General features: G+C 36.5%; 21 protein-coding genes, 1 long non-coding RNA gene and 2 other non-coding genes across 43 annotated transcripts in view; 11 read left to right on the top strand and 13 right to left on the bottom strand.

Moving 5' to 3' along the window:
• Positions 1-1,583, top strand: part of LOC111794794 (E3 ubiquitin ligase BIG BROTHER-related-like) — a 6,258-nt gene extending 4,675 nt beyond the window's left edge. For both annotated transcript variants that reach the window (XM_023676942.1, XM_023676936.1), the window contains exons 4-7: positions 540-581; positions 655-776; positions 854-962; positions 1,154-1,583. In XM_023676942.1, coding sequence (XP_023532710.1) covers positions 540-581; positions 655-776; positions 854-962; positions 1,154-1,207 — 327 coding nt within the window. In that variant the 3' untranslated portion in view covers positions 1,208-1,583. The remainder of the gene's footprint in view (positions 1-539; positions 582-654; positions 777-853; positions 963-1,153) is intronic.
• Positions 1,584-2,084: 501 nt separating this feature from the next.
• On the bottom strand, positions 2,085-3,989 carry LOC111777811. 3 transcript variants are annotated; one of them, XR_002812422.1, is made up of 3 exons: positions 3,854-3,989; positions 3,552-3,753; positions 2,085-2,314 (listed from the first exon to the last, which is right to left on the bottom strand). It is a non-coding gene; the product is annotated as an uncharacterized LOC111777811 (long non-coding RNA). The 3 variants fall into 3 exon arrangements; XR_002812433.1 differs by having other exon boundaries at positions 3,552-3,773; positions 3,886-3,976; XR_002812429.1 differs by having other exon boundaries at positions 3,552-3,773; positions 3,854-3,946.
• On the top strand, positions 2,327-4,986 carry LOC111777734 (sugar transport protein 10-like). The gene is made up of 3 exons (XM_023657473.1): positions 2,327-3,340; positions 3,431-3,750; positions 3,871-4,986. Exons 1-3 carry the CDS (start codon positions 3,211-3,213, stop codon positions 4,966-4,968), a joined length of 1,548 nt encoding a protein of 515 aa, XP_023513241.1. The 5' UTR covers positions 2,327-3,210; the 3' UTR covers positions 4,969-4,986.
• Positions 4,987-8,578: 3,592 nt separating this feature from the next.
• LOC111805675 (potassium transporter 6-like) lies at positions 8,579-13,093 on the top strand. Its single transcript, XM_023690882.1, has 8 exons — positions 8,579-8,620; positions 8,733-9,225; positions 9,321-9,374; positions 10,141-10,401; positions 10,500-10,552; positions 11,376-11,499; positions 11,592-11,846; positions 11,923-13,093. The coding sequence occupies exons 1-8, from the start codon at positions 8,579-8,581 to the stop codon at positions 12,990-12,992; spliced, it is 2,352 nt and encodes a 783-aa protein (XP_023546650.1). The 3' UTR covers positions 12,993-13,093.
• A 3,578-nt stretch (positions 13,094-16,671) lies between these two features.
• Positions 16,672-21,951, top strand: LOC111796381 (probable alpha,alpha-trehalose-phosphate synthase [UDP-forming] 9). The gene is made up of 4 exons (XM_023679037.1): positions 16,672-16,927; positions 18,613-20,697; positions 20,786-21,059; positions 21,153-21,951. Exons 2-4 carry the CDS (start codon positions 18,713-18,715, stop codon positions 21,474-21,476), a joined length of 2,583 nt encoding a protein of 860 aa, XP_023534805.1. The 5' UTR covers positions 16,672-16,927; positions 18,613-18,712; the 3' UTR covers positions 21,477-21,951.
• Positions 21,952-22,800: 849 nt separating this feature from the next.
• LOC111797781 (AP-1 complex subunit gamma-2-like) lies at positions 22,801-35,689 on the top strand. The gene is made up of 19 exons (XM_023680873.1): positions 22,801-23,127; positions 24,180-24,482; positions 24,659-24,800; positions 25,567-25,740; positions 26,385-26,564; positions 27,100-27,254; positions 27,679-27,769; positions 28,292-28,455; positions 29,282-29,336; positions 29,857-29,979; positions 30,081-30,194; positions 30,523-30,650; positions 31,247-31,351; positions 31,487-31,743; positions 33,297-33,542; positions 33,629-33,804; positions 34,517-34,621; positions 34,988-35,112; positions 35,197-35,689. The coding sequence occupies exons 1-18, from the start codon at positions 23,096-23,098 to the stop codon at positions 35,081-35,083; spliced, it is 2,646 nt and encodes an 881-aa protein (XP_023536641.1). The 5' UTR covers positions 22,801-23,095; the 3' UTR covers positions 35,084-35,112; positions 35,197-35,689.
• A 495-nt stretch (positions 35,690-36,184) lies between these two features.
• LOC111777821 (RING-H2 finger protein ATL46-like) lies at positions 36,185-38,488 on the bottom strand. 2 transcript variants are annotated; one of them, XM_023657545.1, is made up of 2 exons: positions 38,023-38,488; positions 36,185-37,756 (listed from the first exon to the last, which is right to left on the bottom strand). In XM_023657545.1, the coding sequence occupies exon 2, from the start codon at positions 37,647-37,649 to the stop codon at positions 36,585-36,587; it is 1,065 nt and encodes a 354-aa protein (XP_023513313.1). In that variant the 5' UTR covers positions 37,650-37,756; positions 38,023-38,488; the 3' UTR covers positions 36,185-36,584. The 2 variants fall into 2 exon arrangements, with proteins under 2 accessions (XP_023513313.1, XP_023513320.1); XM_023657552.1 differs by having other exon boundaries at positions 38,019-38,488.
• Positions 38,489-43,409: 4,921 nt separating this feature from the next.
• Positions 43,410-45,701, bottom strand: LOC111791959 (protein RICE SALT SENSITIVE 3-like). Its single transcript, XM_023673431.1, has 7 exons — positions 45,456-45,701; positions 45,330-45,380; positions 45,069-45,254; positions 44,889-44,997; positions 44,758-44,799; positions 44,048-44,104; positions 43,410-43,968 (listed from the first exon to the last, which is right to left on the bottom strand). The coding sequence occupies exons 1-7, from the start codon at positions 45,590-45,592 to the stop codon at positions 43,501-43,503; spliced, it is 1,050 nt and encodes a 349-aa protein (XP_023529199.1). The 5' UTR covers positions 45,593-45,701; the 3' UTR covers positions 43,410-43,500.
• Positions 45,702-51,577: 5,876 nt separating this feature from the next.
• Positions 51,578-53,762, top strand: LOC111791900 (WAT1-related protein At1g70260-like). The gene is made up of 7 exons (XM_023673416.1): positions 51,578-51,818; positions 51,907-51,975; positions 52,369-52,485; positions 52,607-52,856; positions 52,941-53,099; positions 53,175-53,326; positions 53,436-53,762. Exons 1-7 carry the CDS (start codon positions 51,613-51,615, stop codon positions 53,578-53,580), a joined length of 1,098 nt encoding a protein of 365 aa, XP_023529184.1. The 5' UTR covers positions 51,578-51,612; the 3' UTR covers positions 53,581-53,762.
• A 931-nt stretch (positions 53,763-54,693) lies between these two features.
• On the bottom strand, positions 54,694-55,459 carry LOC111810655 (MLP-like protein 423). The gene is made up of 2 exons (XM_023697400.1): positions 55,203-55,459; positions 54,694-55,125 (listed from the first exon to the last, which is right to left on the bottom strand). The coding sequence occupies exons 1-2, from the start codon at positions 55,387-55,389 to the stop codon at positions 54,845-54,847; spliced, it is 468 nt and encodes a 155-aa protein (XP_023553168.1). The 5' UTR covers positions 55,390-55,459; the 3' UTR covers positions 54,694-54,844.
• Positions 55,460-55,474: 15 nt separating this feature from the next.
• On the bottom strand, positions 55,475-59,757 carry LOC111810630 (protein ALTERED XYLOGLUCAN 4). 6 transcript variants are annotated; one of them, XR_002817418.1, is made up of 4 exons: positions 59,443-59,757; positions 58,206-59,324; positions 57,085-57,215; positions 55,492-55,577 (listed from the first exon to the last, which is right to left on the bottom strand). XR_002817418.1 is itself a non-coding variant. In XM_023697389.1 (3 exons), the coding sequence occupies exons 1-2, from the start codon at positions 59,666-59,668 to the stop codon at positions 58,210-58,212; spliced, it is 1,341 nt and encodes a 446-aa protein (XP_023553157.1). In that variant the 5' UTR covers positions 59,669-59,757; the 3' UTR covers positions 55,475-55,577; positions 58,206-58,209. The 6 variants fall into 6 exon arrangements, 2 of the variants coding, with proteins under 2 accessions (XP_023553157.1, XP_023553150.1); XR_002817415.1 differs by having other exon boundaries at positions 57,085-57,473; XR_002817417.1 differs by lacking the exon at positions 55,492-55,577 and adding an exon at positions 56,376-56,501 and having other exon boundaries at positions 57,085-57,473.
• A 2,016-nt stretch (positions 59,758-61,773) lies between these two features.
• On the top strand, positions 61,774-65,232 carry LOC111810664. Its single transcript, XM_023697411.1, has 5 exons — positions 61,774-61,990; positions 62,091-62,250; positions 62,344-62,424; positions 64,578-64,701; positions 64,790-65,232. Exons 1-5 carry the CDS (start codon positions 61,858-61,860, stop codon positions 64,835-64,837), a joined length of 546 nt encoding a protein of 181 aa, XP_023553179.1. The 5' UTR covers positions 61,774-61,857; the 3' UTR covers positions 64,838-65,232.
• Positions 65,233-65,909: 677 nt separating this feature from the next.
• On the top strand, positions 65,910-74,877 carry LOC111810671 (nucleobase-ascorbate transporter 7-like). 4 transcript variants are annotated; one of them, XR_002817431.1, is made up of 16 exons: positions 65,910-66,540; positions 66,810-66,950; positions 67,040-67,137; positions 67,220-67,396; positions 67,487-67,587; positions 67,757-67,832; positions 67,918-67,977; positions 68,046-68,230; positions 68,333-68,429; positions 68,525-68,611; positions 68,714-68,772; positions 69,391-69,482; positions 69,567-69,644; positions 69,732-69,892; positions 69,998-70,283; positions 74,690-74,877. XR_002817431.1 is itself a non-coding variant. In XM_023697427.1 (15 exons), exons 2-15 carry the CDS (start codon positions 66,836-66,838, stop codon positions 70,214-70,216), a joined length of 1,605 nt encoding a protein of 534 aa, XP_023553195.1. In that variant the 5' UTR covers positions 65,910-66,540; positions 66,736-66,835; the 3' UTR covers positions 70,217-70,519. The 4 variants fall into 4 exon arrangements, 2 of the variants coding, with proteins under 2 accessions (XP_023553195.1, XP_023553187.1); XR_002817432.1 differs by lacking the exon at positions 74,690-74,877 and adding an exon at positions 71,131-71,147; XM_023697427.1 differs by lacking the exon at positions 74,690-74,877 and having other exon boundaries at positions 66,736-66,950; positions 69,998-70,519.
• A 96-nt stretch (positions 74,878-74,973) lies between these two features.
• Positions 74,974-77,153, top strand: LOC111810693. Its single transcript, XM_023697447.1, has 4 exons — positions 74,974-75,187; positions 75,741-76,444; positions 76,531-76,646; positions 76,800-77,153. Exons 2-4 carry the CDS (start codon positions 76,183-76,185, stop codon positions 76,908-76,910), a joined length of 489 nt encoding a protein of 162 aa, XP_023553215.1. The 5' UTR covers positions 74,974-75,187; positions 75,741-76,182; the 3' UTR covers positions 76,911-77,153.
• On the bottom strand, positions 77,052-78,505 carry LOC111810699. Its single transcript, XM_023697458.1, has 3 exons — positions 78,093-78,505; positions 77,940-78,005; positions 77,052-77,193 (listed from the first exon to the last, which is right to left on the bottom strand). Exons 1-3 carry the CDS (start codon positions 78,300-78,302, stop codon positions 77,053-77,055), a joined length of 417 nt encoding a protein of 138 aa, XP_023553226.1. The 5' UTR covers positions 78,303-78,505; the 3' UTR covers position 77,052.
• A 2,475-nt stretch (positions 78,506-80,980) lies between these two features.
• LOC111810710 (cyclin-D1-1-like) lies at positions 80,981-84,921 on the bottom strand. 2 transcript variants are annotated; one of them, XR_002817434.1, is made up of 8 exons: positions 84,520-84,916; positions 84,168-84,254; positions 83,400-83,498; positions 83,104-83,305; positions 82,879-83,009; positions 82,503-82,780; positions 81,830-82,461; positions 80,981-81,126 (listed from the first exon to the last, which is right to left on the bottom strand). XR_002817434.1 is itself a non-coding variant. In XM_023697473.1 (7 exons), the coding sequence occupies exons 1-6, from the start codon at positions 84,763-84,765 to the stop codon at positions 82,547-82,549; spliced, it is 999 nt and encodes a 332-aa protein (XP_023553241.1). In that variant the 5' UTR covers positions 84,766-84,921; the 3' UTR covers positions 81,665-82,461; positions 82,503-82,546. The 2 variants fall into 2 exon arrangements, 1 of the variants encoding a protein (XP_023553241.1); XM_023697473.1 differs by lacking the exon at positions 80,981-81,126 and having other exon boundaries at positions 81,665-82,461; positions 84,520-84,921.
• Positions 84,922-87,754: 2,833 nt separating this feature from the next.
• On the top strand, positions 87,755-87,828 carry TRNAN-GUU. Its single transcript has one exon. It is a non-coding gene; the product is annotated as a tRNA-Asn (tRNA).
• Positions 87,774-91,709, bottom strand: LOC111788101 (DNA polymerase lambda). Of its 7 annotated transcripts, none has more exons than XR_002814125.1 (14): positions 91,375-91,705; positions 91,150-91,287; positions 90,754-91,026; positions 90,496-90,589; positions 90,281-90,411; positions 89,900-89,962; positions 89,568-89,744; positions 89,422-89,475; positions 89,246-89,334; positions 88,883-88,973; positions 88,698-88,778; positions 88,426-88,493; positions 88,087-88,208; positions 87,774-87,994 (listed from the first exon to the last, which is right to left on the bottom strand). XR_002814125.1 is itself a non-coding variant. In XM_023668418.1 (14 exons), the coding sequence occupies exons 1-14, from the start codon at positions 91,483-91,485 to the stop codon at positions 87,896-87,898; spliced, it is 1,551 nt and encodes a 516-aa protein (XP_023524186.1). In that variant the 5' UTR covers positions 91,486-91,706; the 3' UTR covers positions 87,774-87,895. The 7 variants fall into 7 exon arrangements, 5 of the variants coding, with proteins under 5 accessions (XP_023524186.1, XP_023524101.1, XP_023524268.1 ...); XM_023668418.1 differs by having other exon boundaries at positions 88,087-88,171; positions 90,754-91,023; positions 91,375-91,706; XM_023668333.1 differs by having other exon boundaries at positions 88,087-88,171; positions 91,375-91,704.
• A 54-nt stretch (positions 91,710-91,763) lies between these two features.
• On the bottom strand, positions 91,764-91,836 carry TRNAR-ACG. The gene has a single exon. It is a non-coding gene; the product is annotated as a tRNA-Arg (tRNA).
• A 137-nt stretch (positions 91,837-91,973) lies between these two features.
• LOC111790634 (IAA-amino acid hydrolase ILR1-like 1) lies at positions 91,974-94,431 on the bottom strand. Its single transcript, XM_023671626.1, has 5 exons — positions 93,992-94,431; positions 93,688-93,813; positions 93,259-93,573; positions 93,036-93,164; positions 91,974-92,958 (listed from the first exon to the last, which is right to left on the bottom strand). Exons 1-5 carry the CDS (start codon positions 94,349-94,351, stop codon positions 92,575-92,577), a joined length of 1,314 nt encoding a protein of 437 aa, XP_023527394.1. The 5' UTR covers positions 94,352-94,431; the 3' UTR covers positions 91,974-92,574.
• A 1,773-nt stretch (positions 94,432-96,204) lies between these two features.
• Positions 96,205-96,844, bottom strand: LOC111780455 (zinc finger protein 5-like). Its single transcript, XM_023660877.1, has one exon. The coding sequence runs from the start codon at positions 96,824-96,826 to the stop codon at positions 96,278-96,280; it is 549 nt and encodes a 182-aa protein (XP_023516645.1). The 5' UTR covers positions 96,827-96,844; the 3' UTR covers positions 96,205-96,277.
• A 2,703-nt stretch (positions 96,845-99,547) lies between these two features.
• LOC111803194 lies at positions 99,548-104,209 on the bottom strand. The gene is made up of 7 exons (XM_023687492.1): positions 103,660-104,209; positions 103,116-103,256; positions 102,660-103,025; positions 102,291-102,533; positions 101,988-102,080; positions 100,156-100,356; positions 99,548-100,062 (listed from the first exon to the last, which is right to left on the bottom strand). Exons 1-7 carry the CDS (start codon positions 103,972-103,974, stop codon positions 99,850-99,852), a joined length of 1,572 nt encoding a protein of 523 aa, XP_023543260.1. The 5' UTR covers positions 103,975-104,209; the 3' UTR covers positions 99,548-99,849.
• Positions 104,210-105,349: 1,140 nt separating this feature from the next.
• LOC111788376 (zinc finger MYND domain-containing protein 15) lies at positions 105,350-109,644 on the bottom strand. Its single transcript, XM_023668698.1, has 11 exons — positions 109,520-109,644; positions 109,028-109,138; positions 108,789-108,907; positions 108,657-108,703; positions 108,489-108,589; positions 108,042-108,129; positions 106,683-106,791; positions 106,328-106,499; positions 106,127-106,198; positions 105,859-105,972; positions 105,350-105,771 (listed from the first exon to the last, which is right to left on the bottom strand). Exons 1-11 carry the CDS (start codon positions 109,619-109,621, stop codon positions 105,679-105,681), a joined length of 1,128 nt encoding a protein of 375 aa, XP_023524466.1. The 5' UTR covers positions 109,622-109,644; the 3' UTR covers positions 105,350-105,678.
• A 3,707-nt stretch (positions 109,645-113,351) lies between these two features.
• LOC111791050 (two-component response regulator ARR5-like) lies at positions 113,352-114,561 on the top strand. The gene is made up of 4 exons (XM_023672235.1): positions 113,352-113,681; positions 113,756-113,835; positions 113,928-114,005; positions 114,081-114,561. The coding sequence occupies exons 1-4, from the start codon at positions 113,519-113,521 to the stop codon at positions 114,477-114,479; spliced, it is 720 nt and encodes a 239-aa protein (XP_023528003.1). The 5' UTR covers positions 113,352-113,518; the 3' UTR covers positions 114,480-114,561.
• The last annotated feature ends 1,481 nt before the right edge of the window (positions 114,562-116,042 follow it).

Genomic DNA, 116,042 nt, shown 5'->3' on the forward strand with positions numbered 1-116,042 from the left:
GTCATGCTTCTCTGCCTTATCTTCCAACTACAACTCCACCTGCTGTGGAAGGTCCATCTGTTTCCTCATAGTTTGTCACAGCCCTCCCTGCGGTGTGGATGAGGCCACTTTTATAACCTTTTCCTTTGCTGTCCAACCATCAAATAGAAAGATCTTCTAATGCAGAAGAAAAAGTCCCAAGAAGGGTCAGTCCAGATGCAAAATTTTTCCAGAACAATCACAAACGCATCAATGATGATCAGGATGAGCGACTTGATGAGAGTTCGTAAGGACCTCACCAGCTTCCTATCTATTAAATGTGATTTGTGATTTGATCTGTTGATGGTTGGATAATCATAGTCATATATGGCTAACTGGGGGGATTGGTGCCTTTGAGAGAACTCATTTTGTTAGTCACACCAAAGGCATGTTCCAAGCTATTGTCTGTGTTGATCAAAATCCTCCTGTCCCTTTTGAATGAAACCTTTTAAACTCTTAATATCAGATGACATATCTGATTTATTGTTCTATCAAAATACTCATCAAGGCTTGGTTTGCAGGATACGTGGGAGGATGTTGACCCAGATGAACTGTCGTACGAGGTGAGTTTGGTCTGATGGAGTGATGCCCATGCGTTATAATAGTTTATTCTTGAGAGGATAATTAATATTTCAGGAGTTGCTCGCATTGGGTGAAGTGGTAGGAACTGAGAGCAGAGGGCTATCTGCTGATACAATTGCTTCCTTACCCTCCATAAACTTCAAGGCAGGGAGCGGTCAGACTGGAAGCAACGATTCGTGAGTGATTTGAAGCAGTTTTGGTTTTCTTTACCATCCATGTCTTGTTTACTTAGCTTTTGGCTCTCATTTCTCAGATGTGTCATTTGTCGGTTGGATTTCGAGGACGATGAAACCCTGACTGTTCTTTCCTGCAAACACTCCTACCATTCGGAGTGCATAAATAATTGGTTAAAAATAAACAAGGTATGCCATTTTTACATGTGCCTTCCTATTAGCAAGGATCATTGTTTTCTTTCTCCTGCAACTTCTGCTCTCCGCCCCCTAAACTGCGATAACGACGATACTTTTGTGCTTGGAATCGATGCGAACAATAACGTACATATGGCTACTACCGAAGCAGCGATATCTAAAGCTTTGCTGCTGCTTTTGTACAGGTCTGCCCTGTTTGCAGTGCTGAAGTGAGTTCTACAGCTGGTGGGAGCAGTTAAGTTAGTTGTAGCATGTGCTATGGAATGTACCAAAATCAACATCTCACGAAGTTAAACGACGAAGGATTTTAATTTTTGTTTTGTTTTTTTTTTGTTTTTTTATAATCATTTTGCATACCCATTTCAGTTCTGAGTATGTGTGGAAAATGTGTCTGGTGGGTCATACAATCTCCGGTTTGATTCTGTAAACCAAGCCAAGATGTCATAGTCATGTGAATCTCTAATTTTTTATTCTCTTGCCTTGGCTTGGCTTCGGTGTTTAAACATAAATTTGGCCGCCGCCGGGGATAGCCAGGTTTTGTTTTCGAGGCCATTAGAAAGAAACTCGCACTTCTTCCAAATTTGATGCTCTTGGGATGTGAATTCTTCTGTACTACTTTTGAGCAACTACTTCCACTCCTCCATGTATATGATATCATATACAACTCACTCCACTTAATACTATTGTTGAAAACTATTTCTAACCCATGTTTTTTTTTTTTTTAATCAAATTTTGGGCAATGAATGGTTACAGTCAAATTTAAATTCTTCGCAATAACTCTTGATTTCGATAGTTCAATATTTGATGATTTTATGAAAAACTATCATATTTGTTTTCGAGTTTCAGATAATGAATGAGAATAAGGCATCATCATTTTAGAGTTCATAATTCAACCTATTCATAATTCAACCAGATAATACATGAAAGCAACGGAGATCTGACAAATATTTACATTCACTATAAATCATGAAAGCAATGGGGATCTGACAAATATTTACATTCACTATATGGAGTAAAATATATTATAAAAGAAAGACGAAAATATAAGAGGATAGAACAAATGTATCTATTTTTTAGTTGATTCACTTGCATGCTCTTAAGACTCTATTGTATAACCAATATTTATAAATAAGAATATATTTAGAGCATGATTATGAGATTCATATACAATATATTTTATAACAATTATAGAGTGAATGGAATCTATAGGCATTTCCTAATAAACTCACATCATCAGGACTGATCCGCCAAGTTTTACCAGTTGAATCTGCATAATGTGATCATCGGGAAACATCCTCCAACTTGAAACATCTCCTCCCACCCTTCCTAGCAACTTGGGGATTTCCCTGTAAAAATATTCTTTTCAGGTTTAATTTTATTGAAGCTGAAAATGAAATGAAAAGAGTAACTCATGTATCTTATTGTCTCAAGAACACTATAAATATTTAACACAATTTAATCTAAAAACTGTCTCAAGTAATTTTACATCAACTTAGCTTAATTCTAAACTAAAACTAGTTATGTTTAGACCCATAAGTAATTTTAAAATTCTCTCAGGTCGTTGAAGGTCATGTAGTCATTTCCTATCATTTGAATCTAAAATGCATTACATATTATCATGAGGAAGTTAAAAAGAGGAGGACACAGAAAAAACTTCCATGGGGTTCCAGGATATCTTATTTAATTATCTGATTATCCCAATAACAGAAAATAAGCGAAAACTAGGGTTCATGATCCAAACGAATTGACACAAGAAGTAGTGGCTAATAGGGAGTTTTCTAAGGGAAAAAGTGGCGATCCCATAATTTTTGGATCATGGTTAACACAAAGAAGATTCAAAATCTAATTATGCTAAAAATAGAGTCCAATTTTGAAGGCCAGAAGCCATTAGAAACCTCTATATAAACACCCAGCTGAGGATTGGGAAAGACACAGCTCCGGGAAGAAGCTGCATAGGCCAGTTCTTTTCGGGGAATGACATAAGACAGGGGTTTACATTTTTTGTATTAGTTCTTTCTATTTTGTCTCAGTGGATTTGAGGATCTATCAGTTTCTCTTATATATATAAACTATTAAGGTATATATATATTTCTCTGAAAGATCCCCAAAAAATCCACTGGTGAAATCTTTTATCCTTTGAAAGAACTAATATAAAACTTATTTTATACAAAGATTATATCATTTATCTGTATTCTCAATCCCTTATATTTTATAGAAAAGAAAAAAATAAAAATAAAAATAAATGGCTGGAGGAGGAGTTGTTGTTCAGGGAGGAAGGAACTATGAGGGTGGAGTCACTCCTTTTGTCATGGTCACCTGTTTGGTGGCTGCCATGGGGGGTCTTCTCTTTGGTTATGATCTTGGAATTTCAGGTTTGTTTGCTTAATCTTTCTATTTCATTTATGGGTTTATGGAAGGATTTTGTTTCAACTTTTTGGTTTTGGGTTCTCGTTGGCTGGCAGGTGGGGTGACTTCAATGCCAAGTTTTTTGGCTCATTTTTTCCCATCAGTTGTGCTCAAGATGAAAAGTGCCCATGAAAGCGAGTATTGTAAATTTGACAGTGAACTCCTAACATTATTTACCTCTTCTCTTTACCTGGCTGCTCTGGTGGCATCCTTTGGTGCCTCGATCATCACCCGGAAATTTGGCCGAAAACCATCCATGTTTTTTGGAGGTCTTTCATTCTTGATTGGCTCCATCCTTAATGGTGTTGCCAATAGCATTGTGCTGCTCATCATTGGCCGTTTGCTGCTTGGTGTGGGTGTTGGATTTGCGAATCAGGTACTCATAAACAGACAAATGATCTATATGAAAATGAATCAATTTAATGCAGTATTTGCTCAGTTTGATTGATTGATTGATTGATTGAATGGCTATTTCTTACTGTTTTTTGGCGTGCAGTCTGTGCCAGTTTACCTTTCTGAAATGGCTCCAACCAAAATCAGAGGTGCTCTGAACATGGGCTTTCAAATGGCCATCACAATTGGCATTTTAGTGGCGAATCTTGTCAATGTCGGTACAGCCAAAATCGAAGGCGGATGGGGATGGAGAGTCTCACTGGCTCTCGCCGCAGTCCCCGCCGTGATGATGACCGTCGGAGCCATGTTCCTTCCCGATACTCCTAACTCCATTCTCGAAAGAGGATACAAAGAGGAGGCTAAGATTATGCTCCAGAAAGTTCGCGGTACTGAAAAAGTCGAAGAAGAGTTCAAAGACTTATTCCAGGCAAGTGAAGCGGCAAAGAAAGTAGATCATCCATGGAGCAACATAATGAAGCCACAATACAGACCTCAACTCGTGATGTGTGCTTTAATCCCCTTCTTCCAGCAACTCACCGGTATCAATGTTATCATGTTCTACGCTCCCGTTCTGTTCAAGACTCTCGGATTCGGCGACGACGCATCTCTAATCTCCGCCGTCATCAGTGGCGGCGTTAACGTCCTCGCAACCCTAGTTTCAATCTTCACAGTCGACAAATTCGGCCGAAGAATCCTCTTCCTCGAAGGCGGAGCACAGATGTTTGTCTGCCAAATCCTAGTCGGAAGTCTAATCGGCGTCAAATTCGGACTGAATGGAGAAGGAACCCTAACAAAACTGGACGCAAACCTGATTCTACTACTCGTGTGCGTATACGTCTCGGCATTCGCCTGGTCTTGGGGACCATTAGGTTGGTTGGTACCTAGCGAAATCTGCCCGCTCGAAATCCGATCAGCAGGACAATCAATCAACGTAGCAGTGAACATGTTCTTCACCTTCATCATCGCTCAGGTTTTCCTGTCGATGCTTTGCCACATGAAATTCGGACTGTTCTACTTCTTCGCAGGGTTTGTAGCGATAATGACGGTGTTCATCTACTTCTTCTTGCCGGAGACGAAGAATGTGCCGATTGAAGAGATGAACAGAGTGTGGAAGGCGCACTGGTTCTGGAGCAAGTACATCCCCGATGAGGTGGTGATCGGCGGCCATATCCAAGACGAAAAGCACTGCGGTGGTGTATGAAGAAATGGATAAAAAAAAACAAATGCGACAATGCGAACTGGAGAAACCCAAGCCTTGTAAAAATTTCTTTATAATCTTCAAGCCCTCACGTACTTTATTCATGTTTCTATTTCTTGAGGCGCTTGTTTTTCTCCATGTACATTTTCAACTTTATTACATAATAAATATTTATTTATTCCCTTTTTCTTTTCCATAATATGCACCTTTTTTTAATTACCTCGTTTAAAATCGTTTCTAAACAATTGTGAGCCTCAAAGGTGTAGTCGAGAGGTTCTTTGAGAGCTTCATAAGCCTGAGGGGAGGCTTAGAGTGTACTTTCTTCACGGGAGAGGATTGTTGAGGATCATTGGGAGAGAGTCCCACATTAGATTGTTTATTTAAAATATTATAAAACCTTCCCTTTATGAAAAATCTCAATTAATAAATAAATAAAAACAGAAAAAAAAAATAAGGGGTCATTATCAATATTGGTTGAAATAAAAAAGTTTATAATATCTTGATTGTGATTTTTTTATTTTCTATAAATTCGATTTTTTTTTATATAAAAAAATTATTTTAAAAATCAAATTGCGAGACATGTGGCCTAACTAATTATGATTTATTTTTTATTTAATTAATTATTCCAATAGTTTCCAAAATTTTACTAAATATTATTAAACTTTTAATTTAATCCATTTAATTTTTAAAATTAAAAAAATAAAACCGACTTTAAACTTTTATATTTATAAGTTATTAAATTAATAAAAATAGATATTTATATAATTTGTTAATTTGGGAGAAATGTGAATCTTTAACAAACTTCTATCCACTCTTATTCTCATGTCAAAAAGCAATATTTTTTTAATTAAAAATATCATATAATTATTTTCTTAATTTTTTTAAAATATCAAATTTACTTNTTTTTTTTTTTTTTTTTTTTTTTTTTTTTTTTTTTTTTTTTTTTTTTTTTTTTTTTTTTTTTTTTTTTTTTTGCATTAGAGAGGTAAAATGTAACCGTCACTTCTACTCCTAATAAATATGGTTCGTTTTAGTCTCATACATATCACTGTTAGATGTTAGAGAGAAGTTTTCACGTATTTATAATGATTTGTTTTCTTCTCAAACAGATATGAGATCTGAGCAACTGTGAAAATGAAACATTTCTCGGTGTGGAAACCTCTCCCTTACATGTGTATTTTGAGACTGATGTCGATATATAACGAGACAAAGTGGACAATATCCATTCACTGTTACATGAAATATCTAATAGAGAAAACATTATTCTAATATTACATATTATATTTTTTTAGGCCAAACCAAAATTAAATTGATACTAGACTTTGCTTTAAAACATATAATATTATATCATTTTGAAAGTATAATAAGTTATTTAAAATATCTCATTGGTGGTTGCTTTTTAGAGAAAAAAACCATGAATAACTAATTAAAGGTGTTTGGAGACTACANTTTTTTTTTTTTTTTTTTTTTTTTTTTTTTTTATATATATATAGATTAAATGTGATCCTTGACAGTTTAATATTGGTTAAGCTGCCAATTTGAACTGATTAAAATATAATATTATAATAAAAAATTTATAAATAAGTATGAAATTATTCACTAAACTATGGTCGAGTGGGTTGATGTGTTTTTTTTTATTTATTATAATGAATAATTTTTTAAAAATATTAATAACATTAATATGAATAGGCATGATATATGACACCTAATGCTAACTCAATTTAAGTGGTTTGTTTGGTAGGCCAAATTCTCAGAATTTGTTGAATGTGTGTCATATATTATGTGACCTAAATTGTAAAAAATGTGAAAATAATTTTTTTTTTTTTTATGTTTATTTTATTAAAATTGAAATGCAATAAATTTTAATAAATATAGTATTTGTTGTGAGATCACACGGGAGAAGAAAACAAAATATTTTTTTTTTGTAAGGACAGGAAAACCTCTCCCTAACAAACATACAGTTGACAACATGTAGGGATAGTGGAGTTCTGCTATTACAAATGGTATTAGAGTCCAATACTGAGTAGTATGCGAAGACAATGAGCCTTTAAGGGGTGGATTGTGAGATCATCGGTTGGACAAATGGTATTAGAGCCAGACAATGAGCGGTATACTAGTGAGGATGCCCTTGTGGGGTGAGTTGTGAGATTCCAGATGGGTTGGAGAAAGGAACGAAACAATTTTTGTAAGAATGTGGAAACCTAAACAATATGGTCTAATGCCAGAGTTTTAGATTATAAACTCAATTTATTTGCCAATTCAAATTTTTTATTTCAGATTTCCTGCCAAATTAGCAAATTTGTATGTTTTTTTTTTTTTTTGCTCTCAAATTAATTTTGATCATTAAAAAAAGAAAATCAAAGGGAATGGATTTCTTCCCCAAAAATGAGGTTTCATAGCAAAAATCCAAAACTGAATGGGTTTTTTGCTTGAAAGGGATTCCATAAAACATGGATGCATCCATATTTCGCTTTGTTCGTTCATATAAATTCAACCAAATTTCCCCAACTTGAGCAAAACTCAAGAACTGATCACATTTTCTTACAATTCTTCTCCATAACATATATTCAAGTCATGAATCTGCTCTGTTTGTAACCCTTCAGTCAAAATTTTAAATCTATTTTCATTGAAATCTGAACTGTTCTTCCCGTGGAGAGGATGAATATCCACGCAGTCTCAATCGGTGGTTGGGAATTTGGCTTGGTCGTGTGCAGCGTTTTCATGTCAGTTGCGTCATGATCACGATGAGTCAACTATCCCCAAATTCACTGAGTTTAATTTCTCTGGTCAACAAGCGGGACTTATTGCAAATTTTGAATGGCATCTGTTCTCCAAAATCAGACAAAAAGGAATGTACTCCTAATTCTTCATCTTCTTCTTCGCAAATTCTGCAGAGCAGCGTTGAAGAATAGAGGTTTCTTCTTCCATTTTCAGCCATTTTTGCCTCTTTGAACTCTTTAGCTCTGAAAATCTCAAGTGGGTGTTGATGCTTTACACTGCAAATTTCATTTTCTTACATAAAGTGAAGTTTAGGATTAACCCCAGAAGCTTCTTCTCTTGATTTCCTCATTTCTCAGTCCCTTTCTGAATGATTATGAAAAATATTCTCTCTGATTTTCAAAGGGTTTTTTTTTTATTTCTCCTTCTTGGTGTGGCTTTTGGTGTTCGTTCTTTCCATACATCCCTTTCCTTCTCTCATCACACACTAACAGGGAGACACGTATATTTAAAATATTTGTGTTTGTGTATTTCTCGTTTTGTTTGCAAAGACTTTTGGGTTGTTACTTGTTAGCATATTCACGTATTTGCTCCAAACTACCAAAGGGTGTTTTGCATTTTCGTTTTGATTGAGTTTTGTTGAATTTGTTTAATTAAAAAATGGGTTTCTTGAGTAACTGGCATTCTTAAGCAACTCATCGTGGATCTGCGAAGTCGTCGTATTTGAATAATAAAACTCCCTTTTCTCTTGATATGGGATTTTAATATACTTTTATTTCTCAATCCGTCTTCTTCGTTGCCTCTAAAAGCGGTCTGTGGGCGGTGTCTTGAAGAGATTTGAGTTTGGAGTAGAAAATGGTTCTGTTCATCTTTTGAAAACTTGACCCTTTTGATTATGGATCTGGAAAGTGGGGTTCGTAGTGAAAAGAATGCCAAGGTAAGTCCAATACATTCTGTAGCATGCATTTAACTTCGAGCCCTTAATTTCCATCTCTCTTTTGAGCGATTTCGCTTAAAACCCATGTCGATTTCACTGTTTTCGTTTCTAGAAAGAGTCATGGAAGGCGGTTTTGATGATGGCTTATCAGAGTCTTGGGGTTGTCTATGGCGAGTTGGGTACTTCGCCTCTGTATGTCTATAAGAACACTTTTGCAGAAGAAGATATCGGTCATTCGAAGAGCAACGATGAGATTTATGGCGTTTTGTCCTTTGTTTTTTGGACGCTCACCATTGTTCCTTTGCTCAAGTACATATTTATCGTTCTTAAAGCCGATGATAATGGCGAGGGAGGGACATTTGCTCTGTATTCGTTACTATGTCGACATGCCAGAGTTAACGCATTACCCAATACCCAGTTGGCTGATTCTGAACTCACTGATTTCAAGATGGATGTTCTTGGTCCGCAATCTCAAGAAAGTTTTGGATTCAAACTCAAATCTGCCTTAGAAAAGCGTCAGGTTCTGCAAAAATTCTTGCTCGTTCTTGCTTTAATTGGGGCTTGCATGGTGATAGGAGATGGCATCTTAACACCAGCTATTTCTGGTAATCCTTGCTAACTTTTATATCATTGTTTCAATTTCTGTTTTGATTTGGATGTTTGTTCATCATTCATTTCTTGATTTAACTTCCCCTGTCAGTTCTTTCTGCGGTTTCTGGGCTCGAGCATACCATGAAGATAGAGCATCACCAATGTAAGAATCTACACTTGTTCATTTTTCATTGGAATTTGGCTTGTTTGTGTTCTGAGGACTGGAAGTAGAAAATTTCCAGTGTTTTCCAGTGGAGGAGGAGGAGGGAGGTTAAAGTAAGAAGTGAATTGCCATGAACTTAAATCTACCCATTGTTGTCCAAACTTTTAGCTGTTGTTTAGAAATGTTCTTTTGAGCTTTCAACTTCACTTGTCTTCATATGAATGAGAGGTCACTGTCGATTGCTATCAATCATCATGAACAGTTGTCAACAATACTGATTGCTATGCTGTACTTGGAAGACCCTCATCAAGTCTCATCCCAAGTTGCTATCTATTGCATTGAATTGTAAATTGTTTAGATAGGACATAGCATGCCACTACTTATATGACTGTGGGAGGGTAGTGTTTGAGAAGGGGGAGACTGTGGAGGAGGAAGAAGTGAGGAAAATGACTTAAATGATGAATAATTTTGAACAGCTGTGTAGGAATAAGGTTGAAAATCAAGTGCGGGTGAGCGGGACGGTAGCTATTTGACCTCTCCCATTTTCTTGGAGGAGTTCTTGGCTTTTTTGATGTGGTTGTGGAAGACTTTCATGGTAGATTTGGTATAAAATAAGATAGGCTGTTGAACTTTGCTTGACTATATTTTGTTAGTTCTTGTTCAACCAGTACCCCGACCCATCGATTTGTTCTTCCAGTTTTGCATTCTGCTGTAAACTTTTGGAGTCTGTAGGAGTAGTCTCTCATGAAAAATGATGTTCCTGCAGATATAATAATCCCGATTTCATGCACCGTACTGATAGGCTTGTTTGCTCTTCAACACTACGGCACGCACAGGATTGGCTTCTTGTTTGCTCCAATAGTGACAGTGTGGCTATTCTGTATCAGTGCCATTGGCTTGTACAATATTATTCACTGGAATCCCAGTGTTTATAGAGCAATTTCTCCTACTTACATGTTTCGATTTCTTAAGAAAACACAAAAGGGAGGCTGGATGTCACTTGGTGGAATTATGCTGTGCATTACTGGTAAATGACATGCATTTGGTTTGGTTTGGTTTATCATCTCATGAAATTTCAAGCAAAGTCGGTCACTTATTAATCGGGATATATGTTAATACTTCCAGGTTCGGAGGCAATGTTCGCTGACCTTGGCCATTTTTCACAGTTGTCAATTAAGGTACAATCTAAATTTTAAAAGACAATTCTTTCGGATAGTATGTCTTTCGATTAGAGGGTCTATAGGAGGATGTCTTGCCACCATTCATGTTTAAGACTTCGATGGGATATTGTTGTAGCTCATGTTTATCTCTGCTATGCCTCCTTGTTTCACCGCTGCATATCCAAAGACTTGTAGGTCATCTTGGTTAGCATGTCTGTTTACAAGGCAAATATGATTAACTTTCTCCAAATTCCTTCGCAAATGTATTTGTTATGAATCCCATGAGATCCCACATCGGTTGGAGAGGCGAACGAAGCATTCGTTATAAGAGTGTAGAAACCTCTCCCTAGCAAACGTGTTTTAAAAACTTGAGGGGAAGCCCGAAAGGGAAAGTCCAAAGAGGACATTTGTTAGTGGTAGGCTTGGGCTGTTACAAATGGTATCAGAGCCAGACATCGAGCGGTGTGCCAGCAAGGGCGCTCGGCTCCCAAGGAAGGTGGATTGTGAGATCCCACGTCGGTTGGAGAGAGGAACGAAACATTCATTATAAGGATGTAGAAACCTCTCCCTAGCATACACGTTTTAAAAACCTTGAGGGGAAGCCTAAAAAGGACAATATCTCCAAGCAGTGAGCTTGGGCTGTGGTTTTGCGTGGTATATGTATCATCTACTAACAGCTTCTATAGTACCCTGCATATTTGAAAATTGATGTTTGACACGGATTTTGCGAGAATTTATGCTTACTGAAGTTAGGTATAATGTCGGTAATCATAATGTTTGTTTTCTGGTTTTCTGAAGTGTTCCTTGTTCATTGTTCTGTTTTGTCCAAAAACTTTTGCAGATTGCTTTCTCTTTTATGGTTTATCCGTCTCTCCTCCTAGCATACATGGGGCAAGCTGCCTATCTTTCTCAAAATTATACCTCTCCATCCGACCATCGAATCGGGTTTTATGTATCTGTACCTGGTAGGCCTTAAGATCGGTTTCCACATAAAGTTTGTCGGATGTACTCGAGATTTGAAAATGATTGGTGATTGAATGTCGTTTTCTATTTTCAGAGAAATTGAGGTGGCCTGTCCTTATAATTGCTGTGCTTGCTGCTGTAGTAGGAAGTCAGGCTATAATCACCGGAACTTTCTCGATTATAAAGCAGTGCTCTGCTTTGGGTTGCTTTCCTCGAGTCAAAATCGTCCATACGTCCTCTAAAGTTCACGGTCAAATCTATATCCCGGAGATTAATTGGATTTTGATGCTGTTGTGCTTGGCTGTTACCATAAGCTTCAGAGACACAAAGCGCTTGGGTCATGCCTCAGGTATGCTTCTGTTCATTGCACATAATTTTCGGTTTCTCTCTGAACTAAAACACTTATTTTTAAACGTCGTCGACAGGTTTGGCAGTGATCACTGTCATGCTCGTTACTACGTGCTTAATGTCTCTTGTTATTGTCCTGTGTTGGCATCGAAGTGTATTTCTTGCCATAGGCTTCATCTTCTTCTTTGGGACCATTGAATCTCTGTACTTCTCAGCTTCTCTGATCAAATTTCTTGAAGGAGCGTGGGTTCCCATTGCAATTTCTCTTGTATTAATGATTGTTATGTATGTCTGGCACTATGGTACTCTAAAGAAGTTTGAATCTGACATTCAAAACAAGGTTTCTATTAACTGGCTACTTGGTTTGGGCCCGAGCCTCGGCATTGTAAGAGTCCGTGGGATCGGTGTCATTCAGACAGAGCTTGTGTCGGGAATCCCGGGTATCTTCACCCACTTCGTCACCAACATTCCTGCCTTCCATCAAGTACTTGTTTTCCTTTGCATCAAATATGTCCCAGTGCCACATGTTAGAGCAGAGGAACGGTTCCTAATTGGTCGTATTGGTACGAGTGAATATAGACTGTATAGGTGCATTGTGCGATATGGGTATCGAGACGTTCATAAAGACGACGTAGAGTTTGAGAATGATCTTATATGCAGCATAGCAGAGTTCATAAGATCAGGGAGTGCAGAATGTAGTGATTCAAGACAGTGCTTTGATAACCATAGTGAAAAGATGACAGTCGTCGGGACATCGTCTACCTCCGAAGATAGAGTTCAGATGGCCAAGACAATCATGGATGAAAGCTCTGAAGATCTGTACAGAGCTTCAGACACAAGGGAAATAAGATCACCAGCTCCAGTTCAGTTGAGAAAACGAGTGCGCTTCATTGTACCAGAGAGCCCGAAAATCGACACGGATACAAGGGAAGAACTACAAGAACTAATGGAAGCAAGAGAAGTAGGAGTGGCTTACATATTAGGACGGTCACACATGAAAGCGAAACAAGGATCGAGCACAGTGAAAAGAGTAATGATCGATTTCATTTACGAGTTCTTGAGGAAGAACAGCAGAGAAGCTGACTACCCTGTAGGTTTATCACACTCTTCATCAGCCCTTGAAGTGGGTATGATGTATTTGGTTTAGTTTTTACCATACTACATGATTTCTATGTAGATAGATATGGGTATAGAAAGCTGTAATATCTGTAAAATAATGAAATAATCACAAAATAAATAAATAAAATTTGAAAAAAAAAAAAAAAAACACTAGAAATTTCTAGTGTGAATTTGAGAGAAAAAGTGTAACTTTTTGCGCGGTTGTCCCGTTCTTGTTTCGGTCTCTAGCACCTATTTCAATTTTCATCTTTGTAGTGAATTTACGAGATTGATTTTTTTTTTCTTTTTTTAAATGGAAATTAACCTCGATTTAAAAATTGTGAAACGTGTTCAAAGGATATGGATGAATCTCAAGTGGGTAGGTTCGGAAGAAACAAAACACGTGGTTTATTATTATTATTATTATTATTATTATTATTATTATTATTATTATTATTGGGATGGTTGATAGTAATGAAACAATTAATTTGACTTGATAAATTAATTTCCTCGTGGTTTTCACTAATAGATTCTTTATTTGACTTTGTTGCTTAGTCACCATTCGGAATGTCAATTAGACATCCTAACAGCTAAGTTAGGTGTGATTTTAGGACTTTATAATTTAAGGCAAATTTAGCACCAACAAATTATTCTCACTTTTATTTTTATTTTATTTTTTTAAAAAAATTTCTATATCATTACATAATTATAAAGAGATATTAATTAATAGGGCTACAAATCGGTGGTTCTAATGTCTCTGTATAAATAATCAATAGTGGATTTTTTTATAAAAATTTATGTTTTTTTTTTTTTTTTTTTTTTAAATATCAATTATTATCGAACTAAACGTACACTTAATTTTATTTAGTTTCATTTTAGTGAAAGCACCGCCAACATGGACTATCCTTACACGAAGGTAAATACTATTTAAATTATTAGTCAACGTGACAAATGTACATACTTTCACTTGATCACCTCCACATTCTAATCATATTCATATACAAAATTCATTATATATTAGTCAACATTATACAAAAAAAAATTAAAAATAATAGTCAAATTATAAGTTTAATCTATATATATATATATATATATATATATATATATAACCTTTCAATTTGGTATTGAAATGTCAAATAATCAAGAGGCTTACTTGACTGGACCTAGAAACAAAACAGGAACTACTGAAATAAAATAATATTATTAAAATTATTGCAAGAAAATAAACTAAATGTTCAAAACCCCCCAATGATTTTTTAAAGAGGTTTAAAAATGTAATTTTACAATTTAAAAAAATAGAAAATTATTATTTAGATTCTCGTAAAAATGAAATAAAATTGTTGCGTAAAGAAAAATAAAGATATATATATAATATCTATTTTGATATGAGATATTTGGAAAAAAATAATAATAATAATAAAATAAACAGGAGGAAGGGGAGAATCTGGATACCGAAGGCGTGAAAGATACGTTTGGAACATTCCACAGAGGCGTGGGGACCACAAGGAACCACAGTTTTATTTATTTATTTATTTTTATTTTATTATTTAAAATTAGAAATTAGAAATTAGAATAGTGAGTTGGTTTAAGTCCAACCCAACCGTCTCTCAGTATTCCCGTAAAACGCGGCAAATGGATAAACTCGACCACATTTTCAATTTTTTTTTTTTTTTAAAAGATAATAATAAAAGTGGGCCCCGCCACTACTTTCTCACGTGGACTACACGTGTCCACTTGTGGTCCATTTTACCCTAAACCCTTCGATATGGACCCCCCCTCCTCTCCCTCCGTCCCNAAAAAAAAAAAAAAAAAAAAAAAAAAAAAAAAAAAAAAAAAAAAAAAAAAAAAAAAAACACGTAATTAAACTCCCCAGACACACAATTTTTATTATTATTTTAAATGAAAAAGAAAAAAAAGCCTGTTAGGGCTTATCGAACGAAGGTGCCTATAATTTCCCTGCCCGGCTGATGTTATCCTTCTGTAGCTTCCTCAAACTTCGTAAGCATAAAAAGGCATTTACTTCCACTTATTTACCAAACTGCCACTCTCCATTTTTATCCTTATAATTTTATTAAACGCCCATCTTATTATAATGTCAACAATTTCCTTTATTTTAAATATAAATGTTATAAATTATTAAGTTAAAACTATTATAAAAAAAAAATAATTTATTTTGTTGCACAGAGCCTTGCGTTTTCCAGTTGTCTTTGTAAATACCACAACTCATAGATGCCACTTTTAAATTCTTACCCTTCTTATCCTCGTGTTATTTTACTCAATTACCCTCCTCTTTTCATTTCAATAATATCCCCCAAATCTTATTGCTATCCCAGCTATTATGACTAAGCTCGTGATAAGCTTGTATCGTAGCTGTCATAATCACGAGAAACATCATGAGTGTATAAGTGAAGAATATTATCTACGGATAAAAAATTGTGAGTCTTAAAAGTGTAGCCATAGTGATCTAAATGTTCGTAAAAAAGATAAATATAGTTTCTGATGAGCTTTTGTGTTTGAAGCTATGAAAAGTCGGTTATGGTTCAGCATGCGGATGTGGCTAATATGGAACAAATCTCTGTAATGATTTCTACATTTCACTCGATTTTTCTTTTAAGCAAAGATAATCTTTAAATTAATTATATTATTTTTAAAATTCACAAAAGTAGATAATTAGTTAATTATAATGTCAATACCTTTACAATATAAATATATATTTAACTTTTTGTTATTGGGACAATGCCACGTATTCATGATTCCTTACCATCTAATATTTTATATATTTAATTTTTTTTTATGGTATTACTTAAAAGCTTAAGTACATTATATTGTCTCATTTATTAGAATTTTCTTGATGTCCAATGGAATCGCTTCAAATAAAAGATTATTTATAACAATTATTATATTCATTTTATTTTTTCCAGTCAATTATCTTTTAAAATTATTGTATAATTAATTTTTTAAAAAAGTTATTTTTATTATGAAAAAGTTTAACGGTATTATTACATTTTTAAAAGTTAAATAATATTTTTAAGATAAAAGTGAGATTTAAAGGTGTTTGAAATATTGATATAATAGTTATTATTATTTTTTTATTGGGGGAAGTAAAGCAGCTAAGTGGTGGCCTAACACAAGCTTATCAAGTTTGACCTAAATATCACTTATTATTATATGGGTTTTTATTAAAATTAAAAATAATTAAAAAGGTTGTGGAAATATACTATTGGAAGATAATAATGTTTTTTTAAATAATAATTTAACACCTATACGGCTCCCATTGGCCCCTACCACCAAAAAAAAAATTAAAAATTAAAACTTAAAAAATTAAAAAAGAAAAAGAAATAGGAAGACCCGCCGCCCACTCACATTTCTCATTTTCCCATTTACTTTTTTTTTTTTTAGCGTATATAGTTAAATAAAAGAAATTAAAATTAATTTTTTTTAAAAATAATAATATTGTGAATATTTTCAGGAAATTAATTATAATTTTGAGAGAGAAATGGAAATAATTAGTATTCATTAATGAGGGCAATAAAAAATGAGAATGCGTTTCATACCTTTTAAAGTTTGAAATTCTTTTTTTTTTTTTAAATTAAAAAAAAGTGGATATTATCTTATGGAAAAGGAATAAGATAATAATGGAGAAAAAGGGTGGGGGAGGGGTAATAGGGTAATTTGGCAAGGAGAGTTGAAAATCTTCGCAATCCAATCCGATTGCTCCCACTCGGAAACCAAACCACGAGGAAAAGGAGAGATGGGCAAAAAAATAATAACAATTTCTCTTTCGGATAAACTGTATTTATACCATTTTCTTCATCCTAAATCCGGCCTTTTCTTTTCATTTTCTTCTTCTTCTTCTTCTTCTCTCTTTTGATCCATCAACCACCGGCACGCTCACTGTTTCTTCCTTCAATTTTTTCGCTCCGGGACGTCTTTATCGCCGTCGTCGCTGTTGTTGTCTACCTTCTTCTGCCGATCGCTTCGACTGTGAGTTTTCGTCTCTGTTTTAGTTTTCCGATCTGTGGATGGATTTTGGTTAAGTCGGTGTTTCCGACTCTGTTTTACACCTCTGGTTCTTCAGGAACGGAATTCGATTTATCTTTTTTGATGTTTTTATTTGTTTGTGTGTGGGAGTTTTTAATTGTTACTGCCAGATGGGGGCTTGTACTTTATTTGGCACGACGTTATTATTTTGGCGCAGTTCAGATGAGTTTTCTTTTATCTTTATTCATGGCTGCGACTTAAAAATAGGATACGTACAAATTTCATTACCTTTTACTTTTCGTTCTTTCCAAGTCATTCGTGGTTTCTCGGCAACAAACGGGAGTTGGAAGCGTTCAACACGGTCGTTGAACTCTGATTTTTATTTTTATTTTTTTAATTTTTAATTTTCTGTTTAGGAAAATGAAATTTGTGTTTATATGTATGTGTGCGAGTTATTCGTTTCTTCTCGTGTAATTTGTTCGATTGAGCTGGGAATGTGTTTGATCAAATTGTTGTTTAGTGGTTCGTGAATTTATCTCATCGTTTCATTTTCGGATTGTTCTTGATGTGATTGTGTTCTCTTACACTGAGATCTAGAAATGTGGTCGCTGAATGGTGGTTTTTTCAACAGTCTTGTTGTTCCTTTGTTCTTTGCATATATACGGACACGCGGTCACGCCCCACTCGCGAAGTTTAATCTTCACAGTTCATGTTTCGTAGTTTACAGATGTCGTTGCTGGCGCTTCGTTTTGGTTTCTCCTTAATGTTATACATTAACGATCGCCAACATTTTATCCATTTGGTCTTTTCGTCGAATTAAACTTTATTGGTGTATCGGACAGATTTACTGTTCGTATATAGCTGGAAAAAGTTGTTGGCCGAATTTAATTGGATCTGAAATTCCTGATTGGAAGCTTGTTTGTTCTCTCTTTTTTCCCTCTTTCAGAAGAGTAAAGTTAATGCATGCATTATTTTCTGCCAGCAAGAAAAATTTCCTTTGCCATATATATTTACACATTTGTTTTTTCAAAAATAAGACTGCCTTGGAAGTTGGGAGTGAGTGACAGAGTATAGTAAGCACGAAGTCGCTTGGAATGAATAATTGCAATCATCAATATCTATGTGCCACTGTTCGGATCATGAATGACTCCAACCTGTGGCCTGCCTGTACAAGGACTCATTCGTTGTTTCTGTCTGGGTGGCTTAAGCGCCCCAACGACCCTCCTCTATTTTACCAAAACGCGTTGCGTTGTTGCAGTATTATAAGCCGAGTGGCTAGATAGGATTGTGCTAGAATGAGCTTCCTACCCACGTGTAATGCTTTTTGTGAAACGTCAGTGCATTTTAGCAAATTCATTTTTGAATTGGTTGGTTGTTTTGATGGATTCCTTTGTGAATGCTTTGTTCTCTATTTATGAATCATCTTGGTTTTTTCTGATAATAATTAGCTCAGATAATTTCTTCCTTGGCCTCCTGCTGTTTATGGTTGATTTGGTTTTCTGCAACTCCACTAATTTTTTTTTTTTTTTTGTTAAATATCAGTTCTAGTTTTCTAGCACATATAGGTTGTGCCTACTCGAGTCTCTACTTGGATGTTCGGAATTTCTGATCTAGCATATTTTCGCTTAAGTGAATTTTATCTAGTAAAACTGTGGATTTAACATTTTGGATTGTTGTCCCTCGTATAGGTTTGAGGGTACCTGCACTTTACTTGCAGATCAAGTTCTTGTCTTTCTTCTTCCCTTTGTTTGATTGGTAACTAAGAGAAAAGAGAAGTAGTGGAAACTCATGGCATCAAGATCCCCCACAAATTTTTTGGACCTGGCTTCTGGAGATTTACTTGATCTTCCTCGTACACCTAGACCCCTACCACGGGTAATGACTGTTCCTGGAATTATTTCGGAAATGGATGACTATGGGAGCAATGACGGAGATTCGGAGTCTTCATCTGTATGCCGTGAGCGCAAAATCATAGTTGCAAATATGTTGCCCTTGCAAGCTAAAAAAGACGGGCAATCTGGCAAATGGTGCTTCAGTTTTGACGAGGATTCAATTTTATTGCAGTTAAAGAATGGGTTTTCACCTGAGATGGAGGTTATATACGTGGGTTCCCTCAAGGTTGAAATCGACGCCAACGAACAGGAAGAGGTTGCTCAGAAGCTTTTTGACAATTTTAATTGTGTACCTACATTTCTACCACATGATCTACAGAAGAAATTTTATCTTGGGTTCTGCAAACAACAGATATGGCCCTTATTCCATTACATGCTACCAATGTGCCCAGAGCACGGTGATCGCTTCGATCGGCTGCTTTGGCAAGCCTATGTTTCTGCAAATAAAATATTTGCTGACAAGGTGATGGAAATCATCAATCCTGAAGAAGATTCTGTTTGGGTTCATGATTACCATTTAATGGTTCTTCCAACATTTTTAAGGAAGCGCTACAATCGAGTTAAACTTGGATTTTTTCTGCATAGCCCGTTTCCGTCATCAGAAATCTATCGAACTTTACCAGTTCGGGATGAGATTCTCCGTGGCCTGCTAAACTGTGATTTAGTTGGTTTTCATACGTTTGATTATGCTCGTCACTTCCTCTCATGCTGCAGCAGAATGTTGGGCCTGGACTATGAATCTAAGCGGGGACATATTGGACTAGATTATTATGGCCGCACGGTATATATCAAAATTCTTCCTGTAGGCATTCACATGGGTCGGCTGGAATCGGTGATGAATCTTCCATCTACATCTGCTAAAGTCAGAGAAGTTCGAGATCAATTCATGGGGAAGAAATTAATTCTTGGTATTGATGACATGGACATTTTTAAGGGCATAAGCCTGAAGCTTCTCGCTGTTGAACAGCTTTTACGGCAACGTCCTGAGTTGCGAGGCAAAATAGTCCTGGTTCAAATAGTGAACCCTGCAAGGGGATCAGGTAAAGATGTACATGAAGCTCAGAAGGAAACCTACTTGGCTGCTGAAAGGATCAATGAAACTTATGGTTCAAATAACTACAAACCTGTAATTCTGATTGATCGCCCTGTTCCACGTTTTGAGAAGACTGCTTATTATGCATTAGCAGAATGCTGCATAGTGAGTGCTGTAAGGGATGGTATGAATTTGGTTCCATACAAGTATATTGTTTGTAGGCAAGGAACTCCTTTTATGGATAAGGCTATGGGCTTACAAGTTGGTTCTCCTCGGACGAGTATGCTTGTAGTGTCCGAGTTTATTGGTTGCTCGCCTTCTTTAAGTGGAGCTATCAGGGTTAACCCTTGGGACATTGATGCTGTCGCGGATGCCTTGGAATTGGCCATTACCATGCCGGAGTCAGAGAAGCAGTTGCGGCATGAGAAACATTATCGATATGTCAGTTCCCATGATATAGGATATTGGTCTCGAAGTTTTATGCTGGATTTAGAGAGAGCATGCCAAGATCACTATAGTAAACGGTGCTGGGGAATTGGCTTGGGTCTGCGTTTTAGAGTTGTTTCTCTTTCTCCTGGGTTTAGGAAGTTAACAATTGATCACATTGTCTCAGCTTATAAGAGAACACATAGAAGGGCGATATTTTTGGATTACGATGGCACTATTATTCCGCAAAGCTCCATAATTAAGACACCGAGCCCAGAAGTTATCTCCGTCTTGACTACGCTTTGCAATGACCCCTGTAACACTGTGTTCATTGTTAGTGGGAGGGGGAGAAGTTCTTTAGGTGAATGGTTTGCCTCTTGTGAGATGTTGGGGATTGCAGCAGAACATGGGTACTTTATAAGGTATTTGCTCAAAATGTTCGATTCATGTTCAGCTTTTTAATATTACAAGTTTCTTTGGTTCAATTTCTAAGCTTCTTATTTTTTGTAGGTGGGGCGGAACTTCAGAATGGGAAACCAGTCCAGTGTCTTCTGATCTGGATTGGATTAAAATTGTAGAGCCAGTGATGAGATCATATACAGAAGCAACTGATGGGTCGTGCATAGAACCAAAAGAGAGTGCTTTAGTCTGGCATCATCAAGATGCCGATTCTGACTTCGGATCCTGTCAAGCTAAGGAATTGCTGGACCATCTAGAAAACGTACTTGCCAACGAACCAGCCGTTGTTAAAAGGGGTCAACATATTGTTGAAGTGAAGCCACAGGTATTCTTTTTTATTGTCGGGTTCTTCCTTATCTATCACATCAAATTATCATACCTTCAGTGTAATATATTCTTGAGCTGTTGTTACTCGCAGGGAGTAAGCAAAGGGTTGGTCGCAGAAAAGGTTCTCTCGAGAATGGTAGATAGTGGAAGACCACCTGATTTTGTGATGTGCATCGGAGATGATAGATCAGATGAAGATATGTTCGAGAGCATATCAAGCATTGTCTCTAGTCCTTCACTGCCTTCCGCTCCAGAAATTTTTGCCTGCACCGTTGGGCGAAAGCCAAGCAAGGCGAAGTTCTACCTTGATGATACTTCCGACGTCGTGAAATTGCTGCAAGGCCTTGCCTCTACTTCACGTCCAAGACCTCGGCAACTACCCCAAATGCGTGTTTCCTTTGAAAGTGTGTTTTGAGAGTATTATCCACATCGCTCTAGACAGGATTTGGTGGAAGCCGAGCGAGTTGAAGGGTTCGTAGTGGATGATCATTCTCACAATCCACTATAAGGCTTGCTCCTTCCAAAGGATCCTTTATAAGAATTGGTGCACGGTAAGGCCCTTGCTGAATCAGCAGTTGAGGCGGTTTTATAACTTGAAGAGTGATATTTGGTATTTTGGTCAATATCCTCAGCAACTAGAGTTTCCTTTTGTATATAATAACAACAGCATCATTTATAGCTTCTGACGCCCACTAAAATTGTCCTCTCCTCGAGATGTCAATAGTGTTGGGGGGCAGCATTATTAACTTGTATAGGAAGAACAACTCTTTCTTGGCCGCATTGCATAAAGCCTCTGATTTGATGCTTCTTTCTATAATGATTCTTTTATTGTTGCAGTAAGAGCAAATTACAGCTTAATGTTGAAAGCCAAGCCTTACGAGTTATCTTTATTTGTGTCCATTACAACTTGCTTGCAAGATGGTAAGAGAGTGGGGCTGTGGTTTAAAATTGCAATTATTTCTGCCCTGCATTGTAAATATTGATCGCCTATTATTTTGCTCAATGCCTTGAAAAGTTTATCTTTCGTTTTATATCCTCATTTGTCTAAGTTGAAGAATACTTTCAACCATATCTGCCCGGTATCAATAGCTTACCAACACTCATTTCAGGTTTCACATTGGTAGATCATTAGTATATCCGTACAAACACCCAGTTTAATATATCATTAACGTGCAAGTTGAATTGTTTCATACTGTATCAATAATTTGTCAACACTCATACAAACTTTATCTAAAACATAACATTATTGTTTCGGTATATAGTATTATAAAATTTGTAAAGGGTAAATTTGGAATATTAGAAAAAAATGGAATTCCAAGTTTGTAAAATTTGTATGTTTATAGTTGTAGGAACAAGTCTTGTTTATCTAATCAACATACCATTTGGAACAATTTTTTTTTCTTAAACAGCAATAAAAAAAAAAATTAAAATAGTGATACTATTTTGTTTCCTAACTAAATCAAGTGCAAATGCTATCGAAACTACGTCGTTTAGTTCTGTAGAAGACTAGAAGACGGTCGTCGGAAGGAAGCGCATGATAGACAGAGAAGACTTGTGCCAGATTCATCCACTCAGGATCGGCTGTGATCCAGTTAACCCGCCATACCGGTAACGTTAATAAAAACTTCTCAGAAGAAAAAAAAAAAAAGAAAAAAAAAAGAGGAAAGAATTCTCCCGTGCTTGTGTTTTTCGGTTCATTTCATTCCCATTTATTTCTTATATATATATATATATTTATTTATTTATACTTTAATTTTGATGTTCTAAGTTTTTGATCACAGCGTCGAAGAGAACTTGGCGCATTCATCAGAAGCGGGAAGGAGGAGCCCGACACAAGCTAGAACACATCTTCAGATCCAAAGTCTCTCTACTCCCCATCTCAGATCTCTCCAAAACCCGTTGGGATCTCGGATTTCTTATTCACAGCATTCAAAATCGTTGCATAATCTCTACACCTTTGCTCAATTACGCCCTGCTCCATCTATTCATTCCGATCTTCTATCCCTTTCTTGGAGCTTCGACCTGGACTTAATCATGAATCCCTTTTCCTCTGGGACGCGTCTCAGGTAAGCTTGCAACCGCAGTGTACTCTTTCGCGGATCACTTTTCTACTATATTTCAATTCTCATTTGTTCCAGCTGTTGTTTTTGGACCGTCTTCCATTTTTCTTTTGGTGTTTTGGAATGGAATTCTTGCGAAACTAGGTAATTCATGACTGAGGAGTTTCAGTATAACACCGTTTTTTATGTATTGACTTGGAATTTTGCTGCTGAAGCTGCGTTTTTCTCTTTTTGGGAATGGTAACGAGTGCTTAGGTTGGGTTTTCCAGCAGCATTTTCATGCTTGTTGGGTTTAATTAGTGGCGTCCAGTCAATAAGTTCGAAGCGGGGTAGATTTAGAGGCGAATACCGAGTCAGTTATTGAAATACGAGGGAAGCTATGCATAAACCGTGAAGCGTGTTCTTTGAATTATCACTCCCAGCAATGTTTTGGATTGTTAGTTCTCGTCGTCCATTTATTAATGGTTATCCGTTGTCGTCATGAGAAGTGCGGCTCTTCTATAACCCCTTCGAAAGTCTTTCTTCTTGTTTGCAATAAAAATGTTTATTACATTTGACGCAAGTGTAAATCCATGCACAATTAGCAATGAGAAATCTTTCATATAAAATTGCAACAAGGTGTTCTTCTGATCCAATTCTTAAGTATTTTATCTGGCCTGATTCGCGAATTTCACGAGGAATTTTGTGGATTAGCAGTCTTTTAAGCTTCTGATGTAGTAATCAATTCTGAAACATCTTTCAAATAAAAGAAATTTTTATGCGTCTTCATGTTGCATCCTAAGGTTTTAACTGTGCAGTTACTATACACTATGCAGAAAGTGCTACCTTTATGTCTTAATATTAAATCTTCCCTTTTTTCCCCAGTTTCTTCATGTTTTTACGTTGAGCTTCACCTATGGGTCTGTAATTAGCAAATGAAGTAAAGTTCGGTTCCTTGAAAAAAAAAAAAAGCATAATTAGTAAATGGTTGACATATTTGTTGCATTGATATCTTTTATAAGCATCTTTAGCCAAAGACTATCTTTATCATACGGCTATAACTTGATGCTTTAATACAGGGACATGATTCGGGCCATTCGTGCTTGTAAAACTGCAGCAGAGGAACGTGCGGTAATTCGAAAAGAGTGTGCTGCTATTCGAGCTGCCATTGATGAGAATGATCATGACTATAGGCATCGAAACCTTGCCAAGCTCATGTTCATTCATATGCTTGGTTATCCCACACATTTTGGTCAAATGGAATGCTTGAAGTTGATTGCCTCTGCTGGTTTCCCAGAAAAGAGAATTGGGTATCTTGGCCTCATGTTACTTCTAGATGAAAGACAAGAAGTTCTGATGTTGGTCACAAACTCATTAAAACAGTATCCATTCTTTATCATTTTCACATTAGTGATCCTAAATCTTGATTATTTGTCTTGGAAGTTCATTTTTCAGAGAACTATTCGAGGTATATTATCTGCATGAACATTTAAGGAGGAAGAATTTAAGCTTTTGCATTTTCCTTANAAGCTTTTGTATTTACCTTAATTGCTCTCAGAGATCTCAACCACTCAAACCAGTATATCGTAGGACTTGCTCTTTGTGCTTTAGGAAATATTTGTTCAGCTGAAATGGCTCGTGATCTTGCACCAGAAGTTGAAAGACTTCTACAGTTTCGGGACCCAAACATTAGGAAGAAAGTAAGTTTTCTAAGTAGTAATCTGCAGTGTTTTAATTAGAATTTTTTCTGATTTAAAGGTCGGGTAATATGTTCAAGTTCCACTTTTCCTGTTTGAGGATAAAAGTTATTTAGTTTTAGTCATCACGTTTGATGAATTTTTGCTAATTTATTGGAATAATATCTTTTAGAAACACAGTTCTTCCATATAGATGAAATAGACTTGATTCGGTTGTAGGAACTTGTTATAGACTGAATCATGTCATGTGGAGTTGTGTTTTTGCTCAGACAGTGTGACAATTTTTTTGAGGTGTTCAACTTCAGCTTTGTTAGCAGCTGGAGTTGCTGGGAGGCGTTTGAGGAGTTTTTCCTTCATCCGTCCTTTTGTGGTAAAAGACGGTTTTTGTTGATGGCTGGGGTGTGTGCTATTTTGTGGGGGCTTTGGGGTGAGAGACAACAGAATCTTCAGAGGGCATGAGAGATCTTTGGTTCCTTTTTAGATTCTCTGTTTCTCTTGGGCCTCTATTTCTCGGCTTGACTAGAGTAACTTCTTGTAGTCAGGGTCCTTTTTTAGGACTTTTCCTGTTTTTTGTGCCTGTATATTCTATCATTTTTCCTTGATGAAAATCATTTTTTTTTTCATTATATATATATATCTTACACTACTGCTTCTGTTGTAATTCATATAGTTAACTAAGGATTTTTTTCCCATTTGTTCTTTATGAATTTTCTCAAATACTAAAAAGGTTCTATTCTCGTAATTTGAGAGCTTCCGATGGTGAGTGCAGGCAGCATTGTGTTCAATTAGGATTATAAGGAAAGTACCAGACCTTGCAGAAAATTTTGTTAACCCTGCTGCCTCCTTGCTGAAAGAAAAGCACCACGGGGTTATGATAACTGGAGTTCAACTGTGTACAGAGCTTTGCAAACACAGTTCAGAAGCCCTTGAATATTTTCGTAAGGTATTTTACGGCGCCTTTATTGGTTCACATATTCATGTCTGCATGATTTATCCATGTCCTCCTGATCTTGGTGATTGACTATGCTGAAACTGCTGGTCTTTTTTGTTCTTGCTGGATGTCATCTAGAAATATGAATCTTTTTCAACATGTAGCATTTTACTATTATGTGTATTTCTTTGCACTGTTGGATGTGATGTTGAATTATGTATTGTAGTTCATTTCACTCGGCCTCATTTATGATACACCAGCCTCAGCCAACCAATTCTAATCTCTCTTCCGAACTTTTTAGCTAATTTAATTGATTCTATCCGTAAAGAAAAACCCAACTCGTTGATCATGGATATATGGGTTGAATTTCAATACTCAATAAGTTCTAACACCGACACTAGTATACTGTTTCTTATGTTCTAATATTTTGAATGTAAGCATTGTTTCTTATCATTTTTAAAAAAAATATGTAAGCAATAGCTTATGTTCTCAGTGACTCTTGCAGTAGTTTAACTTATATAAAAGGTTTACAATGTTATATTTTTTTAAGATGAGTTTTTTTTGGGACACAACAATGTTTCATATTAGGTTGAAACGATGGAGCTATGGTATTGGTCTTTGTTTCTAAAAGAAAATTGTATTTTACCATGATACAGAAGTCCACAGAGGGTGCAGTCAAGACGCTGAAGGATTTGGTTAATAGTCCATATGCCCCTGAGTATGATATTGCTGGAATAACGGACCCATTTCTCCACATCCGGTTGCTTAAGTTTTTGCGTGTCTTGGGCCATGAAGATGCAGATGCTAGTGACTACATGAATGATATACTTGCGCAGGTAAGTTATAGCCAGTTACAAAGGTGACCCTTATTTTCCTGTCATATTATTTTCAAGCATTTGGCAGGTTATTTCACCGTAGAGAAAAGATATCTCAAATGTATTCTTATTTCAAGACGTAGATCCACTGTCTATTTTAATTTCTTATTCCAACCGCCCCTTGTATTGTGTGAGTAAGCATCAGCCAAAGTTTCTACATTTTATGACTAGTAGAGTTAGGCAACATCTTATCAAACTTAGGTCATTCTTATGTCGCTCTTATTGTATTTTATTTTCTTACTATGTGGGAGAAAAACTTTGCCTTTTTATTTGTAGATATACAATTTTATTTTGGCATAAATTGTGATGGTGGATCCAATCTTGTTTCTTTGCTAAACATTATTTCACCCAGTTTCTGTTTGTTTTGTCCATATTTTAGCTGCTCTAAGTTATTCTGGTTTGTACTGATATCTGTCCACCACTGATTTGTTTTGACATTTACTTGTAACCTTTCTCCTTCCTGTTTCCTTTCTAAATTTGACGTGTTTTTTCTTAGGTGGCAACAAAAACAGAATCAAACAAAAACGCAGGGAATGCTATTCTATATGAATGTGTTGAAACTATTATGAGTATTGAAGATAGCGGCGGCTTACGTGTGCTTGCTATCAATATCTTGGGCAGATTCTTGTCTAATCGTGATAACAATATCAGGTTCTTTTGATAAAACTTGAGAGCTATTTCATTGTATATTACTTCCATGAGAATGCTATTGCATATTGTATATGAAATCGTGTGAAATAATCATTTGGTTCCTTCTGCTTACTAATAGTTCTAGAACTTTTTATTTGTTTGGTGAAAACTTACAAAAGGATGAGTTCCTGTGGAGCTTAATCCAAATATATTTGTCAAAAAGAGGAGGTTTTGGTGCCTCGCTGTCGACATAACTTATTGAAATGGAGGTTATTGAATAAGGGTGTTTATAATGTTTGGCCACTTGCCTAACTATAGATTGAATGCATTTCTAGAATTCATTTTGTAATTGTTTACCAAGTAGTCTCCAATAATATAAAGCTTCTCATAATTTCTTAGTCACACAATCAACAAATCAACATCTTGCTCTTGGAATGTTTCTTAGATATGTAGCATTGAACATGCTTATGAAGGCTATCACTGTAGATGGTCAAGCAGTGCAGAGACATCGGGCAACTATCTTGGAATGTGTAAAGGTACTTCGTTATTCTTGTACATTTAGAGCTTTTTTCTTTGTTTTTTTTTTTTTTTTTAAACTTTTCCATGTTTGTATTATTCTTTCTTTGTTAAATCTTCTTTTCCTGGTATGAACTACAAATGAATGTTGCCTTCCAATTTTTCCCATCATTCTCTGACTGCACAGGCCATTGCTCATTCGTAAATTCTTAAACTAGCTATAAGTGAAGTGATGGGAGTTTGAGATATTGATCACAGATTCCCACCTTGGGTTTTTTTTTTCTTATCTTAAATTTATCTTTTTGAGTATTTGTAAATTTTTGGAGAACGACAATTTATAGCAAATCTTTGGATGAACTGTGCATGGTACTGGAAATAGGCTAATGTCGAAGTCTGGTACAGGTTATGGTTGGGGTAATTCACAGAAAATTTGGATCAACATGTAACTACTTATAGCCTTCTCGATCAATTTGTATGTGAATTTGTGGAGAAAACAGTCAATTAGGCATGTTTCAAAACATTTTGAATTTGTTTCATCTCAGGATTCAGATGCTTCAATTCGGAAGAGGGCCCTTGAACTTGTTTACCTTCTAGTGAATGAAAGCAATGTCAAGCCTCTGACCAAAGAGCTTATTGACTACCTGGAAGTTGCTGATCAAGAATTTAAGGGAGATCTTACTGCAAAAATTTGCTCAATTGTTGCAAAGTGAGCTATTTGGTTAATGTTCTTTTTGAATATCAGCTTTTTTCTAGTCATTTTTTTCGATTAAAAGGTGGAAACAAGTTTACATTCCCTCCTCTTGTGACGCCTCTCCTCTCTCCCACCTTCTTGCAAGTTGGCTTTAATAACTTTTCAACGTTGCTGGGCTAGTTTGTGGGGTTGTGGTTGGAAAGGAATAGGTGATGCCTTACAATTTGGATAATTGGATATTGAAATTTAGGATAGTTTTGTCATTCTTGATTCTTCTGGTGTTCTTGCATACGACAGTTTAATGATTTCTTTCCTCCTATATTTCATCTGATTCAAGAGCCTTGTTGTATCTCCTTTGAAGTTGGGTGGAGGCCTCACCTTCCTTTCTTATAATTCATCCTTTATAAAGTTGGAAGTCAGTAGTTTCTTATAATGTTTTAAACGAGCCAATATTTTCTGATTTCATGTGGAAACATCTAGAATTGCATTGGTTAGAGGTCAAAGGTGATAACTTCAAGTTAACCAAAAAGAAATGAACAGGTTCTAAGTGGATTACGATTCCAAGTTTATTTATATATTTATTATTATTATTTTTTATTTACTCGACTAATTTTCTCGAAATATGGTATTTTGTTAGTTTTCATTTTCTTATAGAACCATAATCTTTTTTCTNTATCAGTCTCAAGTTTTAGAAAAGGAATATCAAAATGGAATATAAAACGAGCACAATTTCCATAATATAGCATAAGAAACGAAATTAAAACAAAAAGAAAAGAAAAGAAAAGAAAAGATAGCTATCTAGGGACGATTATTCTAATTAGCACTTATCCTGGTGCTTCAGGTACTCCCCAGAGAAAATATGGTACATCGATCAGATGCTGAAGGTTCTCTCTGAGGTATAATTTGAATTTTCATATGTTTATCTTGATTATCTCTGATTTTTCTCTAAGCTTGATTATGGTCTCTTGGAGGCTGTAAATGGTATTAGTGAGATATCAATTCAAAGTCTTTTAATTTTCTATTTCGAGTTTGCTGAATGTGAACTGTGCCATAATTCTTTCTACTGGCACAGTTTCGGTTGAGAAGTTGGATGTGTTCATTTTTCTCAATAACAACGTAGTTTTCAATATGCACTGCACAGATTTCTTATTCATACCACCAATTTTAAATGTTCTCGATGATGTTATATTTGTTGAGTGCCTTGTTTCTTATCATTCGGTGCTGACTCCTGTTTTAGGTCTTCTCATTTATCTTTATCTTGTTTCATAAATTTTCTCCGTGAATCTGTTCAATTTTGTTGATCCAAAGAGCCGTGACATCCCAAGAACTTGCCATCAAGTTTTACAGCACATTAAGTTTCATAAAGTTTCATATTCCCTCTGATAAAAACTCTGATATTGCTGCATTGCTTAGTAGGCTGGAAATTTTGTAAAAGATGAAGTATGGCATGGCCTTATTGTCGTGATAAGCAATGCATCTGACCTTCATGGGTATACTGTAAGGGCCTTGTACAGAGCATTTCAGATATCTAGCGAGCAGGTATTGGTCATTCTCTTTTGATAAGTAAACACCAAATTGTTCCCCCCACACCAAGTATACAAGTGGGCAAGCCTTTATGCCTATGCTGATATGTTAAGCAGGAAAGTCTTGTTCGAGTGACAGTTTGGTGCATTGGAGAATATGGCGACATGTTGGTCAATAATATTGGAATGCTCGNGGGAGCCTTCAAAGGTTGTGCACTCACAGATGGGGTTGTTATGTAGCATTAGTCTGTCTTTTTTTTTAATTTTATTTTTAATGATGATCCTTTTAAAACAATTATCTTTGTGATTTGGGATTGGATAAGGTTCATATCTTCTTTTTTTATTTATTGTTTCTATTATATTGATATATGGTGTTCTTGAATTCACCAAATCTTTTTTCTCTGTATCTAAGCCAATCAAATAAATCACCTTATATATCATTTTCTAGTTACAAATACTATCGTTTTTGGCCTTTTTTTTTTCTTTTTTTTTAATTTTTGTTGATATTGTGTGATTTCTTTTCTGGAAGTTTTTAATCAATATCTAAATCTCTTCACAGGTAACAGAATCTGATGCTGTGGATGTTGCCGAAACTGCTATTAAACGCCATAACTCAGATCTAAACATCAAAGCAATGGCCATGATTGCTTTGCTGAAGCTTTCTTCTCGTTTCCCATCATGTTCAGAGTACGTGATTGCCAGTGGCATCCTCTTTTTTCTGATGTGTAATTCCTTCTTAATGTCTTGTAAATCAATTTATTTCTCCTGCCATTTGGTTAAGACATTTATAATACTCCTTCTCAATTCTCAAACTACTCCAAGGTAAATCATTAAATGGCCATAACGCTCCGCTCTTCTTTATATACCATTGAGGCTGAAGGAAAATTGATGTGGGCTTATGCTGAATAAAGTCATAAGAGCTAATCCTCCTCCCATTAACAGCTAACCATGCCAAAATTTGTGTCAAAATATTTGAAGTTTTGTCAGTATTATAAGACAAGGAGGACTACAATTAGAATACACTAGAGAACGCCATCTATTACTAAGGGTGGCAAGAGAAGTGCAATCATGAAAACTTAGGTTTTTACCCCGACATACGAGAAATTTCTCTTCTGACTCTACAAGTTAAGAATTACGTAATTTTATAACAAAATTGACATTAAGCTGGCAATCCATATTTGGTCATGAGGCTTGATGCATCATTTATTTATCTAGGTAGTTTTACAAATCTATCGTGATATCTTTTGTGATTTTAATTAAAATCTTGTGACTTCTATTTGCAGGAGGATTAACCACTTAATTGTTCAATATAAAGGAAGCCTCGTGCTTGAATTGCAGCAAAGATCCATTGAATTCAATTCCATCATTGCAAGTCATCAGAATATGAGGTATCTATTAGTCTGATGTTTAACTTTTTCCCTTGAAATGAAATGGCTAAATTTCATTAAACGGAAGAATTTAACTTTATGCACCAATATTAGAATTTCGTAACTATTACAAAGCTGATGGGCGCACATTTTCAGGTCTACATTGGTTGAAAGGATGCCAGTTTTGGATGAGGCAACATTCATTGGGAAAAGGGCTGGTTCTATTCCAGCATCTGTATCGTCTTCTAATAGGGCTGCAATTAATCTTCCAAATGGGGTTTCCAAATCTGCTGCTCCCCTCGTTGATTTACTTGATTTAAGTTCTGATGAGGTTCCTGTGCCTAGCTCTTCTGGTAGTGATTTTATTCAGGATCTTCTTGGGCTTGACTTGTCTGCAGCTCCAGAGCAATCTGGTTAGTTTTGAAAGCATTCACGTATAATCTATTTCCTGTCTGTTCAGGAAACTTCTTGACTTCTACTTTGCATCAAGCGGCTATTTTATTTTCCTTTATTTGACTTGTTTTTAGGACCTACAGACTACAATTTCGTTTTGTTATAAAAAGTAGGGGATGTAGGGGATGTAGGGGATGTAGGGGATATAATTGCCTCATCTGCCAAAAACTTGATATTAAATAATATTCAATGAGTATAGATGAAACATAAAAAAGATCCAATTGAACCAGAGAATTAAAAGGGGGACGCTTACAGAACTCCTTTGAGCGAGAGTTCCCGCGAGAAAGTAGGCATAACAATAACATCCCACAATTTCTAACATTCTTACCCTCCATTTTGGAACATTCTCTAATTCCTTAAGAACAGCTTCAACAGCATCAGCCAAAAAACTTTAGCTTTCTTTTGAAGAGAAACCATAAAGGCATGAAAGGGAATCTACTAAACATTAGGAGGCATAATAAAAGTCTTTGAACAAGTGATTGATATCGGCTGAAGAACCCTTGCAAAGAAAACATCAATTAGGGTGGAGTGAGCAGCTGGCAGTTCTTTTGGTGGATCCCATTGTTTTTTTTAAACAAGAAATGAGAGACTAATGCTGAAAACATACAAACTCCACAAGGGAGTGATAAAAAAAAAAGTGAAAACAAGAAGATCTCAAAGAAAAGATAAGAGTATTCCAATTAAAGAAAAGTCAACAAAGAACTCGGAAAGAGAGCACTAGGAGGAGGTCTTCTGATGAGCTGGGACAAAATGATCAGAAGAAGAAAAAATATTACTTCAAAAAATTCGATGATTCTGAATGTGAGATACAGTGTGAAGGAAGCTTGTGATTAATAGCCGCATAGCAATTCAAAAGACCGTTGATCATGAACCAAAAGGTATCCCGTTGTTGGTATTGTTACTTCCAACAGAGAGGGGCTAGAGAAACACTTGAGCTTTCTTAGATAGAGGCTTTGTAACCTAGGGAAAACTCCTCCTGATCCAATAAAAGCTGGAAGCTGGACTCAGTAGAAAGAGTCCAAATTCATCTCCCATACTACAGAAGATTCCAAATTGATTTCCCACCCAAATTCTCCTGTTCTTCCGACAGAGGACAAGGAGCTTTATACAAAATTCAACAGCTGCAGCTATGCTCTCCAACTCTAGGTCGTTCAGTCACACACCCAACCCTTAAATTCATCGGTGAAAAGCAAGCACAACTACCAGTTCTCAACTCTAGTAGTCTTTTCTTTGTATGATTTTGCATTGCTAACAATATCTCGTCTCCATATATGAAGCAGTGTCAAACTTGCCTGTGATGCCTTAATTTAAAATATTTTATGAATATTCCTATCATCCGAAAGATGTATTTCTAGTTATGAAATACTCCACGTGTTTATTACTAGTGTGTTTACTACTATTGTGTCAGGGAGAACTTTTATTTTGAATGTCCTAAAATTAGTCAATATTTTCTTCATGAACGGACTGATTGTTAACCCATTATTTGTTGTTTGGAAAATTTTAATATTTGCAGGAAGTAATCCAGCTCCAAAAAGTGGAACTGATGTTCTATTGGATCTTTTGTCCATTGGAACAACCCCACCTGCACAGAGTAGTGCATTTCCAACAGACATATTATCCAATCAAGAAAAATCGCCCACTTCTCAATTGGATGGACTTTCTTCTCTTTCTCTTCTTCCAGCAAGCAAAGCTTCCGGTCCTGTATCTTCTTCTACAATTGATTTGTTGGGTGGATTGGCCCCTAACGTGGCAAGTTCAGGTGGTAAACTCGTCAATGGTACTTCGAATCCCTTTGGTTGGTAAGAATTTTGTTGAGATTTTGATAGCTTTCCGTTTTTTGTCCAGATGAGAATGGTTCAGTTTATCCATCTATAGTTGCATACGAGAGTGGATCTCTGAGAATAACTTTCGACTTCTCTAAGGCAGCTGGGAGCCCACAAACGACATTGATCCATGCCACATTTAAAAATTTATCTCCAAATGTCTATTCAAATTTCATTTTCCAGGCAGCAGTTCCGAAGGTAAAAAGTGATATCGAGTGACTAATCTAACTCACCATGCAGTTACTTTAGTAGTTAATTATTAAGGTATTTCATTACTATTTTTGTTTTTCAGAAGATGAAGTGCTTCAAACAACCACATGTCATCTTTTCATTATTTTTCCAATAAAAATTGAAATGTTGGGTAAAAATTAAAATCTAAAGCAAAAGTTTGAAATCTATATGTTTGCTGAGCTTTTGAATTTTGGATTTCAAAATGTAGAAAACACCAAGAAAAGATGGTTAACTAACAGAAAATAAAGAACAAAATGGTGCCATGAAGTTGGCTCTACGTATTTTTTTACTCCCTTTTTTCAGTTTTTAATTTTTACTTTTTAAGAAATGAAATCCAAGTGCTTAGTCGTATTCCTTCTGCTTTATGGCTTGTAGTTCTTAGAAGATTATGATTGTGATGTCACCTTATATTGTAGAAATTCACCCCATATGCCTCTTGAATTATATGTTGTAGGGATGTGTAGCTATGATATTTTTCCCCTTTTTGTGACTGTCCTGTCCATATGTGCTTCTTGTTGTTGTCACATCCACATGCATGAATTAGAGTATCCAAATTAGTAGGGTTGTGCGAAGTTTATCATGGCTTAATCGGCTTACCTGATAGCTTCTTTTATTTTTTTTTTTTTTTTTTTTTTTTTTTTAACAAATAGTTCTGACATTTGTTTGTGATTTCAAACAGTTTCTTCAACTGCATTTAGATCCAGCGAGTGGTAGTACTCTGCCTGGAAGTGGTAATGGGTCTATCACACAAAAGTTGAAAGTGACTAATAGCCAATATGGAAAGGTATCGTTCTTTTGCAACCTCGAAAATTCAGTTGTGAATCTTTAAGAATTTGTAGTGCTGCATTGCTGTTGAATGATTTTCTCTGCATCTGTTTTATTTATTTTATTCCAAAAATCTTTAGTATAATTTTTTCGTTTGTTTATTTTTTGTGGGGAGGCTGATCAATATAAAAAATTCAACTTAGTACTTATTTATTTAGGATATAAAAAAACTGTGGCATAGATATGATTGCGTTTTATTCGAATAACCATAGGATTTTTGTAGGCATCTATCAATTTCTTACCAAAAAAAAATTGATGCTTGCTCTCGCTTCCCCTCTCAGAATAAATCTCTATACTGAATAATTTAGAATATTCTTATATTCAGAAACATCTTATGATGCGCCTAAGGATAGCGTACAAGGTGGATGACAAAGATATTTTGGAGGAGGCTCAAGTCAATAATTTCCCTCGTAACTTGTGATGTTGAACGGCTCAGAAAGTGTAAAAATGGTGATAAATTGGCCCTTATTCAGTCTTCATTTTGTTTTCATAACTTATTTTTCAATTCATCAACCAGAATGGTTTGATTTGCAGCGCATTGATGGTTGATTTTGCTCGCCTGGGATTTCTATAAAGCCAAAGACATCACTCTGGACCTCCATCTCCCTTGTTTCCGATTCTCTCTTCATACATAGTGGTTTTGTACATTATTTCAAGTTATTGTACGGGGATTTTGGTTATAAAATTTTTGTCTTCCATGAATAGGTGGGGGAGCTCCAGTGTTACATTTAAGGATTGGAGGTACTGTTCTTGCCACTTGTTTTGTTTTTTTATTTTTTTAGTTTTTTCTGTCTAGCATTATCTTTTCCAACCACAGTCACCAAGGTAAATGAACATGCCAAAACATTAAAAAGAAGGGAATTCAATTCGATTTGTTTAGCTCTCTTCTTTTCTTATTGAAAGATAAGCTCTCATAATATTTTTCATTTCCATGGTCGACTCTGTAAGAAGCTTCTAGGCACTATTGGTGAGGGATTGTAATGTAATGTAATTCTCGAGTTGAAAGAGCTCTCAAGTTTGTGACCCATTTTCTCTTCTTTTTTCCCCTTAGTTCTTCAATATCATTTATGCTCAAAAGTGTTGTCTTTGTTTCGAATTCATAGTTCATTAATTTAGAAATATCTCTGCACCAACTTTGTTTGTTTGGTAGAATAGCGCAATCACGGGATCATTTATGATCAAATTCTCCACGGAGCTACACCTCGATTCTCCCGTCCAGTGCATTTATATTTGAAGTAGCAGGTGAAATCTTGATCTTGAATCCACCAACAGCTGTGGGATTGAATATATTTGTACTTTTTTAAAGAAAAAGTTATTAATTAATTTGAAGGTTTGGTTGTCTGGCTTCTTTCTCTTCTCTATTATTTAAGTTTGTGCCTTTCAATAATAAATGAAAAGGTCTGTCTATATCTGTCTATCTAAATCCTTTTCTTGTTCGATTCCATCGTATTTCATGTTACACATGACACGATATGAATTCAGATCCAGAAATGGAACAATGCATGAATAAATTTGTACGAACTCGAGAAACCGATGCCCTCAATGGGTTAAGAATTAGTGGAACTTACTGAAAGAATAAGCATACAGATACATCAACGGTGAAGCAATTGCACCAAATATGGCAGTTTTCATATCACGGAGGCCTTGTTGACTCAAACTCATTTAGTTAAAGGGAAGTTCACGGGCCAGTGGCATTCAAAGCAACAAAGAGCAATCAATAGAAAGAAATTGCTATTAATTAGTATAACCATATGATAAAGGCGGCAGGCAGGCAGGCAGGCAGGCCTCGAAGATTCGTTTTTATTATCATTTTCCAAAGAACAAGGCCGTTGATATCTGATGCAGAAAGTACAGAACACAATGAGCACCTCAAAACTGAAGAGTACCTTGAGATTACCAGTCCCTGACACAACACCAGAACCTTAATTAGCTCGCAGCACATGGGTGTCTGCGCCACTTGGCTGTCGACCCTTCTTGGACCATAACCAGATCTTCGAAACAGAAAAGCTTTCATTTTTACTTCCAATCTTAATCTTCTTCCCTTCTGCATTATCATCATCAACTGAGCAATTCCCAGTTTGTGAATCTCTTAGATTGCTCGTACTTAAAGCCACTTGCAATTCTGAATCAGCTACAATATACTGATAAGATCCCATTGAATAGCATCTTCTTGCACCCAAGCTGCTGCTGCTACTGCTGGTTTCTCCTTCTCCTTTCTCCAAGCCTCTCACTCCTCCATTACTATTCAAGTTCCTAAACTTCCCAAGTCTGATTGAAAACACTCTCTTTTCACCATTAATGTCACTCTCTGGAGCTTTTTGAGCTGTAGGGATACTAATTCTTCTTCCATCCTCTGTAGATTCCTCTGTTTCTTCTGAATCTTCAAAACCATATACAGGGTTTTCAATGGCAAGTCCAGGTGAGTAAAGGGTCCCTCTACAAAGAGGGCACGTTGAGTTAGAAAGCAACCATGTGTCTATACAATCTATGTGAAAAGCATGACTGCAAGTAGGGAGCAATCTTAGCTTGTCTAGTTCTGAAAATTCACAAAGACATACAGCACAATCAAATGGCTCTTTTAATCCCACTATCTCTTTGTAAAGGAACACAGGGAGTGCATCTATGAAGGCTTGATCTAAACCCGAATCATGAAGATGGAAGAGCTGCTGTAGCTGTCTTTGGAAGGCAGATGAATCAGACATTTCCAGAAACCTATTACTATTGGATTCAGGAATTGATGATGGTGAAGATCTTTGCTTCACAAGTAATCTCACAAGCAAGTGAAGAAGACCAGAGATGAAAAAGAGAAGAGCTAGAATAACTATGACTAGAAGAACAGCAGGGCTTATCTTACTGCTAGAGGAACTGGGAGGAGCTGATTGTTTTTGGTAGTCGCTGTTATATGCCAATGAAGAAGAAGGTTGCAGAGGGGCAATGGAAGGACTAACCAGAATGTCCCTGGTTTGAGGATGAACAACAAATGACATTTTAAAATGCCAACATAATTAGCTCCCCACAACTATTTGAAAGCTTCCTAATATCAGTCGTCTTCCTCCTCGTTTTCCTCGAAACCAAAGCATCTCTTGCATTGAGGCTAACAAGGAATTGGCACACGTTACATATTGCACAGACAAGAAACCCAATTCATGTGTAAAAACTTGAAGGGAAAAAAGGGGGAAAGCAAGAACAATCAAAACCCTGAACTGAAATTGCAGTGAGAAAATGAAAATGCTAGTCTATAAACAGAAATTTCTCACTACCCAGAACGCCTAAGCTTCAATTCATTATCAAATCAAACCCAGAAACTTGAAATTCCAAAGATTAAGAGCTCTCACAAGGTTTTGATTGCAATTTACCTACCTGGGTCATCGGGAAATCGACTAGAAATGAATCTGGCACTGCATTTGCCATACGATTCTGAGAGTTTCGACACAGAAGAGGATGCTTCAGTTCAAGAGGACCACAACCTTCGAGGGTTTTAAATGCTGATGCTGATATACTTGAAATGGATGGTGTCGTAAGCGATTTTGTGGTGGCTCAAAGCCAAAACATTCGAACAACGACATGGGAACTGGAAAAGTGAAGAGGGAAGAAATGGGTCATTGAGGAAAGAGAAGCTGATTGCTGATTGAAGCCCTTGAATTGGTTTAACCTCGATGAAACGGCCCAATTTGGCTCTGAAATCAAGTGCTTTGCTCAGGCCCCCAGCCCCAGATGTGAAAAATGTTAGCAGCAGCTACGAGGAGGAGGAACGATGGGTCGGTGTTTAGTCGCCCGTTTGGGACATTGCATTGAGTATCCACCGACGTGGTTTAAGATTGGATTCTGCTCCCGTTTGGAATAGGAATTGGGCGAGACTGGGAATATAATTAAATCGGTCCAAACAAGGTCGGTTGTGAACGATTTTGAACTTTTTCCCCTTTTTTTGGGTCAAATTATTTGAATTTTATATTTGATAATACACCTAACATTTTAATTTGGATTTGTAAATTTTTTTCAAAAACTTAATAGGTTAGTTGAGGCAATTCTTCTCTGAGATATAAGTTACTGATCTAATCTAAGAGTAGTTCGACTCGAGAAAAGGAATTTCTAGAGGATAGATTAGCGAATGAGATGTAATACCATTAGAACTACGGTTCAACACTTGATAGCTTCAACATTTTCCTACATCCCGTGCATATGACCACGTAACCTAATAGTCTTAAATGTTTGGAAAAGTAAAGATTATCTCCACAAACTAACACATGTTTTTTTAGAATGTTTTATTTTCACTCACGTGCTTACTAGAATATTCCTAAAAGGTGACTCAATATAGAATTGTTTCAAACAAAACATATTTAATTTTGGAGTTATTATGATTGAAATGTATTCCTGGTAATTTAGTAGAGTAAAACACAAATTCGTAGGTGATCCTTTTAACATTTTTACACTAAATTAAAACCCGATTCGTTCACTTGCGTTATTGGATTGAATAATTTTATAGGAAAACCCAAAAGTTTAAAACAAACACGGAACTTACAAAATAAACTTCAAATTCAAGCTTTAACCGTGTCAATGAAAGAAAGAAACAAACAAACTTAGAGATGAAACTGGTCATAGATCCTCGAGAATTTATTTTTCGTTCTTACAAATTGACATGAATTTGAAGCTTACAAATTACTAAATTTTAAACAAATTTAAGCTAGAAGTCGATCCCACTTCGATTGATTATTTTTAACTTCGAAAAAATGAACAAAATTCTACACGATAATTCGGTAATTATTTCAACTATCTTCAATTAGCACAACTCAACTAGTTATTCACGAAAATTATGTTGGTACAAATATAAAATAAAATAGAAAATTTAACGAAAATTGAATTTATCTTAATTAGCTACTTGGGGGAGAAGGCATTGGTAGTAGATATATATATAGTGTCATGGGATATCTACACATACATACATACATACATACATCATCCCATATGTATGTATGTATGTCATGGCAAAAAAGCCAATTAAATATTTTTTTCTTTTTTTTCTGGATACAAGATTTTCAAGAAAATAAAAAAAAATAAAAAAAAAATCAATATTTAGAGAGTAGAGGGTCATAAATGTTGGTAAGTGCTTGCAAAACATCAACTTGAGACCTCAGTTGCATTATATAGTCCGCCGTTTGTAACAACAGATGGTCCGCCTTCAGCCCCCGCCCGCCGGGGATCAGGCGCTGCAGCCTCCTCATCCTCCTCTGCACAGCGCCGCCGTGCCGGATGCCGTGCCGGACGCCGCGCCTTCCCCTCCTCTGCCACTTCACCTCCCCAATTCCTTTGCTCTCCTTACACCAAACCCAATAATACTCCATTTTTTTGGAATATGAATCTGAATTTGATGTGTGTGTATATATCTCTCTTTATATATATATATATATATAGTGAATTAATAATAATATAATAATAATAATAAAAAGAGGTGAGTTATTTTGTCGTTATGTAAGAATGGGTGGGGCCAAGGACGGTTGGCTTTGACGACCCACACACGTGTCTGACAGCTAGGTTCGGGTGCCCACGCCAACGCCAGCCACTTCTTGCTCTGTTATCCTTCTGTCCTCGTAGTCCCCGAATCTCTGGATTCCCACACGTGTCCGGATACGATCACCTGAATCCAACGCTCCACATTCCACATCGTATTCATTTCTATATTAATTGCTTATTTATGGATCCAGGCGAAAATTCAACGTGGGCCCCATGTTCCTGTAGAAGAAGTTGTTGGGAGCACATGTCTGGGCCGGGCCGGACCCGAACCAAGTTCTATCTTCCAGCCAGGTTTCTTGGATCAAATCCTTGGGCCATGGCCCACTCCCACTATTTCCCAACTTCCTCTTTCTTTCTNTTTTTTTTTTTTTTTTTTATATATATTTATTTTTGTATTTTAAATATTTAGTTATCAAACAAGATTTTAGATTACGATCTCAATTTAATAATCCCATTTTCCAATCCTGAAATTTGTTAATAATTTATTATTACAAAATAAAATAAATGAGATTCGTCCCTTTTTGTACGTGTACTAGTAGGAGAACTTATCGTTGTCTTGATTGTAATACTAAAGTTCTCTAAAAAAGTTCGAAATTAATACGAGAGTATTCAATTTTGAGTGGGGCCCACAACTTTATACACGCTTGTGACATAAAAGTTACTAAGCCTCTCCATTCTAATAAAGATTCAAATCTTTAATTTATATAATGGCTTGATTCAAATCTCTCATTTATATAATGACTTGATTAGTTGAGTTGTGGTTATAAATCTCTACAGTTAAATGTATCGAAGATATTTATGAATTAAGTAAGCACACTGTCTGATAACTTAATTACTTCATTAAAAAATTATATCTCACGTTCGTATATTATTATAGAATTGTAACGCCCTTGCCTATAATTCAAATAAGGATTTGGAAGGATTTAGAATCTAGATTCGACACATAAACATAGACGAAATAAATGGTAGCATAGCTATACTTTTCTCAGTAGAATGTGATTCAAAGACGAATCAAAGTAGAAGCTGGTGGGTATATGACAGTCTGAGTAAAAGATGAGTATATTGATGAACAAAGACCACATACACATTAAGTGATCATAATATGATGACCAAGAAAAAAAAAATCAAAATAATTGAAAATTACTACTCATACTAACAATATGTATTTTCATTTTTTTTCGTGATCAAATCTTGAACGTGAAACATTACAGAAATAGTGTATTAATCTTAGAACAAAAGGTGGTTGTTTGCTCGATATGGCGTATAATATCATAAAATAATTGATATCGGTAGTAATGGAAAGAGGATGAAATAATAGAGGGAGACATAATCAGATGGTTCTTCTCATAAAATGCATAGATCATATAAAAAAATTATAATATATAGTTTTGATTTATATGTATGAAAAAGAGAAAATATTGCATCAACCCATGTTCCCATGTCCTGATTTGGCAATCAAACATTCTAATGATTTAATATAAATTATTTGAAATATAATAATTATAAGTCACATCCTCAACTTATCTAATTAATTAATTATTAATTATTTCAAATCAATTCATAGATTCTTTATCCTTCTCCAAACATTTTGGTCCTCTTAAATCATTCAACCCTTTATTTATATTAATTATTTAAAGAAAATTATTATAAAAAATTCAACCATTTTCTTGTTCTTCATTTTTTTTAAATTAACTCTCTTTTTTTTAATTTAAAAAATGTAGCTTAGAATTCAAATATATTTTTTTGGTCTTAAAGTTATATATCCATTGTCGGTTGATGGGAAAGCTAAGAAACTGTAAATTGATGACCAAAAATAATAATAGGTTACGTGAATGATATAAAGGGATAAATGAGGGGGAAAGATTGGAAGGACAAGGAAAAAACCAACGCATGTGAGCCGACGATAAACGCCATTCAAACACATCTACCATATAATAAAATAAAAAATCACACACACATATATATATATATATAAACAACACATGTCCGTGTACATACACATTAATGCTATTTATTATTCACATCCACTCGATCCCAGGATCGATTAGAATAGAAACAAACAATAATTTGAGTTGGTTTTGATCTAAGTCATCGAATTTTTTTGAATACTCATGTGTGTGGTTGGTTGGAGTTTGGTAGGTTTAGGGTGGTTAATGTGGTGGGAGCTGAATGCACATGGTTGCACATGAGCACACAAATTGGCATTCAAAGTATAATATACTCTCATGGCTTCAACCATGGGGCTCATGCCCTTACCTTCAGGTAAAGCAATGGTTTGTGCTTTGTGGGCTGTCCCCCATTCTTCACTCCAACCTCATACCCCCTTCTCTTACCGCTTGTCTCTGCTATTTTCACGCGTATTCAACATTTTACGAGAGGTATCTTATATTTTTAGGCGGGTACGTACAGACATGGAGAGAGGGTCTCAATCCTGCCCTAATATGAAACTAAATGATGCTATGAATTTCGTAGTATTAAGATGATGGGAGGGTCTTTGGATGCTACGTGTTTGCTATTACAGTCGAGGACTTCAAACCTACGCAAAGAAAGAAAAGAAAACTAATGGGTCGAGGCCTATTCATGAATTAGAACATCTATGCGTTAAACATTACAACAAATAATTGATATGTCAAATGAAAAGTTGAAATCTTTTCAAATTCAATTAAATTGGTGTATGCATTTACTTGAGATTGAGTTGGGCCAGGCAAGAGCCCATTTGCAAGCTGAGTTGGGCCATCAATTGGGCTCTTTGATGGCAAATGGAGGGCTTGCTATTGGAGCTGCCAAAGGCCCAAATCCTACCGTGAAAAACGGATAGATCCAAATATATAAGTAAAGAAAAATAAACTATTTTTATTTATTAATAAATAATTATTTAAATTTTATTTAATTTCATCAACCATACTCCTAATTAATTTTTAAATAGTTTTGCCTCAAAGAGTGTTATAAATATTCTAAATTAAATTTAAATATTATAATTAAATATTCTAAAATAATCTCTTATGATTTTCTAATACTGATTTTTGGGTCTTCATCTCTAACCGTCCAACCGTCCAACCGTCCAAGTCCATAACGGGATCTCACACATTACTTTTAACGACTATTTCTATTTTGAATTTGATGTCAATATATGTTATATGAATTAAAAACATTCCTAAAAACATGACATGTTTTAGAACATGTTTGGAAAATGAATTTTGAAGGATTAAATTCTTTTTTCCTTATCCAAACATAAAATGTCAAGAAATAACAACAAAGATTAGTTGCGAAATTAGTGGTGGTAATATCCAAATGATCATAATCCAATGTCACACAAAAAGACAAAAGAAACTAAAATCCATGATTATGGGAGCTGGTAGTTATATCACAATCATGATAGCGATGGAGGAGTTGGGTGTAGACCACCTGATCATCTTCATCATTAATCTCAACTTTTGCAACTCTTTCCATTGCCAAAAGCTCCAAAGTTTGATGCCCACGTCCTCCCTCTGCTTCCGGCGGCACCACTGACGGCAGCTTTGCCAGCAGCGCTTCCAGGCTGCTCATTGATGGTGTTATTCTCACCTGCTGCTGCTGGTTGTAATTGTTGTACACAAATTGGTGATCTGCTGGACCCATGATGCCACTCGCTTGGAACCGCCCCATCTCCGGGCTCTCGTAGGCCGCCATGGCGGTGCCCGCCTCGATGTATGGCGGAGGTGATGAGCTTAGAGGGTGAGGCAGTAGAACACCTGGGATGCTTTCTATGTAGCAGAATTTCTTCCTTAATTGTAGCACCAAGCTTAAGTCTTCTGTCACCTGCAATGTAACATGAATTTGTTGAGCTAATGAATTGAAGTTTAATGAATATAATGAGGTCATGGGGTTGGAGGGATACCTTCTGAATTGCTCCCAATTGGATTACGCCCTCTTTCACTGCAATCAAAGCTATGGTCTGAAAAAATAATTATATAAATAAGGTTACACGTCATACCTATAATTTCGTCTCAAGACCTCGAGTATCAATGAAATATCTAATAGCTTCTTATTGGGTCGATCTTCTTAGCCATAGGGAGAGATCGAACAATATGATAATAAACACAGGTAATATCGTAGAAGAGTGAAAGTTGATTCTTTGAGCATTTTTTGTTGGTGTGAAATCCCACCACGGTTGAAGAGGGTAATGAAGGATTCCTTATAAGGGTGTGGAAATCTCTCCCGAGTAGACGTGTTTTAGAAAATCATGAGGCTGATGACAATACATAACAAGTTAAAGCTGACAATATCTATTAGTGGTAGGCTTGAGCGGTTACAGTTGGATTGAAAAGAGTGTAGAGATATGGTCGAGTAAGAAGAAGGTAGGCATAGGTAATTGTAACAACACAAGCTCACAACGTGCAGATATTGTCCTATTTCGACTTTCTCATTTCAGGTTTTCCACTCAATGTTTTTAAAACACGGTAGAAAGAGATGTCTACACCTTCATCAAGAATGTTTCGTTCTCGTCACAACTGATGTGGGATCTCACAGTAGTCAACAACAATGATCGAACATTATGAACAGTAAAACCAATTACGATCAAGGACGAGAACAGATTCTATTCCATACCTTAATGCCTGATTGAAACTGAGCTTCCCAAGTTCTAGGATGCTGCAAAAAAGAGTGAAAACAAGCAACAAGCATAAGAAAATCTAAAGTGAGTTTGAATTTTGTGCATGGATTATGCAATAATTGCTTACAGAATCAGCAGAACTATGCCATGTGGGTAAAAATTTAACATCTTGATTATCAATGGGTTCTTTATAAATCCATTTATGGCTCCGATCAGCACCCACTTTCCCGATCAATCTGCTCACACTTTCAAACAAATCAATCACCAAAATTTCACCAAACTTCACATTTTCTTTCAACTTAATTACCCTTCTCCATAATTGTAGATCTCATGTGACATCTTGAAGAACAGCTCCGGCTGCAGACCCCGACAAGGTTGCAACCCATACACCACCGATGATCCCGGAAATTCACCGCCGCCGCCACCGCCGCCGTTCTCCTCGGAGGATGATGACGCTGCAAAATTGCAAAAACCATCTTCCCACACCAGAATCCTACATACACTCGTGATTTCAATTTTTAATTTTTTGCAATAATCAATCAAGAAAATAATTTGGACATGTTCATACCAATTCCTCCAATTTCCTCTTGACCGATCAAAAGCGCCATGATTTTCCCATCTGTGAATTAAAAAAAAAAAATGATGGGTAATATTAAAAAGAAAATGGGGATAAAAAAAACATAAAAAATTATACTTTGGAGGTGGGTAATTTCGAGGAAGGATCCGCCAAAAAACAGCATAAACCCAGTGGGAATTATGATGAATACACAAGCTTCTGAGAGTGTGCTGCAGAAGATGAGTAGTGGCTACCAAACTAAGGCGCTGTTCCATACAAAGAAGCTGAAAAAAGAGCAAATAATTTGAAGTTTGGGACAATGGGAGTGTGTTTAAATTGATTCAATCAAAGAGGGAGGAGAATATATATAAAGGGTTTCAGGAAATATGCTTAATAAAAGGGTCCTACATTGCCTCACTCATTCCCCACTATATGGCTTCTCTAAATTATCATATGGCTTTTTGTTCGAAACATTACTAATAATGTTATGCCGTCCTGTTGCTCAATCTAATATGGCATCGTTATGTTCATATAAATTAAGATATCTCAATCATATAATATGAATTAGGTTAATTAAAGCAAATAAGGTAAAAAAGGAAAGAGCTTTCCACGATTGCACTCATAGACTGACACCGAGGTCCAACAATGTCTTTAGCAGTCTCTGTTAGGCTCTCTCTTTGACCAACTTTTTGCACTTGACCCCTTCCCTCTTCCTTTCATTTACAACTATCTTCTTTCGACTCAAATAACCAATCTTGGTTTAGGGTTTCTCTTAAAAGCTTAAACTTTTTGAGTATTTCCATATTTATACGTTGAGAATTATTGGAAGTGAGTCCCACGTTGGTTAATTTAGTGGAAAATCATGAGTTTATAAGTGAGGAATACTATTTCTATTGGTAGGAGGCCTTATGAGAAAGCCCAAAGCAAAGCATTTATGCTCAAAGTGGATAATATCATACCATTGTGGAGAGTCATGCCCTAAACTTAGCCATGATAATAGAATCCTCAAATGTCGAACAAAGAATTGTGAGCCACTTAGCCATGACAATAGAATCCTCAAATGTCGAACAAAGAATTGTGAGCCTCGAAGGTGTAGTCAAGAGTGACTCAAGTGTCGAATAAATGGTGTACTTTGTTCGAGGGCTCTAGAGAAAGGAGTCGAGCCTTGATTAAGGGGAGGCTATTCGAGAGCTCCATAAGCCTCATGGGAGGCTTATAGGGTACTTTATTCGAGGGGGCATTTCTTTTCAATGACTCAACGTGCATTTCTTTTCATTGACTCAATTATAGTAATTCTAAAGTTAACGTGATTTATTGGAATATTTTAATTTTATTTGGATGTGGAGGGTAATAATATTAATGGATGGAGATTTGATTGGAGACAAAAATGTCAGTGATGAGGCAGAATCAGTACTGAATTTAATTTAATTTTATTTTATTTTGTAGTGGACACAAAGCATTGGTTTTTCTTGTTGTTTTGTAACATAAGGTACATAGTTGGAACAAAAACACAGACATAAACTGAGAGCCTGGAATGGTAACGGCGAAGTTTTAGGTATGGCGGAAGAGAAAAAACACGACAAAACAATTTAAAGGTCACTGGGTCAAAGATATACATATACATATACATATATACATATATCATCCCTTCATCCTTATCTCTTCCATTAAAGCAGTACTGAAGAAAACTGCTTGTGTTCCATACCTGTGTCCCCATGTCTTATTTGTTTTTGGGGTAGTTTTAGTGTAAAAAGATGTGTTTTTTTAGCTGCACTCTTTTCTACACTTGTTACGGTTCTTACACCTTTTAGGGTTGCTAAAATTTTGTTCTTGCAGGTTGCAGTGGAGAGGGAGTTTTGTTCTTCTTACTAAACTACAACCCAACTTCAATTTTTTATTGCTTTTTTCATCACTTTTCAACTACTACCCATCATTCTAAAATCATCGTTTGATTCAAAATCTCAAAAACTAGGTCGTTATAGAGATATTCAATGGTATGGACTACTTCTCCAGTGCAGACGTGTACTCCATGGTATGATGAAAGTAGTATTATCCTCTCTGAATTTTCCCTTATGGGTTTCCTCTCGATGTTTTTAAGACGCGTCTCTTAGGGAAATGTTTCTACACCCTTATAAGATATGTTTAGTTCTCCTCCCCAATCGATGTGAGATCTAGCATCAAAAATATAAAATCAAAATGGAAATGATTATAAAAGGAAATTATGAGCTATTTTTATGGAAGCATACACATGATTGTGGGAAAGAAGAAAAGGGAGTGAAAGAAATAATGGGTAAAAAAAAGTTGGGTGATATTTGAAGTGGTATATCTTCTTTTTTTCTACTTTAGTATGATATTGTTGCTTTAGTTTTAAAAGTATGTAATTTATTTGTCAAAGGGTGATGTAAATGCATGTGCAAAGTGGGAAGGGGCCAGTATTGAAGCAGCTGGACACCATGAACCAAACTTAGCTACCCCTCACTATTACCATGCAAAAATATCAGCCTTTCATATCAAATGCCTAAAATGCCACTGCCCATCACAATTTTAGGTGAAAAAGGCCTCTCGGTTGCTCCATTCGATCCATCGATATGAACGATAATCTATGTATCGACTTAAATTTTGAGTTTAATATGGAAGGGATTAGAGATTTTGATGAGGTTGAGGGGGGTTTAGTGAGCAGTGGATTGATAGTGACTCCATTATAAGCTAAGGCATACGGAGATGGAATTGGCATCTTCACCAGCTCTGTAGCTTCACGACAACTTGACTGTGTTTTGTGGGACACAATTAGAGATAGGTACGTTTTATCTGTCACCTCTCACTGTTCAATCAATTTGTGCTTATTCTCCTCCACTACTTCCACTTACTTTTTTAATTCAATCATGTTCATTGCTTATCTTCCTTTACATTTCCTTCTAAATCAATCCCAAATCACCTCTTCTGATCGTATGATATTGTCCACTTCGAGCATGGTTTTTCAAAAAAGCCATATATGTGACATTCCACATCGGTTGAAGAGGAGAACGAATCATTTCTTATAAGAGTGTGGAAACTTTTCCCTAGTAAACACGTTTTAAAAATCGTGAGACTAACGACGATACATAACAGGACAAATCAGACAATATCTACTAAAAGTGGGCTTAGGCTGTTACAAATGGTATCAGAGCTAGAAACCAAAACGCTGGGCCCTAAGAAGGGTGGATTGTGAGAACCCACATCAGGTGGAGAGAGGAACGAAACATTCCTTATAAAGGTGTGGAAACCTCTCTATAGTAGGCGTGTTTTGAAAACCCTAAGACGAGCAATTCAAGTCAAGCTAGACACGTTCTCTTAGATCTTCTCTGGACCGCTGTTTGGCTGACCCTCTTCCCATTCGGGTTGGGTTGACACAGAAGTGCTAACGGCAATACATTACAAGTATCTACTAGCGGTAAGCTTGGGCTTGTATACTTATAATTTTAGTATAGGGTTGAACTTGAAACCCTAGGTGAAGCTACTTAATGGTGTTCTCTTCAAGAAATTTGGGTTGAACCCAATAAATTTGAAGGCCCATTTGTTTTTTTGGTGTCTTCTCCACAGGAAGAACATTAGAAATTGGAATCCAGTGTTAGGGCACTATCACAGGGAGAGCCCACCACCATCAACACAGTAAACGTCAATGATTAAACAAAAACCACAAGTGTGTTGAAGGGCAGGGAGCCCCCCTCTCTTATTCTATCTTTGTTTGGTTGTGTGTCTCAAGACATCATTAAAAGTCACAAATTAATGGGTTTTCATAACATTGGAACACAACATTCTCTCAAATGTCAATCATTTGACGAACATATAATATTTCATATTTTTCATCAAAAACTTAGCAACATTGACATAATTATTATAAACTATAGTTTGAATTCGCATTATAATATTTTGGAAGCATAAGAGAAGAAGAAGTCTAGCTTAGCTAACCCTAAGAGAAAAAAGGGAAAGTCAGAAGCATGGGAAGCACGACGATGACTTGGGGCTTTGTGTATGAGAGGCAGTGGGCATTAAACTGAGTTTGTGGCCATTTCATGACGCCAAAGTGCACTCCGCCAGGCCATGGCGGGGCCGGCCGCCACTTAGGGTCAACTGCATACTTCCTTTCAACTCATCTAATCCAAATACAAAAACGTGACACCGATACAAACATTGAACATATTTTCATTACTTTTTTATTATTATTATTATTATTATTATTTTCTAATCTTTTTATATCCTCCAAATGTATTCAATAGCTCAAGCTCACCGTCAATAGATATTGTTCGCTCTGGCTCATTACGTATCATCGTTAGCTTCACGATTTTAAAACACATCTACTATAGAGAGGGTCTAGCTTAACATTGACCAGCGCATCTCACCGTTTGGTGATTGACTCTAATACTATTTGTAACCGCCAAAGTCCACTATCAGTAGATATTGTTTGTTTATGCCCGTTACGTATCATCGTTAGCCTCATAATTTTAAAACACGTCTACTATGGAGAGGGTCTAGCCCTAATCTGACCCGTGCATCCAAATGATGGGCTTTGATACCATTTGTAACAGTCCAACCCCACGATCAACAAATATTGTTTGTTTTTGGCTCGTTATGTATCATCATCAGCCTCGCGATCTTAAAATGCATCTACTATGGATAGCGTTTAGCCCATGAAGAAGCATGCCATTAAACTAAGGCCCCCGCTCGGTAGTTTAATTAAGTTATCGTAATTAAAGTCTAATCATTTAATTCCATTATTGGTCATAATTTTTGCTCATATTATCATTTTCATCACAATATAAAGTAAGGTTTAAGATAGATAGAATAGTTTATTAATAATATCAGTGGGTGCACATATCAACTAAGGACCCATGAACCCACCGACCTCTTACCACTTGAAGTCCATCCAAGACTTTATTTAATAAGCCCATCTATATTTAAACAGTGACATGTTTTATTTATTTATATTTTTTAATTCGAAGGGCCGAAGAAATTATTCTAGAAGGCGGCGAGTATAATATAGCCGATGGTTTTATACCATTAAATATAAAAACGAAAAACGAAACATTATAATTTGACCCAACATCTAAAAATGAACTTAGAGATACTCGTGCATCGTAATGATTATATTCAGTATGGTCGATGGTTTTATAATTAAATATATATATAAAAAAACAAAACATTATAATTTGATCAAACATTTAAGAATTTAAAGAGATACTCGTGCATTCTAATCGTCATAAACGCTCCAATTTTAACCCTAGAGTTAGTTTTTGTTTGAAAGATTGTTTTTAAAAAAATAGTATTTTCAAATGCAATTAATGAATTGAAAAACATACGTATGGTTCTAAACTTATATGATTTTAAATTAAAAAAAAAAAAAAACATTAGAAATAAGTTTTCTTTGAAATTTGTGATTTTTGACCAAAAATAATAATAATTTGATAATTAGTAAGGAGTGTTTGTACGTTAGTGTGGGTTAGGTGACGTTGTTTAGACCTAACTCTATTGTTGAAGTTATAAAATTTTCGAACCCAAAAATTCTGATTAAACCATAAATTCTTGGGTCAAGATGATCTGATGTTCCAAATTATTTATTTAAAATTTTATTTTTAATAAAACTAAAATATTAAGTAAAATACATTTATTTATTTTCAAATTAAAATTTGGGACTCAAAAAGAGTAAGTGAAGAATAATTAATAATAAATTTAGATTAATTCCTTATATTATACACGAGATGAGTTAGGTTGAGTTACGGTGTTTTTTTAAATACCCTTTAAAAATTATAATAATTATCTTAAAAATAATAATAATAATAATAATAAATGAATGGAGTAAAATTAAGTCGAGGAGCAAATCAAAATGTTGAAGGAGAATGAAAGTGTTAATATGAAGGATGACGTAATTGGCATGGACCAATGAGGAGATTTTATTAAGTGTAGGAGTGGGGCCACTCCGAATGTCGGCCACGCAAACATTAGGCTGTACCCCAATGACCGAAGCTGAATCGTCGGCTTCCTCTTTTTTATTTTCACAATCAAAAGAAAGGCTTTATGATGACCCCTTGACGTCTAGTCCTTATAATTTTATGGAGATATCTAGTCAGCTTTTTTCCCACGTCACCCCAAAATTCGAGTCGCTACTTCCCTGTCTCAAGTAGCTGCAGGGTGTCTTGAAAGGTTGCCTTTTCGTTTTCCATCGTTTATGAACTAATAAAAACTCCATTTTGGGAGCTTAAATAAGAGCCACCCACTTTGTGCGTTTCCCAATTTGAATGAGGGAGAGGGAGAGACAGCCATGGAGCTTAGGAGTGGAGCTTTGCTATGGGGAGTGGTTCCTTTTTTGGCGATGGTCACCTTGGAAGGCTGCACCATTGGACTAACTATTTTGGCTAAGACAGCCATTACTTATGGAACCAACACCTTTGTTTTTGTTGTCTACACAAACGCTGTTGCTTCCTTCCTTCTTCTTCCTTATTCCTTCCTTTTTCACTTCAACGACAGGTTCTAACTCCACTCCGACCAATTCCTCTTCCATCTTCTTCTTCTAATTTTCTTCATTAACCCTTTTTTTTTTGTTAATATTATGCAGAACGGATTATCAACAATCTTTGTTTTCCTTTCCTCTTCTCCTCCGAATCTTCCTCCTCGGCTTCACTGGGTTTGTCTTCTCGCTCCCTCTAATACATGAATAAACTAAGAACACGTCTAGATGAGAACGATTCTCGATAGATTCCTTCAGAAGGGTTAAAAAGAATTAAAAGTTACTATGCCTATAAGCAACAACGTGTACTTTTCGTTTCGGTGATTCAATTGTATCGTAAGAATTCTAAAGTTAAAAGCTTTTTTTTTTTTTTTCGAGTAATTCTACGTTGGGTGAAAAGTAACGTAAATTAACTGATCAAATCTAGATTTTGAATTTTGATCTGAATTCTAACGACGACCCATTTTAAGAAATCACTCGAGGTAGAATAATATAACTGATCAGGCCTTGTCATGTTACTGTGAGAATATAAAGTTTTGATTTTTATTTTTTATTATTATTGTGGTGTAGGATATGTGTCTCTCAGAACCTTGCGTTTTTGGGCCTAAGCTACAGCTCTCCAATTGTTGTATGCGTAATGGGTCTTATGCTTCCAGCCATTTCTTTCATTCTCTCAATCCTTCTCAGGTGCTCGTTTTATCTTTCTCGATCTCGATCTCGATTACGATCACGATCAGATAAACAAGAAGAAACATTTCCAGGAAAATGGGAGATTAGTAGTTCTTCTAACACTAGGTTTAAATTTCAGGAGAACAAAAATTAACTGGAAAAGTCCAAGTTTCATTACAAAAGTAGTTGGCACAGTTATATCAGTTATAGGAGCTACATCGGAGGAGCTTTACCTAGGCCCCGTTGTTCGTCAGCATCCATCTTCTTCTTTACATTTACAATTCAAACAAAAGCTCTTGGTCTTCACTTCAACCACAGATCGTTGGATCATGGGTGGCCTTTTATTAGCAGCTGCCACTCTATGTGTCTCAATATGGAACATCATTCAGGTTTATATCAATGTTTTATGACAAACCCATGATGTTTTTTTTGCATTTCTTGACACCCTTTTGTGTGTTTATGATTTTGGTCAGTTGGGTGTGGTGAAACAATACTCACAAGTCATGAAAGTTGCCTCCTTTTATAGTTTGGTGGGCAGTTTAATGTCCGCAGCCATGGCTTTCTTTATTGTCGATGACTTGAATGCATGGATAATCAAATCAAAATTCGACATCTTTCTAATCATTGCAACGGTAAGAAAAACGAATTTGAATCATCACCTCGTATTATACATTGTTTCAAAGCGTTGAATACGATGAAATTTGCAGGGTGTTTTTAGCGGTTTGATTAGGAATCGAGTGCAAATATGGTGCATGCAAATGAAAGGGCCATATTACGTGCCCATGTTCAAGCCGTTTGGTATTCTTTTTGCTACTTTCTTTGGCTCCACCTTTTTTGGAGATACTTTCCACTACGGAAGGTAAAATTATTGTTTGTCTTTTGAATTAATCTCTTTTGGGTTTGTTGGATTGTGTTCAAGGAGTCGTTTTTTGTGGTAAAGTTTGAATTTTTTTGTGGTATGATGGCAGTGTGATGGCGGCGTTCATAGCTGGAATGGGATATTTGACTGTAATGTGGGGGCAAATGAATGAAGATCAAGGAAGAGATGATGAAAGCAACGATGATTTGTCTTCTTCTAGAGTTCCACTTCTGGATGAAGAATCAAAAGTGTAAAATACAATATCTAATATGATCAGAAGAAGTTATTTTGGAATGAATTCTGATCATATGAAGCTTTTTGTTTTCATGGAATCTCAATCTTTGGCGTTGAGAGGAATTGTATATATATTGTTCTAGTGTTGAGTGGGATCCTTTGTGTTTTTGTATAAATGAAATGATGATTGTTTTTTTTCTTATCTCGTCCTCTCGTTCTTTTCATTAGTTGCTTTTGATAGTGTTTTGATAAAGATGGAGCGAACTTTGGTCCAAAAGTCGAGATGAATTTTAGGTTTCTAAGTCGGATAGCTCTTATGGATTAATATTTGGATGAAACTTAAACTTAACATCGAAACAGTTTTGAGTTTGTAACTTTCTGTAGCTCCAAACATGATAGAGCTCTAATAAATCAAAATTTCAAGATGAATTTAATTCACGATAGTTATCAACATAGATTATCGAATCAAATGTTGTAGGGTCAAATAAAAATTAAAAATAAAGTTAGAATGATATGACGAGTGGGGTTTTCAATTCACCCACCAATCCCATTGTGACACACTAGTGTAAAATAATAAGTATTATATTTGATTTAATAATCTCACAAACTTAGTATTATATTTTTGTGACAGAAAAATAGATCGAATTTGATTGATACAATTTTAGTAACAAATATCATACATTAAAAATATTTACAAGAAATTTATAGTAAGGATATTATATTGGTAGCATTAATAAATGGGTTAGGTGAGAAATTTCATATTAATTTTATAATACCTAACTTCTTTCTTTCCCTATTATAATTGTAGCATTCAAAACTTTATCATTTGTGATGAATGGGAGATGTTTGCATTAAAAAAAGGTTTAATGGAGGCAGAAAATCAGAGGGGATCGAGTAAGACGGGTTAGCACCCCTCGTCACCTTTGTACCCATCATCATGCAGCCTATCTGAACTAGACAAGGAGGTCGGTTGGTTGTCAACAAGTTTGTCCTTAGCCAAAGAATGTGCGGGCTCGAAAGCTCACAATCTAGCATCGACTTGTCAGGTAAAGGAGTTGAGCTCCCGAACCTACTCAAATCCCCGTCCTATCCCAACCTACTCACTTTAATATATATACTTAAATAGTCTTGCGTTAGAAAGAACAAGATAATTATTTAATCCATTCAGCCGACAAGGAGAAGAACAAGAGAACATGAAACACAACAAACGCATACATAGGAACCACATTATTCTCCATAGTGTTTATAGAGACAGCCTCCATAACAGAGGTGTCATTGGTGTATCTATGGCTGCTGCAGAACGTAGTCGTCCAGTTCCAGGAAATTCTTCACCACAAAGTCCTTAATGACATGAGGATCAGGAACCTCCTCACTCGCTTTCTCAAACTCACAACTCCATTTCACTTTACTTCCACTCCCATCTTCTTTAGGAATCACACCAATGTGCCCCTTGAAACTCTTGTAATACTTCAGAAGATCCCCTTCAATCACGCTGTAAGAAACCGTCATCGCTTCCTCGTCCACGGCCTCGATCCGCTCTTTCGAATCCTTCACGAGCGAAGAACCTGATCCATAAAATTCCACAACAAAATGAATGATCCCATGTATGACAAAGTAGCCAGAATCATGTCAAAGAGTTTACCCTCAGAGTATGTAATGAGGCGAACAGAACCGACCGCTTTCCCATCGCCTTCAAGAACTTCAATGCTTTTGTAGTCATGGGGGAAGGCCTTGGGGAAGATGATGGTTGAGTCCCTCATGGAATTCCAGAACTTGGGTGCAACCGACTTCACGTCGACCTCGACGTTAAGCGTTCCATCAGAAGCCATAGTGCAGTGCAGTGCAGATCAGTGAGTTGAAAGTAGAGATGAAGCCTGAATATGTAGTAGTGGTGCAGCTGAGAGCTTTAAATTGGTTAGGAGAAGTTCAACTGCCGCTTTAATGGCCGGTTCGGCGGGCAGCTACTTCCCACAAGCTTCCCCTCCACATTTTGCTGCACATTTAATTACTCATTGACCTACGAGACAGGAAAGAATGGAGGTGTTCATGATCTTATCTTTGTTAACTACAATCTCATGACGACCACCGACACCCATAATTCTCAAGATGCATTTAAGTTGTTGGCCTAAACGTTCACAAATGTAAGAAAATATGTGTGTAACAATATTGGTGATGTGAAACAGACACGACTAAAATGTAAATCATCGCTTGCTCGGTTATACTAATGATTTCAGAAATGTTTGACAGTGATCCATAATCAAAGTGTATGGAAGTCCATTAAACCTCCCATATGGACCTTCATGACAATGAACATGTCCCACTTGCAGTTTCAGTGGTCGTTGTCGTATTCTTCATCCTCAGCAAATCCTCACCCTTATGAATCGTGATATTGATTGAGCCAGCTGCTTCAACCTTATTTTAGCAGGGCAGTTATAATGGTCCAAGCCCACCGCTACTAAATATTGTCCTCTTGTTCACACCGTTAAAGATGTTTCATTCTCCTCTTGTTCACACCGTTAAATGTGGGACCCTTCAATCCACCCCCTTCAGAGTCCAGCGTCCTTGTTGGCACACCGCCTTGTGTCCACCCCTTTGGAGCTCAGCCTCCTCGCTAGCACTTCGCCTAGTGTCTGGCTCTAATACCATTTATAACGGTCCAAGCCCACCGCTAGCATATATTGTCCTCTTTGGGCTTTCTCTCTCGTGCTTCCCCTCAAGGTTTTTAAAACTCGTCTACTAGGGAAAGGTTCCACACCCTTATAAAGGGTGTTTTGTTCTTCTTCCCAACCAACGTGGGATCTCACAATTGAACCCTAGCAGATGTGTTAAAAAAATATTGAGAGAAAGCCCAAAGAGCATAATATCGGCTAGCGGTGGACTTGGGCCATTACAGAAGTTTTCAGCTCATCAACTCGTATACACACTCGATCTCGAAATGGTCCTGGAGATCAATACAGATTATAGAACAAACCTTCCCAATGTCATATGATTCCATCAGATTATCAGATACACATATTCTTCCAATGTATAAACCATAATGATTTGGTGAACTACGGACATATACTATCTCAGGCAACATAGATTTGCTGTTTGAAGCTGAATCCGTTAACAAATTCATTATGTGATGATGATGATATCTAGCTACCTCAGCAGAATGTGCAACAATTTGTCTATAGCATTCACAAGTTCATTCTTTAAGAGAAAATGGTATATCAGTTCAGAAGGGCTGTGGTGACGGTGATGGCAGGAAGCTTCTTACACATCAAGTGCTTGCGCCTCTGCAGCATCAACAAGATTAATATTGTATACATGTTGAAAGGAGGTGTGTGAATCATTCTACAATGAAGGTAATCTTATATAGTGTCTTAACCATGCTATGTTGGCAGAAATTTGAATCAAGTTTTGAAATCCTAGTTATAAAACTTGGTTATACCCTTAATGCAATCCAGGGGACAAGTCCAGAATCCAGAACGGTAAGGATCAAAGCAAATTAAACATTAACAATTATGGGTGCAGAAACATACCTCCGAAGCTGAACCTCCTTTTTAACTGTCATGTAGCATAGCTTCAGAAGATGGAGAGCGAGCAGCCCAACAATGGGGTCGAGTTCATCGTCCCTCATAACCCGAACCCAGATGGACCCAGATTCCGATTCCTGAAAATAGCTGAAATCCCCGATGAGGTTTTGAAGGTGTGATTGTTCAGAGGTTTTGAAGAGGAAAAGGGGAAATGGGTATGAAGAAATGGGTCTGAAATGGCGGGGAAGGAGGCGATGGCGGCGTAGATCCAAAGGGAACCCAGAAGGCGATGGGCATAGAATGCAAACCTCGCTAATTGTGTCGTCATCACTCATAGTTACACTTGGACTTCCATTATTTCAATCAACTCCAAATAATCAACCAATTCTTCATCTCTATAAATATGATAATCTTAGCTACTCATTATTAAAATTATGACTCAAATTATCAACTTATTATTATTATTATTATCATTATTTTTGTAATATTTACACTCAACGTACAATATTGTTAAATCAATATTAAAGAACATAAAAAAAAAAAAAAAAGAAGAAGAAGAAAGAATATACTAACAATAAAGCTATTTTAAACATTTTTTCTTCTTTTATATCAAGGGTATAAATGTAATTATTGAAAACTTATAATTATTTTATCATATAGTTTTTTTTTATATATATATAAGGTTATTATTAAAATTTTAAAATAAAATATCCATAATTTCCATAAAAAATTATACATGATTGGCTTCGTTACATAATTTTACATTAATACCCTTTCATCTATGGTCGGATTTTACAGTTTCTTCCATATAATTACCATTCTAATTTTACATTAGAAAAAATTTGAATTTTTTTATAAAGATTAAAGTGGTTAATTTTGATTGTATTTATATATATATATATATATTAAGAAAAAAAAGGTAAAAAGTAAATTTGATTTTGGAAATAATTCAGTTAAATGTATCAATTTCCATTTCAGATAATCCCGAGAACAATAGAAATAAATTCCCAAAAAAATTGCAAAACCATCGATACTTTCCTAATCAATTCACAACGAAAAAAAAAAAAAAACACTTCAAAATCCAAACATTTTGGAAGGAGTTTAAGATGAACATGATGAATGCGTACCCTCTCACAATCCAGATTGCTGCTCCCAGGTGTTCATGATCTGCAGGAGTATCTCATTCCAAGTGTCCACAGGCCCAGGCAGGCACCAATGAACGCAATCATTCTGAACCCGCTCCCCAACGCCGCCATTGCCGTATGGAAACGGATGCATGTAAGGCCCAGGGTGCCCATCAGGCCTCAGCAATGAAAGTTTCGTCACATCCAACGCTGCAATTCTCAGCCCCCCACTCTGCTTCGCTCTCCCCTTCGCTTCTTCCACCTCCTCCACTTCAATCGCCCTTATTTCCGCATCCATTCCCTCCAATTTCTTCTCGCTTTCCTTATACGGCTTCGTTTTAGGACACGCCCCTGCCTTGTCCCACTCTCCTTCAAAATGCGACGGCGAAAATGTCGCTAAAAAGATACCCAATTCATTGCTGCTTGACGAACCCCTTCTGTCGATTACAGCCTCAAATGTCGTCCTCAATCCCTTTCTCAACGCGTCGTAGAATCCGATCTCGGTGTGGTTCAAACCAGGGCAGTAATGGCAACCCATTATAGAATCATCCCCTTCGTAATACACTGCGGGATGTAAATACCAATGCCCGATTGAGAACACTACTAAGTTAAAATCATCCAAATCCACAGCCCATTTCTCGTTTACGCGATGTAAGAACAGTTCATTGTGGTTAGGGCCGGCGTTTGATTTTTCAATTCCGTCGACGAGAAACGGCGACCAGTAGACCGAAACGGTGAGATTATGAGATGGGAAATTCCATCGCCGGAATTTGTTGTCCTCGCCGGAAGTGTAAACGAGTTCCGGAGTGGAAACAGAGGCTAAAATACAGAGGAGGGACTCTAATTGGTTCCTCGCCATTGAATCGCCGATGAAGGCGATGTGTTTGTTAGTCATGAAGTGAAAAAATTTACTGGGATCGAACCTTGGGAGAGAGCATTTGTGGGGCTTCCATCGCCAATAGAGATAGCCCAAATCAGAGCGGCCATGAACGATGCAATTTTGGGCGTCTTTAATTGTGCCGCAGGTTGAGCCATTGTATAAAGGTCCCAGTTTGTCGGGGACCCATTGGCCGTCGGTGTAGTCACAGGGAGTTTCATTAATCGCATTAACTTCTTCTTCTTCTGTGGAAACGAAAGAAATAAATGAAGAACACAATGAAAGAAACCCATTTCACCAAACAAAAAACCTGAAATAAAAGACCATTAAAGAAGCAATCTTGAGCTGTTGCTGTTGCTTTACCTTCATGAACAGAGGAAGGTGAGAAATGAGGAGGCGACAAAGAAGAAGAAGAAGAAGAAGGTATGATTTGGGGGGTTCGATGAATGGGAGAATCTGGGAGATGGATTGGATGACAATACAAGCGGAAGAGGGCGATGGGGAGAAGGGCATAAATGGTCCAAGGAACGAGCTTTTTGATGAACTGTGAATGCCTCGGCTCCTTCAAGAGATTGGTAATGGACACCATTGCTGATGACCTTACCTTCTTTTGATCTCTGCAACTTCAACGCAGAGACAGAGACCAAAAGCTCTGTCTTTTTCCTTTTTCCTTTTTCTTTTTTGTTTCCTTCTACGCTTTTTTTATTCAGCCGGCGAGTTGAGGTCGTGGGAGCTCTGTAACCCGTGGGCTTTGGTTTCGGCCCAAAACCCACGTATACGTGTCTTCTTATCATTGGTGGAAGGTGCTTTTCTTTTATTTATTAATTAAAATGATAGAAAGAGAAACGAGATGATTGATGCTTATTTTCTTTTCTTTTTTTTAATTATATATTTTTTTTAATATTTTAAGATTTATTAAAGCTAGAAACAAAATTAGAAAAATATTTATTTATTTTATATTCTAATAATTTCCTTTTTTTGAGCTTGGGTTTTTTTGAGTTAATCATATTCTCCTCCACGTTTTAAGTGGACCATGAAAACCCGAAACAGCCCTCCATTAGTTGATGACAGCACATTTTATGAGGGACTGGATAGGAATTATGCATTGTGACCCAATAGAAAGCTAAGCCAACTTTTCTTGTTTTCCAACTCATTTTTAATTCCTACATCTAATTTGTTTGAGAAAAATGTAAATATAATAATAAGTCAAACTGAGAAATTGAAAGGTTGTTTTTAAAATGGTTAAAATTGAGAAAATTATTAAAATATTCCAGTCCCACACCTGTCTCACCTAACTAATCACTTTTTATTACCATATAAAAGTCATACGTCTTTTCTTCTCAGAGGATTAAAATAATAATAATAATAATCAAGGAATACTTTCTCTATGGGTGTGAGGCCTCTTGAGAAGTCCAAAGTAAAACAATGAGAGCTTATTCTCAGTGGACAATATCATACCATTATGGAGAGTCGTGTTCGTCTAACATGATATTAGAGTCATGCCCTAAACTTACATGCCAGTAGATTGGTAAACCCTCAAATGTCCAACAATGTTTTGATAGTTAAACATAATGCATTAAAGTTCAATTATATTTAGGATTTCTATCTTTAATTTTTTTTAAATGTAAAAAAAAAAAAAACATTACCATTAGTTTATGAATAATATCGTTATTACTCTATTTAAAAAATGTATTAAAACCCTTGACTATTAGAAATAAAGAAAAAAAGAAAATTACAATTATACCCTTAAAGTTGAATAAGAAAATGATCTATAAAGCATACAAAAATATTTATTTATTTTTACGAAGGTTAAAGATATTAATAAATTTTTTGAAATATTTAAATAAATTAGGGATTTATTGTCAACCAATGATAAAACATTGGGACAAATTAAGAAATTTAATGTTTTATTATTAATTTAACCTTATTGTTATTTCTAGGATCCATTAATAACCAATAAGAAACCATAACGTTGTAAACAGGGATTTAATGATTTAAGATATGGGTGACGTGGATGGGATGTGTAATTATAATGTTTGTGTACTTTATTATTGGAAAATGTTGGTGTAACAGTCACATGATTTTGGGTTGGTTTTTGTATTTATTAAAATGACAATGTCAGAATTCACATGTGTCTAACAAATGCCTTTTTCTTTAATTAAATTTTATTTGGTTGCATAAATAGAATGCGAGGGACGACCATATAATATACATTTATTTTATTTATAATTAATTTATATCATGTAGTGTTTTAACTTATTTAATTAACATTTTAGATTTATTTTCATTATTATTAAATAAAAATGATGAAATAATATATATATATATTTTCTTGCATTCTATTTATACCTCTCTTTTTTTTTTTTTTTAATGAAAAAAAATTTAAAAATTGGTTTAATAGTTAAAAAGGTTAATAAAATGTAAATAACAAAATTAGTACAAGCTTTAACGGGATCTGTTATGTATAATCGCCAGACTCACAGTTATTTATTTTATTGAGTTAAAAGGGAGCCGAGAAAATAAAAAAGAAATTTTAGGTATTAATGAAAAAAATTGCATTTTTAAAAATGAAAAATGTGGTGAATTTAAAAAATAGTTTATTATTTGTTTATGAAATTAGAAATAGTAATTGGGGCTATTTAGGTCAAAAGATTAAAATTATGTGACATTGTTGAAGAAGAAAAGCCCTAATTTATATAGGGATTAGAAAATTATTACAGTCGTTACCAACTCCTTCAATAGGAGGAAGGGCGGTTGCAAGCGAGGAAGAAGGCGAGAATGGCACTGGATGGTTGCTGCAATGGAGATGACTTCACTGCTGGGTCCTTCTTCTCCATCAAGACAACCTTGGGCGATGAATTCCAAGGACAAGTCATTACTTTTGATGCCAATTCCAACATCCTCATCCTTCATATCCTTTCTGTGTTTCTACAATTTGTGTAATAGTTGTTATCAGTTGCTTCTTGAATTCCTTAGTTCTTTTCTGTTATCCTTAATTTTGTGGTTTCCACAAGAGGGTTCAAAGTCAGGACCTCGTAGAAACATAAGGCTGCTTAAGGCTAATTATATTAAGGAGTTTTCATTTTTGGGACATGGTGAAGATCCTATTGACCTCAAGAAGTGTTACTTGGATATCAATACTCTCCGGGCTCGAGAGGAACTGGCCATTAGGTTAGTCAATAGCCTATTGTGATTTTAGTTGTTTCTGATTCAATTATGTGTTCTCATTCTCTTTTGCTTCTCGGATTGTATTGAATTTCGCAGGCAAGCTGAGACAGACGCGGAGAGGATAGGAGTGGGTGTGACCAGCGAGGCCCAGAGTATTTTTGACGCCTTATCTAAAACGTAAGCTTAATTTTATTTCGTTCCTTGGAATATTTGGAAAGTCTGTTTCGATTGTACTTAAAAATTTAAGGAGATTTCTTTTATACTGTTTTTAGTTCATGTCCACGCATTTTTGGTAATTAGTGACAATTTGATCGGTTTTCTTTGCTCATATAATTTTGATCATTTCTATGTATTGATACCATATTAAGAGAAGCCAAGAATGTTTTTGTGTTCTTATCATCTTAGATGCCTTCCTTGAGTGTTGGGTTCGTGACCTTGTCTTCAGATCATTACAGTGGATTCTCCCTCTTCTTACTCGCGGTTATTCTCTAGAAATTCGTTTAAAAGCTTAGTTACATTGAAAATGATTTAATTGATGAAATCTGTGACTTTTTCGGAAATTGATGAAATCTTTATGATAATAGGAAGTCTGTGTAATGGTCTACCTGGTTTTCAACCTTCACTAGTGATAACAGCTTTGATTAGAACCATGATGCTTTGTTGTGCCACATATTTCCTATCGTGTTGACAATGGATAAGATGCAATTGATTCATCCCTTCAGATTCAATTGGATATGAATATTACTTTCCAGCTTGGGCAGCATGATTACTCTGAAACTTGATGATTCGGGCCTTGCTATGATTACGACCTTGAACTCCCATGTCATAGCACTAATTCTTGTGCTATCAACCATGATTTGTTGGAAATTTTAGAAGAAATCATTTTATAAGTTTTAACATGTCTCTGGATGATATAACATTAAGATTGATTTTACTTTGTTCCCTTAAACTAATGATGGTAATTCTTACATCTTTTGTTGTTTATGATTTTGATCTTTGTACGACCTTTTGAAATCCATGGCAGTTGTTTAGAAGCACCACTCGAGTAGTTTTATGTATAATTGGGTACCAACTTCTATGGAACTTATTTATTTTTGCTGTTCCCAATGCAGAAGTCATAGTTGTTATTGCTTGGTGCTAGTTCCTCGATTTGAAGTTGGAACTTATGTCAGCTTCATTCTTTATTTGGTTTTTTGTACAACCAAAAATGGCCATGTTTGTTCAAATTTAATTAATAATTTTAGAACTTAATTTTTCTGTATTGCCAGGTTTCTTTAACGTATATGCTTTCATACTTTTGAGCCTGAGAAGGAATCAAGAACTTTTTCTTCAAGAGAGTATTATGCATTCTTATGGTAGAATTGTTTTATTTACCCCATATGATATCTAAATGATATCAATGGCTTGGTTCTATTAGGAACCACGGACCTCTACAATGGTATGACATTGTCTACTTTGAGCATAAGCTCTCATGGCTTTGCTTTTGTATTTCCAAAAGACCTCATACCAATGGAGATGTATTCCTTACTTATAAGCCCCCAAATCGTCCCCTTAATTAGCCAATGTGGGACTCCTCCCAACGATCCTCTCCTCAAACAAAGTACACCATAGAGTCTCCCTTGAGGCATATGGAGCCCTCAAACAACCTCCCCTTAATTGAGTCTCAACTTCTTCTCTGGAGCCTTCGAACAAAATATACTTTTTGTTCAACACTTAGTCACTTTTGACTACACCTTCGAGCCTCACAACTTTTTCGTTTGACACGTGAGGATTCTATTGACATGACTAAGTTAAGGGCATGACTCTGATACCGTGTTAGGAACCATGGACCTCCACAATGGTATGCTATTGTCTACTTTGAGCATAAGCTCTTGTAACTATGCTTTTGGGTTTCCCAAAAGATCTCATACCAATGGAGGTGTATTCCTTACTTATAAACTCATGATCATCCCCTTAATTAGCCAATGTGGGACTCCTCCCAACAATCCTCAACAGGTTCGAATGATCAATTTTTACTGTTTGTTGCTAAATGCATCCATTCTTTTGTCTTCTGTTATGGAATCTGAAAATTAGAGAACAGTATGGGCACCTGTTGGGATTATAAACCCAAGTATGCTCATCTGATGATCTGATTTTATGAGGCATGCACATACAGAATTACAAATGCAACAGAAATTAGATACAAAAGCATCATGATAAGCTTTAATCTTTTCGAACTTTTTATTGCATGGATCATTTTCTCTTGCTGTTTCAGCTGTATAATTTTTCTAGTTCGTAGACTCTGCTTTATTGTTTTGATATTCTGGCTAAGGCAATTAGTGCAATCCCAGGCTTCCTGTGCGTTGGGACAAGTCTGTCATTGTTGTAATGAATGAAGTACGTGTAAGCAATCCCTATCTACCAGAATCTGTTACTGGAGGCACTCCTGCTGCCAATGACCGGGTGAAGAAAGTGGTACGAATCTTTGATAGCACTAGCTTTTCACTTCTTTCTTTGCAATGCCTTGTGCAAACCTCTTTACGTATGGATTTTTCTCTTAAAGCTTGAACTGGAGAGGAAGCGGTTGCAAGTTCGTGGTGGTGGTCAGTGATGGTTATTCATCCCTCTTCTTCTTGGTGACAGGCAATTGCCTTAACTTAGTCCTTTTCTAATGGGGGAACGTAAAATCTCTTAAGGCATCTCAGTGTCAGCAATCATGAAGGGATTTCGTGTTCAAGTGGTACCCAATCTGTTGCCGAAGTTGTATGGTTATTGGACTCCTGGTTGTTGATTTTCTCCTGTTTATGAACTGCACTGGACGCGACCTGTCAAAGTTTTTTGTGGGTCCATATTTTTATGTTTTCCAAGATTTGCTCTGTTGCAACGTATTCAATTTGCAATGAGCAAACTAGATGTTATGACTATCCACCTCTTATTGAATCATAATGTGGAAAAACTAACCCTGATGTATTTGGAAAATTGAAGGAATAGGTTTCTCATGCTTCACCTCTCGACCTTTCTCTTTTAAGTATCAAGCATCATAACAGGGACAGCTTTGATGCTCCAGGCGTCTAATGGCCGAACATCGATGTCGTTTGGGGCCTAAGATCAGCCCCATATTCATCATTTACTTGCCTTATTTCGCTAGTTAGAATTAAGAATTCTTTTTGAAAACATTTTCTGTTGAAGTACTCCGCAGATGCAAATGGAAAGCTTGAACAGGGCATGTTATGGCTCCAAAAGAAAGTTGAATTTTCTTTTCCATACCCTTTCTTTTCCCCCCTTTGCTTTTCCAAATGGCCCCATTAACCATTGTTTCTTTATTCCTTTCTTGAAATTGGTAGACTAATTCTTAATCCTTACGCTGTGACATTTAGAAAGAAATGCATTTAGAAAGAAATGTATATGGCCCGCTTAGTTCAGGGAATAAAATGATATCCTTTTATCTGCACTATCTCCCCTCAAGGACAGTCAATGTCAATGACATTCAGAGAGATCACTTGTTTTTAAGTACAGAATCATCGAGTTTTCTTTACCATTTATTTTCCAGTATTCTCTAATGGAATCGTGTTCTGTAAGTTGAACGAGCTGCAAAAGTTGACATCACTGACTAAAATAAGGAATTTGATACTCATCCTTTTCAGTCATTAGCAGAGTTTTATATCAAAAACAGTCTCAGTACTTTTGATTATTCTTTACAGAATGGAACAAACTGCTCTCAAAACAATGATAAACCAACATAAATTGGGATGTTTCTCAATTCTCTTCTGCAATTTTAGGGTTACAAAACCAATCAACTTCACCTGAACTAAGCCAATCTGCAAGCTTTCAGAGGGGACCTGTTCTTGGTGGGTGTCAATGCAAACCAGAATCCTTGCTGACCTGCTGAAACAAAGTCTCCTGCAATTCCACAACACATGGGAAGAAGGAAAAAGAAATCTCAAGCTTATTTTCTGCGAGCCTTGAGCGCCTTGAGCATCAGACATTGGTCCTCTAATGGAGTTGCTTTGTTTAGGATGATAAACAAGCAAAGTTGCCTTACTGTTCTAAACTGTTCTATAGTTACCCATGTCAATAAGTTAGCCAATGAAATGGGAGTGGCGAGACTTCAGCTTGGAGAAGCATGGAATAAGTTGTTTAAACTAATTGCAGAGATTCGCAGGGGAGATGGTGGAGAAAGGCTTTAATACAAACTTTATCTTTAGGTGATTGAAGAAAAGTAAGAAGACTGACAATAAAATAACGAACAAGGAGATGCTGCTGTGGCTTTAGGTTACGGAGAGGTGTGCTGCATTCTTTCTTCCTCCAAGAGAGGTATCACTCTTTTTGCTTCTTTTCATATCTCTAATTCACCTTTATGTTTCCATGTCTTCAAACCCAAGTGGGTCTTGAGCTGTAAACCTCATTTTCCCCATTTTCACACTCCCAACTTCTTTCACTTCAGTGCTTTCCTTCTGAAACTTTGGCCTCTGTTTCATTTTGTTGTTCCATTTCTTGGTTTACGTGTAGGATAAAGGCATAACTTTTGTTCCGGACTTTGACTTCTTTGTTTTTTCCTTCTATTTGTGCGGATTATTTGGAAGAGGGGAAGGAGAAGGAAAACAAAACAATGGCAGGAGGTGGAACATCTGCACCACCGCCTAAACAGGAGGAGCTGCAGCCACATCCAGTAAGAGATCAGCTACCCAATGTTGCTTATTGCATTACCAGTCCTCCTCCCTGGCGTATGTTTTAACGAAGTTTCAACTCTAATGTTTTAACATTCCTCTTCTTGATTGCATATAAACTTAGTTGTTTGAAATTTGAAATGCAGCTGAAGCAATTCTTCTGGGTTTCCAACATTACTTGGTTATGCTGGGAACAACAGTGCTAATTCCCACCTCTCTGGTTCCCCAAATGGGAGGAGGAAATGTAAGCTTACAATTGTAATGGATATTTGAAGTTCTTCTTGTTTCTATTACTCTGTTCATTTTGGTACAAATTTTCATTTCAGGAGGAGAAAGCAAAGATGATACAAACATTACTGTTTGTAGCTGGTTTGAACACACTTCTCCAAACGTTTTTTGGTACTCGTTTACCTGCAGTAATTGGAGGCTCGTATTCCTATGTGCCAACGACAATTTCAATTATTTTGGCGGGTCGTTATAGCGAGATTGTGAATCCCCAGGAGGTAACTTCATTGATTCATACCATATGCTAAAATTTCACTCTCATGTCCTCAGTTAAGACTCTGACTTATCCGATCCATAACGTGTATCAGAAATTCGAGAGAATTATGCGTGGAATTCAGGGTGCACTTATTGTTGCCTCAACGCTTCAGATCGTCGTCGGTTTCAGCGGCCTTTGGCGAAATGTTGCTAGGTTTGCCTTTTAGCTTGTTGTACTTCTACCAAGCTTTTCTGGTGCAAATCTTCAGTGGTTTTTGACAGAGTTCTCTAAATCCAATGAAGCTTGGTTTTGAAAATCGTTTACGATAATAATCTTCTTCGACTCGTCTGATTTGTAATCGTCCTTCTGTATACTTGTTCAGGTTCTTGAGTCCACTCTCTACTGTTCCTTTAGTAGCTTTGTCAGGATTTGGGCTATATGAGTTGGGTTTCCCAGTGGTATGTATTTTATAACGCTGAAGGAACTCTGAATTCCCTCCTTTTAGTCTCATTCTTACACACCATCTTCTTATTTGTTCTGTAGCTATCAAAATGTGTGGAGATTGGGCTTCCACAGCTCATCCTGCTAGTAGTGTTCTCACAGGTATCGTCAAATCTTTCAAGCCTCAATTATGTTTGGATCTTATTAAACGCAGTCTAATTGTTTTGCAGTATATACCAAATATGATAAAAGGCGAACGGCACGTATTCGACCGTTTTGCTGTTATATTCTCAGTTGTGATTGTTTGGATATATGCTCATTTACTCACGGTGGGAGGTGCATATAAGAACGTCGGTCTAAAGACTCAACTAAGCTGTCGTACTGATCGTGCAGGCATTATAGGTGGTTCTTCATGGTAAGACTAAAATCAACTCTCCTATTTCGTGCCATTTTGGAGTGCTTATAGCTGTCGATATGCATGAAAACATCGCTCGACTGATTCGTGAACTGTTTATAGGATTAGTATTCCATATCCCTTTCAATGGGGTGCACCCACATTTGACGCTGGTGAAGCTTTTGCAATGATGGCTGCTTCATTTGTTGCACTCGTAGAGGTTTTGTTCATGTCTTGTGAGCTTATGAACATATGTTTGTTGGCAACTTTAACATCATTGCTTACTTTGGCATAATGTTTTTTTGGGTTCGACAGTCCACAGGTGCTTTCTTTGCTGTGTCTAGATATGCAAGTGCAACTCCACTCCCGCCGTCTGTTCTTAGCCGTGGTGTCGGTTGGCAGGTAAATAAGTCACTACATATAAGATAAAATGTGCAAAACAATTATGTTATGCAAGTATTTGATAAGTTTGCTTATTGTTATTGTTTCTTCTAATGATTCTAGGGAGTGGCTATCTTGTTTTCGGGTATATTTGGCACAGGAAATGGGTCCTCGGTATCTATGTAAGAACTCTGCAACAACTAAAACTACTAAGTCATTTGATTCATTAATCCCTCTGTCTTTCTTTTCAAACATGCTAATGCTATGTGAAATCCCACATCGGTTGGAGGGGAACGAAACATTCTTTATAAGGGTGGAAACCTCTCCCTAACAAACGCGTTTTAAAACCTTGAGGGGAAGCCCAGAAGGGAAAGCTCGAAAAGGACAATATCGGTTAGCGGTGGGCTTGAGCTATTACAAATAGTATAAGAGCCAAACACTAGGCGGTGTGTCAACGATGACGCTGGCCCCCAAGGGGTGAATTGTGAGATCCCACATCGGTTGGAGAGGGGAACGAAACATTCTTTATTAGGGTGTGAAAACCTCTCCCTAACAAACGCATTTTAAAACCTTGAGGGAAAGTCCAAAGAGTAGTACAATATCTGCTAGCGGTGGGCTTGGACTGTTACAAATGGTATCAGAGCTAGACACCGGGCGGTGTTCCAGCGATGACGCTGGGCCCCCAAGGGGTGGATTGAGACCCCACATCAGTTGGAGAGGGGAAAGGACAATATCTGCTAGTGGTGGGCTTGGGCTTGGGCTTAGGCTGTTACATGCCATCTCTTAATTTGGCGAAACAGTGAAAATGCAGGGTTGTTAGCATTAACACGCGTGGGTAGCCGAAGAGTGGTGCAAATATCTGCTGGCTTTATGATCTTCTTTTCCATACTTGGTAAGAGAAGTCCTGGTTCCATTCATCAGTATCATCAATTCAGTTCTATTAAGATGCATTAACAGGATGCCTATGCATATCCAGGAAAATTCGGAGCCATCTTTGCTTCAATCCCTGCACCGATAATTGCAGCTCTATATTGCTTTTTCTTTGCCTATGTTGGTATGTCTTTTGAAGCTCAAAACTCTCTGCTGTATTCACATCACAATGGTTAACTTGATCTGGCTTAAATCAATGGTTCAAGAACAGGTTCAGCAGGCCTCAGCTTCCTTCAGTTTTGCAATCTCAACAGTTTCAAGATCAAATTCATATTGGGCTTCTCTATCTTCATGGGACTATCTATTCCTCAGTACTTCAACGAGTACACCGCTGTCAACGGTTACGGTCCGGTACACACAAGAGCGAGATGGGTAGGAACCAGTCTTACCATTTTCACATCAGCATCAATGAAAACCATTTGATTATCAGTCATTTTTGTTCTATACTTCACACTCAGTTTTGAACTCGTGTTTCAGTTCAATGACATGATCAACGTGCCTTTCGCATCCGAGCCGTTCGTTGCTGGATTTCTGGCACTGTTTCTTGATGTCACACTACACAGCAAGGACACTGCAACAAAAAAGGACAGAGGAATGCATTGGTGGGACAAATTCCGCTCGTTTAAAACCGATACAAGAAGCGAAGAATTCTATTCTCTTCCGTTCAATCTCAACAAATTTTTCCCATCTGTTTGAAGTTCATTGCTGATGAAATGGTTTGCAGTCATCACATCAAGCTGAAGGCTATATGCCTATAATCACTGTGAGATTCACAACATCAGACCTTTTTCACTCTAATTACAGCATGAATGTCATAGTGTATGCCTTGTAGTACCTGCAGTTTGATTCTATATTTTTTTAGGAGAAAAAGCATATGAAAGTCCTTTTGTGAGCCTTGCCAATATCTTTTAGCTCAAGCCAACGTTAGTTTCTCTTAGAAACATTTAACTTTTTTTGTTGTCCTCGTATGTTAATTCTGAAAAGATTTTAATTATGTCATGTAACGACCCAAGCCCTCCGCTAGCATATATTGTCCTCTTTGGGCTTTTCCTTTCGGATTTTCCCTCAAGGTTTTTCAAACAAGTCTGCTAGGAGGAGATTTCCATACCCTTCTAAACAATGCTTCATTCTCCTCCCCAACCAATGTGGGATCTCACAATCCACCCACCTTCGGAGCCTAGCGTCCTTGCTGACACTCGTTCCTCTCTCTAATCGATGTGGGATCTCGCAACCACCCCCTTTCGGGGCCCAGCGTCCTCTGGCTCTGATACCATTTGTAACAATTCAAGCTCACTGCTAATAGATATTGTCCTTTTTGGGCTTTCTCTTTTAGGCTTCCCCCCAAAGTTTTCAAAATGCGTATGCTAGGTGGAGGTTTACACACCCTTATAAAGAATGCTTTGTTCTCCTCCCCAACCGATGTGGGATCTCACAATCCACCCACCTTCAGGGCCTAGCGTCCTCACTGACACTCGTTCCTCTCTCCAATCGATTTGGGATCTCACAATCCACCCTCTTTCAGGGCCCAGCTTCCTTTGGCTCTGATACCATTTGTAACAGCCCAAGCTCACCGCTAACAGATATTATCCTTTTTGGGTTTTCTCTTTCAGGCTTCCCCCAAGGTTTTCAAAACGCGTCTGCTAGGGGGAGGCTTACACACCCCTATAAAGAATGTTTCATTCTTCTCCTCAACCGATGTGGGATCTCACAGTCCACCCACCTTCGAGGCCCAATGTCCTCACTGGCATTCGTTCCTCTCTCCAATCAATGTGGGATATCACATGTCATGTCTTGCGAGAAAAGAGTGAGAGATAAGAAAAACAATAAGCGTACTCCTCTTTTCCCGTTTCCTTCTTCATAACTGCTACAGGATCTAGTTATTAAGTCATTAGGAGCGTTTAGCTCACACCACCATACTTTAATAGTTAACTTCTGCAAAGTCTTATGGGCTATATGTACCAAAATATGGCCAAAGCCCACAAATGGACTCATACAGTACAGTTCATGGTGCCTTGAGACATATTTTGTAATCTGAGATGAGTGATGCACATTATTTGCACTTGAAAATGAATCACTTTGGTTAAACTATGCCTAAAATCAAAGAGGAATGCATTGAACCCAATCATTTTGTTAATGATGTGCATTGATATGAGACTGACAAATATGGGAAGCATAACAGATGCATCTTTCTTTGACATAAACAATCAACCAAGCCTGCCATCAGCAAAAGCACTTGTGTTACATTACAAAGCATATCTCTTGGGCTTTTTGAACGTTTTGAAGTTAGAAGACAAACACAAAAACCTCCTCCAAAAGATGGAGTTGCTAGGCTGATTTTCCCCAATATGCAAATGGACAGAAACTCATTGCCCAATACGGGACATCACTTGAAACATTAAATGGACTTTAATGTACTGATTGAGAGAGCCCTTTCTTCTATTTGTTAGATCTGTCTGCTCACCGCTAGTAGACATTGTCTTCTTTGGACTTTCCCTTCCACGTTTCTCCAAGGTTAAAACGGGTTTGCTAGGGACAGGTTTGCACACCCTTATAAAGAATGTTTCGTTCTCCTCCCCAACCGATGTGGCATCTCACAATCCACCCCCTTCGGGGTTCAGCGTCCTCACTGACACTCATTCCCTTTTCCAATCGATGTGAGACCCCTCAATCCACCCCCTTTTCGGAGCCCAGCATCCTTGTTGGCACATCGTCTCGTGTCCACCCCCCTTTAGGACTCAGGCTCCTCACTGGCACATTACCCAGTGTCTGGCTCTGATACCATTTGTAACGGTTCAAGCCTAGATATTGTCCTCTTTGGGCTTTCCCTTCTGGGCTTCCCTCAAGGTTTTAAAACACGTCTTCTAGGGACAAGTTTCCACACCCTTATAAAAAATGCTTCGTTCTCCTCCCCAACCAATATGAGATTTTACAGTCCACCCCCCTTCAACACCCAGTGTCCTCATTGGCACTCGTTCCCTCAATCCACCCTCTTCGGAGCCCAGCATCCTTATTGACACACTGCCTCATGTCCACCCCCTTCAAGATTTAGCCTCCTTGCTAGCACATCATCCGGTGTCTGGCTCTGAAACCATTTGTAACGGCTTAAGTCCATCACTAGTAGATATTGTCTTTTTGGGCTTTCCTTTTCGGGCTTCCCCTCAAGATTTTAAAACGCGTCTGCTAGGGAGAGGTTTCAACACCCTTATAAAGAATCTTTTGTTCTCCTCTCCAACCGATGTGGAATCTCACATTTGTAAATAACTCAAATTGAGCAGACCCGAAAGAAAGGCCGGTTTCAAAGATGAGTGATGCATAGAAATAGATTGGACCTCTGTATTTTAAAAAGAGATTTGAATGAGAACTTGCTTTCTTTGTGTCAGGAAGTCAGTTGGTAACTTTCATAAGTGGTAGGGCAATAGGTAACTTAGTAGGAAACAGAGGCACAAAAGGTGGGGCCATTTTCAAGCCTTGGATGTATTGAAGCCTCTCAAATCTCAAGCCCTTGTGGGTATGGCAGGGTATTGTCTTGGAAGGTTGAGCCCGATAATGAAGCCTTGTTTTCTACTGAAAAGGGGTATTAAAAAAAGAGCTAAAAAACAAAGAGATTACCACTAAATTAACCCTCTAATCTCAAACAAAATAAAAAGTGTCTGTCACAGACACGTGATTAGCTTAACATGTTCCTTCCAAATGTCCCCAAAACCAGAGGCAAAAGCTTATGTGATGTGATCAAATCCATGGCTTAGTTGGGTGACAAGGTGACCATTTCTAATTGTATTGTCACTCTCTGATTGCTCAAAAGATCGTGGAGGTGATTTTCTTTGCCCACCCTTAATAATTCAACCATCATTTCCTCTCTTTCTCTCATTTCCCTCTGCTATAAACCAATGTAATATGCATAAACTTTGGTGACTAAACATCAACTTAACCTTGTCTTCCAAAGACAATATGAGTGAAAAGCAAATGACCAATGATGCCAGAGAAAAGGGTGTAGAAAAAAATTAAACTTTTAAACCATAGCCCACCGCTCTTTCCCTTCAAGGTTTTTAAAACGTGTATGCTAGGGAGATGTTTCCACACCTTTATAAAGAATGTTTTGTTCCCCTCTCCAACTGACGTGGGATCTCACAATCCATCCCTTTTCGTTTCTCCTCTCCAATCGACGTGGGATCTCACAATATACGTAAAAAGTGCTTCGCTTTCACTTTCATTTTCAATCACCATGATATTGAAAGGCCTTGAGCATTATGGAACATCTTTTATATTCTCTTTTCCTGTTCAAGGGCTTTCAATGGATAAGAATGTGTGAGGCTGTGGATTGGATGATCATCAGCTCACTACAACTAGCCCTCCATAGCCTTTTCTGATATGGTCAAAGTGTTAATGTTACGTGAGAATAATATCATTGCTATATGATAGATATTCATTGAATTGGACAATCTCAAATGGTCGAATCTCAAGGATGCTCCTATAGTCCCCAAGTTCTTCATTTTAATGATAAAACAAGAAAGAGAACACTAATACGACAGCCTAGATTCTAACCTTAGTACTAAATTTTCACGGTCGTGTTTATTTAGTCCAAATACCTTAAAAAATAGTTAAAATTAGTTGCACCAAAAGTTAGAGAGTCCACACAGCTTGCAACTTATTTTAATTTGGTGGCTAAGAACATGATCACAAAGGGCACTTTCTCGAGCATATAACTCAAAGGTTTGACGCAATCATTTGTTAAGGAAAAACATGGATATATGTTTGAAAAGAGTAGTTGTTTATGTTTTTTTTTTTAATGAAAAGAAGAAGAACTTGATTAAAGAGGTATACTCAAAGTTTGTAATGGCTCCATTATAGAGTGGGGCAAATCCCCTCTTCCCATTAGTTTAATAAGAGAAGGATTCTCCTTTTAAGGTTAAGGTCCTTTTCTGAAGCAGCTGGAAGCCAAAAGAAGATGCTGCATTACCTAAAGGCTCCCATTATACAAATATATACACATTTCTATACTTATATTCCTCCATTATTCAAGCTTATAAGAGAATAACATACTCATCACCATTCTCAATTAAATTCTCTCCTTTCTCTCAACAACATTCTTTACTCAACGATCAACTACTCGTGTGAATATTTTAATTAATTGAGCTATGTTTATGTTGTAACCATTTGTCTTTTTTGTAGTGTTGTGTGTTTAGGTGAATTTGAAGGATGTAGAGAAAGCAATTGTAACAGATATTGTCCGCTTTGGTCCGTTACGTATCGTCGTTAGCCTCACAGTTTTAGAACTCGTCTACTATGTAGAGGGTTTAGTTTTACTCCAACTAGTGTCTTGCACTGTCTGGTGACTGACTCTAATATCATTGTGAGATCCCATGTTGGTTGGAGAGAAGAATGAAACATTTCTTATAAGAGTGTGAAAATCTCTCCCTAATGGATACGTTTTAAAATCGTGAGGCTAACAGGGATACGTAATAGGATAAAACGAACAATATTTGTTAGCGGTGGATGAATGGTACTAGAACAGGGAAGTGACCTTCCTAGAGAAGCAAAGGGAGAAGAACCCCACAAAGGGGATGGCCCTTAAAAACACGGATTGTTGTGTTTGGTGGGAATGGCTTTAATTGGCGATTAGAATGTCCAGAAAAGCTTAGAAAAAGACACAAATATGATCAAATTCTGGTGAGAAGCTGAGCTTACAACTTGCTATTATTATTATTGCTGGGTTTGGATTCAAATATATTCATATTATAAATTAAGAGCCTCTTAGCTGATGTCTTAAAATTAAAATGTAGTACGTGGGAGCAATAATTGTACATTAAATATGAGTCAACATTGGGACAAGAAATGGTCTATTCTTTAATTTAATATGAAGATGAAGGTTTTCCAACATGTCACATGCCATACTCGCATTAATCACACACATGTTTTCTTCATCTTTTTCAAACTAAGGGAATTTACGAGACTCAAAGATCTTATTATTCTCGCTTTAAGTAGTCTATTGAGTCGTATGGCTCGACGTTCGAGATAAAAAAAAGGGTTTCGATTTGACTCGTAGTTTTAATAAGTTCGAGTTTACGAAGTTTCTAGGCTTGTAATAAGTTAGAAGAAGAAAATTTTGTTGTGAATCTTAAGAACCGCACGCGTTGTCGTCTTCAATACTTTCAATCTTCCTTTAATTAATTGATTTTGTTTTTGTTTTTGTTTGAGTTTTGTTTCTTAATTGTTTAATCAGCCAGAAAACATTGACCTCCGTCAACACCGCTGAGCACGTCCGGCCAAAGGTAACGATTTCTGGCATCTCTCCACGTGGAGTTTACCATCGAGCTGGTTGCAGTGGGGTTGCCGACTTGTCGTTTTAATTGAAAAATAATAAAAGCCAAAATCACGAAGTTTAAGTTTTTATCATCGAACGTATAAAAAGGTAATTTTTTTTTTTAATGCTCTAATCTCCGTGGGTTACATTGTCAAATTTCGATATAAATTTGACCCACGTTGCATTGCTAGTTGGAAAGTGTGAGATATATGAATGGACGGCATGCACTTCTAAGTAGACCCATTTGGCGAGCACAGAAGCTGTATAGAAAGAGACTTCTTTCCTTCTTCTTCTTCTTGTTCTTCTTCTTCTTCTTCTTCTTCTTCTTTCGATCTATCTATCAGTTGCAGAATTCATTCAGATGGGGAATTGCCAGGCGGTTGATGCGGCGGCTCTGGTTATACAGCATCCAACTGGCCGGATTGAGAGGCTGTATTGGCCGGTGGTGGCGAGTGAAGTCATGAGGACTAATCCGGGTCACTATGTTTCTCTTATAATTCCCTTGCCCCAATCTGAGGAAGATAATCGGGAGCCTAAAACGGTGCGGTTTACTCGTGTCAAGCTTCTCCGGCCAAATGACACTCTTGCTCTTGGCCATGCCTATCGGCTTGTCACTACTCAGGGTATGGTGCCTCTTTGATCTTTTTGAAGTTCTTTCATTTCCTTCTGTTTTAGTTCAGCCCTTTTGACGTTTTGTTGGAACTTGCAGAGGTTATAAAGGTGTTGCGAGCTAAAAAGTATGCAAAATCCAAGAAGCAATTGCCGGAGTCGGAGAGGAAGCCGGAGAAGCCGGCTGCCGGAGATGAGACTGAAAATAGCCAGCAGGTAACCAGATTTGTTTCCTTTTGAATCACAGCAGATGCCTGCAAAAGAAAATGAAAAATGTCAAATATGATGGTGATTGGGATCCTTGGCAACTTGAAGTGATTTTTTCAAGATAAAATCATACCAATAATCTCTGTGAAATAAACATTGCAGGTAGTTAAACATGAAAGACATCGCATCAGAACACCAGCAGCAAACGCCACTGCAGCGAGGCCAAAGGCTTGGAGACCATCATTGCAGAGCATTTCTGAAGCTGCCAGCTGATTTTATGTTCAACCCTTTTTTCTTAATCATGACAAGCAAGTGTGGTTCATACGACAGAATAGTGGAGCTTGATTTAAGATGCTCATTGTGGAAAGTTAGAAGATTCATATAGAGCATGAAAATGGGCATCCAAAGTTCCAATTCAGTGTAAAACCACAGCCCCAGAATGATTCATGTATTGAGAGAAATAAGTCATTTGTATAGCAACAAAGATATCAATGAAATTGACACTGTATTGGAGTATCTTTGTGATGAAGCATACCGTTTTTCCTTCATCATCTGCCTGCAACAACAAAAAGAACAGAAATCTCAATACAAAACACAAGGATCTTCACAAATGTAACTAGAAAAAACAGATCATTTAAGCCCTCTTTTCGAATTCCAATCATGAACTAGATGATTTTGAGCTAAAAGGATCGAAGTTCTTGAGGCAAAAGGCGCTCCTGGTAGTTTCCTCTCATTGAGAGCAATAACCATTTTGGGTGAAAGGCTCCACCAATAATGTCCCAGAACCTCCGTACTCCACATGCAATATTCACCAAATATCTGATTACAACTTGGAAGTACATACTTTCATGTTAAGACTATCACATAAATTCGGACAACTGAATTCAAATTGGAATCTTCATTTCAGTTTTGATTTGAAAAATCAAAATACAAGAAGCATATCAATAATGGCAACACTGGTCAAACATTCAGAAAATTTCTGCGCAATTAATGGAAGCTGTCTTGGAAACAGTACTAGTTCTGTAGCTATATTGGCAGGTCCGATGTTTTCTCAGGGCTTAATTATTGAACCTATGGGAAATAATTCTCAAGCCATGAAAACACAAAAGCACAAATAAACTCAAATAACTCTGCAATCAAACAGTCGCCTCATTCACACATTTTCTCAAACAGGTAGCTGCTCAGACATATTCTTCAACCCAAAACAAAGGCATCCAAAATTCAAATCACCCAACGAACGAATTACAACATTTTCAACCTAAAAGTTTCGAAAATCAATAAAACAATAAACTTCGAGCAAACCTCCACAATCGTCTCACGATCCTTCGCTAGCTTCTCCGACACCTGCTCCTTAAATCTCTGCGTTTCCTGCCGAAAACAACCAAACATATAAATCAACGCAAAACCGGAATCAATTTGAGCAGATAAAGCGCTATATTGGAAAGAAAAACTTACGATTACTACAAATTCCGCTACCGGATCTAGGCATACATACTCGGCCACGATGGGATTGCTTCTGTAACCGACGGACAAAGTTAAGTTACAATTGACGAAGGTTACGCGAGAAGGGAAAGGACAAAATGTTGGATGAAGAAGACCGTTAAAACATGAGATCTTGGCGGGAGAAACCAAGACCATAGCCCAACCGTAGAGCACCCGCCCCATAACCTAAGCCCTAATTTTGAAAAGCCCAATATAATGTCCGTTGGGCCTAAGCCCAACCAATTTGGGCCTCCAATATGTGATCTGGAAAGTGACCCAGGCCCAAAAAAGCCCACTAAATTACCCACATCCATTTTTATAGGCAGATGGTTCAAATTCAGCCCATCCACTTTTACAAAATGAATGAAGAAATTAATTTAATTCGGCAGAAACTATTTTATTTTTGAAAAANAAGAAGAAAATAATTAAACCAGAGAAGTAGATGATGACGATGATGAAAGCAAGGAAGATAAATAAATAGTGATGATTATAAAGAAGACCCTTTTTGTGTCCACTTGAGGGCAAGTCTGACATTACACCATTTTAAATATCCCAAAAATAAAGAAAATAATAATAATAAATAAAAAGAATAACTAAATGATACCCACAGACGCTCCCTCGAAAAAAATTAAACCCCACTATGCTTTCTTTATTTTCTTCCCTTTTTCTCCCCCTTTTGGTGTCACCTTCATTGGTATCCCAATTATCATCGTCAATCTTCTTTCTACCTTATGACAACCTTAAATTATTATTATTATTATTATTATAACAAATATATAAATACTAATTATTATCGCAACCGTTCCACTCCAATACCAACAAAGATGTATTCTTTACTTATAAATTCATGATGGAGTGCCCCATGTTTTATCTGTATAAAAGGGAAAGAAATAGAAATGAGGAATTTTTTAGAATGATTTGAGCTTTTTAACCAATTGATGTCGAAAAGGGGCCTTATGAGCTTTTCTGCTGCAAAACCCACATTCCTTATGGTGTTTTTAAAGCCACCTGCAACAAACAAAGAAGAAGAAGAAGAAAAGCAAAGCCATTTTGCAGCGTGGACTGAACATTACCCATTTGCCCACCCCACACAAAAAGAAGAGAAGATATATATATATATATATACCTTTCAATGGATCGGTGGGCAAAAGAAATTTTGGCCTTTTTACTTGAATTCTCTTTACCAACTTAGGATTCCTCTCTTTAAAGTCCATTCTTTTATTCAGAGAAAACAACACATGCCTATGCAAACCCAGTTGGCCTGCCCCTAAAGCCACTGTGTTACCATTTTACAAAAAGGAGCAAAATGGAAAAGAAAAAAGAGAAGGGATCTTTGGACCCTCCATTTATTTTTCGTATTTCGTGTGGTTATGTAATCCCAAATTACAAATCACACCATTTTGAGACTATAGGAATACGTAACGGGCCAAAGTGAATAATATCTACTAACAGTGAGCTTAGACTATTATAAACTTAGGTTGCATTCCTTGATGGGCCATAGGTTGAAAACTTGACTACCTTACCACTAGTTTAAATGGATAATTCAATCCCCCACACTATGGGGACACCTATGGGGACACCTTTTGTGTACAGTTGGATACACATGGGAGGATTTGATTGGTTGTATTATTCAACAACTTTACTCCTAGATATACATATAATGGGCTTATCATAGCTCCGGCTGCTACTAAATGATCAATACATATACTACTATTTGGGGATTAATGATGAGCTATAATGGTGGGAACCAAGTAGGGCGATAAAATCCAAAACTCATATATGTAGGTTTCACTTTACTTTACCCACCAAGTCTCCATCAAACCCCCACGATTGGCGGTATCAAATAAGCTTGAAAGGGCGCTGCGTTGGCCTTCCCTACCGCCCCTCCTGTTTCTCATGTGACTCATTCAAGCATTTTATCAAACACCTTGTGACCATCTCTCTTTATGCAGCAGCAGCAGCAGCAGCAGCCTTCCCTCATTGGAAATATTCGCTGGATTCTACCCACTTGGGCCAATCAAAACCTCAACCAAACTCATTTCTGTATATACATTTCAAATGGGGTTTACAGTACCTTATTTTTTTCGTCAATCAAAACCCAATTAGGTTTTAAATAGTGCAGAGAAGATTATTCTGAATTGTACGTACCTTTTAACAAAGACTTTGGGGTTGGCCTCCGCTGGACAATACTAATTTATGATCATTAACTTCTGATCTTTGGCCCACCTCTAAATTTAATGGCTACCTTTTTGGTGGAGTGGCTCTGATCAGCGTTGGGGATACTCCAAATTCTAGTGGGAACCCATTTTCTAATATTTTCATTTGATTGATTTCTCAAGTCCTTCTCAAATGGTAATTTAATAGCAACCATCAAATGACACATTGGTTTACGGGGATCCACAAATATTTATTAAATTAAAATATACGAAGATTTTTTTCAGCATTCGATTGTGATGTGCTCTAAAGTTTGGATATTAGCTACAAGAAATCCAAATTAAAAAGCTGTGTATGGTATTTAACTCTATGTTTTTTTCTAGGGTGTCATCTATATTTGGTAGAGAAAGGAATAACTAAATAAATTATATGCACACATGTAATAAAATATTATAAAGTATTTTTCAAAAGAAAAGCACATAATATAAAGTATTTAAACTATATAGTAAGAGACAAAATATATTAATTATAGAGCAGCTGTGATAAACTCAATCATTCTATATTTTCGTCAACCCATGTGCTATTTAAATACTCTTTGCTAAACGTACAGAAGAAGCATGGTGTTCTTCATTTTTCTCTCTGGGTAATTAGAAAACATATTATTTAATATGAAATGATGCGACAAAAGTCTTTGGAGTTGATAAATATATCAATCAACTTGCAAGAAACCGACTAATAAATATTAATTTGACAAAATTGGGTAAGTAGTTGCAGAAATACCCAAATTTAATACACGAACCGAACCCATCATTGCAAAGAAAAGCTACTCCTCAGAAGGGCCAAGTCTCTGTCTCTGTGTATTAAAAAAAAAAAACTATTTAAATTCATGCCAAACATTATGGTCCTGGAGGATGACTAATCAATGGAATATCTTGTAATCTACGAGTACCCATCCACCAGAGAATTGTCCACTATGTTATTCATAATGCAAATAAAATAAGATTTAAAAAGAAAAGGGGTGAAACGCATGGTTACATTTAGGCAATGGATATGTAAAAGGGCCATAGTTATGCAAAAATAATGCATCGAATGTCGGGTATCCAAGGCTAAATGACAATTTCTTTCGTGTTTCTTGTACTACCACAACTTCCCAATGACAAAAGGGTATTAATTTAAATTGACAACAGCCACGGCGGAGGTCACCGGTGGTTGGCTGATCGGAGGGGCCAGACAGCTGGTTGAGTGAGAGCCCATTCTCATATACACTAATAATAGTAATAATGCATAAACAATGAGACTGATAAAGAAGATCCAATTCAGAAAGCTACAAAATATGGATGGTCAATCACATGCGATGGGCAGAGTCACAAACAGAGAGAGAGAGAGAGAGAGAGAGAAATGAGTGGAAATTAATCACATTGATTGAAACCAAATACAAACAAGCACTCAAAGGCCCCAAAGACCTTTCGTATACTTTGGGATTTTTTCCCATCTAACTCAGGCTGTGAAAAATAAATAAATTTAAAGTGAGAAGAGAAAAAAGAGAATGAACTCACAAATCGATGACCACCAAGGTCATATAGTTGTGAAAACAACTCCAGTAGGCTCAACGCCATTGAAAAAAAGAGGCACTTCCAGCCGAAGGGGCGGGAACTCGACCACGTACAGTACATACACACACACACACGCAAGAGCATGCCACGCACCAAAAAGCGTGGGCATACACAACCGTTTCAAAGCCGTAAATTGGAGCCACCTGTCAAGCTATTTACTGCCCATCCATTGGGGAGCAAAATATAGTTGGTTGGAGATGGGAAACTTTTGCTCTGACTTCAAACTTGGAACTTGAAACCCATATGGCCACCGCCCATTTCATCATTTCTCAAAATAGGTCCCACTCCACTGCTCTATGAACTCCGCTTATTCAACGATCTCGCTATTTCCCTCAAAATCAAACATACCCCTCCCATTTCCCCCCTTGGGAATCTGCAAAGCCATATTAATGAATGGCAATTGCCCACCAACATTATGAAAAATAAATAAATTATTAAAATCTCCCACCTCACCCCCAACTCTGAGATTCTTTTACACTATATGCTATTATAATTAACACTCACCATTCTAGTTATGTTAACTTAATATCTAAACCCTCCCAAAAAATATCGAGGACTCTACTTTTTTTCTTCTTCTTCTTCTTNTTTTTTTTTTTTTTTTTTTTTTTTTTTTTTTTTTTTTTTTGGACAAAGTTGGGCCACCTCTTTATTTGGGACTCCTCATTCTTCGGGGTTATCTTTGTCATCACCTACCCAGAGGCTCTGGTTTAATTTTCTCCTTTTGTTTGGTGATGACGAAGATGAGGAAGAGGAGGAGGAGTAGGGGGATAAGTCGCTGGATCTCATTCTAGTGCGGACTGTCACTCTAAACTGAGGTAGGATTTTGGGGGACTTGATCCGGCAACTATCAAGCACAATCTCTTGCATTAACCGGTAGCAGCCGATGATATTTTCCTGCAAATATAAACATTCTTTCGAAATTGGCATCCTTGTGAACATTTTTTTTTATCATAAAACACACATGCCCGACGTAATCACAATCTGGTGCTTACTTTCCTTAGACCACTGCACCATGATTCAGCATGCTCTGGATTCACAACAGACAAATTCGGGACTTCATTTGCTGCACAAAGCAAGGCGGCCGCCGCTATACACGATGGCCAGTACTCCAGAAAGATTACCTCTGTGGACCATATAAATAGCTTTGATTTCACTTTCAAGACCCATATTCATCATCTATGTCTAAAAAACAGCCCAGTTTAGTCATCTTTTTTTACCTCGGATATTTGATATTATAATTTCTGTGGCTCTTGAAATAAGAAACCCCATGAAATCCCCAGATGGATCGAGCTTGCAAGCAAAGAATGCGATGAAATTGAACGGCGTTACAGAACGCAGCCGCCAATCCAATACCCTCAGCACCAGTAATTCCATCCTGCATATTGTTCTGGGTTCAAATATATATTTGGCCCCCTCAACCTAAACAAAAACATTATAATACACCAAATAAGAAAAAGAAAACACCACTATTTTCCATTAAGAGAATGAAAAAGTAATGTCCAATCAAATAGACCTGAAGATCCAGTAAAGCAGGAACAAGAGGTTCCTCCATTTTAGCAGCCAGTGAGAGGCAAGCAACAGAGAGTAGTTGCAAAGGCCACCCATTAGTTTGCTGAAAACAATACAAAAGCTAATCATTCCATATCCCATTCTGGCACTAATCATTCCATATCTCAATAAATCAACATCGTTATTAAGAAGAGATAAGCAAGCAAAAGTTGATCCTATCCGTTCCTTTGCCGGCACTGTGCACTCACTCACATAGTCGCATTGCATGTGCCGCAACAGGAGAAACAAAAGTTTGCAAAAGGCATAATGAATATAAAATCGTACTTTCAAGACTTCAGCAACCATATAACAAAGTGAAGTGCACGATAATATTTACTCTAATTCACATCTTATCATTTGATTAAATATTTCCCCAATTCCCGAAAAGTTGAAAATTAAAAGTATGTCTTTACATAGCGTACAAACTACGATGCCTAAAGTTAATTAGTGGTCAAAAAATATCTTGAAATACGAGAACTAACAGTTCTGTCACGTGAATGACTAATAGATATTTTATTTTGAAAATAAATTATTGCAGTCTTAATCTGAATACAGCTACGTTTTATGCTCAGTATCGCCATAGTCTAGTCATTTTCATGGTTTGAAAAGTCAAATGTAATTACTGCCATTAAAAGAAACAAAATAAATTAATTATCACTAGAATCTCGCGACGAACATCCTGAATCTTCAAAATAATTCACGCAATAATTTTTTTTTCGCTAAAGAATCTCACCGGCAAACGCCGTGAACAAAGGAATCGATCCAAGTAGTTGACGGAGAGATACGCTGTCAACGGCTGAAAACCGTAATAGGCTTGAACCTGCAAGAGAAAATCACAGTACATATATAACCACCGTGTGCGACGGAGCTGGAGATAAATATAAAAGTTTACTGTTCTACATAATCATAATATATCAAACGAATTCGCCGACGGCCACGGATCTGTTTTGAGTACTAGTGATCGCCGATGTATTCTGTTAGTATAATCGCAACATTCATCACGTGAAGAGTGGCATTTTGGTAATAAATGTAAAGTTTCTGAGCAATTGTGAAATGAATCGGAGAAGCAAAGGAGAAATTCACACCTTAAGAATCCATGCAACAGAGTCTAATCTAGCGGCCGCATCCAGCGACGGAGATTGGAAGCGCGACAAACAGTCGTAATCGGGGACGAAGTGACGCTCGTCCTTGATGAAGACGGCGATAGATTCCTCGACGCAGGCCGGGGAATCGAGGTCAGAAGAACATCCCGGCGATTCGCCGGACAAGACGCCGGAGGAATCCTCCTGGCAGAGCAAATCAGAGAAGCAGTTGGAAATCGATACGGACATGATCGCCACTTCTGGCTCCTCATTCTATTGCCATCTTCCAGACGAGAGAGGTTCAAAAGTCGCTGGAGAAGAGATCGGAGAACTGGACGGAATCTCTAACGCCGGTTTAAAGTGAAGAAAAAGTAGTTTGGTTGAAGTTGGGCCTTGGAGGCTTGCATCGCTTTGTCTGTATATATATATGATGTAAATTCAATCGTGATATTATTTATTTTATTTCCCTTAATTTAAATATAATATTTGATATTTAAGAAAATAATAATAATAATAATAAAAAAGTGCGGGAAACATTTTACCCAAATCAAGAATGTTTGAGCAATGGAGGACAATTCCTATCCAACCCCCAATAACGCAATGTTAATTACTTGTTTTATTTTGATTTTGTCTTTGGAATTAAGGGACTAAACCGTAATTAACCTCTTACTAAATTTGATTTTAAATGCTTTTCTTATTCGAATTAAATACTTGAATTTATAAAATTTGGATAATAATTTTATTTTAAATTTACACGAAAACAGTATCATCGTGAAATGACACTAGCTGGTCTATGATTACTAGGTTTGGGTGGAGACAAGGAGAAAATACTGGGCAAGTTGATGGGAGATGGGGGCCTTGGGTGCAGGTGTCCAATGTGCTTTTGGTTGTTGTATTCGTCCTTTTATCATAAGGACATTAATTAGTAGAGCTTCCGTAATTTGAATCAATGTCACTGTTTCGTATCCTTACCTCCGATTTAAATTTAAGGACTATATTGTACACTTGTCAGAAACACGAGTCTTTTGCTGACCTCTTACTATTGAATAATATAATGTTTCTTAGCTGCTACGACCCATTACTTCATATTGGCAATTTTCATCTCGTATATCAGTTCTAACCTTTTGTTTTTATTAAACTCATTGGTAGAGTGACTCGGGATTAGGTGGATAGAGAAAGGAGGGTTGGGCAGATGGTGCCCCAATGGCATAGCAAATGACAACTTAGATATAAATTTATAACATATGAATGGAGGGTGTTGAAAGTGGGATCATCACTTTGTTCTTGTTATAATTAACTCCTTCAAAACCTTGTATTATTTGCCTCTCACCCACTCTTCCCTTCGAGATAAGATTGTTCATTTCATGTGGGCCTTCCTTCCCTTCCCATTCTTTTTTTTTTTTTTTAAACTCATATGTGTGTTTCGTTCTCCTCTCTAACTGATGTATGATCTCACAATCCACTCGATTGTTCCTCTCTCTAATCGATGTGAGATCTCATAATCCACCCCCTTTCAGGGCTCAACATCCTCACTAGCACACTATCCAATGTCTGGTTGTGATACCATTTGTAGCAGTCAAACTCACCGCTAGCAGATATTGTTCTCTTTGGGTTTTTCCCTTTTCGATTTCCCATCAATGTTTCTAAAACGCGTCTGCTAGGGAGAGACTTCCACACCCTTATAAATAATATTTCATTCCCCTCATTGGCGTTAAGACGCCCTCGATGCACAATTTGTGGCATGAGGGTTGTAGAGTGAGCATCGTGACATTCTTATCGTGTCTCAACGTCGTAGCTCGAAATTTCTATCCTCATTCAGTTCTTCTCTTCCCTTATTTTCATTTTAAATAATTTTAGAGGTTTACAATATGTATAATTTAACTAAACTTTGATGAAAAGATGCAATAGTTGGAGTCGGGCCCGTTTTATTTCGATTATGGTCGGTGAGATAGATTGAGATATCCAAATAATAAAAATTAGAAAAAATACAACGTGTTGTGTCAAACTTAGGGTATGTATTAATTAATATATCTTTAGTGCAAATCATGATGATTGGCTCTATAAAGTTAGGTGAAACTCCGTTGGTATTGGTATAATAAGGTTCTATATATGCTACCTAGGCTTAATTAATATCCATTCCATAAATTTATTATATTATCATTAACCCATTGAAATAATATTTATGTTTAATCATTATTACCATTTCCTATTTTCTTCCCTCAATAAAATAACCCATTGATTCATGAACTAGATTGAGTTGAATCGAATTAACCCGAATTTATTGTTAATTTAAAATTTTTATAGTTTGATTAAGTTGGAAATAATAAAATGTCCAAACCCGACCCAACTCAATCCATTAACATCGTATGTGAAAGTTTTATAAATAGAAATAAATGATTAAAGATATAAAAAAAAAATAGTTAAATGAAATATAAACTTAAAGTATTATTAATTAAGAATAGAGAAAAGCAAAAATATTGTAATATTATGAAATTAGAAAAGGGGAAAAAGGAAAGGGAAGGCGGCTTTTGTCTCTATACTTTGGAGCTTTGCTTTTACCAAAATATATTTTATTTGATTTTAAGTGGGTATGGCGATGGCGATCCAATTCTGTTGGGATTAAGAAATTTACCAAAACCAAGCTGCCAAAGCTGACCAACAAATAATTTTATTTTAGCTTTAAATACTTTTAAATATGTTTTAATTCCATCCATCTTAAAATTAATAATAAAACTAAATTACTAAAAATACCATTATATTTATCTAAAAAAATAACTTTCAAAATAAAAAAACAAAAAATCTTCCTAGTGTTTCAAAAATAACCTTAAAATTTATTAATGGATTAGACCGAACTTACAGAACATATGGGTAATATATTAGTTTACTTTCGGGTTGGTACTCGATTTGGACCGAACCAAACCGTTCACCCCTAACTTCAAATAATAGAAATGCAAGTCAAGGAGAGGAGAAATTTGTGGGATTACAATCATTTAACTTGACAAAATGGGGTGTCGATTCAGCTACATTTTCAACACTCCTAGTTTATTCAAGTGACAAGGAAATAAAGATTATGGGTTTTGTTAATTGTTTTTATGGGACGCTCTCTTTGAAAGCCTCATCTTACCTAATAAGACCCTCCTTCTTTGTCTTTATTGCGTGTGGGATGCTCCCATTTTATTAATCAAATCAACCGTACTGTAACTCAGTTTCTTGGGCCCAGATTTAAGCTCAATTATCAGCTGGAGTAGCTCACTTGGTTAGAGCGTGTGGCTGTTAACCACAAGGTCGAAGGTTCAACCCCTTCCTCTAGTGATTCTTATTATATATATATATATATGAACAAACAGTTGTTATAATGTACATTAAAAGAAGAGAGTAGTCATATATTCCTTTGCTGGGGTTCCAGCCATGGAAACCCGAGGAACTCGAAAATGTCCTTTTCTGTATCGAACTTCAAACTTGCACTACCTTTTGCACCCTGTAAGCATAATCACCATCAATGGAGTAAGTGAGGGACAGCCCTATATTTTAAGGCCATATGTCTTTGAACTAAGGCAATTAGTTAATTACCCTTTTACCACCAGATCCTTGGGTAGCTGGATACAGCCCAGTATCATCCATCCTAAATCCTTTTGATTCCGCTACTAATCTCAGCCTGTATGCATTGTTGGATGATGAAAGTCCCACGTCGGCTAATTTAGGAATGGAATGATCATGGGTTTATAAACAAAGAACACTCTCTCCATTGATATGAAGACTTTTGGAGAAGCCCAAAACAAAACCATGAGAGCTTATGCTTAAAGTGGACAATATCATACTATTGTGGAGAGTCGTGTTCGTCTAACATGCATAACGGCATTGCACTTTTCAACTCGAAAAACTATTTGAAAACGCACAGAAACAGCATACCTCCTGTTTAGTACATCGTTTCCCGTCCATGCAAGCAATCCAAATGCATATATGTCTCTTGGATACACCTGCAAGAGTCGAATGCATAGGTTTTTAATATCCGTGAGTGTCTGGGTCAACCCATAATGGTTATCGGTCGAATCGAATCTACCATAAACGAACTAGGTTCTATTCTATCACCACTTTTCTAACAACCTATTTCAAAGTTACCATTCTATTCTAAACGAGAAGTGACCAAAGAAAGAGCAGATTAGAAACGAGAGGACTCGTGCCTTCAGATCTATTCGGTGTCGCAATTCTCTTCCCGGATACGTGCAGAGGCCAAAATATGTGTCGACACCAGAATCTGTTCCCTGTTTATCGTTTCACAATGCATATATATAAAGGGATTGAGAAAAGCATATCATTGCATCTTGTAGCCATAAACTGATAAACAGAGAGAAATGGGTAATTTGACCTCCTCACTGTGCGTGCTGAATATCAGATCCTCCCTTAGAAACTTCATATCCTTTAAATGCTTAACGTATCTTTGTAGAAAACCTCTATGGCTAAAATTACAGACAAAATAACTCTCAAGGAACTATTAATAATAAGAAGGTGTTTCGTGTAACACCCCAAGCTCACCGCTAGCAGATATTTGGGCATTCCCTTTTGGGGTTCCCCTCAAGGTTTTTAAAACGCGTATGCTAGAGAGAGGTTTCCATACCCTTATAAAGAATGTTTCGTTCTCCTCTCCAACTGATGTGGGATCTCACATCAAGATCTCAAACGACATTCAAGAGTAATAATACAGAAGTGATTAAGGCTAGGGGCTTGAAACCTTTTCCCATCGGGATGTGTGATTACAATGTCCATATCTCCACACGACGACTTCCCTCGCCGAAATGATCCTCCACAGACAATAAGAACCTGAAAGAACAAGCACCATGAATATCAATTAACAACCAAATTTATTAGATCGAGTATGAGTATGTAAGGAGGTGTTTCAATTCTCACCCCTGGCAAAACATCTTCCCCAGCCTTCTTAAGAAGACTCTCCATGTCCTGAACCTATCAAATCAGATGGACTTCAGAAATCCAAGAACACATTTACCCGAAACATAAGCTAACGTTGCAAAAACCGCAAGAGTAAAGCAGCCGACCTCGTTGCGAGGAATTCTCTGTTTAATATCATCAAAATATTTCAACCCTATTTTCTGCGCATGGGTTAACGACTCCTTCTGCAAGTCATCAAGGGTTCTACATCCTTTGTCGTATAATCGCAGAGCCGTGGCTGGTCCAATACCCCATACTTCCCCAAAAAGTGAGATTGTGTGGACCTACAATGGTTAAAACTACAATATGATAAGTAAACAAGGAGAAAGATAGTAAACGAATCGATCATCACTACATCGAAAGATAAATATGTAAATGCAGATCGATGATATTTATCTACGTGGAACGTCTAAGGTTTTCTTAAGAGATCTGCAACCACCTTTTCATCTGTTTCAAAGTGCTCCAACTTCGATAACTTTCCTGTCGTCGATATCTCTTGAATCTGCAAGACAATGCACAATCTTTCTATAATCAATCCATATACAAATTGCAAAGCATTTAGGACTATGATATCAAGGACATGTCCTGTCCTCCCCCATGCCGAGATGGATTTCCAATGAAGTCCTGCAGAGGTCGGAAGCAATCTCAAGTCCAGAAAGAACCTAGCCAAAACAGGCCAGCCCTAACACACAATTCAATGGGAAATGATACTATGAACAAGCAGATTGATTGCAGGTAACATAACACACCACCTCAAAAGAGAAAGAAGTTAGTTGAAAATTCAAATTCGGAACTACAGTCGTTATGCTACTACACTCACATGATCCTGCAACGATTTTCCTATTGCTGGCAGGTGTTTGACCTGATCAATGCTCTCAATTTTAAAGGGTAGCTTCTCAATTACTGGAATTGCCTTGTAGTAGCTAAATGACCTTCGTTCATCACCCAATGCTTAAAATACAAAGAAGACAAGCCATTAGAAACCAGGCGTGGAAACACGAGCACTCAATTAGTCCGAAAAAACGTCACTCTCACCTCTGTATATGTTGATAAGTTTTCCAAAAATCTCAGTTATGTTTTTATTCAGATCCGGTGGACTGTATGACATAGATGTCTGCACAAGTTTCACCTTCTTAGAACAAAATGATTCATTCAGATATGAGCAGTTTAAGAAGAACTGGAAATTACTTTTAAAGACTTCCATGATCAAGCCACATATTTACAGAAAAAAACATTCCTAATTCATGAACTGGTGAGCAAACACATTTCAGAACTGTTAGAAAAGAAACTTACATTGCTATTAAGAGAATCAGAAGTTCTTGGGTTAGTCACTGTTTGATCTGTAGCAGTCTTTGTTACAAGGGTTGGAGCATTTGAATCTCCTCCACTTTCAACACTTCCTTCTTCCGAATTGTTGGGAGACAGTTTTAGTTTTTTGGAAATAGACGGCTGCGGCTCATCTCTTCCATTTTCCCCATCTAAACCCACTTTTACAGTGTACAAATCCTCTGATGCCCTCTCCCCTGAACGTAAGCTGTCTTCTAGCCACTCGTATGAGAGAACCTTCTGAAAATGTGTAGTAATTAGCCTAATTCAATAACCATTCACGAGCGATCGCCCCAAAGTTCATCATTGTCAGAACCCACATACGAATATACATGTGTAATTAGCAAGAAACGCAGGACTCACCCCTTCAAAGCGTGCCAAACGCTCACCGTCCAGTTTTTGCAGAAGAGCGTCCGAGGTCGCAGCAAATATATGGCTGACCCTTTTCGACAAACGATCCTCAATACAAGCACCCATTTGGACCAACTTCTGTTTCCAAATCTTCAACCACGAAACCAAAACCCAAATAACGACTTTAAATTCATTTGAAACACAAAGTTGCAGAGAAAGATCATAAAAATGTAAAACCTGCAACCGGCGAGCCTGCACCCCCTTTTCGATTAAAAGGACAACCATCCCTGCGAACATTCCATGTGGATCCTGAAGGAGATTTTGGCTCTTGCTTCGCTTTGGCGCCATTAAAGCTTCCTCTGCACGAGACTGTGGTCTTCTTGTGTATTATGTACTATGATTGACCATTTGATAAGACACGTGTCCAAGATTGCAATGGTGATTGGCGTATCAATTGACAAGTGTCCAAAATGAGGCCCATGTGGACCGCTAATCAGATTCAGCAAGGCCCTTTCGCTTGATATCATTGCTGCAGAAGGATTTTACCTTAAACCCTAAAACCCAGAAATAAATTTCGATGCTTTAGGATTTCACAGAATAAAGAGGTTTTGAAAAAAAAAGCAAAACGACTCCACTGGGGATCGAACCCAGAATCTCTGGTTTCGTAGACCAGCGCCTTATCCATTGGGCCATGGAGTCGCTGTTGACAATAGGTTCCGTCTAAAACTAATAATAATAATTTTTTTTAACAGCTGTGAACAACTTGAGCAATAGGATTCATCGTCACTAAGTTTCTCGTCTATAACGAACAAAAAATAAAAAGGCAGTGCAGAAAGTTACAACTTCTAAGAGCTCCAATCACCAAATTTTCAGTATATATACACAGAAATAAGCAACAACAAACTTACAAAATCTATCCCACACTTATACATATGGCTAATAACCTCATATTCACAGCCTTAGCAGCCTCTTTTGCTCTTCTGTTCACATTAGTTGCAGCAGATAATTCTATGCCGGGCATGGACATGCCCCCGAACCCATCACCACCGACATCGCCCGGCTCCTATGCCAGCTTCACCAGTCCGTCGTCCGTGCCTGGACTCCTGCTTATCCTTCTTACCATGTTCATTGTCAAGGACAGAATCTGACATGTTATATATTCCATAGCTCTCTTTCTTTTCTGTTGTCTTCTTGGTGTTGTTTTCTCTATGGATGTTGTTATCCCTCTCCTCTTCACCTGATTCTAATCAGGCTTTGTTTATTGGGTTTCCCTTTTACATGTTATAATAATATTCAACAGTCCAGCCGACTTGTTTGGAACAACAACAAACGAATCCAAGACTTTCTTCTTAATTAAAAACAATCTCGAAACGTCGATGAACTCGAAAGAGATTCTTCAATAGAATTAGAACAGAGGGACTGAAGATTATTCAGTGGTCACAGTAAGACTGAGGTTGATGATGAATTCAAGAGATAAGAATATGCAAATGCTGCATGAATTGCTGCGCCAATAGGAAGCACATTTTCATCAATCTTAAAGTGAGGGCTGTGTGGAGGATATATAGCTCCAATTCTCTCATTATATGTGCCTAGAAATACGAACGATCCCGGCACTCTGTCTGAAAAGAAAGCAAAATCTTCACTTCCCATGAAGTTTGGAGATACCTTTGTGTTCTCTTTTCCTACAATCTCAATCGAGACACGTCGAGCGTGATCGTACATTTTCTCGTTGTTTATAGTCGGAGGAATCGTCGGATGTTCCTTTCCTAGGAAATCAATCTCCACCGTGCATCGATGCACCGCTGCCTGCCCGTTTATGATCTGCCACAAGAAATGAATAGTCACAAGGTGTAGTGAAAATTCATCTGTTCTGTATAAGAACCTGTACAGGGGGTTACCTCTTCTATCCTATCTCTGAGAGCATTGAAGCTCTTCTTGCCGAATGCTCTGAAAGTTCCAGCAATGGTGACCGAGTCCGGGATGACATTGAGTGCAGTTCCTGCTTGAACCATGGCCACAGAAACCACCTGCAATTTTCAACACTCTCCTTTAAGATGATATGAAAGAAATTATCTTGTTTGTATAATCAGATCAGCCAAGAGTTCATCTGAAAGAAAGTACCTGGGGATCTAAAGGGTCTATCTCTCTTGAGACTATGTTTTGCAGACTAACGATAGCTGTTGAAGCTGCCAAAACAGGATCGATTGAATGGTGTGGAATTGCAGCATGACCCCCTCTCCCCTTTATCTTAGCTTTGAAGCTTCCACACCCGGCAAGAAACTCTCCGGGACGTGAAGCGACAACGCCGACCGGATATCTATGCATAACGTGCAGCCCCAATATAGTTTCTACACCATCAAGGACGCCTTCTTTTATCATGTCTTTAGCTCCTCCTCCCCTCTCCTCCGCTGGCTGAAATATAAGAACAACAGTGCCCTGCATTGAAGAGGACATATACATAAACAGTTTAAGTCATGATCATCTTCTTTCTAAACAGATTAATCAGAATGTTATTGGAACTGGGAAGAACTTGCAATGTACTTAGAGAACCTGCAGTTTCTCTCGCAGTTGATGCAGAATTTTAGTAGCGCCAAGAAGCATAGCAACATGAGCATCATGACTACAAGCATGCATTTTCCCCTTCACTTTGCTCTTATGCTCCCATTCCACCAATTCCTAATATCAAATCCATTAAGAAAAACAAACCTGTTTTCATTTTAGATACCCATTAAGCCGAATCTAAAAATGAAGATAAAGAAGAACCGATTAAGTTCGTTTGGGCATTTCATCGAACAGAAGATAGTCGGTCATCAATAGCGGGGAAATAAGAAATATGAAATGAACCAAATCCGACCTCGATTGGCAAAGCATCCATATCTGCTCTTAGAGCAACAAATGGAGGAGACCCAGAACCGACTGAAGCCACTATGCCGGTACCGGCGACCGGCCATCGATAAGAAACGCCGAGATTGTCAAGCTCCTGTCGAATAAGACGACTGGTTTCAAATTCTTCATAAGCAAGCTCTGGGTTCTCGTGGATTTTTCTCCTTATCGTCTTCATCCAATTTGAAGTAATGGGATCATTGGCAAGCTCCAGAATTTGGTGTCGGAGTGAAGAATTTTGACTGGTTTGAACGGAGCTCGAGATTGTTCCATGGACAGGAGCTTCAAGCTTAAAAATGGAGATGATTATGAGGAAGTACAGAAGCTCCATATCGTTGAGGAATTAATAATGAAGCGAAACCAACATCTATTTGTACCAAATTCATGAACAGTGTCTCGTGTTCCTTTGACTCGACGAACTCGATTCAAATAAAATCAAAAATGAAATAAAATTAAATGTAGCCAATCAAAACCTTCCAACCATATTTAACTAAAAACAAAACAACAAATTTAAGTAACTTCTCAACTTCCTAATAAATTTTAAACTTCCAAATTTCAATACAAAATTCAAAGGATCTGTTCTTTTTTTTTAATAAAAAAATATTAAAATTTGTAATTTAACCAATACATAAACATAAATTAAATTTAGTTTTTTAATGGAAAATTTTGGATGAGACCGAACAGAATTTGATACGGCCACCACAGGTGTGAGGACCAAAAATGAATGCTTTTGATAATTTTGTCACGAGTTGCGTGGTTTGGTTTGGTTTGGTTCGGTTTGGATTTGGTCAGTGTCTGCACGTGAAACTCATGAATTTTAAGGTGGATTTAGCTGAAGTGGCCCACATGTTGCAGGGCCGTCCATGGCTAAAAAGCCCAATAGGCCCAAGCCCAAAACCAACTTATTCTGCCACTCCACTTTTGCTACGGGCGCCCCATACTGGAATAAACAAAATATATATGAAAGAAAATAATATATTTGATTATTCTTTCTAGAACATTGAAAAATAACTAATTAATATATAATCTTGCATTAATAAATTTATCATGGTTTAGAATATATTATATCATATCCTTAATTATTGATTTTTATTTTATTTTTATGTCAATAGTATAAAGAAATAAATTATATAAAAAAAAAAAGTCCAAGTTGATGAACAGTCAAATGCCCTTGAATAATTTAAATGATATTAATTGATTTGGATTGACTGATTTTTAGGATTAATTAATTAATTAATGATGCATTATGGGAACCATGGATGAGACTTCTAATTAATGATTACTCTTCTCCATTAAACCTAACACAAACACGTCATCATATGCTTTAAAATACAATTTAGCCCAACTATATATTATACCACGTATACGCATTTTATGTTACTAAAATAAATACCTATCTTAGGTTAAATTAATATTTGTTTAAAAAATATTCTTAAATTTTTAAAAAATTTAATAGTATATTGTCATAGTATTTTATTTCAAAATATTTTTAAAATTTTAAAATTTTCATTAATAATTATTAATAAAGTTGTTACTGACGAAACCATCTATTTATACCTCTTTTTCAATTCTAAGGACACTAACGTTAAAAACGTTTTAAAATATTTTTGTGAAATCCTACGATCAGTTGGAGAGGGCAACCAAATATTCCTTACAAAGGCATAGAAACCTCTCTTTGGTAGACACGTTTTAAAAGGGAACCTCGGAAGGAAAAGCCCAAAAATAACAATATTTGTTAACTATTATAAATGATATCAGAGCTAAACACAGTACGCCAGCGAGAACGCTAGTCTCGAAAGGGAGTAGATTGTGAGATGGAACGAAACATTCCATCATTAGTAGACATGTTTTAAAAACTTGAGAGGAAGCGGGAAAGAGAAAGTCCAGACATAATCATATATATTAGGTGTGGGTATTAATATTCATTTTAAAATCTTAAGGAGAAGCCGAAAAGCCTAAAAAAAAAATGACAATTTCTACTACGGGTAAATATTAATAGTACTGAAGTATTTAAAAAAAAAAAAAAAATTGGTACTAATGAAGATTAAAATTGAAGAATCTATTTATAATTGGATTATATACATACATAATACACCATCTATATTATTTAAATCAATATCAAATCATAATATAATGAACACTAGATCATAATTTATTGTGATAGTGACGTAATAATTCAACCAAAAGAGATGTATTGATTGGCTTAACATAGTGCTTGGATTGCTACAAAATTAGGAGCAAAATTAAGAACACATAATCAATTGAAACCAAGGTGAAGATCCAAAGACTTAGAAGAACGCCTATGATCATTAGAAACAGGCAAACAAGAAGAAGAAGAAGAGGAAGACACATAACCGACAGCCTTGTCGGGCGGCGGCGCAGAACCATCGAAATGGATAAACTTAGCGCCGTTTTGAGTGAAAGTAATGTGCGAAGAATTATGAGTGTAGAGAAGATAAGTGAGGGAAGCATTTGTAGCTTGAAGCTCCATCTTCTCCTTCTTCTTCTTCAGCCTCTCTTTCTTGTGGGCATTTTGATGGCCTCCCAAAGCTTGAGAATTTCTAAACTCCTTCAAACAATATTGGCACTCAAATTTGGGCTCTGCTCTTTCAAAACAGACCGTTGTTGAAGAGTTTACACTCTCATCGCCTTCGCCATTCAAGCAACAACTTGATCCAAGTTCATGGTTGTTTGATGGGTTTAGCTCAAATCCAAAAAGTTTTACTTTTTTTTCAACATTAGAGGTTGAAGAAAATAACCCACTTTCGTGTTCTTCCAAATTATAGCTCGACGACTTCTTTCCCATTGTGGTGTTGTAGAGAGAAAGAGAGATTTTGTGGAAAATATATAGTGAAATTTGGAAATGGGTTACAACATAAAGGTGATATTTTTTTAGTTTGAAATGGGTTTTGAATATAGTAATGGATATGCATAGAAATTTCGTGGTTCACATTTGTTTTATAGATACGCACTTGAACGAAAAAAGAGAGGGAATTGATGTTATTATTTTAGGGAGCAATAATTATGGGTATTGTTTAAGTAAAACAAAGATTGGAATGCTTGAAAGAGAAGATTAGGTTCATAATTTACTAATTGGTATTTAACTAATTGATATTGGAAAAGGCTACATACACGAAATGTCAAAGAAAGTGGGGATGTAATCAGCTTCATGGAAAGATAGCTGCCTTAATGGATAACCAAAACCCGCCGTAGTAATAGTTTCGTTTGATTCTAGTGAGTGCGGGAGCTCAAGTACACCACTAGCATATGTTTTCTTTATGTTTTCTCTTTTGGGCTCCTCTCTCTCTCTCGAGATTTTTAAAAGCATCTGCTAGAGAGAGGTTTTCACACCCTTATAACAAATGTTTTGTTCCCTCTTCAACCGATGTCAGATCTCACACTCCACTCCCTTTCATGGTCCAGCGTCGTCGCTGACACTCGTTCCCTTCTTCAATCAACTCAGTTCCCCTCTCCAATCGATGTGGGACTCGTCAATCCACCCTTCTTTGAGACCCAGCGTTCTCACTGGCACACCGTCTGGTGTCTACCCCTTTGGGGTTCAGCCTCCTCACTAGCCACCCCCTTCGAAACCCAACGTCCTCACTGGCACACCATCTAGTGTCTACCCTCTTCAGGGTTCAGCCTCGTTACTGGCACATCGCCCCGTGTCCAGCTTTGATACTATTTGTAACAGCTCAAACCCCATCATTAGCATATATCGTCCTCTTTGGATTTTCCCTTCCAAGCTTCCCCTCATGGCTTCTAAACGTGTCCGGTAGAGAGAGATTTCCACACCCTTATAAGAATGTTTCATTCTCTTCTCCAATCAACGTGGGATCTCACAACTAGAGTGTTGATTCGAGAGATTGTTTTCAAACCATTATTCTATTCGGTACTTTCCCTTTCGTTTCAAAACATAGAAATGTATAGAATTATTGGATAAAAAACAGTAACTAAACAACTTTTCATAAAATATTCTAACAATTTTAGGAAAGATATTGGAAGTTTTGGTAAAGCAAACTCCTTTTGGTTGCTAGAAGTCCCATCTTAAACAGTATATAAGAGAATAGTAAAGGATTAGCATTGATGAATGTTGACCAAAGTATAGAACAGTGAAAGAGAGAAGCAGCCAAAGGCAAAGAAAGGAATATTAAGAAGTGGGGAATGATGTAAGCATATATATATATATATACTTACAAAAGCAATAAAAAAAACACAATGAAAAAGAAAGGGTCCAAAATAAGATTTGGGCATATCTTCATAGAATGAGTGACACAAAGCTGTAACTTTGGATGGGCATATGTTTTTGTAAGGACCCCACTTTGTAGGGTATGTGTGTGTAACCACACCCTCTCCCACCATTGGAGGACTTCTTTTTTCTCCACCATACACTTTCTATCTCAAAAAACGCCTACTTTTGGAGAAAAGTGTTTCCAACAAGGCGTACTGTCATCGAGAATTTAAGTATCGGAACATGTGGAGTATTAAAAATGAATGAAATAAGAGACATAAATGAAAATGGGTCTTCAATATGGTGGGTCGCCCTCATTTATTGAATTCTTTTTGTTCTTGTTTTCTTTTTTTGCTCATTTTTCATTTTCATCGCATTTACAATGTGGGTTTTGTTTTTAAAGATCATATCTAGACCCTACCCACCTCCTTCCTTCCCTATGGACTTATCCCAAAAGAATCGATTTTATAACGTGTTTACTAGTGTTTTCACACCAAGATGTTTTCAGTCCTGTCCCTACTAGACACATTTTAAAAATCTTGAGGCTAACAACAATACGGGTCAAAACGGACAAATTTCAGATTTTGGGTTGTTGATGTTGTGGTCAGACGTAAGATAGAGAGATTTGGGGTTAAGTTTTTCAACCTTCATGATCCTTAAAGTCACCGAAGTTAGGACAAAGGCAGGGAAATGGAGGGTGGCTGGAAGCCTCTCTGGTCTGGTTTGGTCTACTCGACAGTCAATAACTTTGTGTTTTTTTCCTTTTTATGAATGATTGAACAGAATTTCACTTATGAATCATTCCTCTTTCCATGCAATTTCTCGTCTTTAATCTTCCATTTCCCAGAACCCAACGTTTCAGACTATTCTATGGCTGGGAAAATCAAGCTTTCAGTGGGAATTTCCCAGAAAAATCGAATTGTAAGATTGGTTTTGTGAATAGGCTATTTGAAATTTTGTTCAAATTAAGTCTGCAAGGTACTTAAGGTGGCGACGAGTGGTCAAATTTCCTGCACACGAACATGGTTGAATATTCTTGCAAGTTGCTTTAGTCGTCTATTCAATATTAGGATGGCTGAACTGTGCAACCAACTCCAAATAGCGACCAATTAATGTGAACTTTACTTCAAAATCGTGCAATTAGGAAGTTTAATCTAATAAAGTGGAAATTAAAGCAAAAAGAATTTGATTTGGATACGAAACCAAGATGTTTTGAACCTTGGAAAAAGGAAGTAAAAATCAAGGCAAGTTTCAAGTGGCTGCTGTGCCAAATACAGCAACATTCAAGACAAATGATGGGAACATTCACAAATTTGAAAGAGCAACGATCAAATTTCACTGGATGAATGGGCATAACATTCTGAGATTGTGTGAACCAGAAATGAATCAGCACCCAGTCTTTTAAATACCACAACATGTCTTCTAAAATTATGTACAAATACAGAGAATCTCCAGTGGGAAACTAGCTGCTGCAGATAAAAGAAGGTTTGAAACACTTTTCGTCCACGTACAATCTCAGACTTAGTTGCCATGGTTTATACAATCGTCGTAAAGAATTGAATCGACAGCCTTCGCCAACATGTAGGCCAAAGCCAGGCTTAACATCGAATGGGACGATCGTATGTAGGAGGCAGGGAGGGGCAATTTTCATTCATATTGGCGTAAGGTTTCAAGGTATTGTACTCAGGAAGTTCCATTTTGTACTCACCAAGAATCTGGCAAAAGGGAAGATTATCACTTTCATTGTTGCACCAACTTGGCAGGTTTGTTTGGTTGTCCTCAAAAATCCTTAGCATATATGCATCCCGAATCTGCAGAACAGCCAAATTCAATGATAAAAAATGCTATGGAAGAAGAGGCAAGATCATTAACTATGAAACATGTTCAAGAATTTTGAGTCATACAGTGAACTCTGTTACTTGAATGGAGCTGGATATAGGACCAAATACTCCAGCCTCCTTGTACATTGCAAGGATAAAGGCAACACATGTTGTAGATGTCCCATCACTGTAGACCCATTCATCTTGTTCCGGAATTGTAAGCAGTACGTCAAAAGGAATTCCTCGCTTTTCAGTCTCGACTAGAATGTCATGCAAGTCCAAATCCTAAAAGGAAAACAAGAAGTTTCATAATCTAAGTTATCATATACGAATGAGATGCTTTCATACAGAACTTTAGAGGACAACAAATGCTCTGTACAGTTCTGAAATATGAAAAGAAAAACAGGTAAATTTGGAGGATTATTTTGTAAAAGTTCGGATGATAAATGAAGAACTAGAATAATCAGATAGAAATGTGAAGCTAAAACAGATTTCAGTCAAATTTTCATGATCCTTTGTGCTTCGTATCACCATGCATATGGATTTCCAAAGAGAACCCTAGAGAACAATATTGTGTTCGTGCTTAAGGCATTTCTAGAAAAACATTTGTCCATCAACCATTAATCAAAGAAGTTCTCAAGCTTCAATAAGGTCCATCATGCACCGATCTATTTTTAAAATATTTCGAGCTGGTACCCACAATGTGATGAAGGGTATTCAAGCAGTTGAACAGAGTAGCATTCAGGATAATTTATTCCATGGTAGTTTAAATAGTAAATTTTATAGATAATTTATGCTTGATTGAGGATAGAGATAGGATGTGCAATGAATCCCTCGTCCCAAAAACTAAATGTCTAAACCACTAAGAAATTTTATTTTCATGTCAGAGCATAACTCTATAAATAAAGATATCTATTACCTTGCTACTTGCTTGAGATGAAGGTCAATCTATCACCCCCACGTTTGTTTTACTTAAAAAAAGAAAGGAAAAAAAAAGGAGAAACTAGTTAATGTCCCAAAACCCCAAGCCCATCTCAAATGAAGATTTCCACCTACAAACCTGTGAAGATTCTTTCCCCATCCTTCAGTTCATCTATGTGAGTGTTTGACGCGACTTATTATGTGTTTATAAATGATTAATAATGTTTCTCTAAAACATTAGCATTGTCTATCAGATTTTTTTAATGTGTTTTTTAACAATTAAATGCGTTTCAAAACTTTCAATTGTAAAAAATGGTACAAAAACTAGAAAAACAGATCAAAAGCACTTTTAAATTTTTTTTGTAGTATATCTCAATGGTTAAGGCATAAGTTTAAAGGTTCAAATCCCGATCCCACATTTGTTGTTCTTAAGAAAAAAAAAATACTTAATACATAAGTGCTTTAATTTAAAACCCTTTAAAGGCATGTCAAACACATACTAAGAGTAAATAATTAACATTCGAATATTGCAAAATAGAGCCACTTTCAAGCTATCCATAAAATAAGGGAATAGAGCCACTCTAATTACAAACAGTTCTCCTGATACATTTGCCTAAGCCTCCCAGAACTCGTTCCCTCAAAATCCTTTACCCTTATAGTATTTAGATCGACTCTTATTGACCTTTACACCAACCCACCGTGGTCTTAAGTGCCTCATATTGATTGTGGGTTGTGAACAAGAATTAAATTCTATGAGATCCCTTTTTCCTCATTCTTAATAGCCAATGGAAGAGCAATCAACTATTAACTACCGTATCAAAGGTTTGAATAGTAGTAATAAAAGATGTTTAGTTTTCACTTCAATAGTGAAATTTTGTGGGGTAAAAAGGTTGGCATTCAATCCTAGAAAGTTTTCTACCTTTAAATTTGATGTGCTGAAAATTTTCTCGATCGTTTATTTGTCTACAGTTAATGTGTCAAGATTGCTGACATACCTCAGTTCCTAGCCGCTTGTTCAGAGCCTCATTCCACATGTTCGCAGCATATGCTGGCTGCAATCTAGTCCACATAGACATGACAGAAATAACCTGCAAATGAGAACTTGTCAGCAAGAAAAATTACACGAGAGGTCCTTCATACATGCATCGTCCTTAGATATGTATGTACATATTTATGCATACACACACATAACCAACAAATGCATTACTATAATATCCTCATCCCAGTCCACTGAAACATGAATGAGCACATTTGCTACAACAGAAACATGACAGCGGGAAAAGAAAACCAAAACCTACCAAGTGAGCATCAAGAGGTGGAGGAAAGTTATCGGTTACGGTATCAATCCAGCTAAAAATCATGTTATGATAACCATATGGCTTCCCAGACATTCTTCGCGCGTATTCCCATGCTGCAGTAGTGTTGAATTTTGCACGTATCTCTGGATGCAGCGGAAGCAAGGCTATTTGTGGATTAGAGTTGTCCTTGAGTGCCAACTCCCACCACTCATCCCACGGAATCACCACAATAATTTCTTCACCCTATTAGACACATGAGAAAATTCTCCGCTTAAATTAAAAGCTCAAGCTTCATTTCTAATCCACTAACTTGTTTTTTCATAGTCATATGCATTTGTTGAAATAAACGGCCAAACGAAGCTTGCATACCTTCTCATTCTCATGTCCTGATTCACCAACCCAAAGATTACCCTGTTCATCCTTTAAGCAAACTGCTGTATGACCAGCAAAAGCACCTGTTACCCACTTTTCTAATGTCTCAAAGCCTCCCCACCGTCCACGAATTTTTGACACTGCTAAAAAATCACCAGAATGAACATCATCTGGATTAATAGTTGCTTGCCAAGGTTGGGATCGCTTTTCAAATGTAGCACCCATATGTTTTTTAAGAAAAGCTAAATTGGCATTTTCGCCCCATATGGAATTGGAAAACAGAGGCAACACATCTACCAAAGAGAGCATTGTTCCCATCATCCCGGACGGCATAAGAAAAACAGAAATCCCATGTTGCTTTACCTGCTCAAGTGTCATATGTCATGGTTAGCAATATGCAAGGCAACTACAAATTAGAGCATTTGATAACGAAACAAGAACACAAAAACATACATATTCCAACTCAGCAGGTTCTTCCCATGACCCAAAATTCAATGTATGCTCCCGTGCAGAGAAATAGTAATCCCACGTAATCCTGTAGGGTGTTGCAAAAACATATAGATCCATACAGGTCCAGCTGTGTGCTGCAGATGTCTATAAAATGGGGGGGGGGAAAGGAATAAACAAAGAAATATATGTCATAATGTAGGTTCGCACGCTTATACATATCGTTAAATAGTCTAAATTCTATGGTAGATGACCACCCAAAAACTTGCTTGAGAATACTCTCTACAAACCACTAATATAAACAACAAACGCACTCAATCTTCTACTCGTGAATATAGAATTCGATTAATAATTCAACTAAAAACGTGGCCGAAGCATCAAAACCATAACAGTATTTGGTATACAAACTAATCGAAGTTGGTTAAAATTAAGGATCTCCGTGCCAAGGCCAATGTAAGAAAATTGCATTCAACAATTTGAAGGTCAACCGAAACTCCGAGAAATTCTTTAAAAACAACATGGCAATCCATAAAGAACAAAAGGATCAAACCTTAAGACGGAGAAGACCGCCTCCCAAGCCTCTATCGCCTTCCGTAAAATCAATCCGAGCTTCGTTAGTGGAGAAGCACGCTCCCTTCCACTCAATTGTTCCATTACTGGGAGTCACAGACCCAACATAGGACGGCAACAAATCCACGGCAGAATGGAAATTATTAAGCACCGGCCACGATATTTGTCGAGGAAGAACCGGAAGCACATCGTTGGCCGTGAAGGGGAGGTTCATAGCCCGACCCAAATTCGTACAGAAACGTAACGCTAAAGCGCAAAGAACCAATACCCATATTGTTGATCGTAAAGAAGACATGGGATTGGTATCTTGTGGAATCAGGTCGGGACCAAATTCGAAGCGAAATTTGGGATTGAAATTACAGAAAAGGGAAGCGAACCCTAGGGAGAATCGTGCATTAAGGAACAAATCAGGATTAGGATTGGTTATGAAAATCCATGTGGAATGAGGTAAGAGAGAGCGGAATTTGGAGGAATTTGGAGGAATTCCTGTTCTATCGAGGGATCCGATCGACGAAGGGGTTGGTCAAGGGCAGGGAGAGAGGGCTTATCAACGACGTGTCGAGCGCGAAATACTCGAAATACAGTATTTGGTTATACGCGAAATACGTGGGCAGTCTACAGGTATTTTCAAATTTTGATTTTTTAGTCTAAATTTAAGATATCTTATAATCTAAATTTAAGATGTCTTGTTTTAAGATTAGAAAACAAGATTAGATTTGGGGGAGCCTAATTTTTAATTTCTCTCACCTTTAAAAATATTTAATCAATTTTGTATTTTGTATTTAATAAAAAATGGTAATACAAACATTTATTAGATACAAAATTAAATATTCAATGTTAATTCAACACGAAATTAAATTTAAGGGTTTATTAAACGCTTATTGATCAAATAAACACTAATTTAAGAGTTGGTGAATCTATTAAATATTTTTCTAAGTTTAGATAACAAACAAACAATTTCATCAACTAAATCTTTAATTAATCCTGTTTTTAAATGAAGTTTTGAAGCTTTTTACTTTTTGTTTCAAATCTTACCTGCATTCCTCAGATTCCTCCCCAGGGCGATGAAGGCGATAATTATTAATACAACTAGGGAAATATGTAACAATTATTAATATAACTAGAAACATATAAATACATGGGTAGGAGAGAGTGAATCAATTTGGATGATGATAGTCAGCTAATTTAGAGAATGGTCATAAGTTTATAATCAAGGAATACTCTCTCACGTCTAACATAATAAATCAAGGGTATGTTTGCCCCTGTATTAAAGTTCATACTTTTATTTTGGTTGATCAATAGAGATCATGTTTTTTTGCAATAGAAAGAAAGAATATCCTATCCGAGATAATTATTAAGAATCAAGCTAAAACAAAGACGAAGTCAACCACGGACTGGAAATAGGTATTATATGAAGTTTTATTTTTTTTTTTAAACTGCCCAAACTACTGTTCATCAACTGTATACAAAAGGCTTTAATCCCAAGCTACTCTCATACCTCAAACCACATTCACCCAATCACAGAAATAGAAGCCAGTATAGATATCAAAGATGTTATGAATGTCTATTTTCAAACAAACAGTGGCCATTCTTGAAACCAAAAGGCCAAAAGTTAGTTTCAATTAGACGGGTCAATGATTAAAGAAATGCTATCGAATAATAATATTATATACTATTAGTTAGTCCAGGATTTTAATAAGCGAATGAAATGATGCACAACGCTAGACTTTAGAGGCAGAATCATTGATCAAGTCTGTAACCAACTACTCTTTGAAGTTAAAAAAAAAAAAAAAACGATCAATCTAGAAAACGGTCAATGATGCAGCACATGGCTGCTCAAATACCTAAGGCGGCAAAACCTTGAGATATATTGACAATGTAGACAAACTTAAAATATCCTAGCAACCGTTTGGTTTACCTAGTCAATCCTCTAGCGCAAGAGGCATAGACCTGAATTTGGAACAAGGTTGGCGGAGAAAAACTGGTGCTTTTGGTCTATTCAAATACCGTACAGGAAGCAGTTTGAATAGCAAGGAAGAAACAGAGCAGTGTCTTCAATAGCTATTGGTTGCCGGAATGGATTTAATTGAATCTGCAAGGTGGTTGGATGTTTTGTGAAAACAAAAACAAATTGATAGTGATGCTCTTGGTGTTAAAAGAGGGGCAGCGGTGGACTTACCGGGAATGTAATGGGGTGGCCTATCACACTGCTCAAACAAGAAGCACCAAGATGGCAAGCTTCTTCACAGAAATCAGAAAAGATTGCTGGAACATTTATCTTCTTAATAAGTTCCTGTTACATTCATCCAAAGAGTTGAGTAAGATAATGAGTATAAGAAATAAGAAAATGCTCAATTTATACAGTTTTACTTCTAGTCTAAATTTCTATGCCTAAAACTACTACATGCAATAAATCATATGGTCGTTGGCCAAGAATGTCAACATACAATAGTAGGTAGCCAACTGGAATAGGCAGCAATTCCAGCATTTGGAGCAATGATTAAGTGAGGATGATAATTCTGTCCCGATAAAACAAGTAGTGAGAAGCAGTCGGAAGATCATGTAAGATGAAAAGTGAGCATGAAAGAAATAACTGAAACACTAGAAGATTGTTTTCTTTAGGGAGGGAGTTCGAGAAAGAAACTAACTTCGGTAATGGCTTTGTAACAATCATGGTAAAGCCCTCTCCAAAGCTTCAACGTCAACCTTGGACGTTTATCAGAATATACATCCCTGTTGACGTCTTTGCTTGAATATTTGCAAACACAATCCATCTGTAGGCATTTAGCATAACTGGAAAGGTCAATGCTCTCACCATCCCTAGCAATCCCAAAGCACCAAGGAAAAATCAAGTGCCAGTTTTAAAAGATTTTCTGATATTGTAATTCATAATGTTTCATAATTGATAGTTAATAGCCAAAGACACAGTAAAGATGTGAGAAAAGGACTAGTGGTAAAGATAACTTATTTGAATCCATCCTGTCTTCAAGAAATACAACTTACATTTCTTCGGGAATTCTAGGCCCAACAAGCTCTATGTGTATTGTCACCCCGGGGAAAAGTGCAAGCAACTCAGCAAAGACAGAGAGCTGTAAAAGCTCCTTCTCAGGCCCTGATGGCATTGAGCCCAAAAAATGAAATTAAATATGAAATATAACAAGACTAATAGAAACATATAATCGACCTTCATGATGTAGGTCTGTATGTCTGTTTGAGTATCACTCAGTCGCATCGTTAAATAAAGATTTTTTTAACTGGCAGAAAATATTCATAAAATATAAACAAAATCATCTTGTAGAGAGAGAAAAAGTTTCAAAATTCCAGTGTCCTGCCAAGGTGGGAAACAACCAACATGCAATGGAATTATCACAAAGGAAACAGCACTAATAATAAACTTTATCATCTGTTGCCACTCCAATATATAGGATGGAAGTGCCATAATAATAAATTTTAAGGCAAACAACAACAATAACATGACCTTCGAGATTTCAGCGAGGGTCAGAGAATCTCCAGGGAGCTCAGGACATGCATTTCAATCATTCTTAATTTCTATCAGAGCAAGGGAGCTTCAAGAAAAGGAATGTAGAGAGTTATTCGTTTACTTATAATTTTGTTTGAATGGATAAGAACCTCTCAACGAGAGTAAGTTTGTTTAGTCCACATACATCGCTAGTAGTTTGCAGGCGCTAATATTTTGGCACTGCAATATTAAATTTTTATTTCCAATTCTTGGTCTCCACTCTTTCTGTGGAAATTGGCAAAGAAATGCCCAGCAAGTACATTATCTTCTAACAAAAAGATGTGCTAATGATCAATTGGGGCAGACTGAAGAAAGTATACGTAGTATGTACAGTAATGGTTCTCCAATGTTTAGTCCGGCAATACATAAGATCCCCAGTTTAATAAGGTCTGCAGCTTTCATCACTCCAGATACGTTACACATCGGAGAACCAGAAAACTAACATCAAAAATGGATTCACACAACAGCAAGCAGATCCTTTGAACACAATGTTCTGTATAAAATACGCTCGAAAAGTTCCAACAGCAGAGTTGCGTATACTTTACTTCAGTCATATCAAGAACTATTTTAAGTCAGTGGGAACTCTATAACAACTTTGTACCCAATAAATTTCCTTCCAGTGATCAGACTAACCAACAGGAAAAATATTGATTTAAAAAAAAAATGCATATAAGAAAAGTCTGTTTGTTGCAGTCAGTATCTTAACATGAAAGAAGCATCTAATTAGATATCCAGTATGGTTACATAACCACAGTTACATTCTATAGCTAGTATATCCAAGTGAAAAATAAACATCCAAATATGAGCAGGATGTCCAAAAAAAGCTTGGAGATAAATCATACCTAAATAGTGTATGCATAATGTGTCACCAAATTCTGGAGTCAAGGGTTCCAAACCAGCAACTTCCATAGCATAACTTATTGTAAGTGGCTGAATTGAGAGATAGAGGGCACATAAGTGTTCATCCTATGATGAATATCTTTAAATGAAATCAGAACTTCTTCAGGCAATCTATTTGAATTTCATGCCAATAGTTTGGACCAATTATTTTACAAATTTCGTTCTAAAAGAACTTTTTAGATAATGACAAGCCCACATATAGGGATGNAATTTTTTTTTTTTTTTTTTTTTTCTTAGAATCCATACTAAATAGAATCTAGAATATTGAACGAGATGTAAATCTGAGAAGTCATATTAGGACCAAAGTTAAAACTTCAATATATTATGTGAGATTGATTATGAAGCTGAATAACTTGATTACAGTCCAACCTTATCTAGTTGTGACATACCCAATGAAGAAGCAAAGCAGCAGGAGAGTGAAGGGGAATGCATCTCCAATCATAATAGTCCTTCCAACTGTGTAAACGTTTTGTAATTGGTGAAAGCGGTTCTGCATGTTCATTTGATTATTTCTAGAGGCCTTAACTTCACAGAACAGAGCTAGGAGAGAGATGTACCACTACATGGGCAAGAGATTCTAGGTAGAACCCAACAATCATTTAATCTGCAAGTGAAATAGAAATGGCAGAAATAATTAATGGTGAATGTGAAAGGTCCGTCGACAAATAGAACAACTTGCAGATAAAGACCTTGAGTAATCATAGGATGAAGCAGCTTCTCCACAAGGACACTCGTACAACCACATTCCAACTTTGTGGATGTCCCTTTTGCTCAAGAATGAACACCTACTCACCTGCTTTTGACACAACTTAACAAAAACAACAGCAAAGGCAGTTCAACAAATTATGTTCAAAAGTAGAGTGTAAAATCAGTTTTATGGCCGAATATTTAGGGTAAAGGATGCAACATCCTAAGAAGATATTGATACCTGAACGGCCTCCTCGGAAAATGTGAAAGGAAACTCGTACAAGGCATCTATTCTCTTCATTTGTTGCTCAAACCTTTTGCATTCATCTTTATGATCATTCCAATGTTTAATCTATGAACAATTGTTAAATAAGATGATGGCTTACAAAATGAAAAGGTGCGACAGGATACGCCAAGTAAATTTACAGCTCCAGTGGCATTTCCTATCCTCCTTAGTAGCAATAGGCAAGTAGAATAACCTTGCAGCTGGTGTTCTTTTTCAGATTCAGAACACCGTGTCTCACAATATGTTGAAGCATGAATTAAAAGACACTCAAAGAGCAACACCGATTATCACCTATTTTAAGCTACACCTTAGAGGAACGCACTCAAAATTTGGTGAATTTCAAACTATCAAAGTTTCTACAATTCTACGATGTCGTATTAATCGTCTTAAAGCTTAAAACAGAACTCAATGACAAAATTCAGAAAGGCTTGTAAACAGCAAAAGAACCTGGTGATCGGCTGAACAGTAAGCAACAGCTCCGCAGCGACCACAGCGTCGAATCGCCGGGCCAATGCAACGACTTCCTCGTCCCTTGCCGGCACACTCCATTTTTTCCCGGTTCCAGGTGAGTTCTTTCGCGCCTCGAATCGAATGATAGAACTGGAATTGGGCCTATTTGGGCCTCGTTCTTCTTCCATTCTTCTGGACCGTAACTCGGATCTAAGTACCGGTCCATTGGGGCGGTTCTCCTACAAAAAACTTTCCAAATGAACCGCCAAACTTAAAAATAAAAATTATGTTAATTTTATTTCATTTTAGTTTTATAATTTTATTGATTAATTAAATAATAATTTTCACGCTATAAAAACATAATGTGAAATAAACTTATAAAGTAAAATCAACCGAGACTACATTTTTTTTTTTAAATCTAATATTAAAAATATATGTTATTATATTTTTTTTTTGGAATTTTAAATATACAAAATTTGTAAATCTATTAATGCAATATGTGAAAAAATATAAAATAAAATATACTTTTCATCCTTATCTTATAAGTTGTAACTATATGCTTAATTATGATCATTATTATCATTATTTTTGGCAAATGATAATATATATATTTTTTAAACAAATAAAATAAAGTAGACGGGGGACATAATATTACCGGATGAAAGCAGCATGTACCAATTGGCATAACTTTTTAAGCATGTGAATTTGTTGTAATTCAAAAGGTCGGATCTTTTTCTTTACCCAAATTATTTTAACTTTAACTTAATCATCGTGTTTATACTTAATTTTCATATTAATCCGTTATCATTGGATAATCCTATTTCGGATAATACATTATGCCGGTGAATATATAATAAATATGTCCCAAAAATATTGTGTATTTAATTAATAGATCTTAGGAAAAAAAAAATCATAGATAAACATAGAAAATATTCGTATCCCACCAAATCAAACATTTATTTAAAAGTTAAATGAACCAATAATATATAAAAATTCCACCAAAAAATTAAATAAAAATTATTATTATTTTGATTTTATAACGACGAGACAGAGAAGAAGATAATGGGATTGGTGTGTTGTCGTGATCTAACAGATTGGGAGTCCTCCAAAGATTAGGGCGCCACTTTTTTTAGATTATTAAACCAATAAAATATTAATATTGTTTTTTTATATATATTATTATCAAGCGCTCTAGTCTCTAATTTTTATATTTTTTAAAATTAAATAGCATTATATACGAAAAATAATAATAATAAAAGAGTATAAAGATGTCTATTATCGTAGAATATAGACCGCTTTAATAAAACTCCTTGACTTATAGTTCGAGTGAAAGGCATGGCTATAAAAGAAATTTAAAAAAAAATAAAGAATATATATTTATTTCCTGTTTATCCTAAATTAAAAAGAATTATATTTTTTGTTTTGTAGAACGACCGTACAAAGGGGAAATAATGGGAAGAGGGGACATTATTGGGCTAATTTTATAATTAACGAAATACGGTGAATAAATAAAATGTGAAATAAACGTGGCCATTGGTGATGGGGAGTGGGCCCATGATCTCAAACTTAGATCAAGATTCCATTTTGACTAAGCCNTTTTTTTTTTTTTTTTTTTTTTTTTTTTTTTTTTTTTTTTTTTAATTTAATTTTCCTGGGAATTGTAATTATTATAATCATCGTGTCGTGTTCTATGTTCTATGTGCCTTTGCCGTGTCCGAAGTGAACAAATATTTATGTTCTGTTTTTCTACTTCAAATGCTTTGCCATATCTAAGATTCTAATATCTGTATAAAATGTATTTTTTAATTCCAAATTAATGGAACACGTTACAGTCTACGTGGAAAATGAACGAATATCTATAAAAAAAAAAAAAAACTTGAATTTTGTATTTTATTTTCCTTTTTTATGTTGGTTTGTAATTTTGTTTAAAATAATAGAATTGTCTTTTGGGACGTTGGGAAGCTCCATATAATAAATATAATTCCAAATAATAATAATAATAAACATGCTTCCGCCGTCTTTCTTTTTGTCTTGCCAGACGCATCAATTGCATCAAAATTAATTATTTACTACAAACAAAAATGTAAAAAAAATGTATATTTTTCATACTAATTTAATTTAAACTTTTGCATTTAAGTAAATATACATACTTTTACCCCGGTTGAATTTTCATATAATCTACTAGTTTTGTAACTCTTATAAATAAATTAAATTAAGTGTAAAATTTTAATTTAAAGTTTGAAGATTAGTAAGTATATACGAATAAAAATTGATTCAGCCGGTTGAATTTATTGTATAGTTTAAAAAATGTTTTAACTGAAATCATGAATTTGTCCGAAAGATAGCAGAAAACATAAATTTAAGGAGGAAAAACAAATGGGCGGTTAGAAATATTAATGAATGAACAACGAGACTCAACCGACACTTAAGTTTGTCTATATATTGTGAGTACTTGAGCAGTAGGTTAGCACTCTATCTACGACGGGTAGGTAATTCCTAGTGGACGAAGGTATTTAAATAATACAACTAAACACTTTAATATCTAACAACTTTATATACCCAATAATTTACAAACTCACTTTCTTTTCTTTTCTTTTTCATAAATATTTTTTAATTCATTTCGAATATTAAATTAATGTACGCAAAAAATGACTACTTCGATTATAAAATTATTAAACTAATTTTCATGTACCGACCAACTTACAAACTAATTTCAATTTAAATAAATAAAATACCACATTTAAAATTTGTAATTTTATTTTTTAGGCTTCCAATCAATATGAGATCTTACGTTTGTTGGAAAGTGAAACGAACAATTTCTTATGAGAATATGAAAACTTATCCATAAGAGACGGTTTTAAAATCGTGAAGCTGACAATGATATGTAACGGGCTAAAGTGACATTAGGCCCAAGGGAGTTGGACTGTGAAATCTGATGATAGGGAAATGAAACATTTTTTATAAGAATGGGGAAAGATCTTCTTAATAGACACATTTTAAAATCATGGGGCTGCAATAATACGTAACAAGTTACATCGAATAATATCCATTAGCGGAAGAGATTTTCACACTCAGATAGTAGAAAATAGAAATAAGGGAAGAACTGAACTGACCACGAGAAACCGCAAAGCCAAATCAATCTTGGGAAGGCAAGGCAAGGGAAGGCAAGTCAAGTCGAGTACTTTTCTTCTCTTAATGGTTTTCTGTTTAATTTTCTTTTTTTAATTAATATTTAAGATGTCGTGGGTCCCACACTAGATTTCATTGGGACTCCTCCATATCTCCAAATTCTCTCTTTTTTTTTTTTTCTCTCTATTTACCCTTTTGACTTTTATGTTCCTTTTTTTTTTAACTTTAGTTAAATGTAAAACCATGAGGTCGCCACGTGTCGCACATTCCGCAACTCTCGTACACGACTATGTAAATTCCAACAAAATTTTCACCGCAGTAATTTGTGTTTGTTAATGACTCCGATTAGAGCAGAGCAGATGCTGTGTGTCTGGTCTGTTAGGGAACTGCTCGGTCATTTCTTCCCTTGGGATTTGACGGCGTCGTGTCGTCCTTGGTTGACCTCGGTCAACTCAATCAACGTACTTGGATTTGATTCCAACGCGGGTGCACGTAGTCCAATATGTTGACCAAAAAAACCCTTCTCGTTTAAAATCTCGTACACGATAACCACGGGTGGCGAGGAGGAGATATCGGGAAGATTGCGTTTATTTGGAGATCTGACCCAAGTGGATTTGAGAATCTCATCCTCCGTATCTTAAACGTTAGTTTAAAATCAAAAGGAAAGTGAAATAAAATATTAAAAAGAGCTGATTTGGGATTTCTCAGAGAAGGAGAGATTTGATTTCCCCGATAGGGACTTGTTAAGGACACAAACATACCGTCTTCTCCTCTGTTTTAACCCTCCCACTTCATAAACCGCTTTATATTACCCTCTTCCATCGCCCCTCTTCTCTTCAACCTTCATCAATATCCCTCTCCCAATCCATGGCTAGAACCCCTGTTTTCTCCCGCCGCCGGAGGTCCGATCAAATTGACACTCGAGATCGCTTCCCCACTTCTGATTCTGAAGTCCATGTTCTCGCCGTCGATGATAGCCTCGTCGACCGAAAAGTAATCGAGCGGCTCCTCCGCCTCACCGCCTGCCGAGGTCAGTTCCTACCTTGTTGTAATTTTGATTGTTTCTTGGGAAATTCACTTATGGGTTTTGTTGGGTTTTTTCAGTTACTGCTGTGGATAGTGGAATCAGAGCTCTACAATATCTTGGATTGCAAGATGAGACGAATTCCCAAGTGGGTTTTGATGTAAGTGATCCTGGAATTGTAAATTTGAAGTCTTTTTCTTATGGGTTTTCGTTTATGAACTTTTTGGGACATGGGTTTGTGAAAAAAAACAGAGCTTGAAGGTGGATATGATCATTACCGACTACTGTATGCCCGGAATGACAGGCTACGAATTGCTCAAGAAAATAAAGGTAAAATTTCTAACTTTTGATTGAAATTCGAACAAGGGAAGTGGGAAATGGAGTGTTAAATTGAGTGATGAACAGGAATCTTCAACTCTGCGAGAGATTCCGGTGGTGATTATGTCGTCGGAAAACGTGGTGGCGAGGATAGACAGGTGTTTGGAGGAAGGAGCAGAGGATTTCATAGTAAAGCCGGTGAAATTATCAGATGTGAAACGGCTCAGGGAATATATGGTGGGGGACGAAAAGACCGGAAGTGAAATAAATTGGATGAACAAAAGGACGGTACGAGAGTCGTCGTGTGATGAAGCCTCATCATCACCGTCTATTTCATCCGATTCTTCTCCACCATCATCATCACCGTCCATTTCATCCGATTCTTCTCCATCGTCTTCATCACCGTCAGATTCGGTTCAATCCACGCCGTCCCCATCAGAGCCGTCTTCACCGACGTCCACCCAATCCGACGACGGCTCTAAATGAGAACATCAGCTCATCATCCCCAAACATCTTCCTCCTCTTTGTTAGTTTTAACGGTTATTAGTTTGAAATCCCAGTTTTGTCACCGTTAAGTGTTGGTGTTTTGGTTACCGCCGTTATTTACTAAACCGCAACGCATTGGGGTTGTCCGATCATTTCGGGGACAAGGCATGAGCCGTGATGTACAATTCATAGAGTTCAATCATATAAATATATATTAAAAAAAAAAAAAAAAAAGATCTATGAATATTTTGTCATTTTGGGGATAATTTTCTTTGGAATTATAAAATTGGTCAATTAATTAAAACATTACAGATAATATAATTCAATTGCTACTTTCTTTATGGTTAAGGCGTGGAAAAAAATGCATGAATTCAACGACAATAATAATAATAATAATATATAATAAATTCAAACAAAAAATCTAATTGAATAAAAAAAAAGATTTTCATACAAAATATAGGTTGGTTATATGGTAATCAAGTTGATGAAAAAGAAAGTCCAACTCGATTAATTTTTATAATATTAAAAAAAAAAGGAAAAAAAAAATAAAGTTGGTTATTTTTGTGGGCCTGGAAAGGTCATTGGATTCTTATGCTGTCAGGAGACATGAACCCAAGAGAGAGTCGAGGTTTAAAGGTTGTCGGTGTGTGTGTGTGGTCCTGAGATGAGATGGATGGGCCAACTAAGTGGCCCATCACCTACTTCATATTAGGATTTGCCTTTACAGATCGAAAATGGGCTTTTCCTTTTTTTATGGAAGGCCCATTAATAATCATGCCATTCACTTTCCCTGTTCTGAATTGCCTTTGCAATTATAACCACACTTTTCATTTATGGAAAATTTCTCCATTTTTCTTCTTTCCCACCTCCAATATTGCAAAACCTTATCTTTTATCTTCAACTTAGGGTTATACCAATGGATATAGTTTTTTCTTTTTATTTTTTATTCCGTCAATTATTACCATTTGGGTCGTTAAATTATATGTTCTATTTTAATGATTATAAATTTTTGTTACTTAAAACGTCTACGTAGACATATAACTGAATGATTTGACATACAATACCAAAAAAAGAGAATAGACTAATTAAATAAAATAAGTATTAGTTTCTATAAATTTATTTTTGACAAACGACTAAATACAAGTAGACGGTGGCTTATTCAAATCCAATAGGAATGCTCCCGTCCTTAAATCCCAAATCAAAATTCTAAACTCTAAATTCTAATTTACCCTCAATAAATATTTAATAAATATCTCAAATTTTATTATTAAAATTATGCTTACTCACTCCTAATAAAAGGTATGGATTGAATTTGATTAGAGTAATTTAGTATTCTATTTCAATTTTATTTTTACTATGTGGGAACACATTTAATATAGATTTGTACCAATTAAGTTCCAAAATTTTAAATTTTATTTTTAGGAGTTAAATTGAATAAAATTATAATAAATAATGTATATATAATAGTATGATAAAAGCAAAAATTATTTTTTAAAATTAACCATAAATTTTAGTTTTATTTATTTAAATTCAATCAAATCTAAATAAATAAGTTAAGAACTG

This window comes from Cucurbita pepo, chromosome LG01, assembly GCF_002806865.2.
Source record: "Cucurbita pepo subsp. pepo cultivar mu-cu-16 chromosome LG01, ASM280686v2, whole genome shotgun sequence".
Classification (NCBI taxonomy): domain Eukaryota; kingdom Viridiplantae; phylum Streptophyta; class Magnoliopsida; order Cucurbitales; family Cucurbitaceae; genus Cucurbita; species Cucurbita pepo.

What these genes read in the sequence shown, in the direction of transcription:
- LOC111777734 (XM_023657473.1), top strand. Translation starts at nt 3,211, where the DNA reads ATGGCTGGAGGAGGAGTTGTTGTTCAGGGAGGAAGGAACTATGAGGGT. An exon ending in TTATGATCTTGGAATTTCAG is followed by an intron (nt 3,341 to 3,430) that starts GTTTGTTTGCTT and finishes GTTGGCTGGCAG; the next exon opens with GTGGGGTGACTTCAATGCCA. An exon ending in GTGTTGGATTTGCGAATCAG is followed by an intron (nt 3,751 to 3,870) that starts GTACTCATAAAC and finishes TTTGGCGTGCAG; the next exon opens with TCTGTGCCAGTTTACCTTTC.
- LOC111805675 (XM_023690882.1), top strand. Translation starts at nt 8,579, where the DNA reads ATGGATCTGGAAAGTGGGGTTCGTAGTGAAAAGAATGCCAAG. An exon ending in GTAGTGAAAAGAATGCCAAG is followed by an intron (nt 8,621 to 8,732) that starts GTAAGTCCAATA and finishes TTTCGTTTCTAG; the next exon opens with AAAGAGTCATGGAAGGCGGT. An exon ending in AATTATGCTGTGCATTACTG is followed by an intron (nt 10,402 to 10,499) that starts GTAAATGACATG and finishes TAATACTTCCAG; the next exon opens with GTTCGGAGGCAATGTTCGCT.
- LOC111796381 (XM_023679037.1), top strand. Translation starts at nt 18,713, where the DNA reads ATGGCATCAAGATCCCCCACAAATTTTTTGGACCTGGCTTCTGGAGAT. An exon ending in GAACATGGGTACTTTATAAG is followed by an intron (nt 20,698 to 20,785) that starts GTATTTGCTCAA and finishes TATTTTTTGTAG; the next exon opens with GTGGGGCGGAACTTCAGAAT. An exon ending in TTGTTGAAGTGAAGCCACAG is followed by an intron (nt 21,060 to 21,152) that starts GTATTCTTTTTT and finishes TGTTACTCGCAG; the next exon opens with GGAGTAAGCAAAGGGTTGGT.
- LOC111777821 (XM_023657545.1), bottom strand. Translation starts at nt 37,649, where the DNA reads ATGTCATTTGTTGTTCATCCTCAAACCAGGGACATTCTGGTTAGTCCT.
- LOC111791959 (XM_023673431.1), bottom strand. Translation starts at nt 45,592, where the DNA reads ATGGAACAGCGCCTTAGTTTGGTAGCCACTACTCATCTTCTGCAGCAC. An exon ending in AGAGGAAATTGGAGGAATTG is followed by an intron (nt 45,255 to 45,329) that starts GTATGAACATGT and finishes GAGTGTATGTAG; the next exon opens with GATTCTGGTGTGGGAAGATG. An exon ending in ATCTACAATTATGGAGAAGG is followed by an intron (nt 44,998 to 45,068) that starts GTAATTAAGTTG and finishes AAGTGTGAGCAG; the next exon opens with ATTGATCGGGAAAGTGGGTG.
- LOC111791900 (XM_023673416.1), top strand. Translation starts at nt 51,613, where the DNA reads ATGGAGCTTAGGAGTGGAGCTTTGCTATGGGGAGTGGTTCCTTTTTTG. An exon ending in TTCCTCCTCGGCTTCACTGG is followed by an intron (nt 51,976 to 52,368) that starts GTTTGTCTTCTC and finishes ATTGTGGTGTAG; the next exon opens with GATATGTGTCTCTCAGAACC. An exon ending in CAATATGGAACATCATTCAG is followed by an intron (nt 52,857 to 52,940) that starts GTTTATATCAAT and finishes GATTTTGGTCAG; the next exon opens with TTGGGTGTGGTGAAACAATA.
- LOC111810655 (XM_023697400.1), bottom strand. Translation starts at nt 55,389, where the DNA reads ATGGCTTCTGATGGAACGCTTAACGTCGAGGTCGACGTGAAGTCGGTT. An exon ending in CCTCATTACATACTCTGAGG is followed by an intron (nt 55,126 to 55,202) that starts GTAAACTCTTTG and finishes TTTATGGATCAG; the next exon opens with GTTCTTCGCTCGTGAAGGAT.
- LOC111810630 (XM_023697389.1), bottom strand. Translation starts at nt 59,668, where the DNA reads ATGGTGTCCATTACCAATCTCTTGAAGGAGCCGAGGCATTCACAGTTC. An exon ending in ACCTTCCTCTGTTCATGAAG is followed by an intron (nt 59,325 to 59,442) that starts GTAAAGCAACAG and finishes TCGTTTCCACAG; the next exon opens with AAGAAGAAGAAGTTAATGCG.
- LOC111810664 (XM_023697411.1), top strand. Translation starts at nt 61,858, where the DNA reads ATGGCACTGGATGGTTGCTGCAATGGAGATGACTTCACTGCTGGGTCC. An exon ending in TTCCAACATCCTCATCCTTC is followed by an intron (nt 61,991 to 62,090) that starts ATATCCTTTCTG and finishes TGTGGTTTCCAC; the next exon opens with AAGAGGGTTCAAAGTCAGGA. An exon ending in CGAGAGGAACTGGCCATTAG is followed by an intron (nt 62,251 to 62,343) that starts GTTAGTCAATAG and finishes TGAATTTCGCAG; the next exon opens with GCAAGCTGAGACAGACGCGG.
- LOC111810671 (XM_023697427.1), top strand. Translation starts at nt 66,836, where the DNA reads ATGGCAGGAGGTGGAACATCTGCACCACCGCCTAAACAGGAGGAGCTG. An exon ending in CCCAAATGGGAGGAGGAAAT is followed by an intron (nt 67,138 to 67,219) that starts GTAAGCTTACAA and finishes TTTTCATTTCAG; the next exon opens with GAGGAGAAAGCAAAGATGAT. An exon ending in CTTTTTCTTTGCCTATGTTG is followed by an intron (nt 69,645 to 69,731) that starts GTATGTCTTTTG and finishes GTTCAAGAACAG; the next exon opens with GTTCAGCAGGCCTCAGCTTC.
- LOC111810693 (XM_023697447.1), top strand. Translation starts at nt 76,183, where the DNA reads ATGGGGAATTGCCAGGCGGTTGATGCGGCGGCTCTGGTTATACAGCAT. An exon ending in TCGGCTTGTCACTACTCAGG is followed by an intron (nt 76,445 to 76,530) that starts GTATGGTGCCTC and finishes TGGAACTTGCAG; the next exon opens with AGGTTATAAAGGTGTTGCGA. An exon ending in AGACTGAAAATAGCCAGCAG is followed by an intron (nt 76,647 to 76,799) that starts GTAACCAGATTT and finishes TAAACATTGCAG; the next exon opens with GTAGTTAAACATGAAAGACA.
- LOC111810699 (XM_023697458.1), bottom strand. Translation starts at nt 78,302, where the DNA reads ATGGGGCGGGTGCTCTACGGTTGGGCTATGGTCTTGGTTTCTCCCGCC. An exon ending in TAGCGGAATTTGTAGTAATC is followed by an intron (nt 78,006 to 78,092) that starts GTAAGTTTTTCT and finishes TGTTTTCGGCAG; the next exon opens with GAAACGCAGAGATTTAAGGA. An exon ending in ATCGTGAGACGATTGTGGAG is followed by an intron (nt 77,194 to 77,939) that starts GTTTGCTCGAAG and finishes TTGTTGTTGCAG; the next exon opens with GCAGATGATGAAGGAAAAAC.
- LOC111810710 (XM_023697473.1), bottom strand. Translation starts at nt 84,765, where the DNA reads ATGTCCGTATCGATTTCCAACTGCTTCTCTGATTTGCTCTGCCAGGAG. An exon ending in TTTGTTCACGGCGTTTGCCG is followed by an intron (nt 83,499 to 84,167) that starts GTGAGATTCTTT and finishes TATTGTTTTCAG; the next exon opens with CAAACTAATGGGTGGCCTTT. An exon ending in TATAATATCAAATATCCGAG is followed by an intron (nt 83,010 to 83,103) that starts GTAAAAAAAGAT and finishes TATGGTCCACAG; the next exon opens with AGGTAATCTTTCTGGAGTAC.
- LOC111788101 (XM_023668333.1), bottom strand. Translation starts at nt 91,485, where the DNA reads ATGGCGCCAAAGCGAAGCAAGAGCCAAAATCTCCTTCAGGATCCACAT. An exon ending in TCAGCACGCACAGTGAGGAG is followed by an intron (nt 88,779 to 88,882) that starts GTCAAATTACCC and finishes AACGATAAACAG; the next exon opens with GGAACAGATTCTGGTGTCGA. An exon ending in AAGGATCTGGTGGTAAAAGG is followed by an intron (nt 87,995 to 88,086) that starts GTAATTAACTAA and finishes TTATGCTTACAG; the next exon opens with GGTGCAAAAGGTAGTGCAAG.
- LOC111790634 (XM_023671626.1), bottom strand. Translation starts at nt 94,351, where the DNA reads ATGGAGCTTCTGTACTTCCTCATAATCATCTCCATTTTTAAGCTTGAA. An exon ending in TAGACCCTTTAGATCCCCAG is followed by an intron (nt 93,165 to 93,258) that starts GTACTTTCTTTC and finishes TGAAAATTGCAG; the next exon opens with GTGGTTTCTGTGGCCATGGT. An exon ending in TCAGAGATAGGATAGAAGAG is followed by an intron (nt 92,959 to 93,035) that starts GTAACCCCCTGT and finishes TTCTTGTGGCAG; the next exon opens with ATCATAAACGGGCAGGCAGC.
- LOC111780455 (XM_023660877.1), bottom strand. Translation starts at nt 96,826, where the DNA reads ATGGGAAAGAAGTCGTCGAGCTATAATTTGGAAGAACACGAAAGTGGG.
- LOC111803194 (XM_023687492.1), bottom strand. Translation starts at nt 103,974, where the DNA reads ATGTCTTCTTTACGATCAACAATATGGGTATTGGTTCTTTGCGCTTTA. An exon ending in ACAAGCGGCTAGGAACTGAG is followed by an intron (nt 100,357 to 101,987) that starts GTATGTCAGCAA and finishes TTTTCCTTTTAG; the next exon opens with GATTTGGACTTGCATGACAT. An exon ending in TTCAAGTAACAGAGTTCACT is followed by an intron (nt 100,063 to 100,155) that starts GTATGACTCAAA and finishes GCTGTTCTGCAG; the next exon opens with ATTCGGGATGCATATATGCT.
- LOC111788376 (XM_023668698.1), bottom strand. Translation starts at nt 109,621, where the DNA reads ATGGAGTGTGCCGGCAAGGGACGAGGAAGTCGTTGCATTGGCCCGGCG. An exon ending in TTTCCGAGGAGGCCGTTCAG is followed by an intron (nt 108,908 to 109,027) that starts GTATCAATATCT and finishes GTTTTTGTTAAG; the next exon opens with TTGTGTCAAAAGCAGGTGAG. An exon ending in CCAGTTGGCTACCTACTATT is followed by an intron (nt 105,973 to 106,126) that starts GTATGTTGACAT and finishes TGAATGTAACAG; the next exon opens with GAACTTATTAAGAAGATAAA.
- LOC111791050 (XM_023672235.1), top strand. Translation starts at nt 113,519, where the DNA reads ATGGCTAGAACCCCTGTTTTCTCCCGCCGCCGGAGGTCCGATCAAATT. An exon ending in CCGCCTCACCGCCTGCCGAG is followed by an intron (nt 113,682 to 113,755) that starts GTCAGTTCCTAC and finishes GGGTTTTTTCAG; the next exon opens with TTACTGCTGTGGATAGTGGA. An exon ending in AATTGCTCAAGAAAATAAAG is followed by an intron (nt 114,006 to 114,080) that starts GTAAAATTTCTA and finishes AGTGATGAACAG; the next exon opens with GAATCTTCAACTCTGCGAGA.